This window comes from Mizuhopecten yessoensis, unplaced genomic scaffold, assembly GCF_002113885.1.
Source record: "Mizuhopecten yessoensis strain PY_sf001 unplaced genomic scaffold, ASM211388v2 scaffold6893, whole genome shotgun sequence".
NCBI lineage: Eukaryota > Metazoa > Mollusca > Bivalvia > Pectinida > Pectinidae > Mizuhopecten > Mizuhopecten yessoensis.
Window position 1 is genome coordinate 428932 of NW_018406777.1, and position 123906 is coordinate 552837.

General features: G+C 37.0%; 3 protein-coding genes across 6 annotated transcripts in view; 1 reads left to right on the plus strand and 2 right to left on the minus strand.

Moving 5' to 3' along the window:
- Nucleotides 1-8980: 8980 nt before the first annotated feature.
- Nucleotides 8981-10135, minus strand: LOC110452798 (cell wall protein DAN4-like). Its single transcript, XM_021501476.1, has one exon. The coding sequence runs from the start codon at nucleotides 10133-10135 to the stop codon at nucleotides 8981-8983; it is 1155 nt and encodes a 384-aa protein (XP_021357151.1).
- A 22708-nt stretch (nucleotides 10136-32843) lies between these two features.
- LOC110452803 (ras-like protein family member 10B) lies at nucleotides 32844-98187 on the plus strand. Of its 4 annotated transcripts, XM_021501483.1 has the most exons (3): nucleotides 32844-33421; nucleotides 80895-80972; nucleotides 96608-98187. In XM_021501483.1, the coding sequence occupies exon 3, from the start codon at nucleotides 96625-96627 to the stop codon at nucleotides 97258-97260; it is 636 nt and encodes a 211-aa protein (XP_021357158.1). In that variant the 5' UTR covers nucleotides 32844-33421; nucleotides 80895-80972; nucleotides 96608-96624; the 3' UTR covers nucleotides 97261-98187. The 4 variants fall into 4 exon arrangements, with proteins under 4 accessions (XP_021357158.1, XP_021357156.1, XP_021357157.1 ...); XM_021501481.1 differs by lacking the exon at nucleotides 80895-80972; XM_021501482.1 differs by lacking the exons at nucleotides 32844-33421; nucleotides 80895-80972 and adding an exon at nucleotides 62988-63158.
- Nucleotides 98188-116917: 18730 nt separating this feature from the next.
- LOC110452799 (protein moonraker-like) overlaps nucleotides 116918-123906 on the minus strand; it is a 23457-nt gene continuing 16468 nt past the window's right edge. Inside the window, exons 15-21 of the mRNA XM_021501477.1 lie at nucleotides 123010-123103; nucleotides 122526-122606; nucleotides 121857-122027; nucleotides 120322-120403; nucleotides 119621-119705; nucleotides 118387-118665; nucleotides 116918-117571 (exon numbers count right to left, since the gene is read on the minus strand). Coding sequence (XP_021357152.1) covers nucleotides 117205-117571; nucleotides 118387-118665; nucleotides 119621-119705; nucleotides 120322-120403; nucleotides 121857-122027; nucleotides 122526-122606; nucleotides 123010-123103 — 1159 coding nt within the window. The 3' untranslated portion in view covers nucleotides 116918-117204. The remainder of the gene's footprint in view (nucleotides 117572-118386; nucleotides 118666-119620; nucleotides 119706-120321; nucleotides 120404-121856; nucleotides 122028-122525; nucleotides 122607-123009; nucleotides 123104-123906) is intronic.

Genomic DNA, 123906 nt, shown 5'->3' on the forward strand with positions numbered 1-123906 from the left:
TCTGTAACGGAACACGACACGTCTGTACATCTGTAACGGAACACGACACGTCTGTACATCTGTAACGGAACACGACACGTCTGTACATCTGTAACGGAACACGACACGTCTGTACTTCTGTAACGGAACACGACACGTCTGTACATCTGTAACGGAACACGACACGTCTGTACATCTGTAACGGGACACGACACGTTTGAGCATCTTTCTCCTGATTCTTCCTGTTCATGTGGTCATCCAATTGAAAATTCTGAACATTTCTTCTTCACTTGTCCAAATTACTCTAATGAACTTAATCCATGATATCTATACCAGAGCTGGATACTTAAATGTTCAAATTTTGACATCTGGAAGTACTGATTTACGTTCTGAAATAAATATACTGATTTTGTCTAATGTTGAAAAGTACATCAATGCATCCAAACTGTTAGAATGATGTAAATAAATGTTTAAATATAATCAATCTATTATATATGTTTTTTTGCATGTACATACAATTAAATGAATTATTTGCTGTAATTACCTAATTCAATCTTAATTGTTGATAGTTGCTAGTCAATTTAGATAATATTATAAATATCATACAATGAATGAGTATTGACACGAGTGTGTATAGTGAGTGTTAGTAGTTTATTGTATGAATGTATGATTGAGTGTATGAATTGTATAAAATAATATAAATAGCTTATTAATTACATGTATATATATAATATCATACTTACACCATCATGGAGAAGATTGATATAGGCCTAGCCTGTTATCTGATCCATTTATATATGTTTATTTATATACATAATAAAATTTGTTAAAACAAAACACGTCTGCACACTGTACCGCGGCACGACATGTCTGTACATCTGTAACGGGACACGACACGTCTGTATATCTGTAAAGGGGCACGACACGTCTCTACATCTGTAAAGGTGCACGACACGTCTGCACACTGTACCACGGCACGACACGTCTGTTCAACTGTAAAGGGGCACGACACTTCTATACATCTGTACCGGGACATGACATGTCGTTACATCTGTAACGGGACACGACACGTCTGTACCTCTGTACCGGGACACGACACGTCTGTACATCTGTAACGGGACACAACACGTCGTACATCTGTTACGGGACACGACACGTCTGTACATCTGCACCGGGACATGACATGTCGGTACATCTTTAACGCGACACAACACGTCTGTACATCTGTCCCGAAACACGACACGTCTGTACATTTGTACCGGGACATGGCATGTCTGTACATCTGTAACGGAACACAACACGTCGTACATCTGTTACGGGACACCCCACGTCGTACATCTGTTACGGAACACGACACGTCTGTACATTTGTACCGGGACATGGCATGTCTGTACATCTGTAACGCTACACGACACGTCTTCTGTACATCTGTTACAGGACACGACACGTCTGTACCTCTGTACCGAGGCACGACAGGTCGGTACATCGGTAAAGGGGAATGACACGTTTGCACACTGTACCGGGACACGACACGTCTTTACATCTGTAACGGGACACAACTCGTCGTACATCTGTTACGGGACAAGACACGTCTGTACATCTGGTCCGGGGCACGACACGTCTCTACATCTGTGCTGTGACACGACACGTCTGTTGTACTCATGTACCGGGACACGACAACATTTACACCTGTACCGGGACACCATATGACTGTACAACTGGACCAGGACACGACACGTCTGTTGTACTCATGTACCGGGACACGACAACATTTACACCTGTACCGGGACACCATATGTCTGTACATCTGTACTGTGACACGACAAGTCTGTACATCTGTACCGGCATATGGCATTTCAGTACATATGGACCGGGACGTGACATGCCTTTATATCTGTAACGCTACACGACACGTCTTCTGTACATCTGTTACAGGACACGACACGTCTGTACCTCTGTACCGAGGCACGACACGTCTGTACTTCTGTAACGGAACACGACACGTCTGTACTTCTGTACCGAGGCAGGACACGTCTGTACATCTGTTACGAGACACTACGTATGTACATCTGTAACGGGACCCAACACGTCGTACATCTGTTAATGGACACACCACGTCTGTACATCTGTAAAGGGGAATGACACGTTTGCACACTGTACCGGGACACGACACATCTGTAGTAACGGGACACGACACGTGTGTACCTCTGTACCGGGACATGACACGTCTGTACATCTGTTACCGGACACGACACGTCTGTACCTCTGTACCGAGGCACGACACGTCTGTACTTCTGTAACGGGACACAACACGTCGTACCTCTGTTACGGGACACGACATGTACTGGGACACCACACGTCGTACATACACACCACGTCTGTACATCTGTTCCAGGACACAACACGTCTGTACATCTGTTACGCGACACGACACGTCTGCACATCTGTACCGGGACATGCCATGTCGTTCCATCTTTAACGCGACACGACACGTCGGTACCTCTGTACCGGGACATGACATGTCGGTACATCTTTAACGCGACACAACACGTCTGTACATCTGTCCCGAAACACGACACGTCTGTACATTTGTACCGGGACATGGCATGTCTGTACATCTGTAACGGAACACAACACGTCGTACATCTGTTGCGGGGCACGACACGTCTGTCGTACATATGTTACGGGACACAACACGTCTGGACATCTGTACCGGGCCACGACACGTCTGTACATCGTCTGTACATCTGTAACGCTACACGACACGTCTTCTGTACATCTGTTACAGGCCACCACACGTCTGTACATCTGTTACAGGACACGACACGTCTGTACAGTACATCTGTAACGGGACATGACATGTCGTTACATTTTTAACGCGACACGACACGTATGTACATCTGTACCGGGACGTGACATGTCGTTACATCTTTACCGCGACACGACACGTCTGTGCATCTGTACCGGGACATGACGCGTCTGTACATCTGTACCGTTATAGGGCATTTCAGTACATATGTCCCGGGACGTGACATGTCTGTATATCTGTATCTCTGTAACGCGACACGAAACGTCTGTACATCTGTAACACGACACGTCTGTACATATGTACCGGGACACCATATGACTGTACAACTGGACCAGGACACGACACGTCTGTTGTACACCTGTACAGGGACACGATATGTATGTAATCTTTAACGGGACACCACACGTTTGTACATTTGTACCGGGACATGGCATGTCTGTACATCTGTAACGCGACGCGACACGTCTGTACATCTGTCCCGAAACACGACACGTCTGTACATTTGTACCGGGACATGGCATGTCTGTACATCTGTAACGCGACACGACTCGTCTGGACATCTGTTCCGCGACACGACACGTCTGTGCATCTGTACCGGGACATGACACGTCTGTACATCTGTACAGGGACACGACACGTCTGTACCTCTGTACCGGGACATGACGCGTCTGTACATCTGTTACGAGACACTACGTATGTACATCTGTTTCTGTACACCTGTTACGGGACACGACACTTCTGTACATCTGTTACGGGATACGACATGTCTGTACATCTGTAACGCGACGCGACACGTCTGTACATCTGCACCGGGACATGACATGTCGGTACATCTTTAACGCGACACGATACGTCTGTACATCTGTACCAGGTCATGACATGTCGTTACATCGTTAACGCGACACGACACGTCTCTACATCTGTACCGGGGCACGACACGTCTGTACATCTGTAACGGGACACAACACGTCTGTACATCTGTACCGGTATATGGCATTTCAGTACATATGTACCGGGACGTGACATGTCTGTATATCTGTAACGCTACACGACACGTCTGTATATCTAAGCTGGGACACAGTACGTCTGTACATCTGTACCGGGACACGACACGTCGGTACATCTGTTACGGGATACGACATGTCTGTACATCTGAAACGGGACACGACACATCTGTACATCTGAAACGGGACATGACACGTCTGTCGGGACATAACAAGTCTGTCGTATATCTTTACTTGGACACGACGTGTCTGTAACGATACGTGACACACCTGTGACGGGACACGACACGTCTGTCGTATATCTGTTACGGGACACGACACGTCTGTACATCTGTACCGGGAAAAGACACGTCTGTACATCTGTTACGGGACACGACATGTCTGTACATCTTTAACGGGACATAACACGTTTGTCGTATATCTGTTCTAGGACACAACACGTCGTCTGCCGTACATCAGTAACGGGACACAACACGTCTGTACATCTGTACAGGAACACGACACGTCTGTACATCTGTACCGGGACACGACACGTCTGTACATCTGTAACGCGACACGACACGTATGTACATCTGTAACGGGACACGACACGTCTGTACATCTGTGCCGAGACACGACACGTCTGTACATCTGTACCGGGACACAACACGTCTTTACATCTGTTACGGGACACAACACGTATGTACATCTGTTACGGGACACTACGTATGTACATCTGTTACGGGACACGACACGTCTATACAACTGTTACGGGACACAACTTGTATATACAACTGTTACGGGACACAACACGTATGTACATATGTTACGGGACACAACACATGACATGTCGTTACATCTTTAACGCGACACGACAAGGCTGTACATCTGTACCGGGACATGACATGTCGTTACATCTTTAACGCGACACGACAAGGCTGTACATCTGTACCGGGACATGACATGTCGTTACATCTTTAACGCGACACGACACGTCTGTACATCGGTACCGGGACATGACATGTCGTTACATCTTTAACGCGACACGACAAGGCTGTACATCTGTACCGGGACATGACATGTCGTTACATCTTTAACGCGACACGACAAGGCTGTACATCTGTACCGGGACATGACATGTCGTTACATCTTTAACGCGACACGACACGTCTGTACATCTGGGACGCGACACACATGTCGTTACATCTTTAACGCGACACGACACGTCTGTACATCGGTACCGGGACATGACATGTCGTTACATCTTTAACGCGACACGACAAGGCTGTACATCTGTACCGGGACATGACATGTCGTTACATCTTTAACGCGACACGACACGTCTGTACATCTGTACCAGGACATGACATGTCGTTACATCTTTAACGCGACACGACAAGGCTGTACATCTGTACCGGGACATGACATGTCGTTACATCTTTAACGCGACACGACAAGGCTGTACATCTGTACCGGGACATGACATGTCGTTACATCTTTAACGCGACACGACACGTCTGTACATCGGTACCGGGACATGACATGTCGTTACATCTTTAACGCGACACGACAAGGCTGTACATCTGTACCGGGACATGACATGTCGTTACATCTTTAACGCGACACGACACGTCTGTACATCGGTACCGGGACATGACATGTCGTTACATCTTTAACGCGACACGACACGTCTGTACATCTGTACCAGGACATGACATGTCGTTACATCTTTAACGCGACACGACAAGGCTGTACATCTGTACCGGGACATGACATGTCGTTACATCTTTAACGCGACACGACACGTCTGTACATCTGGGACGCGACACACATGTCGTTACATCTTTAACGCGACACGACAAGGCTGTACATCTGTACCGGGACATGACATGTCGTTACATCTTTAACGCGACACGACACGTCTGTACATCGGTACCGGGACATGACATGTCGTTACATCTTTAACGCGACACGACACGTCTGTACATCGGTACCGGGACATGACATGTCGTTACATCTTTAACGCGACACGACACGTCTGTACATCTGTAAAGCGACACGACACGTCTGTACATCTGTAACGCTACACGACACGTCTGTACATCTGTACCGGGGCACGACACGTCTCTACATCTGTAACGGGGCACGACACGTCTGTATATCTGTAAAGGGGCACGACACGTCTCTACATCTGTACCGGGGAACGACACGTCTGCACACTGTAACGGGATACGTCTGTACATCTGTACCGGGACACTACGTATGTACATCTGTTACGGGCCACAGCAAGTATGTACATCTGGTACGGGACACAACACGTATATAATGTACATCTGTTACGGGACACTACGTATGTTCATCTGTTACGGGACACAACCCGTATGTACATCTGTTACGGGACACAGCACGTATGTACATCTGTTACGGGACACTCCGTATGTACATCTGTTACGGGACACAGCAAGGATGTACATCTGTTACGGGACACAGCAAGTATGTACCATCTTTAACGCGACACGACACGTCTGTACATCGGTACCGGGACATGACATGTCGTTACATCTTTAACGCGACACGACAAGGCTGTACATCTGTACCGGGACATGACATGTCGTTACATCTTTAACGCGACACGACAAGGCTGTACATCTGTACCGGGACATGACATGTCGTTACATCTTTAACGCGACACGACAAGGCTGTACATCTGTACCGGGACATGACATGTCGTTACATCTTTAACGCGACACGACAAGGCTGTACATCTGTACCGGGACATGACATGTCGTTACATCTTTAACGCGACACGACACGTCTGTACATCTGGGACGCGACACACATGTCGTTACATCTTTAACGCGACACGACACGTCTGTACATCGGTACCGGGACATGACATGTCGTTACATCTTTAACGCGACACGACACGTCTGTACATCGGTACCGGGACATGACATGTCGTTACATCTTTAACGCGACACGACAAGGCTGTACATCTGTACCGGGACATGACATGTCGTTACATCTTTAACGCGACACGACACGTCTGTACATCTGTTACGGGCCACAACACGTATGTACATCTGTTACGGGCCACAGCAAGTATGTACATCTGGTACGGGACACAACACGTATATAATGTACATCTGTTACGGGACACTACGTATATACATCTGTTACGGGACACAGCAAGTACGTACATCTGTTACGGGACACAACACGTCTGTACATCTGTTACGGGACAGCACGTATGTACATCTGTTAATGGACACTATGTACATGAATGTACGTACATCTGTTACGGGACCCTACGTATGTACATCTGTTACGGGACAAAACACGTATGTACATCTGTTACGGGACATAGCAAGTATGTACATCTGTTACGGGACACGACACGTATGTACATCTGTTACGGGACACGACACGGCTGTACATCTGTTACGGGATACTACGTATGTACATCTGTTACGGGACACAACACATATGTACATCTGTTACGGGACACAACAAGTATATACAACTGTTACGGGACACAACAAGTATGTACATCTGTTACGGGACACAGCAAGTACGTACATCTGTTACGGGACACAACACGTATGTCCATCTGTTACGGGACACGACACGTCTGTACATCTGTTACGGGACAGTACGTATGTACATCTGTTAATGGACACTACGTACATGAATGTACGTACATCTGTTACGGGACACTACGTATGTACATCTGTTACGGGACACAACACGAAAGTATGTACATCTGTTACGGGACACAGCAAGTATGTACATCTGTTACGGGACACAACACGTATGTACAACTGTTACGGGACACAACACGTATATACATCTGTTACGGGACACAACACGTATATACAACTGTTACGGGACACGACATGTTTGTTCATCTGTACCGGGACACGACACATCTGTACTGGGACACGACACGTCTGTACATCTGTACCGGGACACGACACATCTGTACTGGGACACGACACCTCTGTACATTTGTACCGGGACACGACACGTGTGTACATCTGTACCGGGACACGACATGTTTGTTCATCTGTTCCGGAACACGACACGTTTGTTCATCTGTACCGGAACACGACACATCTGTACTGGTCACGACACGTTTGTTCATCTGTACCGAGACACGACATGTTTGCTCATCTGTACCGGGACACGTCTGTACATCTGTACCGGGCCATCACACGTCTATACATCTGTACCGGGACACGACACGTCTATACAAAGTGCCGTTATCACTGAAACCAGCAGAACTCATTTTGACGAGTTACTGCCTAGCTTTTGCACGGAATCCTTTAAGTAGGATGAGTTTCGTATTTCAAACTTCAAAAGGTATTTCATTCTATTCTAAAACCGTAAAAATTAAGAGAAGCGTGTACGAGTAAAAGCAAACATCCCATCAAATGATTTCTTCGTGGATTAAAATGTCTTCTTTTCAACTCTCTGATTCGTTTTGCGAACAAAAAAAGCAGCACAAATATAGCTGAAAATTAGAAGGATTTTTATTTGATAACTGTAACAAATGGCAGGGCATACAATCAGTACATAAAACACAACTAATAGTTCATAAATAGCACTAAATACAATTAGAAACTGGATAAACAATATATATATACACAATAACTGTACAATAAACACATAACTCCGATAACACGGTATCAACACGTAAAGAGCACTGGACATAATGTTACGGAATGATATTACATACAACATAATAACGTAAGTAAATCTACAACAGGGATAGAGCAGCACACATGTAATTATAAATATTATATTAAATAATACTATATACAAGTACAACAATAATAATGACATATAAAACATCATGACCATAAATGGCGCATAAGACAGACATATCACAATAGACAAATGAACTTATGTTTACACATAACACAAGAAACGCATAGTAAGTATATAGATTATGTATCACAACAACTTTACACTATATGTACATAGTAGATGTAGACGTACTAGCACTATATGAGCACAACATACCAAAACCGTACATATTTTAAATGACAACAAGTACATATTATGATAAATATAGACACGAATTAAAGAGATTTTAGCACTGAATATTATGATAAAGGAATTACATTGATTTCATCAAAGTCAGCATAATATAGCACTCTGAGAGGTCTCGATATCGCGCAACACACTTTCGGAATGACATCTGGTATCAACGGTAGTCAAAACTGGGTAGGTAGATGATACCCGGGGGTCCTTGTGGTCGACGACGTCTCTTGGAGATCTCGGCCAGTGTCTTGGTGTTGTGGGTACGACTCCTCTTGTTGCTGAACCACTTCTTGACCTGTTCCTCCTTGACGTGACCTTGCTCGGCGAGGCGGTGAATGACGTCTGGTGACGGGTAGGGATGCTCGGTGTTGAGGTAGAACCACTCTTCCATCAGTCGGATGGCCTTCCGGGACAAGACGGGTCGGGACAGTGGACGAGTCGCGGCCGAGAGTGGCTCACTCTGATGGCGGGTCCTCTCACGGGTTGTGGTGTCGAGTCCCTCAAGGCTGGTCTCCACACGGTCCATGATGAGGTGAAGCTGGTTGTCGTAGTAACTGTTGACGGGTGGATGGTAGGTGGGGGCACTGTCTTGTAGATTCTGTAGACGCTCCATTTCCACTGCTCCGGCCTGGTATCGGTAAAAGCTGGACAGTTGCTGAATCTCATCACCATGGGTACTGTGTTGTCTCTTGAACATCTGCTGTAGTCGGCGCTCTCTGTCAGACACTGTGGAGTAGGACTTGGGTTGGAATGTCGACAGAAGGGAGTTGGGCGTGGCAGACTTCTTACACTCATCTAGGAGGACGGATCGAAGCTCACAAAAGAACGGGTGATTGAGTAGAGGAGTGGACGGAGGTGAGGTGGAGGACAGCAAACCAAAGATGGAGTCGGGTCTGGATTCAGAGATGGGATTGGAGGCAGTAGTGGATTTATTGAGTGGTGTAGTCTGGAGGTAGGTGTTATTGTCGCAGTGAGGGCAGGTAGTAGTGGTTTCGGAGTAAGGGCGGGTAGCGGAAGTCTCGCAGTGAGGATGGGAAGTGGTGGTGGTCTCGCAGTGAGTGGGGGTACTGGTGGTCTCGGAATGAGGGCGGGTAGTGGTAGTCTCGGAGTGAGGTCGGGTGGTGTTGGTCTCGGAGTAAGGGCGGGTAGTGGTAGTCTCGGAATGAGGGCGGGTAGTGGAAGTCTCGCAGTGGGTGCGGGTAGTGGAGATATCAGAGTGAGGGCAGGTAGTGGAAGTCTCGGAGTGAGGGCGGGTGGTGGTGGTCTCGGAGTAAGGGCGGGTAGTGGAAGTCTCGCAATGGGTGACACTTGACACCATTTTTAAAGTAAAATTCTGGCTTGGGTGTTAAGATCCTGGTGTGCCATTGGCTGACACCTGTAACAGGAGTTCAGAATACAGTTACCTCGTCCTCCCATTGGGGGAGCCTACTGATTACTGTTAAGTGTGTACTGTAACCGAACACTCTGATTGATTGATAGGGTAATTGACCTGATAATCTCTGCCGTGATTGGTATACAAATGTGAGATCACTTTACAGTAATCACTTCTGTTATCCTAATTACCCAGGTGAACAGATTACTGCTCACCTTACAGGTAATTGCTATTGTTCCCTGTAAGATCCGGAGTTTTTCACACCTGTCTATTGTTCTCCAAAAGACAGTTAAGGACTGTTACCTTAATTAAGTACCTAACTGAACCTTTCACACATGTCTATTGTTCCTTTCGAGGAACTGTACATAGTCCTCCAAGCCAAGTTTACACCTGACCATATTCACTAACTATCAGTGACTAGTCTTACAACAACGAGGCAGATATCAATACAAACTATATATTGGTCCAATTATATTTTATAGGTAACTTTTTAAATCAACTTGGCAAATTGGATTGAAAGTCTTCCTTTGTATTTCATTATAAACTTAATTTATTTCGATTATCATTACCAACCATATTTTCTCATCTTCTTCACCTAGAAGTTGTTTATCTTTCTCTGTTATCCGTACTATATACGGGTAGTCATATAGTATTAGAGGACTAGGGGGACTTAACATTAAGGATTGCACAGTGTACATGTTACTTTTTTTCCTGACGCCCCATTCCCAGTCCATATAATAAATGACTGAAATAATTAAATAAGGGGAGGGGGCGTGCATGTATATCTGCTGCGCCGGGGTATACGAATACTTATATAAATATTTGAGGAATATCCCAATAAATAACCCCTAGCTTTTTGTTATCTCATTTTTTCTTACACATTTTGATAGACTAAATACTGTACCTCTTCAGTAGGATTGTTGTCTCCATACGTAGTTGTACATGTAACGATGAATAATTGATACAGTATCACACTCAGAAACAATGCTGATAAAAAAAGAAAAATAAAATTAGCCCAGAATTTACCAGTAACGACTTATATAATCTGAATCCATACATATACACTTGTTTCTATCTCCTTTTATTTATGTTCAATCATGATTGTATTATGCATTATATAAACTAAACAGACGTCCGTATTTATTTTACGTCTATAGCTTGCTTAACTGTAATAAAACGTTTCCAAGGAAAATTTCAAGCATAAAACAGACACAATTTTATTGAAGTTTGCTGTTCGAAATTCGGTCATGGTGAGTAAAATTCCAAATTTTAATTTGAGCGAAATTCAAGTAACACAAATAACAATATATTTTAACGAAGAATAAACAAAACAACAAGACTTTGTTCAGCTTTCTTCACATGTCCAGTTGTGGTAGGAACTTTGAGGTATTATCAGGAGTATTGGTTTGAAATAACGGTACCATTTCTCCCGTACGCATACATAAGTAATGCTGGAGCCATCGCCTTTTGTCATATTGTGAGGGTTACCTCCCTTCGTTCATACAGTGGAAAAGGTGAGCGGAAGTCTTTGGAAAATTAGCTGAGACGATGTCATTTCTGTTCCAAATTTCACAGATATGTACACTAATTAACAAGTTAAATTAACTGAACTGGGACAATTACCTCAGACCAAACACTGTCACTAGTCCTTTCTACACGTGATTCTGCGTTGTGTGTGCCTGCTCCGGTTCATTGTATCGGCATCGGATACCCGGTGTGTGCAAAGAATATTTTAAAAAACAAAAAGGACGTAAAACAATGTTTATTTCTTAGGACTATCCAATCAGAGCATAGATTTTGAGTGTTTAGGAAAATAGAATACAAGAGTTAACTCCCTTTACAGTGTTAATTCCCTTTGATTTGAATCGTTTTGAGATTCCACTTTATCAGGGAGCGTAATTGGTTTAACTTGGTCAATTTACCCCTTTATGCAAAACGTGGGGTTTATATACAAAATACAATTGTTGCACATTTCACGTGGTGCATAATTAGTTTATTTTGCTATTTTCTCTCATCAAATGATAGAGCTTCCTTCATAATTATATAATATGAATACTTCTACTAATGTGTGAATAGATCGGCGAAGCTACATGTACAAACTTAATGGCATTTTTTTTTTATTAGTTCAAAGTTTATCAATTTCACCAAATATTCAGACAAGGTGTACAATTTTCTAATTGTGTGAATCTCACAGCATGATACACAAGTGTTTTGTGGTTTAAAAGTTATTTCAGTTGATATATTCAGTTTCTGCAAAAGTATTGAAAAAGAAAACACACGTAATGAACGGCAGATGTCATTTTTGGAATTTAACAAAATAAGGAAGAAATAAAAAATAAAAACTAGTAAATAAAAGACAAAAAATACGATACATATATCCGAGTTTTCGCACAACTGTACCGGGAGTCGGACACAACACGTCTGCTCTATATTTGAGTTGAGGAATGTGATACTAGAAGATGGAATTCACTGTTTGATCTCAATTTGATCTCGGTAATTACGTGACACAGGAAACGACAGAGGACATATGAGATGAAAAAAAAATTAGCACGTGACTGGCACGAGAACTGTTTTCCGGTCTCCGTGCATGTTCATCGCGCTCTCTAATAGTGTAAATTTGTCGGCGCACGAGATGAGCACGTTCGTCCCCTCCGTTCACTAAATCGATATTGACCCATACGAGCTTAGTAATATCCACTTCCTTGGTATTTTTATCTGCTCTGACAAACGCTCTGACACGTGCTCTTGTACATGTCCGACAGTATATATATAATATGTTTTTAAACTATACCGGCTTTATGAGGATGTCAGAACTGCACGCAAGCGCTTGAACCTTATTTCTCTACTTGGAAGCGACATCTACACGAACCACTTGAGAGTTTACAACTGCAGAAACAAAGTGAGATGTAAAACGAACTCAATAAGTTGATCCCTATCAATTATTCATCCTTTTGTAACCCGTTATCACTGAAACAAGCAAGGCGCATTTTGACGAATTACTGCCTAGTCTCTTATTTCAAACTTCAAAATATATTGTTTCTTTTTGGTTAGCTTTATCTTGATTTTAGTAGATAGAATGTACGCGCATATTGACAAGGTGATTAGGAAACATGCACAAACACTACTATTCATTTTTCTCTAATTTCCGTGTGCATAATATAGGGCTGTCTATCTATCAATTTCCCTTGAGCTTTTTGACGAAAACGAATCTGTCAGCGAGATTAAGCATACCCCATATTTGCAAACATAGATTTTTTAAAATTCTTTCTAACGTGTACGGTAAATATATGGTAAAAGGTTTTAATTTAATCACGTCGCCTTACCGTATTGCGGCATCGGAGTTTCGTTATTGTTGAGCCATCGGCATCGTAACTTAACGTAACGTGACGTGACGTGACGTCTGCAAAGCCTCCGGTTTAACTAAATTTGAAAAACCCCTCGGATGGATTGTTCCTATCCTACATCACTGGCATGAAAAAACTGATAATCTTTCTTACAAGTCATACAATCTGTTATCATTATTTGCAGGTATAGATATTAACAGTACGATTTACAACGACAAATGAAACGAGGAGAAGAAAGAGAGAATCGTGCTACATGTATAATTGCAATGTTAAGTTTATAGTGTGAGAGCACTGTAAAGGCGACTTGCAGAATCAGGGGGCTTTCTTTTGTGTCTTCTTCTAAGGGAATATTAAAAGAAAACTGATCTGTCAGTGAACAAACACGTCAAACTCATTAATCCTCTTGTATTTCTCAGTAGAAATCACGTTTTGATTGTATGGTAGATGTCACTAAATAACAGCACATTGACTAAACACCTAGGTCAAGCTATATGCGGCTCTAAAACAAAAACGGCTGGACAGAACAAGGGCAGACAAACTCGTTACGTTTTAATACGATTCAGAAAGCCATCTCGATGTAGCTGTTTCGGGGCGGTGTGCTTTCTATGTATACATTACCACAAAACGAGCCTACCTCAACACCTGGTATATTATTTACAGGTATATAATTTTATGTAACGTTATAGTTACTCCAATGAACCATAAAGATATCAGGACAATTGAAGTGTTAAGGTTCCCCATACCACTGTATGACTATAACTTTGATAAATCATCTCTGAAAAGGAAACCATACCTTGCGGGACTTTCATCATCTAAAACATGAATAAAATAAACATAATATAAACCAAATATCATCAACAGCGGTGGTTTAATTCAGCTGCCAGACATGGTTCAGACCCTGGACCTGTGACATGTACCGTCGCTCCAAACAACTTAGTTACTCTGCAATTTAAAAGGTTAACGAAAGTACCCTGACCCAGCTACGCTACAATTGTACAAAAGTTATATCTAAACATACACGAAGAACCACAGTGAAATTCTCTATTGGTTTGCATGCAGTGAGATAGGGTTCCCTATTATATAATTATGAACTTTTGTGCTGGTGAATATGATGTGATATGAACCTGAAAGAGTGAAATATCTATTGCTTCAACAATAACATAAATCAAAAACAAAACGCAGGGCTGATTTTTGTACTCGAGCCTCCGTGTGAAAATTAGGCTGCAGGTATGAATTCAACAGTTCAGCATCGTAGCTTTCGAAGACATCGTCTAGGTTATTGTTTTTAGGTTAAGCATGGAGGACATGCACTGCGTGTTCAGTGGCCTTTTTTTATGTTACAGCATCTTTATTCCCGAACAGTGTTGGACATTTTCAGATGTTACGGAGAGAAACGATCGCCAGTAGCCATCTTCTGTTGTCGTCTGCCAGATCGCATTCCGGTCTAATTGTGCATGCGCTCTGATAGGTTCCGGGAAATTTCCATATAGGCATTTATTATTTTTTCATATTATTCCCGACAAGTAATTAACCAGGAGTGCATCACGTGTCCACCTATAAAACCCGATATTGACTTGGAGCGCGTGATTTTTGTTGAAGGACTGTGTGTTTCTAAAATTAGAATTATGACGTGGCTCAAAACAACGCAACGTCCCGCTTCCGAGGCCTTTTTTTTTGCTTTTTTTTTCAGATTGCTTACATTACTGTTTTGAAAATAATAAAACAATTGTAGCCTTTAACTTCGGTCGATACCTCAGCCAAAGGCTATAATTGAATATTATATTTTGTTCATATTATTCCCGACAAATGATTGGCCAGGAGTGCATCACGTGTCCAACGATAAAAACCGATATTGACGCGTGATTTTTGTTGAAGGACTGGGTGTTTCTAAAAATAGAACTATAACGTGTCTCCAAACAATGCACCGTCCCACTTTCGAAGCTTTTTTGTTGTGTTTTTTTTCTTCAGATTGCTTACATTACTGTTTTGTAAAATAATAAAACAATTGTAGTCTTTAACTTCTGTCAATACTGCGTCAAGTCTGCGTCCTCGGTTAATATATCTTTTTTCGGGTTGATAAATCCAGATATCGACCTCAGCCAAAGGCTAACATTGAATAATATTAACTTTAAGTAAGCTAGATTAGTAAAGCACAGTCTTTTATTATTCTTACACTATTTCTTTGGATTTGATTTCATTGCTGGTAATTTTAGAAAGTTCACTTCGACATTGGCCTATAATACTGGTAAATAATCATACCGCTTTATATTTTTGTTCGCTCGACGTTAGATATCAAGTACGGAGGAATTAGGCTCTTAACTTGTTTTCCAATCCTCTTTATTCCTTGTTTTGAAGTTTGTTTAATGTGCATGCAGTTAAAATCATGTCTTAATTCCCGTTCTTAGGTAGCTTAAATTAGATTATTAAGTAGGATTTCCTCTTAAATTACACAGCTACAACAAACAGGGCAGATCTGTGTCGTCGCGTTTTGTTTAGCTCTATGTTATGAAGACGAGCGGCAACAGTAACTAGCTGCGGGAACCGTAGCTTCTTTGTCCGATTTTTTTTTAATTATTTTTTTATTGTTATCGGACCCGATAACAAAAAAAAAATCGGACATAGAAGCTACGGTTCTCGCAGCTACAACAGTAACATAAAGTATACACAGTTTTTCCTTCTGAAATCAGATTCGCAGTCGCTGTACACAGTTATTGTCGAATGATATGTATGTTTTAATGGACAGTTGCAGAACTTCGGTCGCCAAGGACATATGTATGGTACTTCGGAGCCTCCAATTGCATCGTTATTACATAATTACTCAACACGGAAATATCTGTCCTGGAGATGAAGCGATTACTGAGTTTTGTTCCTGTGTAATGTGGCCCTCCTCACCCCTGCCGAGCTTTATTTAGAACTGACCACAATAGCGACAAACCTTCCCATATCAATACACGTGTCTTTATTATATCACCAGGTTTTGTAGGTGTGTCGTCGACGTAACCATACCTACATTTCTTCTGCAATCCCTAAACAAGTCGCACAATGAACGCGATCAGGATCAGTGTCATTTCGACGTTTCTCCTCCCGCATAACTTTTGACAATTGAAGCAGCACACATGATTTAGTTACCGCCAGACTGTTTCAGGAGTGTCGTTTGCACAGAAGATAAAAAAAACTTCTATACTGCAAATATTGAGGTACAAAATTTAATCAGATAATGAATCTATAAGATAAGAACATACACATTGAACATAATATTTTCAATGTTCATGCCGTATTAACGCAAATTGGTTATGTGCATATTTACCTTGAAGCTAAAATGATCGAGATTCATATACAAGTTGTAATGTGTATGCGTTTATATCGGTATGAACATTGAAATACAATGCAATGCCATTCAAACCCTGTTTACAAGCGTTTGCATCAAAGAGGAAAACGTTTGCTGTAAAAAGATGTGTGCCAGGTTGGGGACATTGGAAATAATTGACTAGTTTTTATATTAACAGATACATATCTGTTTTTAAAACATAAGATGTCGATAGCAACATCGAATACTGTGTATGAGTTAAATACAGTAACAAAAAGGCAAGAATATGGTGCAGTTATTTTGTCTGGGAATTAATGTTCAAATTAATACTTTAACAAGCAGAGCATAGGACTATTTACCTGAAACCGTGATATTCAGTGATTACAACCAATGCCATGGGTTTCTTCCGTACGCACACATGTAATATTGTGACGTCATTAAATCTCGGATACATAAATTATGAAGAAAAATACGTCAGATATCCAGGTTATGTTATTAAATAAAATGTAGACAATATATATTGAGCCAAGATAATGGAATCTAAGACACCAAGAATGAAATGGAAAAATGTGTCTCCCCAAAAGTTGATGTGGTGATAAGAAAGTATGACACATTCGTTTCCATTCCATGTATGGAAATGTATCTTGATTAATGATCTGTTTGGCTGTCTATGTATCAGTAATGACGTGTATCTGACAGGAGGTCGATTATTTTGCCAAGAAATACAAGCGCCTTCTTGTCTTCTTTCTTAACGATTCCATTGAGTACGAGCGTGTACTATCCTATAGGGGACCGGGTTAGATTTTGGAAATATTAATATGTTCAATATTTCGTGTTTGAAAACGTAAATATCTTTCCACACTAGGTAGAATAGCTTTCCTACGTAAGGATGTTATTATAATCGAATTAGTTGTTCGACGTCTTAGCCGATTTTTTTTGGTCTAATTGAAGGGTTTTATTCCTCTTTTATACCCTTTTGCAATAGTATCACTAACATTTAAATCGCTTATGCATGCTGACGTAATATTATTTTATGGTTCATTATGTTAGTTTATACATTGTTTTATTAATTAGCTATCTAATATAATACATTCGTATGTCTTTTCCGGCCAAGCAATATTGTCCGACTTTCAACTCAGTCAATATGAAAAATGCGCTAAATCGAGCGTGCACATGAAATAGAATTGTTTTACTTTTTTATACTTGAACTATTGTTTAAATTTATGAATTTAATATATTAACTGTTAATTAATAGAAGTGTCATAAATCAGCGGATATCATATTGGCCAAGTTATTAGGCATTGGTCTGTGATATTGACCTTCGGCCTTCGGCGGAAATCTTTTTTCTAACTTGAGATGATTCGCGTTAATCTGTTATATGGCTTCGTTAACTTAGGGCTACGCTTGAACATCAATGTTCAAGGGTTGTTCTAAAATCAACGAAGCAATGTAACAGAATACTTTAATCACAAGAAATGAATACTATAGATGAAATACCAACATATTGACTCCCTTGTCTCATTTCAGATTAAACCGGAAGTTAAATAGAGCGGACTCCGACACGTTAAAACATTTCTCAGTAACTTAACGTAACACAGGGAACAAGGAGTGTGGCGTGGTTATTATCGTTAACGTTACGTTAAGACTTGTGCCTCGATCATATCGATAAGATGATTCCATATTTAAATATTTGGAATGAAATTTAACTCGGCTGTAAAATCTAATGGCTGAAGAATACACAATTACGAATAGGCAAATGTTCGTTGCGAGCATTGTACTGTCCTAGAGTTTTTAGAGTTTTGTCACTTACAGCGTGATTTACTTTGTGTCATTATAAACACAGCCATACGTACATTCCCCGGGGCCCCTTACCTTTTTTTTTTTTTACATTTTTTTTATCACTGAGAGGCTGTTTTTTTAGCGCTTTACATTTTGCCGTCATAGTATTTACTATAGATTTAGTTTAATTGGCGGTATTGTAGAACTCGCAGATAGTGTCATTCATAGAAGCACCATTATCGTGTACGTGTTCCGATACATGTACCTTATCGAGTGACGAGAGACATATTCACTACAGTTTTGAGTTGGCAATCTCTGAGGTTGTGCGGTAGAGTGACGTCGTGACGATTTCCATGTTTTATCGTAATTGCTAAAATACATAAAACTGACAGATTATCTGATACAATTTCAGTCGCTGCTGCAACTGCCAATATTTCAATGTGTAAGAGCGGATCAGGAAAAAGGTTAATTAGTACAAAATCCAGCCTACACGTAGGTTTGACATAATTACTAGTAAATGGATATGTAATTTTTTAATCCATAAAAGACTGACTGTTAAATATTGTATGACACAACACTAGAAACAGTCTTCAAAATAACGTTTCTTTTCTATTCATCTTATAGCCCTTTACTAGAAAGTTATGGAATTGAGTATATTATCTAAAAAAATATAAAAATTAACCTATAAAGTATCAAAGACGTATCATCATATGAGAAAGAAATATAGATAAAAAACGATATGAATAACTGTAAACGTTTTTATTGTTTTTGGCCTAGCTGTTATATTTCGGTGCACATCATCATTATGTAGTATATGGTGCAATTGGATCGCCTTGTCGGCAGCCGCCTTAACCTTGAAACCGATAGAAACTTACATCATCCTCGATTTCCAGGGGTTACGATCACCTACGCTCTCTCCAGTGGTGTAGAGAGCGAAATTGAGCGTAACCTCTGGATATCGAGGATGAATCTACGTATGTGTGCAGCGATTTTGTTAGTATTAAATGAAAGAAAACTTACCATTTCCTGAAAAAGTTAAATGCAAAACAAATCTGAGAGAAGAATGATTAGACTAAACCCAAGCGGTATAGAATTTTCAATAGTAAGCAAAAGGCCTTCTTAAACAAGGCAGAGGTCAAGTGTAGATTGTAGCCTGTAGTCAGGAGTGTTTATGACATTCTAGAAATATAAAAAGCCAACCATAATTTAAAAATCGTCTCCAAAGTATATCATTACATCATTTCTATCATTATAGTTTCCTAATTTTCGGTATAATGTATGTTCTGAAGGCAAACTCCGTTATAGGCTTTACTCTTTAAGATAAGAAAAAAACATCTCCCTGTTTCAGGTTTATCTCCTAGACATTACAGTTTGGACTAGAGCTTATATCATTAAAAACCTACGATCAGCTCAATACTTTTCGTCTAAATTGTGCCATTTTTGTCACAAAATAATAATTGAAATCAGAACTGAACTTTTGCTGCAATATTTATTAATGTGTTTACATAGTTTGTTATAGTTGTAATAGTCTAACCATTCTACGCCAAATTAAGTCGAACCTCAAACAAATTGCAAAAGAAGCTTTTTATTCATTATCATAATCTATAGTGTGTGGTTAAACACACATACAAATTCGAAAACACAGAAAAGTTGGGAATGATCAATTTTATGGGGTCAAAGGTCACACTAGCTATTTGTTATATTCCATACACTTTAAGGCAGACGTTAGCTGTAACGAACGCCTGCTAACAGTAAACATACTTTGTTTTACTTTGTACATGTGCGAGCCGGTGTTGTGGTGAGCATTGACAACGAACAAGGTACATTAGTATTGGATGAGTACGAACTTATGGATTACCCTGTACACAAGTGACCCCCATCTCGACCAGAAGTGTCAAATTCAATTTTCGGGCGGACTTGTAAAAAAATCCAAGATGGCGGCGCTGATGAGGTTGTTGTTTACATTATTGACACCTACTGTTGGTTGCATCAGTAACTATGTGGATCATGACTCAATCTTTACCACACTCCAGGGAATGACGCATATAAAGATATATCTGTATCAATGAAGTCCTCGATAGAAGACTACATCAGATATACAAAAAATATCTCGCCGTGACGTTTGTAGACAAGGTAACGGCGATACTCTGATCTGTCGTACGCTATGTGACGCCGTTCAGACCAATCTTGGCTCATCAACTCTACGGCCGTTTCGTTACTGTGAAGCTCCGGTTACAAATGAACACTAACAAGCCACCGATGTGACGCATGCGCTTTCTAGTATTACTCTGATTGTCAGTAAAATGGTCATGTGAAATCAGCATTTCTCAGCATCCAAGCGTATCACGTGTATCTTGTTGTTAGATTTTTATACTATTTGTACAATTTTGAACTGTCCAACTAATTGAGTTTCCTGTCTAATAGCTATATACGGACTGTGTCGTCTGTTGATTTATCATTCAGTTAAACAGAACCTCGTGGAAAAGTTCCACATTATCATCACTTATCATCATCCTCTAGGGACCGCAGAACCAAATGATTTTCCATAGACGATAGTGTTAACGTTTACCACTGTCCTGGTTAAATGGGGTTATCCACACTGGTTCACATGCCCTCAGTTTGAAGAATGTCATCTCACACACCTGTAAAACAAAATATTTAAAAATTCTACCTTTTTGATTTTTTTTATATGGGGGCCGCCATATTGTATTGAATTCGGCACCAACAATTATGAAAAGTATTGTCATAAGTGCACATCAACAGGAGAATCATAGGTCATCACCGATACATGTTATAGACGTTCAAGCTCTACCGCGGACCCAATATCTTCTTAACTAAACGCATGTATAAGCAAATATACTTCTGTTGACATTTTTCTACCAAATATCAACACTGATGATTAGGATAGTAATATAACTCGTGACACATCAGGAGTTACATAATATACGATTCCGCTCAAGCGGAAGAGAAACAAACAATTTGACACCTGTCTATAACATATTCAGCTAGTCTTTTCATCGTCCGTGACTAAGAAGTCATATTACTACAAACTCAACGATCACAATCTTGAAAAAGTCATAAAAAATACATGTCTCTATGTCACAATACATTCTTATTACAAAGTACAAAACAATAAGTGAAGCAAATTTAACTCTTGTACTACTCCAGCGAAATCTCAGACACAGTACCAATTCTCTTCAAAAAGACGTTGAATTCATTAGCAATGACAGGCAGAAGTCAGGACTTCCAGTCTGCCAGTTCTCCCTCCGAAAGATAAACTATGCTTTGATAGTAATCGGAATATTCATGTATTGATGTATCAGAATGTAATATACATAAATTGTACTGAAAGTACTGGATTCAGGAATTAACCTTTCGCTATCGAACGGACATTTTACCAATATATTTTCGTTAATTTTCATAAAAGAATGTTCCTATTGAGGCTGTAAGGTAATACAAGTCCTACGAAATAAACGGATGAAAGTTTAAGCTACATAATTACAAAAGTACAATTTTTTTGATGCCAGTTTTTCTATCATTTAAATGTTCTTTAACTAAATAGATTGAATTTATATCAAACCTGATTACTGTTTTTAAATCCAATGATGACAGGGCATCAACATGGCTGCTGAGATAATCTCTGGTACCGTTTCTATAAATAAAGGCGGTATCTAAACCAGGTATGATATGTAGTTAATTACGAACAACTGTTATACATGCAATGTATCGCTCACTACCAAACAACTGTTATACACGCAATGTATCGCTCACTACCAAACAACTGTTATACAGGCAATGTATCGCTCACTACCAAACAACTGTTATACACGCAATGTATCGCTCACTACCAAACAACTGTTATACATGCAATGCATCGCTCACTACCAAACAACTGTTATACATGCATCGCATCGCTCACTACCAAACAACTGTTATACATGCAATGCATCGCTCACTACCAAACAACTGTTATACATGCAATGCATCTCTTACTACCAAACAACTGTTATACATGCAATGCATTACTCACTACCAAACAACTGTTATACATGCAATGCATCGCTCCCTACCAAACAACTGTTATACATGCAATGCATCTCTCACTACCAAACAACTGTTATACATGCATCGCATCGCTCACTACCAAACAACTGTTATACATGCAATACATCGCTCACTACCAAACAACTGTTATACATGCAATGCATCGCTCACTACCAAACAACTGTTATACATGCAATGCATCGCTCACTACCAAACAACTGTTATACATGCAATGCATCGCTCACTACCAAACAACTGTTATACATGCAATGCATCGCTCACTACCAAACAACTGTTATACATGCAATGCATCGCTCACTACCAAACAACTGTTATACATGCAATGCATCGCTCACTACCAAACAACTGTTATACATGCAATGCATCGCTCACTACCAAACAACTGTTATACATGCAATGCATCGCTCACTACCAAACAACTGTTATACATGCAATGCATCGCTCACTACCAAACAACTGTTATACATGCAATGCATCGCTCACTACCAAACAACTGTTATACATGCAATGCATCGCTCACTACCAAACAACTGTTATACATGCAATGCATCGCTCGCCACCAAACAACTGTTATATCACACGTGGCGGACTATTGGGATCGGATCTCCTTAAAACATGCAGACTATGAACCAGAGTCATACTATTTCATAAAATCATACATCTCATATTTGCAAGAGAAACTTACATCATTATACATCTGACAGACTCCATATATAGCCACAAACATCACTACTCCTACAGACACATGTCTGCTACCAATGACAAATGCAGATAAGTCACCCTCCCACACAATCAGTCAATATATCTTGTTCCCGTTACCAGCCATACAAGGTACAAACAAAATGACTTAAAGTCCATGTCGATGTGATATCAATCAAGTCAATCTAAAACCTATTACTAAATTGGGTTTTACCTTAAAGAAAACAGAACAACCTTCGCACCTTGTTTAAGACAGTTAGAATTGCGCAGTTTCTGTCCGTTTAAGCATCGCGACATTATAGAATAGTGTACCCTCCCCCACCATCAGATACGGTGAGAGGTAGATACTCTTAGATTATCACACTGTGTTTTTTAGGGTTTCTCGTGAAAACAATTTTTCTCATTACGAGCACGTTGAAAAATCAAGAGGACTGAGATTGTATCGACGTGCGAGGGTCTTAAAATGTTCACTGAATGTCGGTCTAAACAATGTACCCATTACTTAAGTTCACTGAGTGTCAGTCTAACCAATGAACCCATTAATTAAATTCACTGAGTGTCAGTCTAAACAATGTACCCATTAATTAAGTTCACTGAATGTCGGTCTAAACAACGTTCCTATCAAATATCAGTTAAATCAGAATGACAATCTAAACAATGTACCCATTAATTAAGTTCACTGAGTGTCGGTCTAAAAAATTAACCCGTTAATTCGGTTCCCTAAATGTCAATCTAAACAATGTGCCTGTTAATTCAGTTCCCTGAATGTCAGACTGAATAATGTATCGGTTATTTCAGTTCCATGAGTGTCGATATAATAAATAAATTCCTTAATTCAGTTCCCTGAATATCAGTCTAAACAATGTATCCGTTAATTTATTTCCCTGAATGTCAGTCTTAACAATGTACATCTTAATTCAGTTCACATTATCGCGAGTCCTTTTTTGGTTATGTTCTTTTCAATATGACACTTTACAAATGAGAGTTGTGTAAACGTTGACATGAGGATATTTACACTGTATAGACTTTCATGACACAAAACCAGAAACAATACTGTTGACAATATACTTAGATTTTCAATCACTATATCTTTCAACATAATTTTGAATGGTTGATTTTCCTGTGTTTTACTTCACACATTGTTAAGTCTGACGCTTTAATAAGGGAAGTAATGATATGTGTTTCAATGAGATGTAAGGAATCCGTACACGCCATTGTGAGATCACCTGGATAACAAAGATCTCTAAGTCCACTGTCTTTCATTATCTGTATGGCAGTCTAAAAGTAACCATTTATAGCTTATTTTCATTTTATTAGTATACGCTTTGGTAACAAATATAGGCCTAAACTACAATAATAACTTTATCATCGTGGCCAGTTATCATAAATAATTCATCGTTGTAATGATCACATGATGGATCAATATTTCTAACATAATACCGGTAAAGTATCGGACGCATATCAGGAGAAGATGGTCAAGGACACAGGACCGAAAACAAAGTCACTTATTTTTGATTACTCACGGACGACAAACGGTCTGTAGAGTAAAACATTCAATCCTCGTTTTTTTCTTCTTTTGAACACCGAATGTCCTTCACCAACACTTCCCTGATGACTATTGATGCGTTGCGTCCTTGCATACAACAGATCAATGGATTTAAGTCCGTTGGTATCCAAAGAATTGCCGAAGATTAATTTAACGGATCACATAATATGCTGTTCGTGGTCATGCTATTGGGTATACCGGAAACAATCGTGTGTTAATTGGTCTACGTATTATCGTGACGTAAACAATATCAATACTAGATAAATTTGTTATCACCTTTGTTTAATTAATAAACAAAAGTAAACAAGGTTAAACTAAAAATGAATGGATTAACATTCATTTAGCCGCGTACAAATATCTGGTGCTGGTGCTGCAAGACTGTTCAGCATAGTCTCGCGGATCTAACGAAATATTGGTAAATGGAACTAATTGATCATACAGAAGCAAGATCCGAGTACTAGGATGAAATACTGTAAAAGGATCGATTGTGATGCCGTGAGAGTTGTACTACTTCTACTGATCCGCAAAAGTCATAAGGTAGTACTGATGAGTGTGATGTTTAATTAAGCGTGAATAAGGTGTATGTATTGCACCGCGGGTTAACGTCAGTGATACCCCATTAGTTAACGAGAGGTAAACTTACTGATCATAAAGAATCAAAGTCTTTTGATAAAAAACCTATCATTATAACTTTGTTAAATGGAGATTTTCACACGATAAATACAATCAATGCTATGCATCTCTCCTTCTGTTACTATAGTACATTTTTTGTTTAGACCTCTTTGGATTTCCAATTGCTTTTGCAATTGTTTTTGCCTTGTATGTCTTACAAGTTCTGGAAGGCCGAAACAGTTGTATGGTACAGTGTAATTCATTCTCGGCATATTGTATCATTTAACAAGTTCTGTATGTACAATCACACGTTTTTGTAGTTCAAAGTTCAATTTATTTTCTATGATGAAATATATCTGATTTCATAAGGGATGGTAAATAAAAAAAGTAGTTCTAGTTGTAACGTTTTTCTTATTGACATGTTAACTCTACAGTGACCAGTATCATCAGAAACTATATTACCATTTCATTATATAAAAAAGTAGATAAGCATATATTGTATTATAAAATCATTGCTTTATATTGGTTAATACATGTCGAATTTTAAATGGTCAACACCCGGTGTTTCTTAAACACGTGAAATAGATATGCACAATTCTTGACCCAAATTATCTGTCAAGCTAGTGACACACGACGTTCTTTTAATTGCAGCTAGAAATTCTGATAAATGAGAACATATGTAGTAGCTTGAACATTCATTCATTTCGTAAACAAAACGAGACAGAAAAAAACGTGACTCCAGTAAGAATGTATTGAGAATCCCAAACACCCTGTCACGACCAGTATTGGTACTAGAGTTGTATCCATTTCAGGCGCGTAGCTAGCCCCTTTACCATGTGTAAGCCCGACATGGGGTTGCCGAAGGCAGCCCCCCCCCCCCCCCGAAGGGGGGGCCCCGGGGGGGGGGGGGGGGGGGGGGGTTTTCCCCCCCCCGTAAGGGGGGGGGGGGGGGGGGGTCTGGTGGATCTCCCCCATGAACATTTTGTTTTTTAGAACGTCCCAGGAGCCATTTCCCACGTCCTGATGTCCGTTTTCTCGTTTTAATCCGCAGGAAAAAAGTCCTATTTTTTGTATATATATATACCTATTTACGTGGAACCAGTGTAATTCTGAAGATTAACCGTCGGTATTGCTTTGTACACCCTCCATACATACATTGTCTGGTTTTTATCTTCTCCCACACAGTTTCGTCTTCTGTTTGTGCTTTGTGAACATGCAATTGGGTTTGTCGTACTCATAATCTGATCCCAGTTAATTGGGAAGCGATGTTACCCCCACTGTCACCTTTACTCAGTCTCCCACACAGTTTCGTCTTCTGTTTGTGCTTTGTGACTGGTTCCTTATACTTGCTCCTGTTATTTGTTGGGCATTTCGAGAAACGAGGTTGCCCCACTAACTATTAACAATGTATCATATCTGAGGAATTACATATGTATACTATATATTCAAAACTTAAACTCCACTTTATAGTATCAGCAAGGATAAAAACATCATGAAAACCTATACTTGTCAAAATCATGTGCACGCCCGGGCTTATTGGCTTACATGGTAGCTACGCGCCTGCATTTAAATGTCTTTTAACTGTCGCGTGCAAGATATCTATAAAACGGAATATTTACCAAGAGTACCGAACAGGTAAATGTATAACAGATGCCGAAACAAAGTCATATAGTTGTTCGTAGTAAACTTTACTAAATTTTGAAGAAATCAGATGAAAGCCGGGAGACTAGATGTCTAGATATGTTTCATGTAAACGTTATATATATGGTAACCCTACAATTTAATTGTTTTTGAAATAATTAACTAGACAAGTTTGTAAGGCAAGAAGTACATGGAGGCGACAGACGGACTGAAAAAAACATGCCATGATACGTCATGGGAGACGGGCGTATGGAGAGTAACTCGTGACCGAAGTACAAAACTATGACCTGCTTACAAACATGTGAAATGCTTGCGTGCTGAGTGATGGAACATACACATCAGTTATTTTTTTTTGCTTTTTGCTGCTCAGCGTTCAGCGACTACAATCGATGATTTGTCACCAATTACTTAATTAACTGTAGAGACTTTGTATCCGTCAGTGAGTGTTAATCACTACGGCAGAACGGCTCTGCTTATCATCAATGGAGATTAGGCATAGTTCTTGCGTGACATCAAGCACGTGCATACTGGTGTTTGGCAAATGTTTACAATGGACATCAAACAAATGATTGGTTACACGAACCAGTTTACGACACAGTGTTAGCACTGAATCCTCGTTTATATACAAACGTTTGTATGTCATTATTTCGGATTGCAGGAGGACATTGAAATCATATGCTTGTACATTCATATATATAATCTAAGATGCAAAGAGGCATGGGGGTTAAACGCCCGTATTTCACTGAATTCGGCAATTCAAAAGTTTTGAAATATATTAAAAATAGACAAATGCATATCTTTAATCAACAGAAGGTTAACTAAATTACATGAAAATTGAATAATTTAAAACAGAAACATGCATATAGAACTTGAAGATAATAAGATCAACTCTTAATCACACTGTAGATTATTGCACTCGCTATCGCACTTTGTCTTGCAACGTTTAAAATAACATTTGCGGGGCGAGATGGAAAGCAGCGTTGAATCTACGTATCTGATAGCAGACCTTGCATTTCTGATGTACATCTTACAACATTTAAATATGCATGTACGACTTTACCCTGTGTGATTGCAGTTTAACAAAAACTATTGAAGTGTATCTACGGTATGATGTGATTTCCCCTGACCCCTTTTTATGGTTACCCTGTGTGTACTTATCATCATGACCTGGAAGTATGTCCTAACTGGGCCTAAAAGTATGAACTGTAAAATACAGCGAAAGTGTTAGCAAAGATATCTGAGTGGAAATGAATCTCAACCTGAGCAAGCGCAAACTGTGTACCATGGTATAATGTTGTAACCAATGTCTGAAAATATGACATTCCAAAGTGCATTAACAAAAGGGCAAGTAATAAAATAGTTATCATAGTCTTCTCTTGTATTACATATAAAGCAGTTTTTCATCATTAGTCAAAATCTTGTAATAGTATTTCAGTTGGTAAAGCATTATAAACCATCTTCATTTTCTGCTATTCACTCATGTAGGAAGTTCAACATGTATGAAACAGCACATTTTCCCAAATCATTAGCTTTCCACATGGATACTACTTTTCTTACTATTTTTATTAATATCGTTCTATTGATTTGTTTTTTAAGTTCAATGCAAACAAAAAATATGTTAGTGTTTATTTTAGATAGGGATCTATCTTGTCTTATGAAACACATCCATCGATCAAGTATTGGTAATGTTTTCTTTATTTCTCATTGTTCCCCAACCCAATTGCGTTTGCCAATCAATATTTGCAGTATGCAAGTTTCATTAATTACACCATTAATTCCAAATAATGTCATTCATAGTTAACCACTGTCAATACAAGTTTTGAAAAATGAGATACCATGCTTTTGATATGGCTTTTTATAATTCAAGTCAATCGTATTCCTTGTCTAACAGTTTGGTGTTTCCTATGTTCATTTAAAAAAAAGACAATTATATAACATAAGCAAATTTTCTAGTTTGCGCCTTCCCTATCAATTAGTCTTTGATTCACGAAATCCTATAAATTCTATATGTGATTACGGAGTAAACGTTTTAATCTAACCTGTTCTCAGATATTGTTAATATTATTTTTTCTAAGTATTTCATTTTGCATTGATTGATATCATCCATACTTGCCAAAAAGGACATGTTTGGGATAATCAGGTTTTGTGCCATTGTAACTTTGTTAGAGAGTGAATAATTTCGTAAGTATTTTATGAACATGTCTTTGGTTGGTGGTCAATATATGTACAAGTGTCTCTAACTATTTTTTTTTTGCATTAATTGATATCAACCAAACTTGCTAAACATGACATCATTGCAGCCTTTCCGATGAGTGACACTGTTCTTCAGTATTTCACGAACGTTTTTCGTGTTAGTTAAACCAATGCGTACAAATTGCGCCATGGGATACAAATCTAAACAACAACAACAACAACAACAAAAAAAAGGGGGGGGGGGCGGATATACAGTCAAAAGTTGTTAAACAATCATTATATTATTTTAGTCAACTGATCTGGGGCAGCAATAGCCAACATTTTCAATATGTGTCACATACACCACATAAAATAGATACAGAATTAAACAACATAAATATTCGAACAGCAAAGCTCTGAGTTTTCTATAATTGCCAAAGAACAGCAGTCACATTTCGCCCTTTTTTAACTTCACCTAGTCCTCCCTATTTTTCTGTTCAATAACTGATTGCTCCTAAGCAGGAAACTCCATTCCCACATGACCTTATTCTAGACTTTATTTCTTGCAGAACAAATGAAGTTGATTCATCATGCCACACTGAATCATGAAAGTGAGTATTTCTCCCGTAGACAGCGAAAGATCAAGGTCAATGAAACATGACCTAATACAGGAAAATTAGGGGTTCGGTCATCGTGCTGTCTACGCAGTAAGGCTATGGCAGAAGATCTTACTTATTTTGAATGAACACAAGATTTGCATTATTGTGATTCTGGATCTTTGATAAATGTTGTTTGATGGATTTTATTTTATTTATTCATTAGTTTTTTTGTATTAATGGTTTGTTTTGAAAAAATTCGTAAATCCTGCAATTAGATTAGCAAGTTCACGCTGTTCTCTTCAGAAACCTACGTCGACGGCATATAAAGACTGTTGTATAAGGTGAAATATCTACGTAGACTGTATGACAGTTTAACATCATTATGTGGTTGAATAACATGACATATTTACGTTGTTAATGAATCTATTGATACAAAGTTAATTCATGTCCTTTCAGCTGTTGGTCAAAACGGTGTTATAACCAACCTTGAAATAATATTTCCTCAAGCCGTAGGCCGCAAGTTTTGTTTAATAATGGTAATACCGACCAACAAAATGCAAGCACAATACTTTTAGACTTTATTTTGTTTGTCTTTTAAAAAAGTCCATCGTTGTAAATCAATCCACGTCACGATACGCCATCAGAATACAAACCGTGACCTAGATACATTTTTATATGTATTTCTATTTTTTCAACGGTCAATTGGCCTCTTTTATATCAGTCTCGCAATCTGTCCTTATATGGGATTACCTTACAAACATGGTATACGTATTGCATGTCTGCTCCAAACTAATGTCAGTAAAGTGGATGAAGCTAGATACCTGGTTTGCCGTGGACAATGCTATGCATGAATTTTGAGAAAATATTCATTCATTCATCCATTCATTCATTTACACATTTGTTTTATTTTTAAAATAATACATTTAATTATCAAAAGAGTCAAATAACATAAAAGTTTCAGATACTGTAAAAACGGTTGTAACAATCTATGACGTCACAATTGTAGTGAAATAGTTATTGAGATTAGTATTGTAATACTGTCCAATGAAAATCTGTGAAGACATGTACATGTTTTGTATAATGATAGTGATTTTTGTCTATTCCATTTGTCTCATTGACTTGTCTTTCGCGATAACTCAATGAGATTTTTACGAAATACTATATTACTGTAAAACTTTTATAGAAGGTGTAAGTTAAAGAGATTAAACTACGTATATCATTGGTATTTTAAATGATTTTGGAGTTAAACAGTTATCTATTTACGACAGTTTATTCGTTAGAACTGATAAGATGACTGCGTTTCAGACGTATTGGTGTACACTCTACACGCATGCGTCAAACAGTATTGGGTAATCACTTGTCATAAACATTTGTAATCAGAATAAAAGCAGCTGTTGAAGGCTTATTTATGTATGTCTAGGCGCTAAAATCTCCTCATTGGGGTTAACAATGTGTTCAGAGGTTGTTGTGGCGGGGCTGCATAGCTTTCATGCATAATCTTACATAATGACCTTGGCCGTCCCCCGATGTGCTCAGGTAAAAAAAATATGTAGGGCCTGGAACGTTGTATACAGGACCAATGATAACTATCTGGGGAATTGGAAAACTTATCTTTTTATTGATATCATTTGGAGATGGTTCAAAACGATTAAAGCTGATAACGTTTGCGGTCTGTTATGCCAGGCCGCTACACTTTGAGATGCAATGCATGAGATGTGTTTGGTCTACATTCGCCATAACCACTTCACACCACTCTATATAGTTGCAGAGAATCTCGTCAATTCCATGACTACTAAGTGTCTATCATTTGTCCGAGTCTGCAAAAACATGAACTTAAGTAAATATATAAGGCAATCTTTGATATATAATAAAGGGGAAAAGATGGGGGTTAGTTTTGAATTATTTTCGCATACATATTATCTCAATTTATTGATATCAATATTTAAACCTGAACGGTGATTTGTTAGCAGACGTGTGTTATACATAATACTGTATTATCGTGATAGTTCCACTATGGTTCCGAATAATCTGCTGCCATCTGACGCTATGGTAGTCTAGCGTCATTAATCGACACGATGTCGTTTTGCGCGCCATTGTTAATAAACTCGGGTTTTCGGGAAGTTAATTGAATAAACATGGATATATTTGATATATCACAATAGTTATGGTCTGTCTACAACATCACAGGAGATATATATATATGAAACTGCTTGTCAACACTACGAGAAATAGAGTTCTAAGCTCCAAAATATTGGGATTGATATTCACATCATTTTATTTACACCTTAAGGGCGTATGCAAGCGCCGTTACGTATTTGATCAAAATAATGCGCATTTATTGTTGTTGCTGTTGGTGGGGGTGTAGTCATTGATTGACAGGAAAGTGTAGTGTTGTATGTAGAGAGAAGGTTGGTGTTGCTGGTCGGCAGTGCAGTGTATTTTTCTAATCTAAAGGCTGCAAGTCGCAACACTTTAGGCTAAATATGAGTCACGGGTCGTCCATATTGTCCCCCATTGGCCTTTTCAACACTAATAGAAGCGAAACCTTTTCATTTGGAAGTTAACGTTGCCGGCGAACTAATCCTATATAAGAAAATTAGCTTTGTTACGAATTGTCAAAGAAGGCATTTCATGGACAATTAGAAGAGGAATTTACCACTGTCATATAAAATATTTCATCTCAAACCGCTGATTGAACCCGAATAGAGACCTAGTGAGGCAGGTAATTAAATCTATAATGGAAAAACATCCAAGTATATTGCGGTTCGAGTACTAAATACGTTCAGATCTGCCATCGCACAGACCAAAGACAAGCAGGGGTCGGCGTGGCTTTCCTAGTGGATCGTGGTCGATCGATAGTCGAGGCAGCACAGGGCTACTGCAACATGTGATGGTAGCTTCGATTCAAACATCCTAAGTGCTAAGACTTTTTACCATTCTGTTGGTTTTAAGGTTTTACTTTCGTAAAGATTGCTCGATTATTTGTCCCCATGTTTGCGAGATGAAACGTGTTATGAGATGACATTTGACCAGATTCGGTGCTGACAGTTAACAGGAGCATGGTTTACTACATCACTTGTGTATGGAACACAGACTGTCTTTGTATGCTTGATTTTATATATATATATATATGTTATTTGTATGCGGCGAGGACAGAAAAGGACAAGCAGTAAACATCTTAGCGTGAGTATCGGGACCAGCTCGTAAGCTGTCCCTTTCACGTGGACGTCTATCCCTGGTATTGATTCTATGGCTGTTTCTTGCCTCTGTGTGTCATCGCCCTGTCACAACTTGGCATCTACCATTCATTTCATCAAACACTATTGACAAAGGCACGTCAACGGATACATTGCCTTAAACATTTGTACGCGAAAACCTACTATTTCCGGGCGACAGTCACGCGCTCCGGAAGTGAACAGCATGGCCGACGTTGTTTGACATCTACAGAGGGAGACGACAACGCTCGAGGTGAGTGTTTGTCCACACATTTCTTGTAATACTAAATTAGGATGACTGTCAAATAAATGTCTCTGTAAGGGTCCCTGTTAGGAGTCTCACATACCTATGTTACTTACTATAACAACAAAACATATCTACTAAATATGTTTCAAATAAGCAAGCTATACCACATAGGTACAATATTACAAAGACAGTTTTATGCATAAATGTTTTATTATACGGAAGTGTATCGCAATTTTGTTCCGTCAGTTTAGTCACACATGCCGTTAATACTGTAGGTATGTATTCTACATCACAATACTAATGTATGTTATCGTTTGCTCCTCAGTACTAAAACCCCATCTCCCACCAACAGGCGCTACAGGCGACAATGCGTCATTAACAGGCAACATTGGGTTGTATGTGCCTGTTTGCAGGGTTATGGATTATTGTTGATCTCGCACCTGTTAGACGACCCCTGTTGAAATACTAGGTTTTTATGACCTGTACTATGACTCTGGGATATTCACCTGTTCCACGTTTATACAAAACGTTTATAAATGAGGCGATTTATGTTACGTTAAGTTTGGTGTTGTCCAACTGACTTAATTTCCAACTGCGGAATTAAAAGGTCAGTCAGAATTGAGACACCTTGTTTTGATTGTTGGTGATTGACATGGTTCCTAGATTTGACAAGACATATCATGGCGTAGGGATACAGAAACGCGTATCCTTCTGGAATCCCTGTTTTTCAAACAACTTTTTTAATTCGGCATATGTTTAAAGGGCCAAGCTTCCTTTTGGTCAGAAAGCCGGGATTGAGGTGTCCCTGGCTCATCCCTTTTTGATATAAACTCATACAGGAGGCCTCTTTCCTTTTTGATATAAACTCATACAGGGGGCCTCTTTCCTTTTTACATACGGGATTTTGGTTTTTGGTTTGGTTTAACGTTTGGAGAATTCCTTGTATAATTCATAATTATCATTTGCATAATTCTGTTAACTAAACATGCATAATATACGCAAATGGATCAATGCGGTGTTTTTTTTTCACGAAAACTTTCCAAATGCCTATATTCAGTGGATTCGTTCTGCTCATTGTTTCCGTGTCGATGAATGCATTTTTTTCTAATCTTGTAGATTTCATCAACTAAACAGAAGTAACACTTTTTGTTGCTGCTATATAGTTTGCTGCCATATATCAATAAAATGACTTGTGTGTGAACGCTGATTGAACGGGAGCCAATACATATTATTACTTTCATTATTCTTTTGACACCTATCGTTTTACTCAACTTAATACTCCACTGCGCTACGTTTCACAGAGCTAAGTGACTCCGGCATATTCCCCCTTATCACTCACAAAACACTATGTGCTCTATGGTAATGTTGTTTGTTTCTATAGGGAATAGTTATTTTTATGTTGGAAAATGTAAGCCCAATCCATTTGCTTTAATTGCCAACGAATTATGTTTAAGAATGGCTCGTGTATTAAAAATATCACATTAAGAGGATTTCGTTAGAAATATATATCAAACGGGTTATGTGCAGTTAAGCTATATAATAGAAATGATTTTCCACAGAGAAAGGCTTAATTGTTGTAAGATGCATAAAATGGTCCCAACAAACTGAACAAAATGTGTTTGTTTTGCCTTTTACATATCTAGTTCTGGTGTTCGAAAGTTAACAAATAGCTCTTGGACATAACATCGTAAATGGTATCAAAATATTTTTTTCCTTGGGGTGAATATTGAAACATATTTTTTCTTCTACAGTTTGCCCTACCTTGGGGTTACATAACAAGTCAAATATCCTAAAGATCTGATGTTAAATATACAACATTCTGAAATATAATACATATCACTGGATTTTCAGAGTTGGAGATTGAGATTTAAAATCATTTTAAGGTAGTAAAATACGGGCTTGTGACCGAAGGGTTGCGGGTCGAGTAACGGCAAGGCACTGTGTTGTATCTTTGAGCAAGATACTTTACTCCGCTTGTTCCAGTCTACCCAGCTGTAAATGAGTATGTGGTTGGGTAGTGCTATAATTGTTGAATGCTAGCTGCGTGCGCCGAAATGGCAGCACCGCCTGTATGCTCCCCAGGGAGTTGAGAAAAATGTTGGCTGGTTGCAAAGGCCATATAACCACGGATAATAATTTGTGAACCGCTTTGAGATTACCTACGAACTAGGTTGTGATAAAGCGGTATATAAGAACCTCGATTTGTTTTTCGTTAATAGTTCTCAAGATTTCATGCATCAAATTGTATGATGATATTAAGTAAATAAATAGTCACATATATTGTCACAATGTTAATGCATTCACATCCCTTATGTTTTGTTACTAAACACATTTCACATTTCATCAGTCCGATTTACAAAAAACAAAGACAGTTTCTCACACAACCTTCTCACCTGTGCACGTTCACTAACATTACGTACATTACAAACACACGCGTACCGGAATGATAACAATTCAATATCGTCTCTAATTACCAACACAAACACACACACCCTCACACACACGCACGCACGTACGCACGCACGTACATGTATGTGTATGCGTGTGTGCGCATGTTTGTGCGTGTGTATGTACACACAAACACATATATACTACTCAAAATGTCCACCCACCCACCATTTTTACCTCGGTATGTAGCATCCACAAGCACACACCAACACACACACACATACACATACTAGCACATACTCATCCCTTGCATACACATGTACATGGTTACATGCAAATCCTGTCCATACTATTTCAATTTACACATCGTTATCCAGAAATCGTAACTTTAGGTGCTAAGCGCCATGAGCCTTCAGTATTATCATCATTGCACTTTTTTATTTATTCTTATTTATTCTTTTCACTGTTTTTTACTCGTTTTATACCATTACTCGTTCAAAGACTTTGCCATATCTTTTAATAATTTAATATCTTTATATCTCTGTAGCAGTAGCTTTCTCTCAAGGTATATTTTATATAAATATACAATCGAGCAATTGCCAATCCTTCTATTTGAGATGTGGTAATGTTTATATATTGTATAACCAATCAGAGACATAAGAATGTTAAATTCTTTGTACTTCATGTCAACAATCTTATATCCTACCACCATGGAATACATATTTCTTAACTGAACATTGTAATTATGTTTTCGTAGAAGCTCATTGATTAGATTCCACAATGATTCTACGCATTGACATTCAATAAGATAGTGCATATAATCATCCTTAACTTTACATATGCAACATTTTTCATCATCAATAATATTCCATCTTTTAAGTAAGTTTCCATTTGGAATAATATTATTGAACAGCTACCATTTAAACATTTGTTCGTCATTCTCAATTATAACGTTACTAATGAGTTCAAATAATCCACACAAAAAAACCCCACTACTTTCTATCTCAAACAGACCTTCCCACATATCTCTACAGTATGACGTGGATTTCTTTTTTCTTTTAAATGCCACATACAGAAACTTATTATTCCCCTTATCTGTAACACCAACTCCTTTATCAAAGACCAATAGATCCGTGTTAGTTTGTACATTTACCCTGTCATTATCTCCCTTGATTTTTTCCTTCCATTCTTTTGGAATAGCTTTCTTTACCTGACTTACCTCCCCTTATTCAGTCTCTTGTTTCTTTTAAATGTTGGTAAATTTTAAGTTAATTTATACCGCCATCATTATCTAGTATATCGTTGATAAAATTAAACCATATTCAATCCAGTTCTTAAAAACTAGCGAACATCCATTAATTCTGATATATTTATTTCCCCAAATGATCTCCCGACGAACATCCTTATAATCATAATCAAAGACCGGTGTATTATTTTATAATTAGTATTTATTATTATCAACTAAACATATTATTTTTACTTTTTACTGTCCAATTGTCTGTACACAACTTAAGGTTATTTTTTATCTGTAATTTTCTAATGGCTAAAATTCACAATTAAATGTTATTGCTTTACAAGTTGTTTTCCAAGCGTCTTTTGCCACAACATAACGGTTTTGTCTTTTTCGTTTGACCTGTATTTCTCCCTGGGTCCATATACAGAACTGTTATTTGGGAAGTAATATTCACCATTAACTTTTTGTTTTTACATATATTTGTCCACTTAATATAAACACAACTTAGTGTTTACCTGTTGTTGTCCCAGTGTCTGTGTACACACCTTAGATGTTTTGGTTTTCCCTGTTGTTGTCCCAATGTCTGTGTACACACCTAGGATGTTTTGGTTTTACCTCTTGTTGTCCCAGTGTCCGTGTACACACCTTACATGTTTTGGTTTTACCGGTCAGTGTCCAAGTGTCTGTGTTCACACCTTAGATGTTTTGGCTTTACCTGTTGTTGTACCAATGTCTGTGTACACACCTAGGATGTTTTGGTTTTACCTCTTGTTGTCCAAGTGTCGGTGTACACACCTTAGATGTTTTGCTCTTTCCTGTTGTTGTCCCAGGGGCTGTGTACACACCTTGGATGTTTTGGTTTTACCTCTTGTTGTCCAAGTGTCTGTGTAAACACCTTAGCTGTTTTGGTTTTCCCTGTTGTTGTCCCAGTGTCTGTGCACACACCTTAGATGTTTTGGCTTTACCTGTTGTTGTTCCAGGGTCTGTGTACACACCTTAAATGTTTTGGTTTTACCGGTCAGTGTCCAAGTGTCTGTGTGCACACCTTAGATGTTTTGGCTTTACCTGTTGTTGTTCCAGGGTCTGTGTACACACCTTAGATGTATTGGTTTTACCTGTAATTGTCCAAGAGACTGTGTACACACCTTAAATGTTTTGGTTTTACCTGCTGTTGTCCCAGTGTCTGGGTACACACCTTAGATTTTTTGGTTTTACCTGCTGTTGTCCCAGTGTCTCTGTACACACCTTAGATGTTTTGGTTTTACCTGTTGTTGTCCAAGTGTCTGTGTACACAGCTTAGATGGTTTGGTTTTACCTGTTGCTGTCCCAGTGTCTGTGTACACACCTTACATGTTTTGGTTTTACCTGTTGTTGTCCCAATGTCTGTGTACACACCTTAGATGTTTTGGTTTTACCTGTTGTTGTTCCAGTGTCTGTGTACACACCTAGGATGTTTTGGTTTTACCTGTTTTTGTTCCAGTGTCTGTGTACACACCTTAGATATTTTGGTTTAACCTGTTGTTGTCCCAGTGTCTGTGTACACACCTAGGATGTTTTGGTTTTACCTGTTGTTGTTCCAGTGTCTGTGCACACACCTAGGATGTTTTGGTTTTACCTGTTGTTGTTCCAGTGTCTATGTACACACCTTAGATGTTTTGGTTTTACCTGTTGTTGTCCCGGTGTCTGTGTACACACCTTAGATGTTTTGGTTTTACCTGTTGTTGTTCCAGTGTCTGTGTACACACCTAGGATGTTTTGGTTTTACCTGTTGTTGTTCCAGTGTCTGTGTACACACCTTAGATGTTTTGGTTTTACCTGTTGTTGTCCCAGTGTCTGTGTACACACCTTAGATGTTTTGGTTTTACCTGTTATTCTCCCAATGCCTATTTGTACAACTCTTTGTCCTTACTTTGACAGCATTTGTCCAAGAACCTTTGTGTCATTTGCCATTCGTTCTTTACAACAACACGTACTTTACAAATTTGCTCGTGTCAATGTACACAATTCAAGTTTTGTCATCATCCGTAATTGTGGCATTGTCCATGTCCACAACTGCCTGTATTATTTTAGCTGGATTTGATCAAGTATCTAGGATCAAAACCAAAAACTGTAACTTAAAAAATATATAATATTGAAAGTAAACGTAAATTTATATATGTCCCTTTCCTCGTACTTATCCATATGAAGGGGAGGGGAAATATAATATTTAATTTGTAATTAAGAAATAAAGTAATAAAGAAAGTAATACATGACAGATCTAGAGCAAAAGGTACCCAAAAGCCATGATACTTAATGATGTTTAGATAAATACTTAACAAAGGATAATAATTTCTATTACAGTAAAACCGTGTTAGGTAGTATCTATCGTCGGATAACAACCAGGATGATGGACAATACACCACTAACAGTACACACTACCCCTTGTGAAGTCCCTCGTTATCACTGTATCCTACCTTGTATCAATACTACTCTGTACTATCAACGTTGCTGAAAAAACTGTTGAAAATCACAGAAAACTAACAAAGAAATATGGTCAGAATGGTTCATTAGTAAATATCAACAGAAGTACCTGTATTGACATTGACAGGAACATAATGTTCCTGTCACCACTTCACAATTAACATGCAGATACAATAGACACGTCTAGTTCCTATTCGGTTGTTATGGTATTTTAATGTGTTTTATCCAGTCTTTGCGTATTGCAGAGTTATCCTCTCTTGTGAGCAGGTATTGATTGTTACGTCATTTGTTTGTAAGACTAACGTCATCAATTTTTGAGAAAACGACGTCATTTTCTCACACAAACCAATGACGTAACAATCAATACCTGCTCACAAGAGAGGATAACTCTGCAATACGCAAAGACGGAATATGCTTAGCCACGTTACATCTCAACAACACGACTTCTTGTAAGTCAGTTTTATTTTTGGCATCAAATATACGATTGAAAATATATTTTGGGTCTATAAAGGAGGGAGCATATTGACCTACAGGTTTACATGTCCTTTACATGTCCTGTACGAAATGCATTAGCGCATTATATATATATATATATATATATATATATATATATTTAGCTAGATGCATCTCATGATCAAAACTCCATAGACATTATCAGAATAATCGAAATTCTAATTTAAAATTGACTATTGAAAACTGATCTTGTATCCTTTGTACAATATCTATTATTCCAACAGCATTTGCATCAAGAAATCCTTCCAATTGTAGGGCTATATCATTCAACATTGTACATGTAACCACGCTTTCATATCAGTTTTACTTATGGGACGGTTTTGTATTGAATGAACAGGTATGCTACGATCTCAAACGAACCTTAATACATTAATTGAAGTGAAATTCTATTCTGTTAAAAAAGAAATTTAGGAAATGATTTTCAGTTATTAAACTTTTTCCAGTTTGGATATGTATAACATTTTCGTCGATATTCCCAATCTAAAATTTCGTCACAAAGTATATGACGTCGACACGTCTATCGAACTATTTGCGATGTCATAATGAATCCATCGTCCCAATTAAAAAGTCATCATACAATATTTATTACTCAATAGCAATGCTACAATATAGCTATACCAAGTTTGATATAATATTTATCAGCTATGAATGCCATGGCTGTTCTTTTCATGGAACAGTAATACATGCAGTAACATGAATTCAGTTTGAATGTTGATACAAACTAGCTTCATGGAATTTAGCTTTGTCCATTTGGCATTCATATTTCCTTGAATATCAACTGAAAGCAGTTCAGTATTTAATAAATTTCATATAACAAAAAAAGGCGGGGTTACTGGTGACGTCACAAAGAGAGATTTTACAATGTACAAATATGTTAAACATAGAGCGTCTTTAATGTTATCCAAGTAAAACCTTTCATACTTAAAGTAGGACAAAACCTCAGTTCATAATTTCGGAAATTTTTGACGACAAATCTTAAACAATTCCGAGTACTTCTTTATGTCAAATCCCTACTTAAGTTATAGTATTCAGTGGGTTGGTATGCTGCACTTTCTGTGGTTTGAATTTAGTCATATTTTACAAGTGAAAAAAAAAATGCATATCATTTACTGCAGTGTAAAATATTACTATAATTTAATGAACGATTAAGACATTACGCTATTAATACAGTTTAATGTAATGACGAGTCTACAATCAAGGTAAGGCTACTTTTCTATCATCCTATGATAACGGCTGTAGATATAACATATAATGTATGATCATTGTCTCGGGCAGCACTATCACTATTTACGTATACATGTTATTACGGTTCGGGAGACAATACAATAAAAATATATTTGTATTTCAGCTAAAACTGGGAACAGTTGTTTCAAGAAGGTTATAAAAGCGTCATCAAGATTCAGTTTGTAACAGTTCTTGTATAAAATTTGAATTAAAGAATTGTGGAGTGAACACGGACACAGAGAAGTTGTTTTTTTTATTTTCATTTGCTTTGACAACACAGTCGTTCTTCCGTCTTTGCGTATTGCAGAGTTATCTTCTCTTGGGAGCAGGGATTGAATGTTAAGTCACTTGTTTTTGAGAATAAAGACATCAATTTATGAGAAAATGACGAAATTTTCTCACACAAACCAATGCCGTAACAATCAATACCTGCTCCCAAGAGAAGATAACTCTGCAATATGCAAAGACTGAATAACGTGATATTGCGAACAATAGGAAGAACTACAGGCAATGTTACTGAGATAGTGACGACATACTCTATTCGTGATCATATTTCTATAGTAAACATGATGTTTGACATTTCAATAGGCGTTACTATCTGTTGATTCCTCATCAGAAGGGGAAATGATTTACCAGTATTTCTGAACTCTTCATAAATGCTCTGAAGCTTATTTTCTGATACATGATCTGTATAATCCTCTACATAAGACTCAAACATGATTTTAAACAATACATACATTCACACCTATATGGAAGGTCGACTATGGGCATCGCATGGTTAACACAGTATGTTATCTGTGTAATTATAGTTCTGCTCCCGATCAATCCAGTATTGGTCGAATCGAAGGACTTTAAGACTAATCAAGAATGACTGCTTCACTGAGAGAGCTTTACCACGTCTCTGATGGACTAATTTAATATGAATGAATTATTGTGATTTTCCTTCATATGTGTGTGGCGTTGTTTTATAGAATACTGTACTATCAGCTCATCCTAAGCCAAAAAGTATACCATAGTTAGAGTCACTGTTGATATTTATGTATACAGCGTGTGGATTACAAAGCTCTGTGCTTCATCCTGATACCATTACTAGAAAGCAGGTTGCCACAAAGAAAGGTAATCAGTGAGTTCGTGTTCTATGGCATACTCGATTACAATGCTACCGTATTAAGAATACGCCCGTGATGTTTAGCCACATTCCAATTATATATTTCTACAGATTTTTTGGGCTGGGATTACAAATTCAGATAAGGTGATTTTAAATTAAACTTCACATAAACGTGTTCTTTGGAGGAGTGATACTGCCATCAACCGTACTTCAATCCAGGAAGTGTCGGTTTAAGTGACATGAGAAAAATGACATATCACCTAACGACGGTGGGATGTTGCAGGCCTCTAAACAAGAAAGTGTGAAGCGAAAATTTGCAAACTGTTACGTCTGAAAACTTCGTCCTTACCAAACAAAGCAATCCTTTTTCTGTTAATTTCGTATTAAAATCGTTAACGTTTTGTTAAGAAATAACAAAACCTTTCATTGGAATTGCTTCTTCATTTTTGAAATAGCATATTATCATATAATCTTGTCAAAATGAGACTCTGTTTGATTTCGTACCTCAATTACCCCTTCATATCTCGATGCAGTATGCACGCTGACCTAGCATGAAGGCATAACATCAAGGTATATTTACGCAAAGAATTAAACTGATCGTGAATTGCCACTAAATATCCACAGGCTTGAATTTTTTAAGTCATAACGTAAAGATATATGAATTTGGATTATTTGAAGTGTAAATATGCGGCATCGGTATTTTTTCTAAGCTGCACTTCCAATTACAATTGCAAATGGCGTACTTAAACAATACATCATTGTATTACACGGAATCGGAAATGTCGGTTTGAACCTACAATCAAACATTGATTGCACAACAAACCCTGTTACCATGGAGATACTGAAAAAATAATATATTCTATTACGACGTTTGAGACAATGTGGAACATTGTAAGCGCATTTCGATGTGAGGAAATCAGCCGGTTCCACAATTATCTGTGGACACGGAACACACCGGTTTACAAGTACATAACATAGTTTTGCTTCACCTTAAAATAACATTCGTTAGAATTGCAAAGGAATACAATGTCTGGTTTCCTGTCGCTTGCTGTAATTTTTATTTCACGAAGAAACATGTTGAAACTACTACAAATATTGCCTCTGCCAATCATAGTGAAAGGAGGAAATGCCACCACTAAATTAGGTCCGTTTTTTGTATTTATTTGGTATTGGAATGTTGATGCAAGCGAACGCAAATTCATTTCTCCTTGATTGATTTTACGAGTCTGACAACGCTTGTGTATGGAGGCAATCTATCGGGTATCAACCAGCATGGTCCGAGTTGATTGGAATGAAAGATCAATCTGATAAACCCACAGTATCCCCAAGTAACCCTTAGTACATTACACACCATACCAGTGTCTTAAGCTTTAGTAGGTCACTACAGCATCATGTGACATAGTTTATGTTATATAGTAGGTGTAACGTGCGAGACCACCAGTCCATCCAATGACCACGGTCGAGCTCGACGTTGCTGAATTAGATAGCGCGTCCAAGGGTTATACCGCATCGCTGGAAAAGCTAGCGTGCCAGTAAGGCAGTACTTCCCTGGATATTCTTCGCCTGTTACATTGCACCCCTTCCACCACCAGACCTCTTCGCTTCCCTCCTTGACATGGCATGGGAGTTCCGTTGGTCCTTTCTGAATACCAATATACCCTTCCTAGCCACAGGGAACGGGCCTACAAGGTTCTCCAGGGCATGGGGAGGCTCGTTGGTCCTTTCTGAGTACCAATGTACTTACTCTACCCACAGGAAACGGGCATACACGGTTCTCCATGGTTACTACGCTGTCACAATGAATGTAACGTGTAACGGAGTACGCATCCAGTTACTGGCCAAGCTCAACGCTGCTGATACCGCATCACTCGAAAAAGCTAGATTTCCAACAAAGCAGTATTGTTCCGTCGAATTCTTTTGCCTACTACACATATTATCAGGATATCAATTTCCTGTCAAAAAAGCCCAAAGCAGTAAATCATGTGAACTTTTTGAATGATGCATTCTTTTGTCTTCTGATCAAGTGTTTTGATAGGTTCAACTATGTAATTAAAGAAATTAAAGAAATTAAAGAAATTGAAGAACGACAAATTTAACATATTTGGAAAAAAATAGCAATAGCAATCTCATAATATTTCAGATATTGAATGAAGATGTCCGGAAGCAATACCGTTTATTTAAGGATGAACTATTCTGAGATTTCAATCACGTTCAAGACTCGGTTTGATCTGGTGTAACATGTTTTTGTAATATTTAACAAATTATAATCAAGTTTATTAGCAATCACGCATCTGAAAAATATGTCAAAAAACTAGATGCCTGTTGTTTGTAGAACTTTTTTTACAAAAATTTAAAAAAAATACCAATTTTGCGGCCATTTTGAAAATGTTTATTAATGTGTGTTTCCTGCGCTTCAAAAAAGGCAAAAAATCACCTTTTTTGACACTAAATTGATCACTTAAGTTGGTATTGTGTCGCCATTTTTAATTGTAGCAAGTTCAATTTTGCTGTACAACTTTATAATGTTTAATATGATAAAAAATAAATAAACAACAAACTGGAAAATTATACATTATTGATTTTTTTTACATATTTAGTGTGACTGTAGCACTTTTGATTTTTGACCCCGAAAAAGGTAAAAAAAATAACACAAATGATAATGGGACAATATAAGAAGCACACTGACCCCCCATTTCTGTGGATGTTTAAGAAAGAGAAACACATTTTCTTTTAATTCATTGAATATTAAAAAAAGGTTAATAGCATAACTTTTTTGTATCAAGCGTTTCATCTGCAAAAAATGGTAAAAAAATGAGTATTCTTTCATTAAAAAATAGGGGGTAGGGGTAACTAAAATCGGCTTTCGGAGTTAAAACAATAAAATTTAAAAAAAATACTTCCATATTTAAAAGAAAATAATATTTTCATCAATTCTACAAACATTCATACATATCTGATAACACTCTTGGAAGAAATTGTATGAATTTGTTCTGAAAATGTTCAAAACCCAAAAATTCACCTAAAATCACATTTTGTGTTAAATTGGTATCTTTGACCGATCATAGCACAACAACGAACACACGGACATATCATTTTTTTTTCTTTTTCTACTATGCCATTATCTCCTTTTTTAAAAAATCCATATCAGAAAAAAAGTTTAATACAGGAATGTTTTGACTTCTCAGAGGTGTACATCCTTAAATCGAAAGTGACAGCTAAATATTTAGAGAAAAAATTGCTAAAAATGCAGTTTCAACAGAAAAAAATGCAATTAGTAGTGTTTGATTTTAATGTTTTATGAATTTAAAAATGAAATAAATTTAAAATCACCTAAAAGAAGTTTTGTTTTGTCCGCATGTATATTGACAGAACAGATATTTACATAGATTGGAAAGATCAACTGGTTTTTATACATCTTATGTGGAAACTGTTAGTTTTAATTTGTGAGAGAAAAAAAATCTCCACTGAAAATTATATTGAACATAGCACGTGCAAGAGGTAATCCAAAAACAGATTTTGTAACATAAAAAATAATACGAAAGATAAACGTTGATCACATGTGATTGCGCGTAAAATATATGCAAAGTATACAGAACGCCAACAATAGAAAAGAATACGACTGAACATACCTATAATGCATGCATTATGGATGCAAACTTTGCCACAACACAACATTATGTATGTACAATGGAAATTAATCATATAATGGAACAATAAAATACCTACACTATGGAAACAAAATTCCAATATAAAAAGGTAATCATGCAAACACCCTGGAAACAAACAATACCAAAACGCCAAGGAAACGAATTCTATTATAAAAGCAGCATGCATGGTATGCATAGTCAAAAAACAACAAAACACATACACCATGAAAACAAGTTATATCATAAACAAAACCATGCAAACACAATAGTAACAGGATATATAATTAAAAACAAAAACATACACCGTGGAATTTACCTCTATACCAAAACGTCATACTCCACGGAAACAAATTATCATAAAGCAGAAAAACATTTACAAAATGGAATGAGATAACATAAGATACATGTACATATATGATTTTCACTAAGTGTATACTACGGAATTATTTCACTTGATCCAAGGAAACAATAGTGAGATGTCTCAGGCTATGTCATCAAGCGCTCTTTTTTCCGTGGTATAATTAATTAATAACTTGCAAACATACATAACCTTAATAGGCAGAGGTATGCTTTATTTGCACCAATGACCTTCTGACATAACCAATTACTTTAAGTAAGTTTGGTTCCTGTCAAAGCGTTTGATACGGATGGCACTGAAGCCAAGTGACAATTCCACGTCAGCTATATCAGTTCAGATCTTCTGAACGTAACGTCCAGGCGTTCTCCTGAATGTCCATTAGGTTATAGGATATGATACAATACAATTACTTCAGGGTAAATAACCTGTACATGTTGTACTCTAGTAAGGTCTGATGGTTAAGTTGATCCATATCGTTGACTGCAAACATTGTTTGATTGTTACCTGGTAAATCAGACCGCTTGGGTATATTCATATCGATACCATAACACTCCCTGACATTACAGATACATTTGTGCAGACTAAGTAACAGTAAAGAGTATTTGTATGCAGAAGAAAACATCAGAAGCTCTGTTTTTGTCAGTTGAACGATATCAGGATGCTTTATTTCCATAACAGAAAAGGGTGACACATTGATAATAGAACTGATAAATCTTTTGTCCTTTACATAAATACAATGATAACGTGACCTGGTTACTGCCAAAATGTTAGGCCTTCACGGAGCTGTACATCAACTGCAATTGCAACAGAAAACCATAATATCTGTTATTTTTAGAAATAAATGGTGCTTTAGACTTTATGGATAACGTATACAATAAAATCAAAGAGTGTCAGAGGTAGCGACGAACCTTCTATAATTTTATCATCTTTGTAGCAGAAACTGACAGGAACTTTGCACGGAGAGGAAGCAGTCTTTCATGATTGTATTATCATTGCACCAGAAGGAGAAATGATCTCTCCATGATATTGTAATCTTTGTAATAGGAGATTAGGACCATGTCTGTTTATTTGTTTTTAACGGCCGATCGGCATTTTGTTCGGTTAGTGGCCTGATAATCTTTTATACGGGGCTACCACTTAACGAACAAAAAAACAGGTAAAACATTCATCATATTTATTAATGTCATTAGAAGTGTTTAGAATATTAAAAAGGAGTTACAATAACAAAATTAAGATAAAGTACTTTGCAAAACTGAAATGGAATAAGATGATGTAAAAACACCGTTTCAATTTAGGGGTTATGTTTGTTTAAGGCACCAGATTCTACAATTAGCTAAGTACTTCGATGTATTTCTTACAATTAAAAACTTTAAAACTGTTTTCCAATATCAATGCTGCACTGTAACTGGGATGTCGCATGTAGACGTGTTATAAACGTAGATTAGTAAGCATGGCGCTTAGAGGGGATATCTCTTCTCTGCGATCTGTCCGACTGGGCGGACCAGTTTTAGGTTTTGGTTTCACTTTTGAATTTTGAATGGCAAATCGAATAATGGATTAAAATATGTAAAGAGGAGCCCTTTATGACATTATTATCGTTGTTGAGAGGGTAAAATTTTAATATTTTTGTAGCAGAAGGGGAGATAGAAACCCTGCATAATTTTAGTAAATTATATGTAAATATGCTTAATATCATTGTAGTAAAAGTAAAGTGGAAGAATATGATTTTAATATTATTATGTTAATTTACTATTGGGTAAGAGAACAATGCGATTTTCTGAAATAACACATTTCATTGTCACAACATTCAATGAGACAAAGTCGAGCAATTCGAGGGATATATGGCTCAAAGCACGTTTGTTATCATCGGCGGATCTACGTATCGACATTTACTGCTTTTACGAAAATTGATGACGTAGTTCAGTTCAACGGAAAACGCCGGGGGAATGCTATTCGTCCACACATGCTGATTGTAAAGCTTTAAGATTTTTATATGCTTCCATTTCACCTCATAAATACAAATGATTTCAAATCACTCGAAATATGGGGGAAAAGAAGTTTCAGAGAGAGAGAGAGAGATTTTACTATTGGGTTTTAATGGGAATGTACGATAGGAGAATGTTAAAGTAGGGAGTGATAGCTATCTACTCCATACCACACTCTGTTGATACAATAAACCTGTACACAACATGGAAATCTAATTATCAAACAAACGCCATTTTCATTGAACTGATTATTAGAAGTTGAAAAAAGAGTAGGCTTTTAACATGAAACCATAATGTTGTTTATCAAAAAATCTTTTGTGAAATACGGACGGTCTTAATTTGGTTACTGGGCAAATAACTGCGTTCAATCAAAAGCATTTGTACTTGGATTCAGGCCAAAGCTATAAACGTTTTCTGATATATCAACATTACTATCAACATGATTCTCAATCAGCAGCACATCATCACGTAGTACTGGCCCCTTCATTTTGTTCTCGTGGTTGTTTCCTAGGTGACGATGATAATTTTATATTTATCTTTTACAACATTAATTTGAAACATGAAACTCAAAAATGGCTTAATTATGTAAATGATTTTCTTTATATTTTTACCTTAATGTCGTTTAAGAGCACTTGGTTTCGTCTTAGGTTTTATCTTTTTACGCTGTTACTTCCACTTCAGTATCCTACGACTTCCTGTTGCTGTTATATATATGACGCTGTGGTATCCTCATTTTTTGTTTTTCAAATAATGTTGTTTTTCAGTGTGTTTTGGTGTTTTTCTGTCTTCTATTATCTTATTTTTTACGGTTGTGTTGATTTTTATTACAAATTTTTAACTTTTTGTGATAAAAAAAAAATCATTGTAATTAAATATTGGTAGAAACGGTGATCACGTTTGATGTAAGAAGAAATCAGGTTTGATGTTAAGTTTCTTCTCAACACTTAAGTGGCTATATCCTCAGGGTGGTCGGGTGGCGGGTGGCGCAGTGAATAGCGCACTTGTCTTTTACCAAGACGGCCGGTGTTCGATTCCCCGATCGGACGTGAAAAGGTATTTAATCACCTGCCCGATCACGTGGGTTTTCTCCGGGTACTCCTGTTTCCTCCCACAGTAAGACCCCGCACGCTAACATCCGGGCCATTAAAAGTAATTAGTATAAGCTGTAAGAAAATAAAGTTTATATAATTATATTAATTATATTATCAGGTTTGATGTTTTGTTTTTCTCTAAACACTTTAGTAGTAAGATGTAATCGGTTTTGAAGCATACTTCACCTTAGTAGTGATCACATATTGTGTGTGTAGTTTCTACACTTTGGTCAGATAACGTTATCAGGGGTTTTCCCACACTGCAGACGTAACATGCTTTGAAAGGTTTTTGTTCTGTTTTGTTTTTGTTTCTTTTTTTTCTTCGTTTTTTGTTTTTTTCTCACCTTAGCAGTAAGATGGTATTAGGTTTGACTTTAAATTTTCTCCACATTTTAGTAGTAATATCTTTTCAGAAATTTGGTTTATTCTTTTTTCTTTAGTAACAAAACGTTATTAAGCGTGATATTTGCTGTTCTATATTTAGACAGGTCTGCTTGATCAGCTTACATTCATGACTTTCAAAGATTTTTTTATTATTATTACCATTATTGAAATATTCTGTAACTCTAATTCTAAGTATGGATTATTGGTCACGACTCCGGATCAACACAGAGAAGTTGATTCAGCGCGTGCCACCTGATGTCTCCTAATTAGCTTTTAATAACGAGGCACGCTACCGTGAAACATGGGGCTGCTCTGAGCTGTTCTAATGTGACAATCACCTCAATTAACTAGTATTGTTGTGCAGTCCTAATTACCTTATCAGTATTATAGATCCTATGACTATGTTGCTCGTGAATAATTCCTACCGTGAGTTCCAGCCCGTGTCAAAAGTAGACCTCCAATCAGACCTAATAACGGATAACTCCCACGTGTAACCTTCACACTCGTTCGATGACAGCATTCCCTTCAATTGCCACAAGGGAAGAACACATGCTTCTTCTGGTTACCATAAATCACATGGTAAGGATTGTTTGGTGATTGAAATTACCCATAATTATTCTGATGATCTATGTCTGCGAGACATTTAGAATTCCCGAAACAGTTATAATTATTCGCTTATCTTGTCCACTAGATTATGGACACATCAAATACGAGGAGAATTCTGATACTCCGTAAGAATTTATGACAAGATTAGGGGCCAACCAATTGGCCACACATCATGATTTAAAGAGGAATGCGTGTAGGTATTGATCTGCTAAACTTTGGAGAGCATTGTACTTTTGTTTTCCCTTTTTTGAGCATGTCACTGCTTGTGAAAACCGCGTTTCCACGAACCAATATAACTACATTATGCTTCATATATTTAGCAACCAACATCATCAACATAATTCATTGTTTGTAAAGGACGATTATCAAAGCCAAATTACAGAACACACCATAACAATCACATGAAGGAAAGCAACAGGAGCTGAATAGGACAGGCTGCTTCACTTTGATAATTGATTACAGTAATTAAAAATTGAATGACATCACTTTCACTTAATAAATGACATCATATCATAGCCGGACAATTTGTGTAGAAAGTTTTCTCTTTGTTTTTCTCATCTAAATTATTCCTTTATAGAGGGTAGGGGAGTGAGAGAGAAAAACCACACTTTCCACTTTGGGCTCGACTTTCTTCATTTGAAAACAGGATTTGTAAACAGGTGCTTCAATAGTTTCGTATTCAAGTGGTTTTGTTTTTACGCTACAAGACGGTTCTGGACTATCAGTCTACGTGGTTGGCCTTGGTCTCAGTTTATCCTGGCAGATTTATATTTAAGATTGTTTTATGTATAAATTGTCTGTTGAAGCCAAAAGTTGTACTTTAAGACTTTATGAAAGAGTAATAAAGAGGTATATAATTCGTTTGCCCTTTAGTAGCTCTGATGAGAACTAAATAGACACAGTGGTTTTTTGTCTTCGTATGGTGACACTATGGTATTATTTGTCCTCCTATGGTGATACTGTGGTATATTTTACCTTCGTATGGTGACACTGTGGTATATTTCACCTTCGTATGGTGATACTGTGGTATATTTAACCTTCGTATGGTGACACTGTGATTTATTTTACCTTCGTATGGTGATACTGTGGTTTATTTTACCTTCGTATGGTGACACTATGGTATTATTTGTCCTCCTATGGTGATACTGTGGTATATTTTACCTTCGTATGGTAACACTGTGGTATACTTTACCTTCGTATGGTGATACTGTGTTTTATTTTACCTTCGTATGGTGATACTGTGGTTTATTTTACCTTCGTATGGTGACACTGTGGTATATTCTACCTTCGTATGGTGATACTGTGGTATATTTTACCTTCGTATGGTGATACTGTGGTATATTTTTTACCTTCGTATGGTGACACTGTGGTATTATTTGTCCTCGTATGGTGATACTGTGGTATATTATACCTTCGTATGGTGATACTGTGGTATATTATACTTTCGTATGGTGACACTGTGGTATTATTTGCCCTCGTATGGTGATACTGTGGTATATTTTACATGCGTATGGTGACATTGTGGTATATTTTACATGCGTATGGTGACACTGTGGTATATTTTACCTTCGTATGGTGACACTGTGGTATATTTTACCTTCGTATGATGACACTTTGGTATATTTCACCTTCGTATGGTGACAATGTGGTATATTTTACCTTCGTATGGTGACACTGTGGTATATTCTACCTTCGTATTGTGACATTGTGCTATATTTTATCTGCGTATGGTGATACTGTGGGTTATTTTACCTTCGTATGGTGATACTCTGGTATATTCTACCGCATGGTGACATTGTGATATATTTTACCTGCGTATGGAGACACTATATTTTACCTCCGTATGGTGAAATTATGGTTTAGTTTGCCTTTGTATGGTGATACTGTGGTATATTCTACCTTCGTATGGCGACAATGTGGTATATTTTACCTGTGTATGGTGACATTGTGGTTTAGTTTGACCTTGTTTGGTGACACTTTGGTATACCTTGTTTTCGTAAGGTGAAGCTGTGGTATCCGTATATATTTCTTATCCTATTTTATATTGATGGTGTGGTACATATTGGATTCTATGTAATTATTTTCTTTTATTGTGTTTAAGAATGCTACCTAACGTTGACACAACACTTACATTAAAAGGTTGTTTTAATCATGTTTTGCACAGTAATCACTTAAAGACAAAAAAATAAAATAACGACACATGATGGTGACGCTGTTCAATAGGCCTATTGTACATTTATCGAAATATTTACCTAATGTATAACTGAATGTTTGTTAAAGTTATCTTGTTCAAATCAGACAAAAATTACCTTTCATTACATGGTTGTTAATTATAAGTCATTACTTACTTAATAAGGTTTTTAAACCCATGCTCACCTCGCGATATCATGTCATGGTTTGAATAGACACATAATTGTTCATGGTTTGTATTGAAGAGTAGACAAGAGCTGATTTTGGGTGATGAAAACATATCCACTAACTGTTGTATATCAGTTACAATATTGGAGAAAGGAGAAGAAAAAGCGACTTGATTGATTCTGTTTCTTCTTAAACAACTTAAACTAACCGTACGTGACTCCATTCATTGTCCCCCTGAGATGCCAATATTTTAGGATCAGATTCCCATCATACCACACAATGCACATTTGGTTAGGACAGAAGAGATGAAGCGTTTTACTCCGTGCTGATAGGCAAGCCGCCTGTTCGTAACCGTATATCATGTTATGTAACATTACCCCGTACATCAGCTGGGCGTCCATCAATTCTATCTCGTCCTATCTGATTGGGTAGAGAGGGACAGCGTTTTCTCAATTTGTGATATCAAATGATTTGATGTTGATTTGCCCTGGACAATCTCGGCAATCTTGATGTCTTTACATTTGAACTCTGGAAACCATAACAACACTGCTCAAAGGCAAGTGCCGTAAAGTCACATTGATCTCAATTTTTAATCTTCTAAGGATAATCGATTTGTTTTATCTTCTAAGAATTGGCGAAAACAATCATCCTTCTTTCGTTCATTTATAATGTAAATGATCATAGGCTAAGGTAAAACATATATGTGATTAGAATGACACTGCATAGTGAAAATGGCAATATATAATATAAAAAGGAGAGCTGTTTTGTTATCAAAGAATGCATGTTTATTAAGATATTGACAGTTAACAAAGTTGTGAATAATTGACTTATGTTGGCCATATCATGCATTCCAGTGGTGCTACCCCAGGTAAACAGATCATTTTGTGATTCATCGTTGTTAAATTGAACATGTAAACAGTAAATCTATAAAAAAAAAAACAGGCGTTCCTCACAAACAAAACACCTATTCCCTACAACAACTGTAGCAAACATAACTGTAAATCGTATCGCTGATTCCCGTGCTGGACAGATTACTACTGATATTGATGACTGTGTTCCTTTTCACGTTTAGTAGTTCTTTCTGTGTTACATTCTCAAACAAACTAATCTTCTAATTCTTGCTCGACATTGTTTGCCTAATTCAAGTGTGCATGCTTAGTAAAACACATAATACAATTGTGTACGTACTGTATTGGTATTTGAGCATGTTAATTAGATTGTTCTATGCAACTACATGCTTCTCTCTCCATTATCAAGAAACATCTCGAACGGATCAAACGCACCATAAATACAACAATTACGTGATAACATATATTTCAACTGATATCAAATAGGTCGTTAACCTAATTGATAAAGGTTTGTAATAATTATCTGTAACAACCAAAGGAGATAATTGAAGACTTTAATGTCATAATGCTATTCCCATGCGACTAAATTGCACTTTTGAAAATCCAATTTTCTCGTAGTCGATGGATTCAAAAGAATCTGATACTGGTAAATATATTGTCTTTGCTGTGTTGACTTCGAGTGGCGATGTGTTCTTACAGGTCTTTTTGTGTGTACACAACCCTTTATTGATCTGAAGAGACACGGAACCACTTCTGGTACGGTCACGCGGTATCATGGGGATGGGATACAAGAGGTAATGGAATAGGCTTCAGAGACACACGAGAACTATTATTCAATTACAACTGTTGAATTTGTGTTCAAATGCCATTTTCAAAATACAAATTGTATATATTGAACTGAAACACGACAAAGCGCTTGGGACATTTTGCACGGATCGTGTGTACTCTGGTATATAGACGACATGTGGACGTCTTTCGTCAGATCTATGTTCACCAGGTTTTAAAATAGCTGTTGATATATTTACATGTTGTTCACACAATGAGCTTACAGAAGGTCCAATGCGATTAAAAGGTACACGCACAGTTTAATTGGCTCATACTGATTACTGATGACAGGTGGTAATGTTTATTTACAGTTGCACCTTACTTTTAGCATGGTGTTCAACCCTAAGGCTTAATAATGTGATAAATTGGAGGCAAGGCAGTCTAGTGGTAAGACGCCGGGCTCGTGACCGAAAGGTTGTGGGTTCGAGTTGACGTTACGGCACTGTGTTGTATTTTTGGGCAAGATGCTATTCTCCGCTTGTTCCAGTCTACTCAGCTGTAAACGAGTAAGTGGATGGGTAGTGCTAGAATTTTTGAATGCTAGCTGTGAGCACCGAAATGGCAGCCCTGGGTGTATGCTCGCCAGGGAGTTGAGAAAAATATTGGCTGGTTGCAAAGGCCCTATAATAACGGATAATAATTTGTGAACCGCTGTGTGACGACCTCGAACTAAGTTGTGATAAAGCGGTATATAAGAACCTCGAATTACAATTATTTATTATTATATGCGGACATTGATTTGAACTAGATTTACATGGTGGGTGTCCTCCATGAAGCACTAGACGCATGCCCTTGATTCTGTGTTTCATGTTTTGGCCTAGTTTGATCGTTTAAAGTTCGAATGATATTTTTGTTTACAATTATTAAGCTAATCGTCACGTAATAAGCTTTCATGTATGGTATTCGCCCACAACATTAAAAGTGAAAGTGGAAATTTGTTTTGAACAATATCTTATTATTACCTATTGAAATCATTTATTTGTTTCGTATCCCGGATGCACGCATTCATAATATTAAACGACGCAAAATATATTTTTAAATATTTTCTTTAATTTGCTTGCTTTGTTTGTTTTGTTTCAGCAACAAAATTAACAGACATATTTTTACAGCATCCCTCATATAATACTATGACTCGACAAATAGTATGGAACAAATATATTGACAGATGGTAGAACAATGATAATACAGTAAGTGTGGAAACTGACTGTTTTTTTTCAAATATTGCGGTTTCCCCCTCTCGCTGTTAGACATGATACAGTTACATGTACATTGTATTAATGTATTGCCACCGATTTGTTATTTTATGTTAATTTGATTTTACATCATTGACTATTAAAATCCTGTCAAAATTCGTTCATTTCTCACATCATTTATTATTTTCTAATTAGTGTTATACGGATGTACCTCATGGAGTGCATATTGTTTATCATGTTTAATGCTTTTTTTTCATTTAAAAAAATGAAAATTAAATTTAGATAAACAACATTCATAGGTTTTGAAGACTCTTAACTACCGTGATTAATTAATGTTGTTGTCGAGTTATCTATATCTTTGTTTACAATCGCCCATTCAGACTGCGTAGGAATATGATTGAGTAATAATTATTATCTATTATGCAACAATCTCACAGCTATTTTTCCATGTCTATCGCCAATTGTTTTCTTTGTCATACATAAACTATTTTTGAATTGTTCCATTGTAATGAAGTGCTTTATTCAAGCGTTGTTCATGGGACTTCATCACAAAAGGAGTTTGTAATTGGTGGACGCAAAATCAATACTCGCCAAATTTCAAACCGTCACGTTCAACAGTTCCGGATTTTAACCAATCAACGTGATGGAAAGCGATGGACGGTGTTAATCAAACGGTCACAAGTACCATTACACCTCATTATCATTTCAACGGATGTTCAGATCAAATAAACTCCACTTTAGAAAAAGACCTACCAAAGAATATACGCCCATTTTAAATTATCAAAAGCACTGATCAGGCGTGAAATATCATACAATTAATCATTTCAGCTTATACAACTCTGCTAGCTTTATAAATCAAAACCCCCCAAAAAGTATAATAGAAAAACATAAAAGGGCAAGTGAATATGTATGTCGATACCTTGTTGTATGACGTATAATCTGACTTCGTTATGATACAGACAATTAATTTAGTATAAACTCTGACTGGATATATTAGATAAGGAGACGGGTCTAGAACTGTCAGTATCAATACAAACCTATATTATAAGGAGAGATAATATAATGTACAGAAACATCGTTAAGAATATGATCTTCTTTTACATCTAGCTAAATGCTGTGCCCACTGTCCTGTTGTCTGAGCCGATAGTTCTGTTGTCTGGGCCGACAGTCGTATTGTCAAACCCGACTGTCTTATTATCAGTGCAAACTGTCCTGTTCTCAGGATCGACTGTCCTGGAGTCAGGTCCAACCCTCCTATTGTCAGTGTCGATTATTTTCTGTTGTTTTGGGCGGCTATCCAGTTTTCGTGTCATCATGATACCCAAGGGGCCAGAGGGGTTAAGTGATCACCCCCCTGCTGTCAAAGGGTGGCCTCATTTTTTCATAAGTATGGACCTTCTAGAACATATTTCAGCTGGCCACCCCTCTGGGAAGTCCACTGGAGATTTTCTGTGGGGTCATATATAACCTTACCTTGGCAAAAAAATGTGATTTTGAATAAAGGGGGCAAGGGGTCCAGAAAGTGCTATATCATTTCTCATCATCATCATATGAATAATTACACTTACCTTCAAAAAGGGCCCTTGGCCCCTCGGATACCCCAGGGGCCAGAGGGGTTAAGACTATTTGGAGGGCACTCAAAGATGTATTTAATAATGCTAAGTTTATGATTAATCATTTAATTAATCATTTAAGAGAGATAACTGTCATAATATTATTATATAAAAGGTTGCATACCATCTTAATTAACCCTGTTTTGTTTTCTTCTTTAATAAAAACCGTTACCTTTCAAATTGTGGAAAGAACTCTGGACAAAATATGGATTCAGGTCTACTTGTACATGTATACGACTGTTGGAAGATGTAGCAAACCCTTTTTCTGTAGATATATACCAGAAATATTAGTTTGAAATGTATTTCAAGATAAGTTACGGTCGTGAATAGAATAAATTAGAAGGTCAGTTTGAATGCTCTTCGTGTAAGCTACTGTCGCTGAATGAGCTTGTTGACATGTTTACTGTTTGTGAAGTTATGAGTAAAGGTTAGTTCCTGGAGAGGCTTCTATCTACGCCAGACATGTTACGGCCGTCGGGAGCACTAGGTTTTCTACAATAGACTTTAAGAACCTGACAGCATTAAATACTAACTACCTGACTCCTAAAACATTGGTAATCTTCATTCTTTCCTGCAGTTGACAAGAGACGGAAGCCATAGCAGAAAGTCCTATACTTCCATTTAAAACCTTTAAGTATTGTAATTTTTGGAGAAGATTTGGAAAAAAGGTTTACACACGGTAACCTTAATTTCATGTTGACATTAACTGCCATTTCTGCCATGATACGATGACGCCGTAGAGTCTAGCTTGTTCTATTTTACACAACAGTAGCTCGTTTAATAATGGCTGAGATCCATTTTGTAGCAATCTACTTTAACACTGAAGCCACCTTTATCATTGACGAGTACACGTAATGTATTCAGCACGGTACTAATTACATCCAGTTTGTTTGCACGCTCTTACTAGTCGTAAACTTCAACAATTAATCGAACAAGCACCTGCTATATAATATTGACACAGGTCCACAATTCAATTAGTACATTCTAATTTTCGTAAAAACCTTAAACTTGAGCAATTATTTGAAAATTGAATGGCTGAATCGAAATGTTGCTTTGGTATCATCAGTAAGATTTATTGTTTGTAAAGTTCTTCCCCTCTGAATCAGGTCACATCAGGAACATATGTGTCAATGTGTCATTTACAAAGCTTGTTGGAATTGTTTATCATAACGTAGCGAGTGTGGTCTATGTTTGTTTCGAAAATGACTGTGTTAAACAAAAGCCTTTTTTAAACGTTAACAGAGGTTTTCTTGTTTTCTGTGTTGACTTTGTGCAAAAACATCACGAGTGTTTTGCTCTATTTTGCTCCAAACACTGTAAGCGGTTTCCTCTGCTATGCATTTTGATACCAGTTCATTACGATATTCCGTCGGTATTTTCAACCCGTTTGCAAAATTTCCATTCCATGTAGTTTACGTCACGTGTAATATTAATAGCAAGACATATAAGTTCCCCAGACCTTTCAGCATTGGGGACAAACATTCGTCACTTTTGACGATGTGATGAAATTATCAGGAACCTACACCAGGCAGCTGGTACATTGGACGATAGGAATATCAACGTAAGAGATGTCTTTCTGAAACAGCAAACTTTTAGCCATGTCTGATACAGTTGTCTTTTTAACTAACTTGTCTTAATTCCCTCATATTTGTATTGGTCTTACAATTGTAGTTTCAATGCAGATCTTAAGAGTTTCTCTACTACAGGGAAGTCTGACATACACACGCCTTAAAAGGGTATCTTTGGCTCCGATGCGTCTGCTAATTTCCTCTCTTACATAGATTTGCCTCTAAATATATAAATTCATAGATTTTGGGGTTTTACGAACCTGCATCCCTTTTTCAACAGCAGTGTAGACAGTATGAATTTTCATTGTTTTTGCCCCTAATATTACCGATGCGTGCTAGACAGATGAAACATCTGCATGATCCAGTGTCATTCATATTTGGCTTACTGTATCCACATGTATTACCTATTTTAAAGATGCCGTTTCATGTGTGGGTTTGTTGCGTTCATCCTTAAAAGTGTCTCTTTTACAAATATGTTTTTTTTATGTGTCTCCGACACTCAATTGTCTTAATAAGTGTTTTAACAAATATATAATTATGTGTCTCTGATGTTAAAATGTCTTCCAAGTGTATCTAACATAGAGGTGTCTTACACGTGTCTGTTTAATATTAAGGTGTCTTACCGCTTTGTTTGACTACGACGTGTCGGATACGTGTCTATAGATAAGGTTCACGTTTGAAGTACGGATATTTCACTTACTTTTATATAGCCATGGCAACGACAATAATTGGACATCCGTGTAAAATGTAATCCCTCCCTTGTGATTAAAGAAACGGAAAGAAAAGGCATCCTGCAGCAGACATAGTGAATGATGCCATTTTCCAATTTTGTAAATCTAGAAGATTGCTTAAGGAATTCACACGAGACTTTCCTGTTGAAAGGTTAAAATGAACTGTTACATTAACCCGCTGTGAATATTCCTCTTGGAAAGACAAAACAAAATCCTACAAGGACATTCTGTGATTTCTAGGAAAGGAAAGAAGAAAATATAGATGCTGACATGTTTAAATATGAATTTATCTTTTGAATTGCGGAAAATAATATCGATGTATTGATGTCTCTCATTATAAAATGTTACTCAATCATTCCTTTAAGCATTTAATCGATTTTGTTTGAAATGCTTTTATGAAGATAAACGAGTTGTGTGAGCTGGCAAGACGTAATTAGTTGCCATGATACCTAACAAATAGTAATTGAACTAGACGTGTGTCACATGCAGAAACTCCGTCTTCTGTACGGAAGAAAACGATAATTCGTTTTGCTTCTTTAAAGAAATCGTCCAACTGTATTCTGAAATGAAACATCATTTTAATTATCTAAGGTTTCATTTGATGATTGTGTATGTAGTGATTGATCAAGTTACAGAGTGTGGTAATCACAAACCGTACTTCAAACAGTGTATTTTCTGTAAATCATTTTAACACAATTTAGAAGCTTGTTAACATCGTGGCGGATCACGTTTTGTCATAATAACGGATACAGGTGGCCTAATGTTCTCTATGAGATCTCTTATAAGACGGTAGCATTATCTCACAACAGTTATCTATCAATATGTCGACTTTTAAATTCCGCTTGTTTTATATTCATCAAGTACAATAAAACGGATAAAGGATAACAATGATTAAAAATGTATGACTAGCTTTGTAATCTTAGTTCTGATTGGGTTCTATTATGACTAAAATGTCGTATTGATTTCAGGCGCTTGAAAAATGAGCACTAGATATATTAATAAGAAAGTAATTAAAAAAAAAAGATGTAAAACAAATAAATTAAGCATTTTTACTGAACCATATGACCATTTCGTATATTTATTTATGACTCGTCAGTAAATCTAAAGATCAAAAGACGTAAATCTTTAGAGTGTTCTAAAATATATTCTGAAATACAGCGTTATGGGAAGGTGCATATAAAACGATACAACAAGTAATTTAGAGAGCATTAATAACATCTGTTATTAATTTTTATAATTGTATAATCTCATAAACGGGTATAAATTTCGAACAGGTAGATTTCAAATTTTATATATTTATATGTATTTAAAATATATAAAAACGATAAACAATCTCCAGCTAGTAATTGCCAGTGATTCAGACATAAATTAAACAAACATTATTTCAATACGATTCAAAATCAATATATTACTAAACGGTACATTTGAATTGCTTTAAATTTATGTTTTCGTTTTACATGTAATGAATGGTTCTCCTTTCTTTTGGAGAACAAATCTTGTAATCAGACAAAACTGCATAACTGTGAAGGATTAGGTCAACAGTAGTGGATTAAAAGGAGTTCTTAGATCTATGATTTCATTATATAATTTGTCCTTATCTGTGGCATATCGATATTAGTCTGACACATGTACATTTTGACTGCATCAGACGGACACTGCCACACAAAGTAATAAACTCGTGTTCCACTCAGATGAGTTATATTAAAACAGAAAGCTCCCCCCATTAAAGTGTTTACGCGCCATTCTCTATAAACATTTATTGACAACTCAAAGAACAGTTCGTGATTGGTTTTGACTTCAATGTCCATCTTGATCAGAACATTTCATCTGATCTGCGAAATACTTAATTCTAGTCTGGCAAATAATCTTGCAAATTAGCAATCTTTTCGAATGGGCGAGACTATCGACGCCACGAACAGGTAAGAAAACGTGGCTTTCGTAAATACCGGAAGTTCGCTTGCCTGTAGGATCAGGAAGAACTTCCGGATTGAGTCTTAGATGTGCAAAAGACCTTTCGCACTATAAAAGAAGAGAAAAATAAAATTGAATTTTTGTTTTACAAATTCATCGAGCACACATTTCAAGAAAAAATACAAATCAATCACGTTAACTATAAGATATTGCACATAGTGTTCCGAAACCATCACGTAACCGGAAATGTAAACTCTTTATTCTTTTGAGAAACAATTAGAAATATGCTGCTGGAATCTTTTAATAAATCACAATTGCGTGCACACATTTAATTTATTACGAAGATCTGGCGATTGATAATTGTTATTTCAGAGAAAACAGAATAAGTACGGGAGGTTGGATATTTTCTCACACACAGGATTTAATGTTAATGAATCTGTGTACTGTAAGCCACGCCGATGACAATCCAACACGACTTATCTCAATTATCAATAGTATAATGAAATAATCTCAAAGTTACACATTGCAGCGTCATATGTTAAATTGAAAGAAATGCTGCAATATTACCTCAAGAAAACAATTTCTATTTTATGTAAATCATATGATTAAGAAAATTTATATCAGGTATCTACTGCCTCAATTATTACATGTGTTTTAAAGCGGACAAACGCGTCATTTAGCCACTTATATAGTGTGTATATATAGCAGTAGATATATTTAACAGTCACATATCGTAAGGAGAAAACAATATCCAGGTGTATAAACAAAACCATAACTATTACTCCAATTCGATTAAATCATAGCAAGATATAATATGAACAAATGAAAGATTTTACAAGGATACATTTGAGAAGGTACTAAGAGGTGTTACAAAATGAGAAGCGTTTTCTGCATCATCAACGACACCCGCCGTATAAATCTAGGTCAAATCCAAGTAATGTCATTCACTCAAAATAAAAACCGGGTCAGTTAAATGGAAACCACAATAGACACTATTGTTGAAACCCAAATATTTGAAAACGTAATATGTACAGTGTAGTTTACCTTTCATAAGCAGCTACCATCGCACTTATCACATAGGCCAAAGACTGAATTGAATCAATTTCTTTAAAGAGCATTGCAATTGGTTTATTATAGACAAAGATGGTGAACATGGTAATTTAAAAAATAAAACAAACATAATTTACATTGTGTATCTAACTATTGTTATCACAGTTAAAGTATCGATGATTGATGCTGGCATGTGCGTCTAAATATAGGCTTTTAATATCATATTTTTTACGCGAGTGCCTTATGCATTATGAACTATAATATCTATGAAAAGAAATGCATTAATAAGAACATGTATGTGCATCTCATGTACACAAAATTCACGTACTCGCATGTTAGAACTGATCGTGGCTGGAGAGCCTAAATAGTCAGTACCTAATACATTGGCTCCAATGGCTTACTAAGCTTGTGAATGCGCCGCTACTAAGTCACGCAGCGCAAAACCTATCGAACAGAGCACATGCGTGTTGCTTAGATAGCAAGACGATGTAGGGGGACACCAACTGCACAAGGGACACCTTTCTACCAACATACTGTTACATATTGTATATCTAAGCTTATACATATACATTGGCCACTAGACGTCAGTGTAGTTTAATTACGGAATTATGATGGAGGACAATGTTATCTTACCTCACTCCCGATAAGGTAAGTAATACCTACGTTTAGAAACACCTCTTTATGCAAGCTAAGTTTTATCATCATTCTTGTTTGATACTTAACCTTCCATCATCAACTTTAATAAGATTCGCTTTCAGTAATAGTTTGCTTTCCATTCAAATTATATCATAATGTGTTAAATGTGTTGACTCAAACTTATAAAACAAGACATGTGCGCATTTTTCTTGATGCGTTAATTTATGCAAAATTGAATGCATCGAAAGAGAACCAACAACTGTTTATACTTAGCCTATTCAGCAGCTTACCGTATCCTTTTTATTATTTAATCACGTGACCTGTCTTATTTCTATGCTATGTACCTATATTTTACCACTCAAATTCATCATCCTTACGTTAGCATATTAATTTGTGTTTTATACTACAATATCTAAATGTCTGGTATATCCGATACAACAAAATAATCGTTAAAATAGTTCGAGGTAAACTCATAAATTCAACTTTAATCAATGCATAATGCGACTAATGTATCGCTTATTAGAATGATGTTCAATACAGAATGAACGTTTTGATGTACATTTTTATACTAGGAATATTAAGATTTGTAATCCTGTATGACAGGACGGCTTCATAAGATTTTTGGGGTTTGCTTGTATCAAACTAATGTAAGAACTATCGAAATATTTCGATATGAAGTAAATTGTAATGACTTGCGTTGTAACTCTTTCTTTGCCTTTTTGGTGTAAGATGTAATGGATTTAGATTTGTTCTTATATAATTTTGGTTCAATTCAATATTGTAAATGTGCATATATTTGCGGTTCTTTTATCAGCAGGCTAGTCCTGTTGAATGATATTCGTCAATTTATGTACAAGCACACATGCGAATTAAGGAGGAAGACGAAAACATTATTTTACCATAGTATTTGCTGCCGTTACAATGTACCAGTATTTTACGTACAGTGCAGATACTTGATAAATCTTGACAATGAACTCACAACTTGACATTCATCATCTGCATGTAAAATAACTCTATAAAACATTTAGTAATCTTTTGTGCGGTAGTGCGATACTTTCAAGTTAAGAAAGTTTAAAGGGAAACATCCCTTCATAAATGGTATTGTCATGTTTAGTGTACACCTTGTGAATCGTACTATAGTGATAGAAGGAAGAACTAATTTGTAATAGCTCTATACACCGATTCAAAGTATTGCATAAAGTTAGAGGTATATTTATATCGGGTATGCTACGGAAGCATATAGGTGATCAGAGGTTGTTATGTTACCTAAACTCGCTGCTAAATGCCTAAGTACATGATAATATAATTTACATTGTGGGAGGTAAAAGTATTTTATATCACTGGAGTGTATGTATGTCTACATAACGTACCCACCTTGGTATCATGTTAGCGTTGACATACGTTTTGTTCATTTGATAAAATGTTTACAAGCTTCAAGAAAAACGCATAAGCGATATATGTTGTTATGACAATGGTTTGAAATGTCATCACCAGCTCTCTTTCATCTCGCGCTAGCGGCGGCCAACCAATGGCTGACGACCTGTTGTAAGATATTAACGCATCTTAGATGTGAATGTTATCAGCTTTCTGGAAAAACAAGAATTATTGTTCTCCATTACTTGTTGGCAAAAATGTATTTTCAAATTTGCCCTCGGTAACGCGTCTGAATTCTTCACAATTTCACTAATTTAAAAGGTTTGAATTCACATGTGAATAGTCGTTTTGAACTTTTAACGAAGGCTTGTATATTGAGAACATATCTGTTAAACAATAGCTGGCTCATAATTAAATGCTGCTACGCTGTATGATCGTTATTTAAACTTATTCTTACGTTTTTATCAATTAAATGTAGAGTTCATGGTGCGACCTCCCGTGACAATTTATAAAGGAAACTTCCAGGTCCCTCATTTAAATGCAATAGAGAGAATACCCTTTCCTTATCTAACGAATGAAGTAACATTTCAATCGTCGATGATAGCACCAAAATCGTATATATTGTTTTATGCTTCATATCCAACGTTATTGACTATTACTGGTACGCATCCTCAATTCTCATTAATACGGATCGTATGTGCTGGAAACAGAACTTACCAAACTAAATACACAATAACAAATTTGCCCACGACATGACATCTCCTAATTGGAATATTTCAGTGGAACTAACTTTGTATTACAGATCTGACACTAATATATCACTTGTATTATGTCTAACTCCACTTTTCTTGATATTGATCCTGGCGTCTGTTTTTCTTTACATGGGCTATTTTCTGGGTAGAGTGTTTCACCGCCATTGGAGAGATTGTAGCATTCTGAGGCGTACTTGGTTTGACGTTGGTATTCAGTGTTCATACATCACCCCCTTGATTGATACGTAGTTTATTGTGCTAGCTCGTCGCCGACAACACCATGTTATCCTACGGCTGGAGTTCTCAAGATCCATTTCATCACATGTCCTCTCGAAGTCTTTCGACATTGTAGACGAAATGGATGAGCGAGATCGTGGCTGTTTAGAGCTAATATTACATCTAACTACACACAAGCCTTCTACTAATGTTAAACAAACCTTTCAATGTATAGTAGTAAGGAAATACTTAATCATGTGTAATTGTCAATACAGGTACGGGTACAGGAATTTCTGAACTGTCCAATAATGTTTTGATTTCCTCTTGTCTAGTGGTTGAAATCATACTACTTAAAGCTGGAACCTTTTACATGTATGTGGTAGCAAACTCAGTATATTTATTTCGTGTCAATCACCCATGAATAGTTTTCTCTTTGTTATAGTGATAAACAGCAAGCAGTTTTCGTTTTGTTTGTTTTGTTCATCTATTTTGTTTTAAATACCCATTGCATTAATCCGTTACACTATTGTGTTTCTGCATTTACCTTTTTGTGAATGCTTTCTACAACATTTGTTTTGCTAGATTTCAAGAAAAAAAACAATATTATGCATTAAAATGGAAACAAAAACACAACAAAATGAAATACTATTCATACATAAAACTGATGTTATATGTCTCTTGTATAAATTATTCCGTGATTTACGAACTTTGCTGCAAGAAAGTGCACTGGACAATAACATATATAACGAGGTTCAAACTAAAGTACATTTGACAGAGAGAGAATTTTACATGAGTAGTGGCCTGGCAAAATTGCCGCCAGGGGACGTAAGAATCAGACGGTTCCGTCCAACAAGCCGTCCTTTTCACTTTACATTACTTAGCTTAACATACGAGAATTTAGAAATGATGGAATGAAAACCATAAACCGTCTTCCTAGACCATTATGTAGAGCGTGAATGGCTCTCTGGGGAGAGTGTTTTTTCGGGAGGAGCACGTCCAGCGGCTGCCTAGTATGGACAATATAGAGTTAAATTACATATAGATACTAAGTGTAACACAAAACTGCAATAAAGAATCGTTGGTGTATAAAAATCGAAACTGGTAGGAACATTATATCAACTTATGAACAATTTATTTGTTATTTTGATATGACATTTTTAGCACATACAATAGATATTAAAACATATGCTTTAATGTTTATTTTTTTATAGGAAATCGTGACGGGTGCCACATTTGGTGTCAGAAATGTTTTTTCCCTTCAGAAGAACGTGATCGTATGAGTGTTTTCCCTTCTGTATAAGCTCTTGTTACCGTGTCAGCTTTTAGTGCCATGCTTAAGTATTATTTACTGCAACTTTTACTCTAAAAGCTAGCTAAAAAGCAAACTACTGCATGTACATCAAAAATAATCAAAAAGAAAAAAAACTCAACTAAATGCCAATTTAAAATAGACAACGGGAATTGAAAAGACACAAAAAGGCAACAGATTCTTAAAAAAAAAATATCCTCGGAGCCCCCACCCCACCAGGAGATAGTTTCTTTAGAATATGCTAGCAATATATGGTGTTTTTGTTATATTTGTTATTGTCTTTAAAAGTGATGATGGCTAGAACGTTTAGACTTTTTACTCTCTATCTACAACTAATTAAATCGATTTCCTTAAAATGTGTTTGGTCGATGCCGAAAATCAGATCTCAAATTACAAATTACTTTTTCCTTTTTTATCCTATCATGTATCAAACTTTTCTGTGTGTATCTTTGATTACCAATTAGGTTTGCTGCTGTTAAGTAAACTTAACAATTTCTGATAGACATAGCTCTTTTTATCATGTTATACTTTTATAAATGTTATTAGCAGCTTCAGTTTCTAATTCATTTCTTTTCTTGTCAGAAAACCTGTTAACTTGAACCTAATATTCGTCTTTCTCATCCCTGATGGCCAAAATCTATATCAATGGGAGTAGTTAACCCCCATTTATGATTGGATTTCAAGGACGAAAATGTTTGACGAAGACTCAATTAAAAAGGAGTAAAAATCATCGGAGAATTTGCCAGTGGTTATGTTTAGATCAATAGTTACACCAGCTGATACCATAGTAGGAACTGACGTATAACCAGGCTGTGAACGCACGTACATGAGCTATTGGCAAGGTCAAACTGGTGTGATATATATATGTATAACAACAGATTGGTCGCATGAGGATTTAATATTAATAATAATAATTCGAGGTTCTTATATACCGCTTTATCTCAATCTAGCTCGTAGGTCGTCTCAAAGCGGTTCACAAATTATTATCCGTGGTTATTGGGCCTTTGCATACAGCCAATATCTTTCTCAACTCCCTGGGGAGCATACAGCTGGCGCTGCCATTTCAGCGCTCACAGCTAGCATTTTACACATCTAGCACTGCCCAACCACGTACTTATTTACAGCTGAGTAGACTTGAACAAGCGGAGTAAAGTATCTTGCTCAAAGATACAACACAGTGCCGTGCCGTGACTCGAACTCGCAACCCTTCGGTCACGAAAATGTCACAAAACGGTCTTCTTTATATACATGATGCAAAAAGTTATTTGGTAATGTCATGTTACTATTTTAGGCAAATTCACATTAGTCATATTCTGAGTATGTAATGTTTACGCCACAATGTTACCCGTAATGCTTGTTCCTAAAGAAATGTATGAGTGTTATTATCAAATGATTGTTGACTTCGTGTACACGCACAACAGTGTAGAGTAATTACATATCCTCTCATTACATATAACCTGACTGTGCAGTCGTTATCAGTCGCTGGGTATTACATTTCGTTTTGTTCGTGATAAAACGTATTACTGCGAGAGGGAATGCCGAGTGACAATTATTTCTGCGGAGACTTTGGCACGAGCACGACATCATTGATTTGATATCTTCGAATGTAATGAAGTCTTTAAACCGCGATTTAACAACTTTATCGTATGGAGATCGTTTTGGGAATGTAACCATTTCGTCAAAATTTGCATACGACATCGATGTTAAATGTTCCTCCATGTATGGTGTAGGCGGAAGTATAATGTTCTGGGTCCCTACACACTCCCAAAATCGCATGTTTCATACATTTGGTATATTTGTACGTACCATTTTGACTTGTCATCATTAAAATATTTCACAATGACCATCAATTACTCCACCATAGTGTGGTGGATTGTTATCGTCGAGTGTTCTGACGCAACGGCTAGAGAGAATTTTCTATTACCATAAAAGTGAGATTTGACTATTCAGTATCAACAAAAACTAAATCTTCCGCTTTAAATGTTTAATTGTATGCGACGATTGCTCACTGCAGTAACGTGTTTTTACATATCCGCCCCCAGAGTGTAATTTTGTGTCCGATACTCTACAAATTAAGGGAATCAAGCACCTAGTATTATTTGTTGTGTGTAGATCAGTTCTGTGTCTTTTCAATAAGGAAAGTGAACGCGAATAAAAACAAATCAGAATATTACGGCTGTAAAAACGTATTACTGCATACATAAATACAATCACATCTTTATGTTTTGTATTGAGGAAAGCCGACAAAACAATATAAAATATATAGCATTTGATAGGTGTTCACCGTCGGTAAAAATGTTGGTTATTTTGTTTAATCGAAACAACAATTACCACTTTGAAAGAAAAACAATTAACAAACCGATTGACTTGGAGTTGAAGAGTTGCTTTTAATACCCAAATCCATGTTTGACTTTGAGTTGGAAATTAGCTTCAGTATACGTGAACCCCCGACTGACCTAGATGAGAGGGCTACACTACGGTAAACCCCGACTTACTTTGATAAGAGGGCTATAATACAGTAAACCCCGACTGGCTATGATGAGAGGGCTATAATACGGTAAACCCCGACTTACTTTGATGAGAGGACTTCATTACGGTAAACCCCGACTGGCTATAATGAGAGGGCTATAATACGGTAAACCCAACTGATTTTGATGAGAGGGCTACACTACGGTAAACCCCGACTTACTTTGATGAGAGGGCTATAATACGGTAAACCCCGACTGGCTATGATGAGAGGGCTATAATACGGTAAACACAACTGATTTTGATGAGAGGGCTACACTACGGTAAACCCCGACTTACTTTGATGAGAGGGCTATAATACGGTAAACCCCGACTTACTTTGATGAGAGGGCTACAATACGGTAAACCCCGACTGACTTTGACGAGAAAGGGCTACAATACGGTAAACCCCGGCTGATTTTGATGAGAGGGCTATAATTCGTGAACCCCGGCTGATTTTGAGTGAATGGATGCCTTATGTATTCACAAGTAATAAGCGTTATGTGAATAGCAGACTTTTTGTATTACGTAATATTTCGGTATGACTATAAAACGGCGTAATCCGGTTAATGATATTCAAAGTTTATTAACTCCATTCTAATTCCGTAAATCTAATAAAATGAACGCTGCTGCATATTCATCATTTGTTTCTGTATCGATTTCGATCACGAATGCCTTCATACCTCCATGTGCGTTTCATGCTGCATTACACCAGCGCATGTCTACGTCAAACGATTTGCAATAACGTCTAAAACGCTGCATATTTTTGTGTAACCTTTCTGACTTACAATAGTACTTGACTGCAGCTGCAAAACTGCAAAATGTGTAGCATGGTTGGACTTTGCATACCGATGTTCAGACGGTATCCATTATTCTGCAATCCTAATAAAAAGTTAGTACGATATAACATGTATTCCATAACAAGAATATCAGAATTAATATCAACAAAAGGTGATAACAACAGGAACTGCAGAGATAAATTAACAAAAAATGTACCACTTGCGCGAATGTTCTATTGGACGTTATTCATCGTATTTAGAATTTAAAATCTATATTTGCATGAGTGATCTGCAGAGGAATTTACGCTTAAAATACAGCACCGCCTCCACCGGGTTTCTCTGGAGTGTAAAGTGAAATGACTTTTACTACCAGTAGTGATAAACTCTTTTATAATGCATCTTTCAATGAAGTCTAAAACTTGTCGGTCAAGCAAAGTGCACAAATTATGTGAATGGGAATGCAATCAGTTTGTTGGAAAATGTTGACACCAAACTGAACGAAATCTGCGACCCGAAACTCAATCACTCAATTACAGAACCTGCTCGAAAACAGTTTACAAACATTCGTTATATTGCTGTTCGCGTTTCATGGAAACGAAATCATTCCTTCAGTTTGTTATGAAGTTTATAGCGTACAGAGTTGAATAAAGTAATTATTCTGATAACAAATATAACTTGAGAAAGCATTTTCAAACTGTATTAAAAAGATCTCTTTAGTTAATCAAAAAGCATATGAAATCGCATGTCGCTCTGTGATGAAATATTTATGATATCAAATCACCGTATGATGTCAAAATATTATTTGTTTTAAAAGCTTTACACTATCACATCATCCACATCTGAAGATATCATTACATCGTCCCCTATACAACTTCCAAATGTCAAACCAATTACATGTATAAGGATTTGTTGATACCCAATTGTTATTTGTCTAGGGGAAAGGTTTAGCGATACAAACAAACATAAATCACTTCGAAATGCATTTCGCGTTCGCCTAGGAAATGTTTATGACATAAACACACGTACAAATACCATTATGGCATTTGTCTTTCTAGAATAGTTACCATACCAGCCGCTACTGGTGGTATCGGGATAACTTTAAGGTCTGGCAGTGCTAAACGCTGTGTAAGATATGTTCTGAGGTGGACTTTTACATCAGATCTTTCGCCTTCTAAGAAACAATTAAAGTTGTAAAACAGATTTCAAGATGTGTGTTTGTGTCGATCACGACCAATGTATCCATTATCACTACGTCAACGCCGTGTTAACTTTTTCGTTTATAAATCATCAATCGCGATACTTAATACACTGCCATGCGTGCTGTTAACGAGAGGTTAAAAACCAACAGGATCGGCATTAACTTGATGATGCTTGAGGTCGTATAGAATGCTGATAATGCGAGACCCAACTTGCTTTACAAGCTGAACAAATTATACAATTATTTTACACGGACTGATAAGTGTACGCTGTATACTAGAAAATAAACACTAAAAATAATGCTAAACATACAGTGAATAAGATGCGTTTTCATTAGTCAGGATAATGAAGATAATGGGAATCTTATTCTCCAATATATTTTTTAACAACAAAAACCACAAGATTTGACAATCCATAAATTATTACAGAGGATTTAAATCTTTTGTTGAGTGCTTATCTAATTAAAATGTCTAATATTCTAATATTATCTTGTCTAATAACAATGTCTAATAAATATATATTAGTACGATAAGAGGTTTGCTATATATACATATGTATAGAAGCCCTAGAAGGCAGAAAGGCCTAGCGGACGATCTGAAAATTTTATGTTTTTATTCCTTCGCAAGGACTTATTTATTTATTATCTACTGTATTAAGTTTATATTTAAAGCGAACAGATATAAGTGTTACCAAATCAGAAGTGTTATGCTTCTATGTGTCCTTAAGACTACATGTTATATCGAATAGTCAGTTGTATGTGATCTGGTGATGAAATAGAACCGTTGTCGTTGTTGATCAATACGATGGCAAACCTTGGATCACAAGTCTACGGGAACTGTTGTTGTACAGAGATATCACTATTGGGAATAGTGGGTTACTGTGTTCACTGTACGTTAACAGAGTGAGGCTGAGACCAGAGCTGGGAATAAGGGTTACTGTGTTCACTGTACGTTAACAGAGGGAGGCTGAGACCAGAGCTGGGAATTAACAGAGGGGGGCTGAGACCAGAGCTGGGAATAAGGGTTACTGTGTTCACTGTACGTTAACAGAGGGAGGCTGAGACCAGAGCTGGGAATTAACAGAGGGAGGCTGAGACCAGAGCTGGGAATAAGGGTTACTGTGTTCACTGTACGTTAACAGAGGGAGGCTGAGACCAGAGCTGGGAATTAACAGAGGGAGGCTGAGACCAGAGCTGGGAATAAGGGTTACTGTGTTCACTGTACGTTAACAGAGGGAGGCTGAGACCAGAGCTGGGAATTAACAGAGGGAGGCTGAGACCAGAGCTGGGAATAAGGGTTACTGTGTTCAGCGTACGTTAACAGAGAGAGGCTGAGACTACAGCCCCAATCCTCACACTTTTATTCGTTACCGGTGAGAACACGAATCAGGTTACGTTATAAATGCGATTATACACTAAATTCGTATTTCCCAGTGCTGATCTTTTAAAAGTTAAAAGAATTCTAGTATCTTGTAAAATGGATCCCCGTGCCACTGAGGAAACCTGCAACTATGCAGTGGAAACTGGTTTTGACGACATGACTATATCTTAGAGAAATCATTCCTGAAAAGAAAACCATACCTAGGGGGCTTTTATGAAAAACAATAGAGATGGAAAACAAAAGATCCACAACAGCTTTCAGATTGTGAAACTCAGTGGGACTAGATCGGGACTCGAACCCTAAACTTCAGATGTTGTACTATCGTTATAACAGACTAAGCTACCTGGCCAACATTTCATTTCAGAATAGTTATTGTTCCGATCTTAGATACAAAGTATTTGGGCAACAGGCAAAGCCTATGAGCGCCTTCTCCTTACAGTTATAAACAGTTTACACACATCATATTGAATTGAAGTAATGATAAAACATGTATATTATGTACATGAATATTGATATTTGCATGTCATTATATTATTTTTTGATAATGGTTGTACAAAAACTAGATTTTACAAAAAAAGGAAATTAAAATTATGCTGGTGCAGCACATAGTACAAATATGCAATTATACAGCAAAGTGATGTGAAAAAAGATAAACAAGTAAGTGTAATCTAGTAAAAGCGTCCTGGTCAACATAAGTGACCTTGTCCAGCTTATACAGTTAAAAATAATACAGACCGCAGTGAAAAGGGAATCGGTAATGTTAACGTGACACCTTCTGCAGTAGAAATTTCTAATTATTACTTTTCTCACCAATTATCGCGTTTTCTGATTGAAACAAAAACTCGTTAAAAAGCTTTTGTCCAATCTGCCTTATCGTGGAGGAACTTAAACAAGACTTCTATTGTTTGTTTTTACAATGTGTACAGTGCCGTGTTATGCTGTGTTTAGTGCATGTATTTGATCCAATATTATACTTACCTTCTTCCGTTGAAACATATTGGCCGCTTCTGTACACAATAGCTACTCCAGAAAGTTTAGAGATTTTCTTCGAAGATACGCTGTATTGACCAACAAAGAAAGGTAACATTTTACGTTATAATATTGTTATACACTGTGTCTAAGCGTGTTGGTCCGGTCTCTTCTGTATTTGACTAGATATATAATTACGGGTGAAACATGGGGTTTATGAAACGCTTAATCTGTTTTCGTTTTTATGAGAGGTAATGTTGTCCTTTTGTTTCAATGTCTCCTCGTGTCCTGTTGCAGTCTTGTTCACTATATGTAGAACTATTAGAACCGTGTTTTGGGATATAGAATGGTAACCATAATTCATAGAAAAAAGACAACATTTTCATCAGGTTAGGTAAATGATCTGAAGTCTGAATGTTGTCTCCATATACTGCGACTATCATACATGTATATGATTGAATAATTTCGACCAGAGAGTATTCAAGGTGACAAAGAAAACCATCACAATACTTCGGTAATAAGGAAGCTTCCAAGCTTTTTTTATTCAAATCTGACAAAAGAAATAAATCATATATGAACTCAACCCAGTTGTTCCAAATCCTATGATAAAGCTAAACCATTACTTTGGTTTATGTCCCCTAAGTGATAATTCATTGTAATGTCTGTGTCTCTATATAACCGACCAATGTTACCCAGATAAGTGTACGGGGATGCTATAACAGGGGATAGAAAACAACTGTAAATCAATGAGATTCTAAGACGTAGAGACATCCGTGTATACATATGATTGTTATTGCTTCCATCAGTCCGATTCTATCTAATAACTTCACTATAAAACCTACAACTGTGACAACGCGTTCTCTAAACAAACATCAGTGACGGTCGTTAAAGACGCCATCTTGGCTACAGTGTGTTATCACCAAACATTATCGATGGAAATGAAGCCTACTTTAGCCCCAAACAGTTTCCGGTCACGTGTGTTGCCACTTCCGGAATCAGGATACGTGACTCGGTTTATAATCAAATGAGTGTATGAATTCTGTATTTCTATGCCGATACAATAACGAGATAAGCTGAACTCTGATTTGTATCGATTTCTCCGGGAGAACCCATTATTGACCAGAGGAAACGGCACATTGGATAAGCTTTGTTTGGATAACTTGCTTACAGATTGGCCTGTATCAGTTAACGAGTCTAATTTGATAATCATTATCAATAGCCAAAGTGATCTTTTATTTAAATAGTTGCGTTTAAGAAAGACAGTATTATTTTGTTATTATATTGTGGTAACAGGCTCGTTATCAGCACTTCCAACAGCCATGAAAGCGCTGTATTATAAAACAGCAACGTTTCAGAATATATTAAATACATCAGTTGTGTAAATATATGTTGAAGCTTGTTATGTCATGAATGCGTTCGTGTTGATATTGGTGTATGTTATGCGGCTCAAACTTATATATTTATGCATGTAAAAAAATAAAAGGTTTAAAGAAATAATGATGTTGGTATTTTAAAATAAATATGGTTTTTGGCATCATTGATTTTATCATTTACGGGATAAATATGTTTGCGTTAAATTGCGATTTTTTTTACATAAATGAACATATTGCCACCATATACGATTAACACAAATGTATTGTTACATGTATATAGTTATTCATATTCCTAAGGAGAGCCTAAATTATCGTGAATAAATCCACTGTAAAACAGGTATTCGCTTAAACGACTTTATTTTTAAATTTCATTCCTTGTAGAAATGCTTCTAAGGTCAATTGTATTCATCTCGGTCATGTAAATTAAGTCTGCTTCAATTTCACAGCTTGGTCGGTTATTTATGTTTATAGTAACGACAACATGAAGCTTTAGAATACACTGTGTTTGTATTGCAAGGATCGATCTTGACAAGTATCCAGACAATCTCGATGGCTAATCTAGGGTAAGAGTCGTGAATAGAGGCTGTGGAGACTTATCTTAAGCTGTCTAGTCTGGTTCTAAAGTATTCGTTATTTTCGTCAAATACAGTTTTCTCACATTTTGTTTTGTCGTGAATGAGTCCTACTTGGAAAACACCCTAACATTTTCCTCTCTTGGAGTCTTGATCTGCTAGTGGTATATAGAGACATGTATTAAAGTTTAACCTCGATATTGCCTGTGGCGTCATTCCCGACCCCGATCAGCAGCATCAACGCACGAATATAAAACCCACATCAATACACGGACTCGACTCCATGATTTTTCATCGACTTTATGTCAAGTATACAAAATGAGAAGCAACGAATTCGATTTTGGTTAGGACGGTACAGACGGCAGTCACAGGAATCTCAGTTTCCAAGTATTATATTTCCACCAGTTATTACTGTCATATAGACATATAATTATGTTATCTATAGTAAGTCGTAAAACCTTTCGGCGATATGATCACAAACACAATATGAAGAACTAAAGAACGTATTTAGCTGCAACACATGATTTATGAAGCACTAAATTTAGTATTTTTTGTCGATTAAACGTTAGCCACTATGGCTATATAGTTCCTTGTAAGGATAATGGCAGCAGATTAAAACAAGTTCAAGGGACGTGTTATACTGCAATGGACTGTTCTTACTTCAAGATAAGGAAATTGGTGTATGCTGCATCATTATTTGCCTTGTCACATTATTTCGCTCATACGGATTGGTCAGTTTGCAGTGTCTTACCCAATAATGTCTGCTGGTATATAAAATGTACATTACTGGAGCCATCCACCTCAAGTCTATATTCTTCTGTATGCTGTCATCTGCGAATAATCTGAGACCAAATTACACCATGAGTCTATAATCTTGTCCAAAAATAGATCCAAAGCCATGAGCGAGTCTGCCGACGGGCGGTGATTCATTCATGATTGGAATATTAACGTTATGATACCAACTAAAGGAAAAACAGACAGCTCTTCCATTATTATAAGGTATCAAATTAAAATGATCAACTATATATATAGTTCTAAGTTCTGTATGTGGAGTACTGTCTAATCGCTAGCTCTTCCATTAAGTAGCGCATCCTGGCGTTATCACCGTACCAGTGAATTTCTACTTCTGTCTGAAGATGACAAAAGCTAACCATCTTAACAATAAGCCTCCCACATTGTGACTGATCTGTGTGCATTGATATTCTACCGTGTGATAGGGACACTGGTGGAGAGAACAGATCAAATATGTATCAGTATTCCCGCTGTTCCGAGAGTCTTGTTACAAATTGATGGGGACGCTTTTACTGGTGTTGTATCTATGTACAACAGGGATGAGTGCGTCACGTATACCATTTATTAGTTGTATATGTCGAAGGAATATATTGGAATGCATAGCAATCAATTATCTATAATTATAACTATTTACATAGATATACGTCCGATGATGTAGTCTGTTATATAAATATGCATGATATATCGTATCTATATTTGGTAACACCGCCTTTCCTACTAGGGGTAGACAAGCAAGGCGGCATGTATCAATATTTACATGACCGTGTCCTGTTTGTGATGCTATGTAGTATAGTAGTACGTCACTTCCGGCAAATCGAATGGTTATGTATCGAACAAATACATAGGGATCCCGAGGGGACGGCTATTGAGATATTAACATACATTAATTCTTGGTAAATAATAACTCATCTGCACGTGAGCACGAGCAAATCAGCTAGATCGATCCATATATGGTTACTGTTCCTAACGTTAATCAGACACATTGAGGTTGAATTAATCAAGCTGTATTCATTGATGTCTAACTTAATCTATACAGACTCTTTCGGGAGTTTTACAGAAAACGACAATGTCGGTTTAATAATTTAGAGCGAGACTTGTGACGGCAATAGAAACATTTCACTTTCTATTAAATTCATTAAATGGCAGAACATGGCAAAAAGAATTCAATTATATCTGACGATCGGCCTATTTTTTCTAAAGGCCTTTATTGGTAAAAAAAAATCAACAAAATTTGGCAACTTGTTGGCATTTTTGTGCAGTAATAGTAATGCTTAAAAAGCTGTAAAAAAAACTTTTCGGTAAACATTAAATTTTCACACTTAGGAGAACGGGAAACATTATTGATATTTTGTTCCCAGAAGGTCTCCAGAGTTCTTGATAAGAGCTTTTAAATAAAGCATAACCCTCTACATAGCTAAAAGCGAAAATAACAAGAGCTTTAACACAGAAATATTACTGTAATATTGAATTATTTGTGTATAATCTTATATCACATGATACGGGGTTTCAGTAAACTACGGGATTTGTCCAGTAAACCCCATCCAGCTCAAGACAAGAACTATATCGAAATCAAGACTGAGATTCCATCGCTTGGTAGAGGAGATTCATGGAACAGCACTATCGCCCCTGAGGCCGTAGCCGGAACTATTGCGATTGTTTCTGACCTTCATGCCTAACTGGATTAGTCTGAGCGTTTAATGTATCGGTGAGAAATTGTCGATGGGCACGATAATTTTTTTTTTGGTGTGCCCAAAAGCCTTTCTAATGCAGTGTGAACATTAATGATCGTCTGCTACAGAAAACTTGTATTTCATCTTGTGATTTCCCAACTTTAGCCTCAAGTTGTTTTTTGTGCTGCTTTATAGAAGTCTCCATTAAGTTTAGAAGTCGAAATAACAAAATTGAATATACACTGGATTGACTGCCTCACTTATCACAAGTGTTAGGGGTAGAATAACGCTGTTCCAGCTAGGTCGGACATCATTATATCTAAATTCCTTAAATGATGGCATTATTTAATAGGTAATATGCAAATTTAGATATCTCATATGTTGTTTACTTCTGTCCTGCGTTTTATCAATATACCATACAAAACGGATAACATGCCAGTATTGTCGAATAAGCCACTTAAATGCAGCAATTGACCTTTTTATATAGGTATATATTGGAGAATCGGCGATCCCACAGCTTCTGTACGTCCACTACCTCCTGCAAAATATCAGATACTTTGTTACTCCACCAAAATGCCAAATCAGAATCTGACCACAAAGTCGACAGTCAAAGACAAAAAAGGGAAGTATGAAACTAGGTATCAACAAGCATGGAGATAGAAACGTATGCTTTGCTATGTAAGAAAGTGTGCCAGTCTCAGAATATCAGTATATTTTTGAATTACAAATTTTTGGGCACAATTAAAGTATATATATTTATTGAAACATTAAGGTTCATGTCGACAGGCCCTTTCCCCTTTCTCTTTATTTTGCATATAGTTTGAACACTTTAAACACGGACATTTAAAAACATTCTTTTGACCTAAACTAGATTAACGAAATCACCATATGGCACTGTAAAATCATTTACCTTGTTTGGCATTTACAAAATAAAATATGCTTTCTTCGTATTTCTAGTTATTCTTTTACGCAAAATGATGGTTTCCTCTGCTGTTTCCATCAATACCCAGGAGAGGCCATAGCATTGTAGCTGGACTACCAGTCTCCGAGCTAAGCCGTAACCTTGTAACGGGACTATCAGTCTCCGAGCTAAGCCGTAACCTTGTAACGGGACTATCAGTCGTCCCCGGGAGCGGCCATAGCATTGTATCTGGTCCATCATTCCCCGAGGTTAGCCGTAGCCTTGTAGCTGGACTATCAGTCCCCATGAGAGGCCATAGCATTGTAGGCTGATAATCAGTCACCAAGGTTGGCGGTGGCCTTTTAGCTGGACTATCAGTCCCCGATGTTGGCTATAGCCTTTTAGCTGGACTATCAGTCCCAGAGGTTGGACATAACCTGTTGGCTTGACTATCGGTCCCTGATGTTGAACATAGCCTTTTAGCTGGACTATCAGTCCCTAACGTTGAACATAGCATTTTAGCTGGTCTATCAGTCCCCAAAGTTGGCCGTGGCCTTGTAGCTGGACTATCAGTTCCCGAGGTCGGCCGTAGCCTTGTGACTGAGCTATCAGTCTCCAGGAGAGGCCATATCATTGTAGCTGGACTATCAGTCCCTGAGGTTGAACATAGCCTTTTAGCTGGTCTATCAGTCCCCAAAGTTGGCCATGGCCTTGTAGCTGGACTATCAGTTCCCGAGGTTGGCCGTAGCCTTGTGTCTGGGTTATCAGTCTCCAGGAGAGGTCATATCATTGTTGCTGGACTATCAGTCCCCGAGGTAGCCGTAGCCTTGAACTGGGCTATCCGTTCCTGAGGTTGCACATAGCCTTGTAGGTGGACTATCAGTCCCCGAGGTTGGCCGTAGCCTTGAACTGGGCTATCCGTTCCTGAGGTTGCACATAGCCTTGTAGGTGGACTATCAGTCCCGGAGGTTGCACATAGCCTTTTAGCTGAACTAGCAGCCCCGAGGTTAGCCGTAGCCTTGTATCTTTAGCCGTATCCACGTAGCTACTGTGTCTGTATGGACTATTAATCCCCGCGGTAAGACGTAGACTTTGTACCGGGCTGTCTCCCGATAACCGTTTGACTATGTACCGGGATGTCTCCTGATAATTGTTTGACTATGTACCGGGATGTCTCCCGATAATTGTTTGACTATGTACCGGGATGTCTCCCGATAAATGTTTGACTATGTACATTGTACCGGGATGTCTCCCGATAACTGTTTAACTATGTACCGGGATGTCTCCTGATAATTGTTTGACTATGTACCGGGATGTCTCCCGATAATTGTTTGACTATGTACCGGGATGTCTCCCGATAAATGTTTGACTATGTACATTGTACCGGGATGTCTCCCGATAACTGTTTAACTATGTACCGGGATGTCTCCTGATAATTGTTTGACTATGTACCGGGATGTCTCCCGATAATTGTTTGACTATGTACCGGGATGTCTCCCGATAATTGTTTGACTATGTACCGGGATGTCTCCCGATAACTGTTTAACTATGTACCGGGATGTCTCCTGATAATTGTTTGACTATGTACCGGGATGTCTCCTAATAACCGTTTGACTATGTACCGGGATGTCTCCTGATAATTGTTTGACTATGTACCGGGATGTCTCCCGATAATTGTTTGACTATGTACCGGGATGTCTCCCGATAATTGTTTGACTATGTACCGGGATGTCTCCCGATAACTGTTTGACTATGTACCGGGATGTCTCCTGATAACTGTTTGACTATGTACCGGGATGTCTGATAATTGTTTAACTCGGCATCATAATGTCTCCCGTTGCCTTCTTAGTGTTATTTAGTGAACACTTATAAAACATGTTAAAAGCCGTGTTCCCGGGAGTGTGCTACTCAGACCTGTTAACGCCTCCTTAATGCTTTTTATTATCTCTGTTCAATTAAGCCCCAGTGCTGACATCACGGCCCTCTCAATTATCGGTATAAGAAGTAATGCTGTATCAGACCCGGACATCGCTGTCAGGTTAGTTAGATACAAAATAGTTAATGCATGATTTTTATTCATTTACACACATTCATACAGATCGTATGAATACAAATTCATTCTAAGAAAATAGTGTTATGTCCTGCTCATGTTTGTAATATTTCACTAATTGAAAGATTCTTAACCTTCTAAAAATGCTATCAGTCAATAAATGCCACTGGCTTAGCACTTGTTTATCAAAACATCTAGCTAATATATACAAACAGTGAAATTTAATTCAGATTATATTTGTCATTGGTTATTCTACTACAAACAACAATAAATCGCCATTAGGCCACAATCCTTTTGGTAGCAGTTATTGATATTCTTTTTGTGTTTAATTGACAAATAGAACCGTGTGCGTCCTGTAATTGAGGTGTGTGTATCTTTTACATTGTGTGTAATTATCTCCATAGCACAGCAAACACCGTCGCCGTCAGATTTGAAAGATCAGTTTATCGTGTAGTCGGGTTCCGCAGCAAAGGGCCGGTTTCCAAAACGGACCCTTCGCTGATTCAAATTTCCTGTTGGTGGTGCATTGCCCATGCCGTTGTGGTCACAAATCTATAAAGTATAAAGATTTAGGTCACTTGGTTTGTTTTTTATGGCTCCTCAAAGTTGTACCTTTCAGAAGCTGTCTAAGTGTTGATAAAATGTGCATGTTATAACCTTCTTTTATTTACGAACTTATGTCTTTGATGCTGAAATTGACAACTTTATAAAAATCCACTTTCGCTAAAATTATGATATCTGGGTGTCGGAAAGGTGTAAAATTATTCTTCGGAAAAGAAAAAAACAGTAGTTGAGCTAGATAAGAAATTATACGGGGGCAGGCTCCTATGGAGAATTAACATTACTGGAAACAGGCCCTTTCAGTAGTTATATACAGTTATAAAATTGTGTAACGCTGTACATTACGGCTAGGGACGTGCATTAACTCCAGACTAGTCAATTTGAAAGCATGGCAAAACAAATTAGAAAACCAATCCATTTGTATTAATTTGTGATGTTTGTGCTGACTAGTTTGGGTATAAAGGGTTTAACGTTCTATAAGCAGCTACGCTCATTTAAGGACGTGCCTACTTTTGTGCACTGTATTTGTGTATGTGTGCTGGGGGCGGTATGTTGGTGTATTTGCCATCCTTGCAGTAGTGCTGACCTCGCTAAATGCACCTAGCATAGCGTTCCACCTGGTCACATTACACTGACAACGGATGGACCCGTTTTTGCGATTACCCGGAAAGCTGAACGTTTAGCAGAGAATAATAACTAACATTTGTAAGGACAGTGATATTTCCCAGCAAGATCACATGGACATAACCTAGTATATTCATTACTTGGACGAATGTTTATGATATTTATATAAAAGAGTCAATATTTTAAGGGTGATGAAACAGAATCTAGACAGACAGTCATTAAACCCCAATATATACATCATATATTAGACCCATACTTGAATGTTCACAAAATCTAAAACAAATCTCTCAGTGTCATTCCAACTAGAGGCTGCAAGAATAATTACAGGACTGCGTAGAGGCACCCCCCACAATATCTTGTACAAAGAATTAGTCTGGGTTCCTCTTGAAAGTAGGAGAAAACAACATAAATTGATGCTGATGTACAAGATTATGAATAATGGAACTCCCTATTATCTGATAGAAATCACCGAGTCACTTTTTCATGATCCCACACTAACTAGATATCCCCTTATATCAGTTAGAATATTTGATCCTCCTCTTTGTCAAACTGTTAACTATTCTAAACACTTTTTTCTACCCATGTTTGATGAAATAAATAGTACTACTTCAGATCTTCAAAATATTCGTTCCGCCTATCAGTTCATAATAACACCTATTCCAAATTCAAACACAAGAACAACTGATATTTTCAAGTGTTTAGGAAATCGGGAAACTAATAGTATTCTCTGTCAGTTGAGTGATGTGGCCAGTCACTTAAATAATGACCGTCAGAAAGCTTATCTTACTGAGTCCTCTGCATGTTCTTGTGGTTCTAGATTTGAAACAGCATCTCATTACTTCCTTGATTGTATAAAATACACTGAACATCAGACTATCCTTTTTCAGAATATATTCCATGAAACTCATAACCATTTATCATTAGTCATCCTATATGGTTTTGAGAAATGTGATGGAAATGAAAACAAACACATTCTTCTATCTGTATCCAATTAAATTTCAGGACATTTAACTATATCATTTAATGAAATTAATCATTCATTAGTTCATGCATTCTTTTTCATTCATTCATTCAATGTTTAATATAATTTCTGATTTCCAAAAATGGTACATTAACATTTCCTTTTATTTATTTATTGTTTTATTTTGTTTATTTTTAATATTGATGATGAGGGGTTTGGGGTTAACAAGACGGTTATACTATTTTGCTAAAAATATTGGGAAACAACTTCATAAATAACAATAGAGATTAATTTAAATGCAGATGTTCAATTTATATTTAGCATGTGTGTAATATGCATAACTGAAACTATTTGGTGGGATTGAATTTCCAAACTCATCAGTGGATGGCCTTGTGCGATACTATGGACTTTTTGGCCTGTACATGTATCTGTTGGAAACTGTAATTTATTTTTTCCCATCAAATGTTTATACATGCAGCTCTATAAACAAATTCTTTTTCTTTTCGCTTGATAACATGCATTTTTTTTTTTTATATCTTTTCGGTATCAAAATCAAAGGTTAGAATTTTAACCATCAGATTAAATTATAATAAAAATAGAATTTAATATTTGTTTCCCCTACTGATTATTTATTTTATAATATCAATGTTTATGTTCTAATGTCTATTATATATGCTTGTACCACTGTTTGTTAATGTGTTAGAAGAAGGGCTTAAATAGGCTATGCCAGCTGCCCAATCCATTCGTCGTTCGACAAGTAAATTTATTGAAAATGAAATGAAAAGCTCATTAACGGTTTTAATATTTATATTTATATTTAATATAATCATGTACATGCATACAATTGTACAAGTAGTTTGGGCGGGATAGAAATATCGCTTGTATGATGTTTTCGTATTTAAATGAGATGTTCCTGTCTTGGAACCTTGACCACGGCGCCAAATGACAGACAACCCATATGACCAATTAATCAGAATGACATTCGTCGTCTACAGGAATAACTTCACAACCTTTCGATGGCAATTCTCCATCAACACATCCCCCAGACAGGAGAAAATGAAGTTGTCAGCAACAATGACCATCATTTCTGTTGATGTGGAAACAAGCGATTTTTGTGTAAACTCAATATGACCCCGATATTCATGGAATGTAACCGGAATTGTACTAGAACTATGTGTTATTGTAAAGTTACACTTGTGTTTAAGTACAGACTTTTATCTTTACCCTGTTTAGGTCAGATGTGTATCGAATGCAATAATAATCAAAATCGCGAAAATGACTTCTTTAAAAGATTTTACTGTAGCTGATAGATATTTTGAGAGGTACTAATGCTGTCTTGTTCTTTTTTTCTTCGTCAGTGGTGTCTTCAAAATCTTTTGGAAAGATTTTCATCCGTGGACAAACAGCAGAAACATTTTGTTCTGATTTACTTCCCTGAGATTGGAGAATACAACATTGTATTCGTAAGATACTGAGTACACTGTACTGTTGTAGCGTGGACGTATGTAACAACACAGCAGGTCATTTCTAGTGACAACCAATAGATACCGCAGTACCCCGAACACCAACAGTTGTTACCCACTCAAACCTGATAATGTCAGTGCTTACTTCGCCATTCATTCCATTATTGTGTTTCATTTTTTCTGAAATATGTTCAGCTTTTCCGTAGATATATCATTTTAAAGTAATATACGTGTTCATTGCCTACTAGTTCACAACGTAACTTAACGCAAGCTTGTTTTACTGTGCAATTAACATGTACACCATGCGACTATAAGACGGCCTGTCGGTGACGATTATACAAACTTGGAATTTTAAAATTATTAAATTAAAAAGATTTTATTATTTACAATTAATAGCTAAAAATAAAGATATATTCAGTGAATCAAGATTGAACTTACAGCTCATCAATAGCTTCTAGGATACAATGTATTTAATAAAGACTAATATGTCTTTCTAATCTTGAGAATAATATATCTCAATATCTATCTATGCTAAAGGAACTAAAAATTCATAAGGTCGTTAGTTGGATAGAGTAACGATTAACTTGGGAGTAAAGCATGCCACTTGCCCATTATCTAGGTTCTTAGCTGAAGGAATATCTGTAATTCTGTATAGATGATATTACAGCGTCTAACTCAATAATCTTCACACATTTTTATTCTAGTTTACCTCCGGGAGTCTAGCAAAAATATTTCTACGTCAACATAGCCTAGGGACAAATCAAGTGCAATTACTACCAATAATTCTATAGTTACTACATTACCGAATCCTTGAAACAAAAGTGGATATTTCAACTCTGACAACGAACTTTCGAAATCACTAACATTTGACGAGGGCAAAAGAAGAAGTGAAAAGGTTTGATTTCGAAAATAATGTTAAACGGTGTCATTAATGAACTGGTGACCCTTAGACTGGTTGTAAACGCTGCGGCTAAGCTTGCCGAGCTTCATAGACACTAAACAATAGAGACCTGTACATCTACGTATGTAGGTCCAATAATTGTCTCCAACAGACAACAACAGACAAATAGTTCCGTCTTCTGAATATTCCAAAGAGATTAGAGCAGTTTAATCACGGTGGCGGACACATCCTGGAGATGTGATAGGGGTTATCAGTCGGGTTAGCAATCAATAGCAGCTGTCGACGTGTCATAGAGCAAATGACGCCTTGTCAGCTTACTGACCAAGTAACGTGTCGGAATGAAAAAGGTCTTAAGGATATGCTTTACCTTACATTTTAAGCATTACATTCTTTTTAAAACAGATCCACGCGAAGAAAAAGTATGACCGACAACATTTATGGGTTGTTTAATTACTTGGTTGATAAGTAATAAATAAAACAAAAATATTTAGATATATAGAAAATATTCAGATAAGTTTAAATGCTAAAAATGCATGCTTGTTACCTGTAAACTTCGTAAAGGGAGGTAACCCTAACACAAACCGTCTGTACTTATATAAGATGGAATTTTGATATATATAATTAAATTAGATGAAGGATATTCATATTTTTTTTAATGTAAGCAGGTGCAAAGTGTTAAAAATACTCCAGAGAGCAAACATATACTATAAACAATACATGTAGCCAGATTGTGTAGACATATCGTAACATAATATTTTTACTTGACATCATTATGATATAAAGCTCAACAACGAAAAGGAATTATCATTAACTATAATATGTTTTCATGCGAATGATTTGTTTTTTCAATTAAAATCATGACAGCTATAAAATAAATATCGCTATAACATCTGCGTCAAAGATACAAACGTACAGTATGTATATATAGGTAGTGAATATCCCCAGGCGCTAGTTAATATTCAAGCTGACAACAATATCACTACTAGACACTGATATGACCAACCCGTGGACAATGCACTACAGCCATTGGAGTGGTCATCCAGGTGAATAACCATTGGTCATCAAGAACACATCGCAAATGTTCTGTCAATAATTGATAAACAGGGGGTTTACACATTGCAGGTATCTCCTGTTATTAAACCTAGGTATGAAGTCACTTGATTGGTGTTGCTAACAGCTGATTTGCGGACGATACAGTTGTCAAAGAGTAGATATTTACACTACTGTGTCTGAAGGGAAGAAGATTTGTACAGTGTCTTTATGACGGAGTATATGCCGAACTGTAACAAACTGTGTTTCATTTAAATTATCGCAGACTTTCGAAATGGAAGGAATTGATAAAATAGCGTTGTAATTGGTCAGTATGGTCTTATCAACTTTGTTCTGGACAGAATCAGGGTGATGTTCATTGGTTGTTGTTCAACGTAACCTACCAAAGGTGGATAATACCTAGCATGGTATCTGTTTAAAGGATTCTGTGTCAAGGTAAGCGAAACATGTCTTAGTTTATTTTAGTTAAGCGTATAGACAATATTAGATTATCAGCGTGTATTTACCATAACAGGTTTATTAAGCAATCTATTTAGTTAAAATAAGAGATCTCATCGAGCTTTGATGATGTACTGCATTCCATTGAAAGCGTTGCAATGATAGATCTGATTTTAGATTAAACAGCTTGAAGTATATGTTGTATATTTAATCATGCTTTAACGCCATGTTGTATCTAACAAAAATGGTCAAGAGCTTGCAATGATTGATATTTAACGTGAAACCGTGTTATGAAAAAGTGTAACTGTAATTGTAAGAACAAGGTCTATTGTGAGTGGGCATTCATCTTTCTGTCTCTTCAGACCTGTATTGTACTTGTGGAAAATGGAAAGCAACCTAGTACTTGTTGATAGAATATGGATTTAACCTCCTATTTATACCAGTAATGACATTGTCACATGTTGCACATTGCCTGGTTTCCGACTTTTCATTTGCGAGATTAGGTGAGTTCAACCAGCTTTTAATACACATAGATAACTACAGTTCTCACCACCACTAAGCCTATTGATCTAAAATCCAACCAGTACTACTTCGGGGACAGGTTCATCTTTCTCTATTCAGAGGTGTATAATAGCCTAAGGTTTAATCAACAGCTGGGAACCATGTATTACTGTGAACATCGATACGACATATGTTCATGCTTCCCAGCAAACAAACGTGTATTCAAGTTTGACAATATACATTAAATATATACTCATGAGATACAGCATTGATATAAAAAAACTGTTCATGATTCCCAACATTGAAACAATATATGTCAATGTAAAACATTGGAACACTATACTTCATGATTTACACTTACACCATGGAAACATTACTGCAATGATTTACAACATTGAAACAAGAAATATTTCATTATTTACAACATTAAAACACTGCATTTCATGATTTACAATTATAACATTGCAGCATGATATATTTCATGATTCACAACATTGAAACATTATAGTTAATGCTTTACAACATTGAAACATTATAGTTAATGCTTTACAACATTAAAACATTAATTCCATGAATTGCAACATTGAAACAATGTATTTGATCACTTACACCATTGAAACATTATATTTCATGATTTACAACATTGAAACAATGTATTTCATGATTTACAACATTGAAACAATGAATTGTCATGATCAAGTATTGTCTTGAGTAACAAAATAGATAAAATGTTTACATGAGTTTATACTGTATTGATAATCCTTTGCTTTTATAAAACAAAACAGTCTCAATTTGGGTCAAGTGGCTCTTACATTGGAATAAAGATTCAATTAAAATGAACAGCACATTGCGTTTTTATTCGATTCATGATTCCAGGAGATCCAGCTGTGAACAGTTTGTGTGATCTAATTCGCTTAACAAGCGAACAGTAAATATTTGTGTTACGTTAAATAATATGAGAGTGGGTCGATAACACGTGTTAACTGATAGCGACAGTAGTGACAGCTGCTTTAACAGGAAGGGCGGGACTTGTCAACTTAGCGAAAATAAGCGTATATTTTTGTATTTTTCATGGTATAGCTGTGTTAGCGTCCACTATACGAAACTATTTCGTAAATGAGGTTATTTGCGTGATTACGTTTTAATAACTCGGGATGTTTTTGCCACTTAAGTAAATAAGAATCTCGACAAAAATCCGAAATAGCCGATAACACCCGATGATGATTCTATTCAATGGAAATCTTGCGAAAATAAAATAGGAAGTTGAGTAAGTATTTTATGGAATTAGTGACTGCAGCGACATTTTACAGTTACTGAGTATTTAACCACACAATAATGTCGTTCAAAGTCACAGCCCCAATCATGGATAAGTTTATATCTTTATTCACAACAACAGTATTGTTATCTATCTTAGGGCAATTATCTGTCACCGAACGACAGATACAAGATATCGTGTTCAGATTAATTACAATAGATCACGCGACCTCTCTTCACCATCAGTCCCTGGGTCTTATAACCTGTGACAATATCAATGTAAATGATGACAATTATCGTTCAGCATACGATTTTTTTTCACTAATAGACTGTATCCCCCGTTGGAGGTTTATATAAGGTCATCATTTAAGCCCGAGGGATGAAATGTGGCAAACAACTGGAGCCTTTATCGCGAAGGTTTATTTGCTGCATCGATCCCAAGTGTTTGAACGACGTTAATTGGACATCCCATAGGTGTTACCTTCATTAGTATGAAGCAATGCTGGAACTGTAACATCCTCAGTAGGTCTCATCTAATTCAATCTTAGTAATATCACGTGACAAAACGTGCGTCAACTTCCCAAATAACTGGGAGATATTCTACATATGCAAATTAAATAGAATCAAACTAGTACTTTTTATTTATTTCAAATGTACTTTGTTTTATGAACCTACAAAAAAGATGTTAGTATCAAGTAATTAGTGACTTGAAAACTATATCAGAAAGCAAATTTTCTAAACCTCGATTAAAATGTCAACCAAGGAAAAGACACAAACTCAATAAATACCACGTCTAAAACACGAATGGAAAGTCATGAGTCGTTGTAAATAAAAATCAAAAAAATCATTCGATATAAAGAATGTTTCAGATGTGCATGCAATGAATTGGCTAATTGCGTAAAATGAGATCTTGCTGTTCGTGAAATATGTCGAATATTTATTGAGCAAATACAGAAACAATACATGCATGACAGTATATCGATCAAACACAAAAGGTTCAGTATTCTACCAGAACATGACTAGCAATCAACAATAAAATCCTTCTATTTATTTAATTATCTGTTTTGTGTTAATTTCTGTCTTTTTCGGGAATTCATTATCACTTTGTACATCATTGATAAGGATGTTTCTAAACAATGCATATGCAAATATGTAATTACTAATTCAAATTTTCATATGTAGTTCTTTTAACGAACAATCATAAAAATGGTGCATTTGATGTAAAGAAGATATGGCCATGTAGTAATATAATGGTCGTTTTTTATATTGAAGTTGTTTCAAACCAATTGTAATTGGAACCAAATTCATATCAATTATCAATAATAGTAGAATGTATGTTTTATTTATATTTATCCCCAAATAGTATTGCACTGCTCTTTTTACACGACCAATTAATCCAGGTATGCTTTTCATGAATGGACAAAATGAATCAGAAGAAATTGCGTATGTGGTATTGAAGCAAAATACTTATAATGTTGGCAATTGTTGATCCCCTTCTTGCAGACAAATAAAATCAAAATATATGGACAATCGATACATTCAATAAACATATTCTTTCGGTTGATAATGTTATAAGTAAGAAAGATAATTGAAGTCAAATCTGCAGGAACTATCACTTTTTATTTTGAATTAAATGTAGTTGCTTATATTCACGATGGTTTAAATTTCGCGACTTTCGGGAATGCGTTAAAATTCGTGAAATAAAAAACCTCGAGAATATTTTGAGAGCGACGATCTCAAAATTGAGCGGAGGCTACTAGGTCAAATCATCGTTTTGAAAGAAGTGCACTATATAACAAAGTTAACAGATGAATTGAAATTTAAAACAAACAATCATCCATAGCTGTATTGTGGGTCACACCAAAACCATGCAACGAAACCATGCATGCACACTATTAGCCCCGTATGCATTAATAAATAAGCGAACACATATAAACTTGAGCAGAACAAAGAAATGTGTGTAGTTTTACTCCCGGCAAGTTAGAAAGCCTTTTTCAGCATTTCGTCGTTATGCTCAAGTTTTTGACATGTGTTCAATAAAAGTATAGACCGTGGCTAGAGAATTATGGCAAGAACTCCAGGATGCTATCATATGATGCCTTGTAAACTTCTAGGATGAATATAGGACGAATCGAGGATATCTCCGTCAATAAGAAAAGCTGAATACCAGGATACGTTGTTGTTACCTGAAACGGTATCTATGGTAACACTACCATCAACAGTATTACAAATTATACAGCATTTACCGCTTGCTGATTCGCCCCTATCTCTGTTCCATATACAGTATAGTCACCGCTCCATGACTAATAACCAAATTGGATGACAGATAAAACGTTTATAAATAGAGAATGACGTGATCGAACTGATGTGATTGGCAACGTTATGTACTGTTGAGCGTATTCGCAGGGTCAAACTCTCCCGGTTTTGTTCTTGGGACCAATACTCAGGGATTAAACTACGCGCCTTTTATATATCCTATATGAATCTGTCACTTTGATATTATATATAGGAGATCTGACAATCATGGTAAGCTATAGCAACTGACGTCTCATAGAAATCTTGATATTTATCTGTTATAGACGGCATACAATTTCTGTTCAAATGTTTACATGAAGTCCTGACAATGTATGGGGATGTGTAAACATTGCTCCAACAGATCAAGGTCGGCATTATTTTAATTGAATATAGAAGGCTTGACGATGTATTGATGATGTTTTGTTTCTGATTAGCAATAATCTTTCAGAATTTTATATTTGAGATAACAAGAACCGCTCACTCTCAGCTTCGTTCCATGACATTTCCTTATAGTTTAGCGAAATAGTCATCTCAGTACCAAATTATATAACAAGTAGTGCAGGAAGCATACCAGTCTTCTTTACTTAAGCTATGCAATTATCCCCAATTCATTTTTAGGATCGGCGTTTGCTGTTGATTAATTAATCTATTGGTCATGATTTTCCACCTGAATGTCTTCTTTTTAAGAATGTACAGTCGTCACCATAAACCTAATCAAAATATGCCACCCGAGTGCCCACCACAATAAAGACATGTTCAGTGTTTCTGAGATTGTTACTGACTTTTTAGATTTGACGGGACATGTCCTAGAGGATGCCACATATATGTTTCAAATTTAACGCCAAAAACCACAAACCCCTTTCCCTTTTATGGTGAGGCCGATTTAGACCATAAAGAACTGATGGCCTGTTAAGATAACTACATCCATACAATGCACATCGTCACAGAATGCGACTGACTGTGCTGGTTTCATCTTTGCAGAACGAAACAGGTTGTCCATGATTAATCGTGGTCACTGAACGCGACTTGGTTTCACGTTTTTTACAGAATTTGACTGATGTCTTTGTTTAACGTTCTTCACAGAATTTGACTGATGTCTTGGTTTCACGTTCTTCACAGAATTTGACTGATGTCTTGGTTTCACGTTCTTCACAGAATTTGACTGATGTCTTGCTTTAACGACTTCATCAGAATTTGACTGATGTCTTGCTTAAACGACTACATCAGAATTTGACTGATGTCGTGGTTTAGTTTATGGTATGGAACACGATTCACCGTTGTGGCTAAATGTTTGCAAAGGAACGAGACTGAATGTCTTGGTTTAACGTTCTTAACAGAATTTGACTGATGTCTTCGTTTGACGTTCTTTACATAATTTGACTGATGTCTTGGTTTGACGTTCTTTACAGAATTTGACTGATGTCTTGGTTTGACGTTCTTTACAGAATTTGACTGATGTCTTGATTTGACGTTCTTTACAGAATTTGACTGATGTCTTGATTTAGCGACTTCATCAGAATTTGACTGTGTCTTGACTCAACGTTCTTTACAGAATTTGACTGATGTCGTGGTTAAGTTTTTGTTATGTCTTGGTTGAATGTTCGCAAATGAACAGGACTGAATGTCTGAATTAAGTATTTGTCGAAGCACACGTCAGACATTATCAGGTCAGTGTTCCTCAAAGAACGAGTCTGACAGCCTTGGTTTAGTTTTCGTTACGGAATGCGACTGTCTTAATTTCGTGACGTCACCAAATACCACTGACTATCTCAAAACTTTTGCAGATATATCGGTTAAAGCACGAGCGCGATGAGGTGGTAGTAAGGATTATAAAATTCGAAGTTTTCGTGTGGATGAAGAAATTCCCGACAACAACACAAGGCGACACTACTTCCTCTATACATTGCGTTAGCGCTGAGGTTAGTGATGATAAATGAGCGGCCCTACGTGGTGTGGTGTCCGTGCGGACAGATAACACGTGTTGTATTGACAATATGTCCATATACTCCATCACCCGGATTATAGACAGGAATAACGATTGTTACGTTAATAATTGGCTGGGGTAGCATAGACGATGACATACTCGTCACCAATGACAACCGGGGTTAACTAAGACTCGCAGGAATAACAGTATCAATCCACTCGTATGTCTGTGCAGTTATCGCGCCGACTATTAGGTTGTGGTCGTGTATCGTCTCAGCTATGAAAACACCTGTTGTTCTTTGAAATTAAGAAGACAGCGTGCTAAAATAATTTAAGAAATATTTGAAATATTGTAAATTATTTGATGATATCACTTTGCATTGCCAAATGGTTTTACAACTTGTTGATATTTTTGGGTTATTGTATCTATAAAAGCGTGAAGAGTCATTTTGTATTGTTTTTTAGTTAAAACAATGTAGTTACATGATTATCCAAGACACGTCCATGTAAAACAATCAATATGTGTAATCTACAGCATTCGGCAATCACCGAGAGGATTACCTCTAATTCTTCTGCAAGTTTTGTACACAATCTTAAACAGGAAATGCGTCATCAACCGGAAGCTTGATTCTAAATCCGCTACTAATCGGTTCGTAATGTTAAATTTCTGACATCAAACATTGAGTAGAAAATGTGTATCCTTCCAAACCATCTCGTTTCGCTTATTTGGGATTTTCCTTGTTTTAATATATCGACAGTTCCTGTTGTTTTCTCAGTGTCGAGTTCAGTGCCCTTATTCCTTGACGTCTTGACGCTGTAGTGTGTTTCTGGTTTCTGATATTCAATTTGATTGCTATAAATAACTTTTCGCGTACTATGATTGTATGTATTACTTAAATACTTGAAATTGCAATTCGATTGACTGGATGAAATTTCAGTATTAAAAGCAATTATCTATGTTATTGATATTTACCATAGATTAAATTCGTAAATGAGCATCCTTGCAGATTAACTTGAAGTTAATTCTTCTACTAAAATACTGTTTTTTAGTTATTTTCCTGAAAAAAAATACTTCATGCATGATGACATCGCCTTATCATTGTCACTACCTGGATATCGTTTGTATAGAAAATAACTAAAGCGCTTGAGATTGGTATAATGATGAAAGAAAGGCAATGAAAACACGAATCGGTATTTTCAGTAAGCCTCTCCAATGAGGACGAATTGATCATGACAGCGAATATAATTACACTACATACAACATAAAGTAATTACATATGAATGGCGAAATTAACACTAGACCAAACATTGACTTTATGGACAAAGGGCGAACATTTTACTTAGCAAAAGTTCCACGGCATACAGTATAAAGTTAAAACATATGACTTACAGGTTTAATGTAGTGGAGCCTACACGCTGTTTGATGATAGTCTGGACGCATCCATCACAAAACTCTTCTTGTCAAACACATTTTGATCATGTATTGAATTATATTGTTTGGCAGTGAATGGTGTGTCTTTGATGTATTACTATAGCCAATCAAATCCGTTACCGATTAAGAAGATATAATGTTACACTTTTTGTTGTTAAGGACGACTGTCTCGAAAAACAATCTGTTATAATATCTCCAGGTCGATGTACTGTAAATTGTTCGGAAGTGACAGTTTTGTGTGATTTGTGAGAAATACATCTATTTTATATATGGTTGTCTAGGATACATAACCTAAAGTAGGCCGACGACGACAGCGCCTTTGGACATCCTACACAACCTATATTTCATTGTTATTTGTTTCCGAAGTTTACAGCAGAAATATTGGCTGATACTGCACGAGGTCACGCGCAGCCAATCATTCAGATTGTACACCTACATGCGCTTATATCTGAAATCTCGTCGAAATCTCGTAATCCGGAAAAGATTGCTAAAATCCGAAGTGTTGCTAGACAGACTAATTAGGTTTACGTCACAACCTAGCAGACGCAATCTCACAATCACTGGTTTCATCTGATGTTCTAACATAGGGTATTTTCCACACGAGTTTTCTATTAGTTTTAGCGAGGATAAGATTGTGATTATGTTGTAATCACCCAGTGTACTGCCGCCTACTACTAGATACACTTCTATCCTCCAGACAATCCTGTTATTGTCTCGGCCACGACGAAGATTTACAGGCAGTCTAAGATGTACCGGAAATTAAGTTGGCTCTATCAACACCATAAAACGTAGAACACCTTTCATGAACAGCAGACATTTTTGACATGTTGTGAGATATTTAAGATCACCATTGTGCTTTGTGTGAACAGTTTCCGATTCTAAATGCTGGTATGATATTTTTGGCATTGTATTCAGACTGAAAAACAAAGTAAATGTCGTTCTTCCTTTTATTAGAATGCTGAAATCCTTTAAGGAACGTTCAATTCTATTGACTGTATTCTTAAACTTGCTTTAGAATCCTAGAAATCGACCGTGAAGGGAAGCAGTGGCTACCGAAATGCCCGAAGAACAAAAGCTAAAAATATTTTTATCAAGCAGTAAGTTAATCTTAGCAGGGTCTAGCAAGGTCAGGAAATGCTATCGTGAGAACTGTTATTTCAATTATACTGAATCTGGTTTATACAAACGTACGAAACAGCATCAATGTACCATAGAGTTTCAATTGTCTTCATTGACTGGTCATCGCTGTTAAAACGGCTTGTTACATGTATTTACATGTTAGGCGGGTGATACTAGAACAACCAAATTGCATGTATTTTTCTGTCAATTTGCTTTCCCCCAATGACATATTGATTGACGAACCCTTGAAACTGACGAGATTGTCAAAATTAGTTCGAAGTTATAAAAGTAATGTCTTTCCCTTGGATAAGCTGGGTATCCTCACATCAAGCTTTCCAGACTAACGAGGTGTCCAGAGTGTGATATAACCTCTTGGGGAAAACACGTGGCTCCGAGGTTTACGCAAAGTAATTAATTTAGGAAACAGTCGTCATATTAGGGACCTTGTTTCAGGTAGTCACACCTAACACTAGACGACCAAAACATTAATCACGGGGAATTAGGTTCTTTAGTTATCTACAGATTGACCAATAGTGACCGCAAGTGTCCATAATACATCGTGCTATCGATCGTGGTCCTGTACTGTAACAACCACGCCATCAACTTTATCTGATTATTTGAGTTATTCCCCCTGTACCAATAGCAAATGTAAGAGTTCATAGGTAACCGTTATTTGATAAATAAATTACATTTAGTATGCATTGTTTGGTGTACGACATGTCCGTATGCCTTTATATACTGTGGTATATATCTGTATACATCTTTTAGCATCGACAGTGTTCGACCGAATTGATTCTCAAGGACAAATCATTTCAGTATCTAAGCGTAAATGTTCTTTGCAAAAAGGCCTTACAATAGCTCGCAAACGACGGACTTACAGACGTTTTGAAAATTAGTATAATGCCACAACTTTAACGCCAAAACGCGATAGACAAAATACTGTGCATACACGACAGACATTATCTGAGGCAGTTCAAGCAACTGCTGACATTACTTACGGATATTTTGTAGGAAAGTAATTCATTGATTCTATAAGAAGTAAGATATAAAAGGAGAAACAGCGAACAACAAATTACTAATATACTGTTATGTCCTTTTCAGGATGACCACATGTAACCATGACGACCTCTCATCCGACCATCGACTCGGACCAGCAGAAGATAAAGCTTGCTGTGTTGGGTGCCCCGGGGGTCGGGAAGACTTCCATCGTCAAACAATTCGTGTGCAACCACTTCGAAGAGGAGTACGAGCCAACAGACCGGAAGCACGTGTATCTCCCGTCTGTCATCATCAACGATCACCTATATGAGCTTAAAATTATAGACTGTCCCTACATTCCTTACTTCCCAGTGAATTCTCTGTATGAATTTACAGACTTCCGAGGTTATGGATTACGAAATGCCACAGCCTATATTTTAGTGTATGACGTCACTTCCGAGGATAGTTTCCAATATATCAAATCACTACGCGATCAGATTTTGGAAAGTCGTAATATGCATGACGTTCCACTTTTTGTTGTCGGAAACAAGCATGATTTGTCAGACGAGCGCGGGAAATTCCGGCGAGAGGTCGCCAATTTGGTGAAAAAACAATGGAAGTGTGGCTACGTGGAGTGTTCGGCAAAGTTTAATTGGCATATCGTTTTGCTATTCAAAGAACTCATGAAAGCTGTGGACTTCATCGACTACGGCCATAAACCCACAGCGGTGAGAGTACAGGACGCCCTCCGACGAAACAGATGCGTTATTTTATGAGACTCGACAGAAGATAGAACACACAAATACTATATTTAATACCTTTTATTTTCAGCCTGTGCAAGTATAAATTGTCTTTTGCCTTTCAGCGGATGTTGTTAATATAATAAAGACTGTTTAGCGCATAGCCAGGGAAATGTGTTAATAAACTATAAAATCCTACACTATCGTGGACATGAAAGGCCGCGTTGTGGCTGTACGTGTATGCTGTTATTGTGTGCGTATATTATATTAGATGGTATGATCGTTTTTTGTATGTTATAGAATATCGACATGGAAATAAAGGCGAGCATTAAAAAGAGGAGTTTTATACAAAACATGTTTATAGATAGTTATTGGTGTATAAAATAGCCATAAGCCTAACATTATTGTCTTAATTTATATACCACCGTGGTCGTTATCGAACGCACCCGGTGGACAATTTGAGCGAAATCATGAAGCATTTTGGTTTGGTCACAGAAGATAAATACCAGAACGAAATGTATATATTGACATCCAGCAATAAAGTAGTGTGGCTACCGATGCCTGGTCCAGATGTTAGACTGGCACTAAAGTTCATTAGAAAAAGTCGCTTAAAACCATTTTTACTTCAGTAACATCACTGTGAGGATACACCGGGAAGGAAAACAACTTTTGTCTATAGACAGTTTCAATTGAACTTGTGATCGAATTGGTATAATAAGGAGGCACGGTAGTCTAGGTGTAGGACACCAGGCTCGTGACCGAAGGGTTGCGGGTTCGAGTCACGGCACGGCACTGTCTTGTATCTTTGAGCAAGATACTTTTGACTCCGCTTTTTCCAGTATACTCAGCTGAAAATGAGCACGTGGCTGGGCAGTGTTAGAGTTGTGGAATGCTAGCAGTGAGCGCTGAAATGGCAACACCGGCTGTATGCTCCCCAGAGAGTTGAGAAATATATTGGCTATAACCAAGGATAATAATTTGTGAACCGCTTTGAGACGACCTACGAACTAGGTTGTGATAACGCGGTATATAAGAACCTCGAATTATTATTATTATTATAATATGTATGTACCTAGTCAAGGTCTGGTAAATTGTCTCTGACTTAACAAGTGATTGTATTTTCGTTGTGATAAAGAAAGATATTTCGAGATTGTATTTCCTACTTTGCTTAGAGAAACACTTATTAGACTTATTGGCATTTCATGCATTTTAAGTTTTAAAATAGTACTCCTGCTTATGTGACTAGAGATAAAAAAAATATTTTATTTCCACTGCAAGTCCCTATGATCATTTTTACTACTATGACCGAAATTGGATCAGTGTAATTTTGACACTTCTCCCGCATACCGTGAAACGGTCGTTATACATGTAACCAAACGTTAAGATGACGTCAGACTTCGATGAATGTCGTCTGCTCTGACGATGCAGAAGCTTCAAAACATAAAAGTTATATTTTGATCACTAATTAGAATATCAATATACGTACTGAACAGCAGTTTTGTTTTGTTTTTTTGTTTATTTTTTTTTGCAGAGATAGATTTCATCGATAATCTATAAGGTGCATCACATGATCAACTGGAAAAAAAAACAAGTTAAGGACATCTTGTTAAACGCCTTAAGCACTAGCGTAACTGGAACCAAAAAACCGGCACACCATGTCACACACTTCCTGCCTATATTGGAACCAAACACCAACACACCATGTCACACACTTCCAGCCTAGATTGGAACCAAATACCCAACACATCCTGTCAGACACTTCTGGCACAGGCCAGATTGAAACCAAAAACGAACACACCCTGGCATGCCCTTCCAGCCCAGATTGGAACTAAAAACCAACACACAATGTCACACACTTCTAGCCCAGATTGGAACCAACAACCTTACAACCCTGTTACACACTTTCAGCCCAGATTGGAACCAAAAACCTTACAACCCTGTTACACACGTTCAGTCCAGATTGGAACCAAAAACCTTACAACCCTGTTACACACTTTCAGCCCAGATTGGAAACAGAAAACAACACACCATGTCACACACTTCCAGCCCTGATTGGAACCAGAAACCAACACACCATGTCACACACTTCTAGCCCAGAGTTGGAACCAAAAACCAACACACCCTGTCACACCCTTCCAGCCCAGGTTGGAACCAACAACCAACACAACATGTCACACACTTCCAGCCCAGGTTGGAACCAACAACCAACACATCATGTCACACACTTCCAGCCCAGGTTGGAACCAAACACCAACACACCCTGTCACACCCTTCCAGCCCAGGTTGGAACCAACAACCAACACACCCTGTCACACCCTTCCAGCCCAGATTGGAACCAAACACCAACACGCCATGTCTCACACTTTCAGCCCAGATTGGAACCAAAAACCTTACAACCCTGTTACACACTTTCAGCCCAGATTGGAACCAACAACCAACACACCATGTCACACACTTCTAGCCCGGATTGGAACCAGAAACCAACACACCATGGCACACACTTCCAGCCTAGATTGGAACCAGAAACCAACACACAATGTCCCACACTTCCAGCCCAGATTGGAACCAAACATCAACATGCCATGTCTCACACTTTCAGCCCAGATTGGAACCAAAAACCTTACAACCCTGTTACACACTTTCAGCCCAGATTGGAACCAAACACCTTACACACCATGTCAGACACTTCCAGCCCAGGTTGGAACCAACAACCAACACACCATGTCACACACTTCTAGCCCGGATTGGAACCAGAAACCAACACATCATGTCACACACTTCCAGCCCAGGTTGGAACCAACAACCAACACATCCTGTCAGACACTTCCGGTCTAGGCCAGATTGAAAGCATAATGTGATACCTTCTTGTTTGATGGTAGGTCGCGAGTTCGAGACCTACGTTGGGCAGTTGCCAGGTTCTTGCCGCAAGTTGGTGGCTTTTCTCTGGATATTCCGGCTATCCTCCACCGCCAAAACCTGGAACGTCCTCAAATGACCATACTTGTTAATAGGACGTAAAACACAAACCAAACCAATCTTAGTTGATGGGACGGATGATTCTACAGAAAGCACAAGTACTAAAGGAAAGTATCAGCGATGTGTCTGGTGTCATTGCTAGTTCTTGCCTAGTGTTATCATGACTTATTTTACGTTAAACATCAAAAGTTCCAAACTCCACTTGTATAAAGTAAAAAAAAACGACATGGTAATTGTTAGTTTATCTAGTGGAATTGTATAGTCACTTGCGTTCCTGTGTTGACAATTTTCATGTTAGTGTTCCGTGTTGTTTTGTTGTTGCTACCTGCCATCTCGATGGGGGGACGGGACGTTACTTAGATTAGACCTAAATTACCATGCATGGCGAGTGACAGTGTAAGTGCAGCTTTTAAGTGGAATTTTTTGTAGCAATTTAGTTTCAGCTTTACAAAATCCTCACCCAAACCCTCACATCCATATTCAAAAATTGCTAACATATGGGTATTATAATATACATTTATTAATTATTTACAGTCTATCTATTTAGTACACTAAGTTGTTTTATTTTTCGAATCGCTTCTAATTGTTTTGAGGCTTTAGAACAGATACTTTTGATTTGGTTAGCCCTTTTTTCGTTTTTTCGTATTGTCAAATGTGACATCAATGTCAAGTTTAGAAGAAGAGATTAACAGAAAAGTTGTTTTGTTAAGATTTAATTTTGCTGTCCGAGTGGAAACCTATATGTTACAACTAGCTGTTTCAAAATAGATATTTATTATTCAACATAATTTTTGACATGAGGAAGCAGTAACGGTACATGGTATGGGTGTCCCCTGTAAAGAGATTATATCAGCTTTACAATTGATCGCATATATAATGTATGTAAATAAAATAATAACAAAAGGCCAAGAACAGATCCTTGTGGTAAAACAGCAGTTTTAGTTTTTAAAACTGAAGGTTTCTTTATATAAATACGAGCTATATATCTTCGTTAAAAGGTTTTCAGGCAAAAAAAATCTACTTGTATTTATTTAGAACAACGGCATGTAAAACGCTATCAAAGGCTTTGGAAATGACACAAATAGCAGAATAAAAATGTCAACCGTTTTCAATAGCATAACAGATTTTTTCGTAAATTTCAGGTGTGAGAAAAAGCTACCTACCTGATAAAATGAGCCTTTAAACATCGATGACGTCACTAGCAAATAGTTATGTTCATATTTTGTTTTTAATGATTAAAATGACCTAAGCTGTTAATAGGACGTTAAACGATATAAAACCAAACCAAATTAATGATTCATATAATTTCTATTTAATAACAAGAGGCCCAGAGGACCTGTATCGCTCACCTGAATATGTTTAAAATAATTGGTATGAAGTAAAGATATAACACTCCATGGTAGGTGCTGTAAGTACATATGAAATTTCAGAAAAATCCATCCAGTACTTGAGATATAACGAATCATTTAGTATACAAAATTGAGTCCCCTTGACCCAAGGATGCTCCAGACTAAATTAGGATAAAATTCCTTAATCCCTACGATAGAAAGAAGGATTTTGAAGGTTTTACCTCTATTTCCCCTATTGCGCCCCGCCCCTCTAAAAAAAACATAATGGACATGAAATCTGCTTCAGATGATGTACAGTTAAACTGTAACCATTGTGTATTACAGTGTATGTGCATATTTTGTTCTACTAATACAGATATATAAAGTATAAATAATATTAATATAGTTACTGTTCCAGTGTGTAGAGGTTATGGAAGCCAGGGTTGACCAGACCCTGGCGAATGTGGAGAGGATTAATCCAACCATCCCCAGGAAACACACAGCTAATCTGAGCTCCTATAGAATAAATGTGTTATGCAATTCTAAAATATTCACACTAAAATAAATATGGACGGCTATTTCAGGAATGAAACTGTACAATATGTCACCGCCATGCTTTTACACGGAATGTCATTAACACGTGTAAAACCTCTATGCTCGTGGCAGGAACACATACGCTCCCTAATTATTAAGATGGAGCTAACGATCGACCCAAGATGGCGATTTCATTTTTTTTACTTTTCTTGCACAAACGTATTTATGAGTGTGTTCCAGCTTTAACACCGGCACAGGGTCTGCGAAATAGCGACAGAGTCTGCAGTGTTGAGGATTAAATGGTGTAATACAACGTGTTAGCGAGGCACGCCTGGCGACGGGAGAGACCGGATAACAAGCTCTACTCCCTAAAGCAGTGCTCGTAAAATCACACAGAGGTTAATTTATTGCTCCTGTTTTTGCCCCGGGGTGATTTGCCATGGACTAAACTTTCACTGCTCTAATTGTCCTTGTGTGTAAGAAATAATAACTATTTCACAGGAAGAGACCTGAAATACTGTAAAAAAAAAAAATTCTATTTTCTTCTTTTCTTCCTCAAAGGCAATCATCGAATAACGGCTCTCGAAGTTCAGATAAAACACATTTTTCTGCATTAATGCTTTTCAATCTATCAATGTCGGTTGGCTTTTTAAAGTATTTTCTTTTCTTTTACAATTTTATTGTAAATACTTTAAAATACGTTTCTGAAGAGAGAATTGACTGCTACAATTTACAACGATAACACAATACAAAATTGGAGTGCATCAAACACATAAACTAAGTTAATACCACGTTTACACGTCCGTATTCATATAAAAGCCATTCACCCACACGATTTAGCATAACAATATTTTAATTCTAGCAAGGATGGACCAAGGTCAAGAGTGGGTTCAAAAAACACACCAAGGGAATATCAAAGTGTCATCAAAATCATATTCTGAACTCAAAATTGAAAAGAGTATGGAAAAATATAAACAAATGAAATTGCCTTCTGCTTCATTGACGATACCCGTCATATTACATCTAGGTCAAATCAAGGAACGTCACGTCCTCACACCGAGAACTCCATTTTGATAACAACACGAAAAGGCACACTTTTGAGCATAATCAAAAACGTCGACCTTCATATCACACTAAGAAACCTGTTAGAGCATGATGGTTACCATAAAACGTGTCCATGATCTTCATCTGCATCTTTGAAACTCTGTGATGTAATTTTGTCTGTCAGCAGTCGACATTTAATTTATTGTGAAGTCATGATAATCGGAGCAGCCTTTTGAATACAGAATCACCTTCGACATGTAAACACCGTAGAAAGGAGAAGCAGTGGTGCTGCTTTCAAGAAAGGGAAAGTTCATGATCGGAAAGTCGTGATCGTCCCGCTTAATCATTTAGTGTACAGCTTAGTAGTAAACCATCTCTGTTGGTCGTGCTGTGTAGAAGTAGCAGTAGAAGAGTTTGTGTTGTCCTTGATTTCTCAGGAGGTTATATAGTATCGATGTGGTAAAGGAACTTCTTGCTATTCAACGACAGCACATCGTTGATATATCTGAATATGGAAGTGAAGGACTTGGCTAGGTTTCTGTTACCAAGTCTTGATAAGCTCACCAATAAATTCAGCATTATATGCCAACAAAAACGAATCGGCACAGTTTGTTACCATAGGAACGCCGCCGTCAGTCTGCAGGACTGTTTAAGCCACCGATCTCAACAAAGATAATGTTAACCAGGCACTCAATCATTCTCACAATGTCATACTCAGAATAGCTCATTTTTACCTTTGCTGTGGTTTTCACAATATATGCTCAAAAGTGATATATAATCGTATATTCTTATCGCCTGGCAAATCGATTTCGTGAAAAAGTGCGGCTTTGTGTTTTGATAAAAAGTAGTCATGTTTGTCGGGAGTAAAAGTGACTCAAAACTGCATCATCGCATCATATTTTGTCTGAATTCCATTTCCGGTCTTACTATTGCTGCATTGCTTTCTTCTTAAAGGATTACAGGACTAAACCATTCCCGGAACATCACGTGACGTCAATTAACGATAGCGATTAGTCTTACTCGTAAGAAGACGTAAGGATAAAGTTTTATCATATTTAAGTACCAATACATAAATTGTAATAGAAACTTGTTTGTTTAAAGACATATACCAGTACAGGATGGTGTAACATACACTTATCATATTCGCCTTTTAATTCAAATCATATACGATACATACATTATTTGAACTAAATAGTGAATAATGAATACTGTGTATGAGATAAACAGATGATTCCAAACATATTAAATAGAAGTATCGAACTGCTTTCAGCGCTGGCATTCACAGACAATATGAATTCAAACTACAAATGGGCAAACCCAACGTAAAGCGCTAGCGTGCTTCTTTGATTTTGCCTTAGTCCAGTTTGAAATTTATATTGTCTGAAAATGCCAAATGATAGCAGTTAAATACTTAGTTAACTCCAATCGATTACATCTATATTGCATAGAGAACATGTTTTGATATAAATGACATTAAACCTGACAGGACGTATAGCTGTTTTGACATACCTGGTAAATGACATCAGCTGTTCAAAAAGGCGTTACATGTGGTGGTGTAGAAGACTTGCTGTTTGCCAGAAACATATGTTTTCGGGAATATTCGCATAGGAGACAGTGTGTAGAAACGAATTCTTATCGAAACGGAATCACGCTGAGTTTAAAATCAGCATGGCAATAATCATCGCTCACGACATGTTTCGTAAAGTGCTATAGATAATTCTATTACGTTCGTGACGTAAAGATCCTCTTGTTTTCTTTATGATCACGTTTACTGGACAATAATACCATCGTTTGCATCTTCGTTTTGCCAAATAGCACCATGTCCGTGAATAGCTCTTCCAGATGCCTCCCTAAGTGAGCCGTGTGTCACTTGTCCTCGATTGTTGGTGCAATGGAAACTTGACAAATGCACTTGTGCGCAGCTTAACTTCAATAACTTGGCGATCTAAGTCATGTTGCCCTATAAATCACTACAGTACACACGAAACACATCGAATTTAATTTTCCTGCAGTCGAAAAGATATAATCAACATATGTTTGTATAATACGGTAGAATTTATAAATCGAGATTTGAAAATGTTGAAGAAAAAAAAACCGTTTATATATTTCACCATAACATATGCATGTATGTAACATATGCATGTATGTATTATTTCTATCACGTTGGAAATGTAACGACCGTTCTAATTGGCTTATAATCAGAAATTGTTGTGCAATAGACCCGTACGTGTGTGTCCCGATACTCGCTCTTCCAAAAACCTCCGTAATTCAATCGTTAACAACTGAGCCATATTTGATTGACGCATTTTGCTCTGTCGAGTGAAGGTACACGCGTGAATGCGCATAAATAATCAATTCTTCATGCATCAAATGTAAACTTGTAAAATATAACTACTTGCTGTAGCATCATTATGACATAAGCTGCGCACGCTTTGTTTTTAAACAAAAATGAGACATCAAGCATTTTTTTGCAAATGACCATCCTTTTACGATTATCTATGTCACGAATCATGACAGACAGTCATGAAAGGTAGACACGAAAATCCGTTCCATTACATTTTAACATTGAAGAATAAATACTATTGACATGTTGCATCCATTCTCCTGTAAGTTATGTTATATGTGTCTGATACGTGTTGTTCTAACACAACATGATGTCCATTTCACTTCCGGTATTCCTGAAACTTACAATTGATACGTCTTTTGCATTCCTCTTACTTTCAAACGGGCTCCTTCATCTCACTTCCGTAATGTCTCGTATCAACTTCCGTTCTGTTAAAGCTTGACTTCCGGCGTTCGCATACGAATGCGCTGTGGATCGACAGGAAAGATCGGTCTGGGCTTTTCTAAATTAGAATGCACTAAGCGACCAATGTCTATGGTAAAATGATTGTGGATATCTGTCAGGACAGCTCCTCGGCCATTTTTACCACTCATTACTCCTGGAAAGTGCTGGGCCGTGATCCGCGGCCACTTCACAAGCGAATAGGAGAATACATAGTTATCACGAAAATAAACTAATATAATATCAAACACAACTACAAGAAGTTGCACAATACTGACAACATATAAATATTTTAAGATTCCTCTGCAACACATGATTGGATTGGATACGGACCGTGTTTTAAACTTCTATAGAACAACGGCTCAATCGTGTTGAATCCCGCCCTTCGTACTTGAACCACGCCCTATTTCCAACGAAATCCACATGAGGCCTGATGGGCCATGTAACTTATTAACCAAATTGGATGACGAATTGGCTGTATTTAGCGAATAAACAAATATTAAATATTTCTTAACGAAACTTAATCTATAACTGAAAATTGCATCCGATCACAGTGCTGCTAAACCCCATACCAAATATAACGGTGGCCTATGCACTCTACACAACACCAACACGTGTGTTCACGGAAAACAGTCACCGATGTCGATAGGGTCATATTGCAATGCATACTTACATGAATTGGTAGGAATTCCACAATTGTAAAAACATTAGAGAATTAACCTGTTTTGTTTACAAGATGATGACGACCTTTCATAATACTCCGCCTCTTATCTCTGACTATGTCTGTCTGTCTGTCATTGTATTGTTTATGCAATAATACAATTGCCATTGTCTTTGCCACGAGTCAGTATGAGCAGGTCAAATGACCGACTTTTGAAAGCTTCTTCCTGATTGAGCGTTTCGAAGTGGCACGTCATGGGAGCTGACAGGAGATAAATATTATGTTTTTTATTCTACAAACAAGAAAGTATCTATCAAAGTGTATAATAATGAAGATACGCTGAAGTACGTCATCAGCCATGGCTATGCTGGTGATAAGAACATGATTGTTTGTTTGTTTGTTTGATTTTGTTTAACGTCCTATTAACAGCTAAGGTCATTTAAGGACGGCCTCCTCTGGGTGCAAGATGCATGCGTGTAGTGTATGTGTGTGTATATTGGGAGGCTGCGATATGTTCGTGTTTGTCTACTTGTGATAGCGCGAAACTGATGCCTACTTTATAGTGCTACCTCACTGAAACATTCTGCCGAAGACACCAAGCAGGACGCCCCACCCGGTCACATTATACTGACAACGGGCGAACCAGTCGTCCAACTCCTAATTTGCTGAGCGTTAAGCAGGAGTATAAACTACCATTTTTAAAGACTTTGGTATGTCTCGGCCAGGGGACAGAACCCAAAGCCTTCCTCACAGGGGCGAACGCTCAACAAATGGCCAAAAGTGAGGCATTGTCAAGGGAGACATTAGGAAGAAGAAAGTTATTTAGAAAGGAGAGAAGAGATAAGGTCCCAAATTTAGTCGCCTCTTACGATCATGCAATTGGGGGCAGCAGGTACAATTCTTACGCCCTACCTGCAGGGACTGATAAGAACATGAAATCTTTCTTGAGTTCAAACCAAATATCATGTTCTGATCGCCAGTATAGCCACTCAAAACAATGTGCTATGCCCTAAGCTGTCGTGAAACGATTTTAAGGTATATGTACCATTAAGAAAACGGACAGTAAATGGTTTATCCTACTTTTTTATTGTGAAACTCCGATTTGATTGTATGTATATTACCGTCTATCACTATAAACTGACAATAGTTATTCTTACTGTCTAGCTAGCTGTTTACTATATTCTCTTAGCCGATTACATTATATCTAACGCTGTTATTATCCCAAAATTCACCTGTATATTTGGCAGGGTGTGTATAGAGATAAGACATATTTTGTCAAGAGCTTCCCTAGTATCAGCTGAAATCGGCGATGAATCAAGCAGTCATGATGCCATGCTCTACATGTCTTATGGAGGATAGCACACAGTTCCCCGTTGCCGATCATCCTCATGTCTTCTTGTCTTGGCAATTAGCGTCATGTCGTGAGGTTTTTAGTCTGTTAGCAGCATGCCTACTTGTCTATTTGCACCCAACCGTAATGCTTTTATCAATGCCGTGTATTGTATGTTGATCGTCAGCATCATGCTTCCGTTCTTGATCAAACTTATCTACAAATATTACTAAAACACCTCTCAGTATCACAATTTCAAGAATTGTTCGTGTGTCTAATTGCCAACATCTTAATTAGGTAACAAATAATACCGCAATCAATTAAATCTGTACTGTAAACTTGGTGAGCACGCACCTGTTCTAAACCTGCCCACGTGATACGGAGACCTAACGTGAGCTGTTACATACAGTACAGAGCATACATAAACAGGGATTGGCACTAAGAGGAAATCTTACCATAAACAAGTATACCTTGGGCGGAATGCTATTTTCGTAGTGACATTAATGTACAATATAAATGTATTTATTCACAGTAAAATTAAAAACAAAAAAATAAGCTTTAACAAAGTTAGCACCGTTCAAAGTTCATTACAACACAATCTTCCCAAATTCAAAATCCTGCCGTGCACGCAATTGACGTGTGAAATTATATTAGCCAACTTTAATCAAATCAGGATCTCCGTGGAGCGGAGATTAAATTCTATTTTTCAATCAGGGTGGACTTTTCTGTCAGTGGCCAGACTGGAAATCCGATTTCTGCTCGCGGTGATGCGTATGAACTTTTCCTCAAGATGGTCGACTTTACTTCAAGATTACTTCGCGTCAATTTTATTTTAATATGCGCTTAAATAAATCTGGCTTTGTCACCATTGTGAATGAAAAACCTATTATAACGGTAGAGTTAGGTAGGTTGTCGTGTTGAGGGTAACAATAGCTGACACAACTTACAGCTCGTGGCTCGTCCTCAAGTACTTACAGGTCACTGGTACAGTGTACTTTAGAAAGCTAGCTAAAGAGTTCGTCATCAAGTACTTACAGGTCACTGGTACAGTGTACTTAAGAAAGCTAGGAGCTCGTCCTCAAGTACTTACAGGTCACTGGTATAGTGTACTTTAGAAAGCTAGGAGCTCGTCCTCAAGTACTTACAGGTCACTGGTACAGTGTACTTTAGAAAGCTAGGAGCTCGTCCTCGAGTACTTACAGGTCACTGGTACAGTGTACTTTAGAAAGCTAGGAGCTCGACCTCAATTACTTACAAGTCACTGGTGAACTTTAGAAAGCTAGGAGTTCGTCGTCAAGTACTTACAGGTCACTGGTACAGAGTACTTTAGAAAGCCAGGAGTTCGTCCTCAAGTACTTACAGGTCACTGCTACAGTGTACTTTAGAAAGCTAGGAGCTCGTCCTCAAGTACTTACAGGTCACTGGTGAACTTTAGAAAGCTAGGAGTTCGTCCTCAAGTACTTACAGGCCACTGCTACAGAGTACTTTCGAAAGCTAGGAGTTCGTCCTCCAGAACTTACAGGTCACTGGTACAGAGTACTTTAGAAAGCTAGGAGTTCGTCCTCAAGTACTTCCAGGTCACTGGTACAGTGAACTTTAGAAAGCTAGGAGTTCGTCCTCAAGTGCTTACAGGTCACTGCTACAGTGTTCTTTAGAAAGCTAGGAGTTCGTCCTCAAGTACTTCCAGGTCACTGGTACAGTGAACTTTAGAAAGCTAGGAGTTCGTCCTCAAGTACTTACAGGTCACTGGTATAGAGTACTTTAGAAAGCTAGGAGCTCGTCCTCAAGTACTTACAGGTCACTGGTGAACTCTAGAAAGCTAGGAGTTCGTCCTCAAGTACTTACGGGTCACTGGTACAGTGAACTTTAGAAAGCTAGGAGTTCGTCCTCAAGTGCTTACAGGTCACTGCTACAGTGTTCTTTAGAAAGCTAGGAGTTCGTCCTCAAGTACTTCCAGGTCACTGGTACAGTGAACTTTAGAAAGCTAGGAGTTCGTCCTCAAGTACTTACAGGTCACTGGTACAGAGCACTTTAGAAAGCTAGGAGTTCGTCCTCAAGTACTTCCAGGTCACTGGTACAGTGAACTTTAGAAAGCTAGGAGTTCGTCCTCAAGTACTTACAGGTCACTGGTACAGAGTACTTTAGAAAGCTAGGAGCTCGTCCTCAAGTATTTACAGGCCACTGTTACAGAGTACTTTGGAAACTCGTAGCCCGTCTTTAAGTACTTCCAGGTCATTGATACAGTGTATTTTGGAAAGATGGGAGCTCGATCTTAATCATGTCCAAGTAACGTTATAAAGATATTGCATGACTTCAAATATGTCATATCGGACGAACATATGATGGAGATTTGTCATCAATGCTTCAAGACAGAATAGCTGCTGTACATAATGACAATTGCACGTGACATGATAAGACACTCAACATGCTTGAATGATAACAACTCTGAATCTTATAACAGTAATACTGGTTTAGCTTGGCGTGACACGCAGATCACAAAAAATCCTGGAAGTTGGTGAATATATGGTAAGTCCTGGTGAACAAAGCAACAATAAATGTTACTTATTCTCCTTTACTGACTTTCTCAAATTGATTTAATAAGCCGGCTTCAGACAATACAAACACCTAGGGACTACCGAAAAGACAGGAAACTGTATGTACCAAGGTAATCCTAGAGGAGATCTCGCGCGAACAGTAAAGAGTTTCTTATAACGACATGTGACATTCCCCCCTGATGATCTCGCGTAAAGATGTTACAAGACTAGCTTAAGACGATGATTCAACAGGTAGCTTTCAGTCCCATTCTACGAAAATGGTCATATCAATTGTAAGGAACCGAAATTAAGGTACATTTTTTCTGTACTTATGTTCGTATATTTTATTGTTTGGAAATATAGTTTGTTATCGATGCATTGGGAGTTGGAAAATACGCTGTTAATGTTGCATCGAAGGCAGAACTGGGTCAGTATACCATGGACTGTTTTGTGAATATTTAAACATTGTGATATTTGGCAAGGATTACACAAAATGATAAAAATGTACATGTACTTGTAAAGGAGTCGTTAAAAGTAAATAAACAACTCCACGAAAATGGGATATATACATGGTTTAAATATGTTTCCCAAATAAAAAAGATTAATAATATTAATTATGACTTTCATCACGACCCATTCTTTGCAAAAAAAAGAAAAGGAAAATGAAACTATTGTTTAAAAAGTCGATACATGCTAAATTTGAAGCTTACTTCTTTGAAAAAATGCATAGTTTGGACGAAAATAGTAAGTTATTTCTATACAGTAAAATTTTAAAAAAAAGTATGCAGAGGAACACTACCTATCGTTACCCAACTTTGAATATAGAAAATTGATGGCAAAGCTGAGACTAAGCAACCACAATTTAGAAATTGAGGCTGGAATATCAAAAAAGATTCCTCAACAATCCCGACTATGTAAATTCTGCAATACTGTAGAAGATGAAGTACATTTTATATTTAAATGCAAAATAAATTTAAATATCAGGACTACGTTTCTCCAAAAAAATAGAATTAACCCATCATTGCCGGATCTACAAAATTTAATATTATTATTGTCATCTAATGACCCACAGCTTTTGCAGGAAATAAGCCTCTTTATTAAAAAGTCATTTGAACTGAGGAAGGCAGGCTTGCAGAATGCATAAGTATGTAGTTTTTGCTGTCCATTATACAGTATCAATGATTGTTTGATGTTTGTAGCTCGATCCTTGTAAATTGGATGTAAAAATGCAATAAAGCTGATTGAATGATATATCATTTATTTACGTATACTGTGCCGATAATCTAACGGATTTCTGTTCAACAATAAAGTTATGCTTAATTGTGAAAATTCACCCAAAACTGATTTTGTACAGCAGATTGCGGCGCTCATGTGATGTTGTGGTGCAGTTTGTACATTATGATGTAAGTGTCGCTCAGAAGAGATTTCAGATCAAATATCGCTATCAACAGGGCAGGTAAATACTGACAATACAAAAAAACTAGATAAAGTGAGGTTAATGTGGAAACAATGAAACTTTTTTTCATCAAATGAAATATTCTTTATGAATTTTGATGTTTAGTTTTGAAATGTGATTATATGTCGTTAAGCTTGCTTGGCTAAACACTAATTTCATCTCCTAGATTTATCGTTCTATTTCAGGTCGTGATATACTTATTTAGACCCAGGCTCAATGAACTTCTAGCTTATAGCTTTGCAAACAAGTTTAACCACCGAAAATTTCATTCCATGTCTTCAACGTAATCGTTTTAACAGAAAATCTATATTTTGAAACACACAAAAGTTCAAACAGAGCTTCTTATTTCATTTTTCTCTTTACCATAACATACTTTTTTTTCTAAATATTTTTCAACGTATATTGTGTATTATAAAAGTATTGTAAGGAAATGTGATCCGAAATACGTTCGACAGATATATTTTTTTAAATTAAACTGAATTTGTTTTAATTGAACTGTTTCCATTCGGCTAGAATGCAAAATTGAAAACTACATAAAACTGATTTAACCATAAACTTAATTACTTTCTAAAATGCCCCCAGATCGCACAAGATCAATTCTAGATTTCACTTTACACCTCACTATAGAAGAGCTCTGTAGGCGCTCGCACAGGACCCTCGTCATGAAAATGTTGGAAGCCACAGGATTTCAAATGTATTAGGAATACCTGTTTCTGTTCATCAAACTCCCCCTTCGAAGTCGGAGGAAAAATAGGCTTAACAAAAATAGGTCTCGTAGTTTCATTTATGACGTTATTATTTTGCATTTCATTTTTAGTTCATATTTTCGTTTTGTCGGGATTTGTCTCCGGTGTTGATTGCGACGATTGATTTCTTCCCTTTTGAGCGACAATTACATTATATTGTACAGACTACACTGTAATTATTTCACCAAAGCCGTATGAGCGCGATTGACTGCTACACAAAATCAGTTTTAGTTTGAATATTCAAAACTGAACTGGAAGGCGAATGATGTTGAGCACAATTTTTAATAGTGTATAAGAGATTCATAGATTGTCGGCTCAGTACAACGACTAAAATACACATCAATTGTAAATAGCATATACCATATTATAAAATAATTAATGATATACACAAAAACAAATAGCTTCAATCTGTTAATACTGCTATTTCCGTTTTGTGTTTTCAAGATAATCAAACGGGTTAGGAATCAGGCGAAAGTCCTCCTCGATATCCAGGGGTTACGCTCACTAAGAGAGCGTAGGTGAGCGTAACCCCTGGATATCGAAGATGGCGAAAGTCTAAAGGTCACTAGTTGAATCATGATCATGATTAAATTAGCTCCCGACATACACTAGTAACAGTTGTACAAAAACTTCTATAAGTAATGTAGTTAATATAATGAAAGATATAAGTTAAAGCGAACTCCCTATTTGGTATTTCTAAGCGAACCTGTTAACGTCTGAGAGAGATTACAGCCTGCTATTCCCAGTGATCCCCTTTAAGTCGGAGCAACAGTTTTCAAAACTTACGTAGAGTAGGTAATAGCCCATGAGTTGGTCTGAGGGTGACAGTGCTATCTAGAGCGGCTTGTTAAATCTATTTCGGACAGTCAGTGTCTGAGAATGACAGAACTTTTATTGCGGCTTTGCTTTACAGAACCTACCATATATTCATCAACTACCGGAATTTAATGGCGTCTATGTGTTACGCAAAGCCACGATAAAATCCTATAATGGTACAGGGTATAAATCGCTACTCCTCTAATATGCTATATTGCGTTTCTTATTCCGTTGGTGTCTTTTTACCAACCGCCATCAAAGATCATAATGAACATTTGACATACCATCACGACTAACCTTAGGTTAGTAACAGAATTCCATGTTCTCCATTTTCGGAAATAAAATATGGGGTCATTGTTTTAATCTCAAAGGAGTGAGTTCGAAAAATCTGCTCACGTGATGCGTCATTGCTTTCGCACTGAACAAGTTTTTTCTGTGCTGACGTATTGATTGAAACCTGAAATATATATATTCAACAACACTTGTATAGCGCCCTTTAATTACTCAATATAAAACTGCAAAATTACTTAAAAGCGCAAAATTACTCCAAACCTTGCTGTGTCTGTATCGTTGCCTGTGTATAACTATGTAAACAAACTGAAGGCCGACTTTTACAATGTATCAATGACTACATCCTCGGTCTCAAGGGTTACGCTCACTTTCGCTCTCTGAACCCTTGGAATATGTCATATCAAAATTGTGCAATTGGTGTACATCAAAAGAATCTATCGGTCGCATAACGGTAGAATTGACTGGCTTTGAAGTGGGGTCGTTCCTCTGCAATCTTCAAAGGACAGGTACCAGCCTAGCGATTGGTCAGGGTTTTTTTTAAACCCGAGATTTGCTACGACATATTCCAGGACCCCTGCAGTATCGAGGATGCTGGGACCTACCCAGGATGCAATGACTTGTACATACATATGTACTTAAGAACGAGCTCTCAACTTTGGTCCATGTAAGTGGTCTGTACATGTACAGGACTGAGCTTCGACCTTGCGATGTGTCAGTGGTCAATACATTCCTGACGTCAAACACTTCCATTCACTTCTGTTTCAACAGTAGTTTTAGACCCGTTTGGATCTCCACCCTCTTGGTCCCTAGCACCATCAACGGGTTCTAGAAGGTTGAACCAGCTGTATGGTGCAGTGCCATTCATTTCAGACACACTATATCTATTACGAAAGCTTTAACGTGCAGTCACCTGTGTGTGTCTTACGTTCATCTTTCGATATACAAGGCGGTGGACTTTGCTGGCGGATTTATAAGTCCTCTGATATGAACACTTTTCCCATCTTTTATTTTGAATTCAATCAGTGGTATGTACAAACTTTAGGACGAGCTCCGAACTTACTGGACCCTAAAGCTCTAATCTATACAATGTGTCAAATTGGTACACGTGACCTGTACATACCTAAGGTCCAACACTTTACCACGTGACCTGTACATACCTAAGGTCGAGGTCAGAACTTTACAACGTGACCTGTACATACCTAAGGTCGAGGTCAGAACTTTACAACGTGACCTGTACATACCTAAGGTCGAGGTCAGAACTTTACCACGTGACCTGTACGTACGTAAAGTCGATGTCAGACCTTTACCACATGACCTGTACATACCTAAGGTCGAAGTCAGAACTTAACCACATGACCTGTACGTACGTAAAGTCGAGGTCAGAACTTTACCACGTGACCTGTACATACCTAAGGTAGAGGTCAGAACTTGTGTCACTTATTGGTTAAGTAAACATGGCTTTCATTTCACTTGTCCATTGTTTGTGATAAGATGTATTTTCCCACTTATCACATCCAATAAGGAAGAAAAATTAAATTGATAAGAAGCAAGTCGGCATAAAAAAGGTCCATTTTGGGAATAAATGTGGAATACCTTCATCACACTGAGCTGTTTTCCGGCATACCAGGGGAAAATTCCCTTATATATAAATGTAGGGACATCCATCTTAACTCCAAGGACACGCAGGTCGGATAACAGTGAGAAGACTTAATTCCAAATAGGTTGATTCCTAGGAGGGGATATGGGAGGATCGGGAGTTGAATATGGGCTTGTTGACCTTTGTTGTACGCTCAAATTAGCTTGTAACAAAACATTGCTAAATAGCTAGAAAGGAATGGTTAAAGTTCCCATGTAGGTATTGAAGGGAGCTTGCCGCGACGTTTGCATTTTACATTAATACATACATCTCTAATAAAACAGCTTATTCTGTCAAAATGTCACTTGTTGATTGTAAGTTTTCATGTTAGTTTGTAAGTGTCGAGGAGAAAATGAAGTATAACACTTAAAGATAAAACAGTCACATAGAAACAAACAATATATATATGTAACATAAGTTTTATATTCTGTAAATAGAAGCCATAGATATATGTCTAGATAAGTATTCGATAATCCAATTATGATATTTTAAGAAATATACAGTAATGCTGTTAATTTTCTTGTAGCTACATTGTACCTCATATAGTGACACACATTGATCTCTTAGACAAAATAAAATTAAGCATTCTCTTCGAATTTATTCCAGAGGAACATTATTTTATGTACTTATTAGATAGATTATGAGCATGTGAATTTATAACATGATTATCTTGTAGTGCAGTCAATTCACTCTTGTCACTTTTTACTGCACATCACCTCACATAGCTACATGTAAGACAATATGCACCACATCATAATAACTTATCTCCACTCCATTATGATGTTTTTTTCATGCATCCAAAACGCTAGAATTAGACAAAGAATTTAACAGTCACCTTTTTATACAATACTCACCTTGAATTCTAATTTGTCTGATATGTAACATGGCGTTTTATTTGTCAATTGAAAGTAACCACAATGTACCATCCATAAATTTGTCATTTGCATACGAAACCCATATGGCAATTGTTAGTCAATTCTATGACCCAGGATGACCTGACACATTATGACAATGATTATTGGAGACATCACAAAATAGCATGACCTCATTGAAAGGTCAATATAATTCCATCCCACTTTGAGTGTTACTGGTGTTACCAATCCACAGCTGACTGACCAAGATTTTTGAAAAAGGCACACAATTAAAACCTGAAGTCGGTAACTCGTCACCCCGATGTCACTATACACATATTTTATACATTCAATGTTGAAGTACACTACCTACTAACTGCTACTATACGTCAATAAATAGATTAATATGTACAAAATACACTACTGAATATACAAAAACATCACAGGTTTCACATTATTTGGAGTACCACTCTCTGTACAGAGCGTATAATAATACAACTTTGACATTGTTCCCCTGGCTTCAACTTCTTTTAAAACCATTAAACCAATCAATGTTACTCTTTTTTAACAATTTTTCAGACAAACCATGTTCAAATTGAAATAAAGAGAATATTATATTTAAAAAACAAAATTCACTTCTTTCACTTGAAAAACATTTTTTTTTCATTTGATGCTATTTGAAAAGTGTTTTTTTTAGTGAAACATGTTATTTCAAACAAAGCATAATGAAAATCATTGATTTCATAAACAACTAATCTGTACTATTTTTGAATTCATTTGTAACTTAATGAGAAGTTGAAGGTAATTTCTATGTCAGGGACGGTTTCTCTTCATGTTGATCAATATACACATACATGTGTGTACATGCACATTTATCTTGATATTTGATCAAAGATATTCTTCACATTTCACCATCTGACACACAACCATGGCGAGAATCCAAACTCAAATTTAATTAACTGTAACATTGTCTTGTTATCACACTTCACAGATCATATTGACACCTCATCTTCATAATCATCTTCATAGTCCTCGAAATCATCGTCATCATCTTCATAATCATCGTCCCTGTCACTGGCTTTCGTCATACTATCCTCATCTATGTGTTTGACACTAGTCTCGTCATCTACATCTGGTATAGAGAAATGTACTGGCTGATCCTTAAACACCACCATGGTAGGACTGTCCCTGGGGGCGGGGCTGTGCTGGGTCAGGAAGGGTGAGGCTGGAGAGCTATCCTCAGTCTCCTTGGGTACCAAAAACTCAGACTTACACACGTTTGTTACAATAGCTTCATTCAAGTCCTCAAGTTCCCCAGCAATATCAGCCATACACTCTTCCAAAATGTGGTCAGCAACCCTGTGATAAGTACATGAAAAAAGAAACTAGAAAAGTGAAATGGCATCTTAGTTATTTTGTCCCTTGCATGTTCTAGCAATAGTCAAGAATGGACCTACAGTATCCAAACTGCACTTTATCAGAGATAACATTATGAATAGTATCATGTATTTATCCGATATATTTTACGTTCCTTTCTTTCATTTTACACATTAACTTCATTATTTTGAAACTTACTAGATATCAAATAGAATTTAAAAACGGCAATTATTTGAATTACATTTAATACAAATGACTCAATAGGATAATCAATTATTTGAATTCATACTTATTAACCTTAAATCACATGTTTGAGGCTGTATGTCACCTTAAAATTCATATTTGTAATAGTTATCTTCCCGATGCAAGAGAGTGAAACCCTGAACATGTCTGTGATTTGTATAAGAGTTTTCTCCCTTATAGATATATGCTTCCTTACATATTGTTAATACTTTTTAAACCCCTATTGCTTATCTACATATCACATGTACAGTGCATCACTATGTGAAAAGAAAAAAGAAAAAAAGACTTCTGAATTCTAAGATTAGGACCGTAATCCACAGTCAACTTTTAGTAACAGTGACTGACCTTGACCTTAGAAATGTTCAAACCTCTTTTGCACATCTACATTTCTCAGTGTATCACATGTCAAATTTCAGAAAGATTAGTGTTTTGTTTCCAAGATAATTTCCAGAAACGAAAGTGTTGACTAATAGACAGATCAGGCAGACAGATGGACACTGTGATTACTATAGGGCACTAATCAAATTATGGGCCTAATTTTGGTAAAAACCTACTCTTCCATGAGTCTCCAGGGGTCAAACTTTCCAATGCGCTGGTGGGATGTTTTCTTTAGATACCGATCATATGCCTCCACGCCAGCTGTTATCTTCTCTCTCACACTTTTAGGTATCGAGATTTGTACCTCTGGTCGACCTCTGATGTCATAAGCTGAATCTTTCAGAGGGCCATCATCAAAATCGGTCTGAAAGCTCGTCTTGAGTTCTGTGAATTTTACTTCAGACTTCATCTTAGTAAATATGATTGGTTCATCATCCCTGTTCTTTGTGAATTCCCTGAAAATTAAACAAGTGTTCAATTAATAAAGAGTTTTCATTGGTACATATAAAGGAGAGCAAATAGCCATGATTTGTACTTCAGAGAGAGTGTTTTCATGTATAATCTACTAGCTTTAGCAAGGAAATTTACCTTTGCATATTTGTTCTGATTGGTACACAGCTAAATGTATTGATATTACCTGTATGTGATTTTCAGTATGGTATGATTGACTATGTTTTATATACCTAGTCATGTATTTCTGGATGGTATGATGCGTTCAATATTCTTACCAGTGCATGTTTATCTAGATGGTATGATGTGTTCAATATTCTTACCTGTGCATGTTTTTCTGAATGGTATGATGTGTTCTATGTTCTTACCTGTGCATGTATATCTGGCTGGTATGATGTGTTCTATGTTCTTGCCTGTGCATGTTTTTCTGAATGGTATGATTTGTTCTATGTTCTTACCTGTGCATGTATATCTGGATGGTATGATGTGTTCTATATTCCTACCTGTGCATGTATTTCTGGATGGGATGTTCTTACCTGTGCATGTAAATCTGGATGGTATGATGTGTTCTATATTCCTACCTGTGCATGTATTTCTGGGTGGTATGATGTGTTCTATATTCTTACCTGTGCATGTATTTCTGGGTGGTATGATGCATTCAAATTCTTACCAGTGCATGTTTTTCTGGATGGTATGTTCTTACCTGTGCATGTTTTTCTGGATGGTATGATGTGTTCTATACACTTACCTGTGCATGTTTTTCTGGATGGTATGATGTGTTCTATATTCTTACCTGTGCATGTATTTCTGGGTGGTATGATGTGTTCAAATTCTTACCAGTGCATGTTTTTCTGGATGGTATGTTCTTACCTGTGCATGTTTTTCTGGATGGTATGATGTGTTCTATACACTTACCTGTGCATGTTTTTCTGGATGGTATGATATGTTCTATATTCTTACCTGTGCATGTTTTTCTGGATGGTACGCGGGGGTACTGTATGTCTGGTTATCTCCATAGCTGCAGGTGCCAGAGGACGACCAGAATCTACAATACAAATATAGCATATTGAAAGCCTGAATTATAAGTTAATTAAATAATACTAAGACATGGTCAAGAGACTTTTATCAATCTTCTGTTATATAAATGGTGATGTTAGAATATAATTAATGTTGAAATTATTAAACGAGTATGTTCCATGCAAATTGATTTGTATTATGAGAAATTACAGCCATTTTGGCACTGCCCATCTACCCCAAGAGGGCCCACACGTTCACACCCTTCATTTAAACATCACTTATTCCCTTCATCAAGACTCAGTTACATATATTTAATCACAAAATAACTTAAAGGTGTTAAGAAATGGAAAGAGCCATTCATGTTCACTACCTACAATGTACCTTATTGACCAGCAGTATCAAAGTAAATATCATTATTAAGTAGTCATAGTCATTCAAAAATATGGCGGATGGACCTAACAGATGCCTCCTTCCTCTACCCCATTTACAATTTCCGCTATTTGCAATAATCGTCTCATCAAAAATATGTCAGATTTCTGGACTGTGGGAAATTTAATTAACACAATATCTGTGTTTTGCTGTACAAAAATGATATAAGGATCGGTAAAAGTAACATCAATAAATAAAAAGGGCAAATGATATACCTCTCATGCTCGGTTTGGTTAGAGGTTCCGTCTCTGAGAATTGTACTGTTGCCCACCTCCGTCTTATGTTATGTCGTTCCTCCTGCCAAAGACCAGACAAAACTGTTTTAATTTTAATATCAAATGAAATATTTTTCCTATGTCATAATTATATCATCATTTCAAAATGAACCGATAGTTGGATATCTTCATGATAATCAAATCATTTTTTAAAAATCTAATACCTTATAAATACATTATATCAATGAAAGGTTTTGCTTGAAACATATTTTTTTACAATCTTTGCAATTGAACAGAAAGTTTTTCATAACTGTACAAAGTAGGAGAGGTCTAGGTAATAACCACACCCTACTTAAAAGGTTTGTCTAGAGACAGACACTCAATCAGTCACTTTAAATTACAGAAACTAACGTTTATGATCATGAGGAACTGTTTTTACAATTTCAAATTAATCTCTATTAAGTGTATTTGTGTACATTGAGGAAATCTCTATTAAGGTTTTTTGTGTACATTGAGGAAATCTCTATTAAGTGTATTTGTGTAAATTGAGGACATCTCTATTAAGGTTTTTTGTGTACATTGAGGAAATCTCTATTATGTGTATTTGTGTACATTGAGGGAATCTCTATTAAGGGTATTTGTGTACATTGAGGAAATATCTATTAAGTGTATTTGTGTAAATTGAGGACATCTCTATTAAGGTTTTTTGTGTACATTGAGGAAATCTCTATTAAGTGTATTTGTGTACATTGAGGAAATCTCTATTAAGGGTATTTGTATACATTGGGGAAATCTCTATAAAGTGTATTTGTGTAAATTGAGGAAATCTCTATTAAGTGTATTTGTGTACATTGGGGAAATCTCCATAAAGTGTATTTGTGGACATTAAGGAAATCTCTATTAATGTTTTTTGTGTACATTGAGAAAATCTCTATTAAGTATATTTGTGTACATTGAGGAACTCTCTATTAAGTGTAATTGTGTACATTGGGGAAATCTCTATAAAGTGTATTTGTGGACATTAAGGAAATCTCTATTAATGTTTTTTGTGTACATTGAGAAAATCTCTATTAAGTATATTTGTGTACATTGAGGAAACCTCTATTAAGGGTATTTGTGTACATTGGGGAAATCTCTATAAAGTGTATTTGTGTAAATTGAGGAAATCTCTATTATGTGTATTTGTGTACATTGAGGAAATCTCTATTAAGTGTATTTGTGTACATTGGGGAAATCTCTATAAAGTGTATTTGTGTACATTAAGGAAATCTCTATTAAGGGTATTTGTGTACATTGAGGAAATCTCTATTAAGTGTATTTGTGTACATTGTATTATATTTATTTTCCAAACTCTTATTATTTCAGGACTAAATCAATAAATAAAGTAGCAACTTGTGTTTTGCTTTTCAACAATTTAAACAGTAATTATTCCAGATTTTTTTTTTGGGGGGGGGGGGGAGGGGGAATCAACGTGTTCAGACTATTATTTATGAAGTTTCACTGTACAACAAAGTCAAACAGATTGTATCACCGACCTCCATCTGCTCCAGTTTATACATGAGGTTCTCCAGGGTGGGACGATCTTGTAGGGCAGCAGCTTTTTTCTCGGCCAGCTCCTGTCGCTCCAGGGCCTGAAACTCCTCTGCTGTGTCTGTGATCACGTCCTGTAGTATCATCTCTGTCAACACATCTCTACGCTCTTCCGGCTGTTAATCAGATATTCATAGTACAATCTGCAGCCCACACAAGTCATCTCAAGTCACTTAACTGTCAGAATCTCTACATACAAGTCATCTCAAGTCACTTAACTGTCAGAATCTCTACATACAAGTCATCTCAAGTCACTTAACTGTCAGAATCTCTACATACAAGTCATCTCAAGTCACTTAACTGTCAGAATCTCTACATACAAGTCATTTCAAGTCACTTAACTGTCAGAATCTCTACATACAAACTACACTAACACTCTTACGAAAGTTAAGTTTTACTTCATTGACAAAGTGAAGGTACATATTTTATTTCTCACTACAAGGTATTCCCTCTTAGCTTATTTCATATACCAAAGGATGTATTTTTTTTAAGTTTGAATTTCATCAAGTATAATTATGCAAACATTTCTATTTGAAGGTTAATGCTGTAACTATACATATTGTGTGATACACATTAAGTTTACAAAGAATTATCATCGGAGAAGGAAAGCTTACATTAGTGATATCGTCTGTGATTCCCCGTTTAAAGTTTGGATCAGTCGCAGCCATCATCATCTCCTGACGACAAGCTATCTCCTACAATAAGTAAATACAAATCTTATCAACAGAACTGTCAAAACAAGCTTTGTTTTTCAGTAGAAATTGACCACAAGTGGATAGTGCCATCATTTGTCAACAAGAAACTGTGTCATTAAGAGAAATATGCCCACACTCCTGACGATGAAATCAAAATGTATTTTACTGGCATTAAAGGTATTTGTATAAGAAGTTTTTTATAACCATGGCTGGCCAATAAAGGCTACTGACCATCAGACATTTCGCATTTATAGGAGACTCTACATATTTCCACTCTTTATGACATAGGTCTTTCCTGTCAGATAATGCAGAAAATAGGCTGACAATATCTTTGGAAAGTGGAGCATCAAGATCTCTTGGTGAAACCCTGAATACGTGACATTATATCCAGGTCTATAATTACCTCGGCCTGGGCCAGGAGGGGCTGTAGTCTCCTCTGAATGGCTTTCTCAGCATTATCAATCAATCTCTCTGACGGACTCTGTGACCGGGCAGCCCTGTGCAACATAGTACAGAAATACAAATCAAACAAAAATTGACATGTCATGAGCCATGAAAAGGCAGTTATGGTAATGAAATAAGATTTCATTTCAAACTATGAAAAGACCAAAAAAAATATTGCACTTATCCCTGCTTTGTTTGGTCATAATTATCCAAGCATTCACTTTGCAACACAAATATTAATTAAAACATCACCTGATTGATGGGCAGATATAAAAAACAAAAACTGCTAACAGGTAGTTAATTTAACCTCAGTATAGCTTAGAAATATTAGTCTTCTAACTTTCTTTGGTGTAGCTATATATAGTAGCACCAATCAAAATCAATTCAGACATTCAGAATTGATTTGGTCTAGTGTCCTTTTAACAGCTCAGGTCATTTAAGGATACGTCTGTGTGTGTGTGTAAAATATGTGTTTGTAACATGTGCTGGAGGTGGTATGTTGGTTTACTTGCCTCCTTGCAATAACACAGATCTGATGTCAGACATTTGGGAGTTGTGTCCCCTGCATGTACTGACAGGACCCCTACATGTACTGACAGGACCCCTACATGTACTGGCAGGACCCCTACATGTACTGACAGGACCCCTACATGTACTGACAGGACCCCTACATGTACTGACAGGACCCCTACATGTACTGACAGGACCCCTACATGTACTGACAGGACCCCTACATGTACTGACAGGACCCCCTACATGTACTGGCAGGACCCCTACATGTACTGACAGGACCCCTACATGTACTGACAGGACCCCTACATGTACTGACAGGACCCCTACATGTACTGACAGGACC

Excerpts from the sequence above, each read along its gene's own strand:
- LOC110452803 (XM_021501483.1), top strand. The coding sequence starts at position 96,625 with ATGACGACCTCTCATCCGACCATCGACTCGGACCAGCAGAAGATAAAG.
- LOC110452798 (XM_021501476.1), bottom strand. The coding sequence starts at position 10,135 with ATGGTGTCAAGTGTCACCCATTGCGAGACTTCCACTACCCGCCCTTAC.